The sequence below is a fragment of the Lampetra planeri genome, chromosome 32, assembly GCF_965212315.1.
Source record: "Lampetra planeri chromosome 32, kcLamPlan1.2.h2, whole genome shotgun sequence".
In the NCBI taxonomy this organism is placed as follows: Eukaryota; Metazoa; Chordata; class Hyperoartia; order Petromyzontiformes; family Petromyzontidae; genus Lampetra; species Lampetra planeri.
Window position 1 is genome coordinate 8,447,882 of NC_136138.1, and position 144,179 is coordinate 8,592,060.

Genomic DNA, 144,179 nt, shown 5'->3' on the forward strand with positions numbered 1-144,179 from the left:
CCCCTGCTCTAGAGCTCCCTCGAGTAGGTGTCCTTCCGGCAGCAGTAGCGTGAGCAGGGAATTGCAGGGCTGCGCTTTTGCCTTTCCACACAGCGATACTAATTAATCACAATATTTCGGGGTTTTAGCCGACGGCTTAATGTTTTGCCACTGCCGCCACGCAACGCTGAGCAATCCGCAGCACACGGAGGCGCGGTGTGTATTAACGTGTGGTTCGGCCAATTAACGTGTGGAAGGAAACCGGAGCACCCGGGTAAACCACGAGTGCGTGGAGGCAACACTCCGTGGCTGTGTCGTGAAAGAAATGAATGGTCACATATGCGAATGGATGGCTGAGTGTATACAAGAAATGCACTCGCTTTGTTGAGGACACCTTTGCGCAGATGATCTCTGTCATGGCCATTGTATTATCACCAATTTTCTTTTACCATGTTTGCCCAATGCAACAAATACGAGATCCTACTGATTTATTCATCACCTGAAATTGATTTTAGAAACGCGTATGAAATATTTTTTTCCCCCCACCGTAACATCAACGACTTAGAAATACAACAGGCCAGACATTCAGCAATACCCTTGACTGCAGTGTCCACTGGGTAAAGATGCAGCCCTGCAATAGCTTGCTCATGCAACTGCTGGGGAAACGGCGTCAACTCGTGCGAACTTTCGAGGGAATTTTGGTCGACTCTTGCACGTTGTCCAGACATGTTGGAAGAGGTGAGAGTACTCACACTTTACCCCACTACACGCGACCTACCGATTGACTGTGCTAGTAAATCTCATTTAGAGTGGAGCCTGACGCCACGGTGGTTAGCGCACCGTGCCATCAACACAGCAACCTGAGTTCAATCCCCTGCCACGGATAACACGAGTGGCAAACGATCGATGAACCGGTCCTAAGTGTCCCCACCCTTTACCAACTCGCCCTGACCAGCGTAGTGGAGTATGGCCACATGACCCCTTGACCCCACTCGATCGGTATTGGCGTGCAGATGCCCTCATCCAGCAGCGGACTGACGAGAAAGCAGCTGTACAATGTGGCACATCAACGGATGCTCGTCTGTCCTGCCCACCGCGGCTCGCCGAGGCAACGTGGAATTGCCCCCCCCCCCCCAATCAACAACCGATTTGCTCCGGTGTACGTAAACAACGCGCTTATTGGGAACACTCGTGAAAGGCGGCCAAGGGAGAGTTTGATGCCAGGGATGATGGGAGCGGGGTGGGGTGGGGTGGTGGGGGCGAGACGCATTCCAGTTCCACAAAGGCCGCATCTTTTCATGTCGTTGCGTTGTTTTTTTGTTTCTGCGCCGCAACAAAAGCCGACGATGTTTGTTATTGTATCGAGTGGCCGGGCATCCAAAAGCGGCGGGCATGTTTTAAAGCCACCGCGGTATCGTCCCGGTCGCCCACGGCGTAGAAGAAACAGACAGAGGACAGGGGGGCCCCCCTTGCAAAACAACGCGGTCTCGCTCACGAGGCTGGGGGGGGGGAGAGTCAGCACACGCGCACACAAAAAAAACGTTCACTCGCCTGTTGACTTAGCTGACATGAGTTAAACAAAAAAGCAAATGCATTAAACGAAATTGCATAATGACGAGAGTTCGCTTTGCAGCAAAATCAGTGCCCCCCCACCCCCACCCACGAGGTCTACTCGAGGCCAGCAGCGGATTTCGTCGTAATCCTGTTGCTTGATGATTAAAAGTGGATTTTCGTGAACCCAAGGTTGAGCGTCTGACAAAGGCTGGGCCCTGTGAAAACGTACGCCGTCGTGTTGTAATATCTTTCGTCAATCTCGTTTAGCGACACCGATCCAGCGCCTCTTGAGACCTGACCCAGCCAGTTCGAAACCCAATCTGCTCTATGTCGGTGTAATGGTGCATCACAAAGTGTATGTGTGTTCAACTTCTTTCGCGCCGTACGTAGCCAACCGTGCTACTCGGAGGTGCGGGGGAAGGACAACAAACTGAACACACACAAAGCATACTCTTTAGTTCTTTCGGTAAAGTCACGTAGGTATACAATAAAATAAATCACGACGTTTCGGGCGCAACACAAGCGTCCATCATCAAGTGGGAAAGCAAAGAGTATGGATTCCTGCAGTCACTAAAGCTTCAAATCAAGACACACAAAGCAGTTCTAGAGAAATCAGTTTTCAATCGAGATGATTTAAAAGTGCATATAGCTCCAGTGGCTGCCTGATATAGAATAGAAGAGCGCTCCAGACGGCCGTAGAAGCGCATTTGAAAGCGCGTGATGTGGTGACCGTCTTTGTTCGATGGCCAACATCCAAAAAAGATGCAGCGGCCTGGACTGGCCCTTATTAAGCAGAGGGCCCTCCGTCAAGTCATCGCCAGCCATTTTTCATGAACCACCGTGAAAATCTGACACCAAATCTGACACCATGGACCACGCGGTAATAACACTGCAAAGTCGGAAACACTGCCTACTTAATTCTAGATTTGAAGCTTTCGTGACTGCAAGGATTCATATTCTTAGGTTTTTTCGGTAAAGTCACGTAGGTAAAAAATAAAAATTAATAAAAGTAACATAAAATTAAAATCACGACGTTTCGGAGGCAACACAAGCTTCCGTCTTCAGGTGGAACCGTCACAGCACGATAGCTGTATCACTTGAGATCACTTGAAACAGCTATCGTGCTGTGACGGTTCCACCTGAAGACGGAAGCTTGTGTTGCCTCTGAAACGTCGTGATTTTAATTTTAACTTTATTTTACTTTTATTAATTTTAAATTTTTACCTACGTGACTTTACCGTAAAAAACTAAGAATATACTGCCTACTTAGATCATTCGCAGATAGCCTTTCAGATATTCACGAGTCTACTATGGCACACCTCCTCCTGAAGACGTCCGCTGGCTCACCCACCACGAACTCCAACGCGATCGACCCTCCCCCCACCATATGGAAGAAGAAGACGACGATGCATTCAGGGATTGGGAGTTCCACGTGCACAGACCGCTTTGTTAATCGACATGTGCAATGGGGCATCAATCGTGCTCACAATTGCCAGCACGAGACCCGCCCCACGTGTAAATGGAAAAAAACACTGCACCAGTGACAGATGTCACAAAATGGACACAAACACTCACAAGTAAAACACGCGAATGGCTTGCTGGCTTGGTGAGCCAGTTACCGTGATGTGGACAGTTTGATTCCCATGCAAATATGTATGTTGAACTTCTTTCGCACGTAGCCAACTGTGCCAATCGGAGGCGGAACACGTAACTCGCATTTTCCCCGCACATTCGATTATCACGGTTGGCTACCTTCGGGGAGAAAGAAGTTGGACTTACATGCATGCGCAAATGCAGCCCTGGAAGAAGCCCCCCGCAAACCATGCGGGTTTCGGGGGTCATTTAAGCATACCCCACCACGCTGCACGGTGAAGATAATGAGCATAGACGTGGGAGCAAAGAAGTGCACTACAACAGTTAATATAACAAATAGGTTTTGCACTTTCTGGCAATAAAACAGGTGTTAAGATGTTAAAACACCAAACTGAATAATTTTTCAAGGAATCGTGTCTGCACTAACCACACACACGTACTTGTGGTGAACATTCAAACCAAAAGCATGCCCTCGTAATACATGGCATTGTCTTTGAAACTGATTGGTCCGCACCAGAGCATGTTTTTTTGTGTTTGCTTGTTCACCACAAGTACGTGTGTTAATGCAGACAGGATTCCTTGAAAAACGAATAAGGGGCAACAGCCCGTTCTACCAATTGCACCTGTGGGCAAAGCACGGAGTCATCTGGGGGATTCAGATGGAACGGGGAACGAGGGCGGAGACTGGCCACGCTGTTCAGGATTTAAGGCGAGCTCCGACTCAATCACTGCTGCTGCGATCTGAAGTAGAACTCATTGTGCCGTCGTTGTGATCTTCACCCTCTTAAAGCTGTGGGTCTGGTTGGCTGTCCCGACCCGGTGTGTCGTTATCCCCCTAAGGCTGCGAAGGCCGGAATAAAATAGAGTACTACCCTCCTACTAGTCTCTGTGAATTAGCACACTACAAATATAGATGACTGGTCTGCCTTTATGTAACTATAGCAGTGGGGGTCTTAATTGGGAACGAAAACAAATCTCAATTATCTCTCATTTGACTAAAGGGCACTAATTGGGATTTGCAACGGTACACAGATCACGGACAGGCACCCGAGTGTGCTGTTGAACACCAAGAAAGGTCCAGGGACCACAGCATCAGGTCACGAATCGCCGCCTAGTTTAGCGTGACGTGAGGATTGCACAACGCTTTGTTCATTCACAGTTGGGACGAAGAGCTTCCGCCGTGACGTGTTTGGGAGTTGCTTGGCTATAATTCATCACGCTGGTCGGTGCGGGATGATGGGACTTGTTCGGATATCACTCGCCGCTGATGGTCGGCGCATGACTGGGAATCAAACTCGGACATTAAGATTAGAACGGTAAAAAAAAAATTAATTGTTTTGTATGCGCCAGGCACATCCTACTAATTAAACGGCATTAAGAAATGACAGGCATTGGCCAGTAACTGCCAACAATGTCACCGGTTAAAAACGTGTCAAATTTACCCTGTGTGTGCACAATATCTAAACGATGACCATTACAAAACCAGATATCTTGCATTGGTGTCACGTGTAGGACTTTAGAAACGATTACTGTGCATTGATAATATAATGTATTCAAATCACGGCAAAAGTCTAACAGTAACCGCTTAGTAACAGCGAGGTCAGTATTCCATTCCAAACCAGTCGGCTCTTAATGTTGTTAAAAAAAATTGACCATGGTACTTATTTGTGCAAGGAACAGTCAATGTTAATATAAGATTGCAGTAATTAAAATCATTCTATAATTATGCTTAGCCGGTCGGAGTAAGACGCTTACAATTGAACATTCGTGGCACTTAACACAACTCCCCCCCTGGTTGTTTTGCAGCCAGTCGAGAATCAGAAAGAAGGCTCGCGTCGAATACATTTTAATTTCGTTTTAATTGAGGACCACAATACCAGGCCGAGCCATTAGCGCGTTGCATCAAATTGCTCTCGTAAGCACGGCGCGCGCGGGGCGCATTTCTCCCTTGGCAAATGACCGTGGCTGCTAGTGCACAGTGGAAGTTTAAGAGATGTCATTCTCTCGCTGCCAATTGTTGCGAGCAGATTTCCCCCTTTGTCCTGAGTGACCTATTGTGAGGCCACAAAAACTTGCCGGTCTAAGAAACACGTTGCATTCCTCACCCCCCCACCCACCACCACAGCAGAAGTAACACGTTGGAGGCTTGCAATGAAGTAATGACGTTGATTTATGCGGCGAAGCATCACGGAGTCTCAAGGCACATTTTTTTTTAAAGAGTGTCCTGTTTGGCCATTTTACACGTGGAAAGAAAAATTAAGGATACAATATAACAATAATATACCTAGAGAAAACCCCACTCGGGCGGGGATAACGAAGGTTCGCCTCGTCGCCCAAACCGGTTTGGCACTTTCATCAGGTTACGTGATCTAACACGTTCCTTCGGAGTGGGCAGGTAGGAACTTGGTTCAACCAATCCGGGAGCGTACATGTTTGGGAGGTGCGCACCTCTGGTTGACTGCTGGCTCGCGGTCACGTGACGCACTTCAACCAATCCGAGAGCGTATGTGTTTGGGCGGGGCTATGCACGACAGACAGACAAATAATCCCTGGTGGGCAGTATGGAACTGTTGTTCCTACCTGTATTAAACCGTGCCTCCAAATAGCTGCGTAACATCATGCGTGCAGCACATCGCTAATTTGAACTATAGCTCCAGGAGATCACATCATGCTATGGCGCTGGCAGGGAAAGGTGTTTGGTGCTGTAATGAGCAAAAGTAATGGTGCTGCCACATTGGACGTGGACAATATTGTACAGTGTATGTTGAACTTCTTTCGCACCGTACGAAGCCAACCATGCTAAACGGAGGTGCGGTACTGTTTAGGTTTAGGGCGACGGATTTCTCCTTTTTGTAAGTGTTCTTGTTTTTTTCCAATGTTACGACGAGTCGAAGTGTGCATTTAAAACTCTGGCAGTACAATTTGTTTTTGCCAACACCCGTGGAACGTGATATTACAACGACAGAAACGATGCCTCATCCACACAATGGGCTCTGCACATTCCCACAGGCTCTGCTATGGAGATGTCTGTTTGCATGACAATCAATACTGACTGCACATATTTAATCAAAGAGATGGAATTTTGGGGCAAATTCGGTATTAAAAAAAAAAACACTACGTCAATATTTTAGTGCGGTTACTGGTGCCTGGGCTGAGACCATCATCTTGCTAGAATTGGAATGCCACTTTATTCAAAGGTTAGCAGCCCAGATTCAAACCCAAAATAGCATCAGTACCAGATCATGGTTGACCCCTGAGCCACGTCGCCACCGAAGTACGACGATTAATTAATTAATTAATTTCGTCATTGCTTTGCTCAAACCAATTCCAATGATGCCATAAAATAGCCAAATACAGAACTTCCCATACCAATTATAGGAGAAAGCCCACTAAATCCAGGCCAGACACAATCAACAGCAGCTTATGCCAGCCAGGCGATTGTTTACTTGCGATTTCAATTACATGAGCAAGCCTCCATTCCACATGAGAATAAAGGTTCTGGATTGAATGCAGATGTCGACGACTCAACTCCAGCAACTACAAACCCATGGCTTGGACAGTGTTTTGAAACATTTTCTAAAGCGGTGGCGTTGCAATTGTACAGCGTGTATCTTGAATGGAACAAGCCACACACACACATTACCAGTTGTAACGCAACATCATGAAACACCGATGGGAAAATGCACATCGTGACATTAATACGCACGAGATTTCTAAATCGCACAACCCCCCCGCCCACCCAAACCTGCAGATCTGACAGACTGAAGAGACACGCAAGCAATCCGGTTGTCCCTTAGGTGGCTCATTAGGCATACTGCAGCAACTGTTGAATCCAACGGAGACACGTTCCACCAACGCTTGTTAAGAGGCACCCAGGAACGTGTGATCTTGTTTGATCAACGTCAGAGAGATTCGTTAAATTTCGATTTAAAGCTTTCGTGACTGCAGGGATTCATCTTCTCGGTTCTTTCGGTAAAATCACGTAGAAGGAAAAGAATAAAATAATAAAAAAATAAAACATAATAAAATAATTCTCACGACGTTTCGGCCACAACGCAAGCAGCCGTCTTCAGGTGGAGAACAGGTCTGTCGAGAAGGCAGACTCTGCCTTCCAAGAAGAGGAGAGATTCGTTTGTTTTAATCCCAGCCAGGGTTAAATCTGTGGCAATATCCCCCCGCGCCAACTCTCTTCCCCCAATTTATATTTTAAAAAAATCTGTGCTCCCCTCTCGCCGTCTCCCTTACCCCCCCCACCACCAAACCATGAGCAATATTTCGGGCTTCTCTCCGCATAATGTATTGCTCGTGCTCTCAACCAGGCTCTTGGAATAAAAAATTAAAATGTGTGCAACAGTCCTCCAGGGTCCGTTGCATAACTATGTGTGGGAAGACAAGTGGCTTTCGTATGGAGTAACAACTCGCTACGGTGCCGAGATGATATAACTACCTCGCCTTGTATGGAGGAGGTTGTGGGTTCAGTACAGATCGTGACGCCTGCTGGATATTTGGAGTTTGCGTGTCTCTCTCCCCGTGGTCGCATGGGGGTTTCCCCTTCACATTTAGAATGAACATGCGTCTGGAGTATTTGGCTGCAATACATTTCCACGTAAGCCACTTAGTTGAGCTGTCATTTGTAGCCACGTCGTTTCTGGCAAAGAGCTATATAGTTCCGTGGGCACTGCCTGGTAAAAAAAAGTTTAGTTGAATAGAAATGCGGAATTTATGTAACTGGGACAGGATAATACAATGGAGGCGAGCACTGCCCAACATGCCATTTGAGCATGACGACACCAGACTTTAGTTTCTCAATATTAGGGGCCGTCCATAAATGACGTCACGCGATTTTTAACGATTTTTGACCCCCCCCCTCTCGTCACACGGCGTCACAAAAAGTCCGACCCCCCCTAAAATATGACGTCACAAAGCTCTGCCCCCCCCCCCCCAAATATATAAAACATGCTTTAAACTATTGTCATTGGAGTGCGTATTTAATGTGCCGCTGCACTCTGTTATAGGAGAAAACATGTATTAAAAGTCTATTTAATTAAGTAGAACGTGTTGTCTATATTTATTTAAAGTTGCGTATTTTGATGTGACGTCACATTTCTCACCTCCCCCCGTCACAAATGTCTGACTCCCCCCCCCCCTCCTAGGTGCGTGACGTCATTTATGGACGGCCCCTTATTCCAATAGTGCTATGGGAGTCAAAGCCACGAGACAAAATGTCAATCGGAACTCTGTTACCATGTTAATAGAACATCCGCCTGGGGAAGACGATACCAGGGAATTACTTCTGAAACCACTTCGTTTCCCACTTCGCACGAGGGGATGCATTCACACAACCTGCTAAAGGAATGTTGCGCGACATTTCAACTCCATATTTTCCTGAGCTAATTCGGGGTGATTTTTCCAGTCATTCGTGACCAGACTGAGACCACCATCTCACCACTCAAGAACCATTTTCAATCATGGGTGTATGTTGAACGTCCTTCGTACCGTACATAGCCAACTGGACAAACTCAACACAAAAAGCAGTTCTAGAGAAATTAGTTTACATATATACGTGTAGTGTCCTTCTCGCGAGAGGCTTGTGTGTGCGTGCGGGTGGCGTGCGTCGCACACACTCACTCGAGTTCACGCTACCACTCGGGCCCCCTCTCTCCCTCACGACCACGCTGCCGCACGACCCGGCCCAGACACGACCCTTGTCCGCGTTGCACCGACGGCGTCGACCGGGACAGCCAACTACTGTCAGGCCACGCGATGATCAGGCGATGATGAAAACAGCGACGACGAGACGAGTCCACTCCCAGAACCAGCAGCCCAGAGCTCTCGCTCTCCGCTGCTTTTATTCCCCTCGGCGCAGCTTGGCTCCGCCCAAGCCGGGTCTCCCTTCTCGAACCCACCAGAGTTCCAGGGGGTTCCCCACGAGGTCTACCGTGACCCTTGCCCCAGTTCCTCCGCCCTGCCGGCACACACACCGTATATGTGCTCAACGGCGAGTGCGCCAAGTGCCCACTTGCAGCGGTTCTACAACGGTCAGCGCTATGTCACTACACGTGTGTAGCGACATAGAATCGGTCACGTAGCAGCATAGCACTGGCTGCTGGCAGGGAAGGGGATCTGCAGTTTACAGCAGCCCTGAATGACAGCAGGCCACGTGATAGACCAGAGAGGGATCTAGGGGAAAGATCAGGGAAGTAGTAGGTTCCAGAAGGGGGCGTAGCCGGGGGCGGCACCAGGCCACGATGACCGTTAAAGAGGGGCCCCGGGAGGGGACCTCGGGATGGTCGTGTGGAGTTGGATCCCCGTCGTGCTGCTGGAGTCTTCGTCACCGTCTCCACCATCTCGGCGTCACCAGTCAGGCAGTCTGCTCGCTGCCCTGACTGGGAACCGTAGTTACTAAGTGTTGTCAGGCCGTGTTAATAAACAGTGCCTCCTACTCTCCGAGTCAGTCACTACACATGCAAAGAAACCCAGGACATCAGTGGTGCTGGCTTGGTGATCTCCTCCAAGCCAAATTATGACCAACGATGAAAACAAAACACTAGCATAGAATCGGGACGAAATGCTTCATTTGCAAACAGGTCTTCAATTTTATTAGTATACAAAACACGAGGCGAGTGAATAAACATAACATTCAACCGTTGTGCCGACAGCCTAGGGGCGCTAACATGGCCGAGCGTTGGCACGTTTGCAACTTGCTGCAGGTTTATCGTTCGAATCCAGCGGCTGCCCTGGTTATTACTGCGGGTTTAACCATATTTCTTCAGCCTGCTTCGCAAGTGGACGTTTGGAGATCTGGTGAGATCATTGAAAAGTAGGCCACTGCTTGTGCTCACATGTTAAAAATTTCTTGCGAAATTTGAAAATTACATTTAAATATTATAGATTTCTTGGGTATAGATCACGTAAATATTTACCTATATTAATATTTACACAATCCAACCCAAAAAAACTATATTATGGATATTGGTTGCGAAAGCCTTCGTGTAATACATGAAAATTATTCAGTTTCATTCAGATAAATCATTGCCCCTACTTCGAGACCCTCTGATAAAACCATGAGTCCGAGGCTTTCCTGGGTAAAACAAGTGTAATAAATTATTATTGGCGATGACAATGAAGTCTACTTGGCTACATCAGGCAAAGTCAATATGAACTGAACATATCAAAGCCTACTTTTGCTGCAGTGCTTTTATATTTTTGGAACGTTGAACCAATAGTTTGCACAATATTATGCACCAAGCCCCTCATGCTAGCGACTACAATGTCAATCGCATCAGTCCAAGGGTACTGCTGCTTTCGACATGTAAACTAACCGCATTAAACAATGAAACATCGTTTTTGTTTCTCAACAGTCATGCGTTGTCCTCAAGAACATGAAGTCAACGTTAAAAGCATGTTATATGCTTTTGACATGTACAACAGCATCAACAATTGCTATAAAAATAATCTGCAACACACGTACGTTTATTTAATAGTAAAATTAAAGTTCTGAAACATACGTCTTCATGAACTGCTAGTCAACTTAGAACACATGTTACATGCCAATCAAAACAATTTCACAACTCCCAATATACACGATACAAACCAACAGGTTACTTTGTCCCACTTTTATTACATATGCATTGTTCACAGTTCTGAACATCAACATTTATTTGTGCCAATGCTTACTCTTTTTTTTTACCTGCAAAGTGTTTTTTTCTGTAGTTGGACAAAAATAAATGACAAAAAGTCCAAAAGACAATAGTATTAAGTTATTACCCCCTTGAGCACCAAGAAACAATTACAATATTGCCTTAAAATTCTAATGCTTGAATGACCTGCGACTAAGAAGAAGATGTACAACCATGGGGAGGAGGGAAGGACAAAAAAGAATAGGATTGAGTTTTCAAAAAAAAAAACAGCAGCTCGAGGCAAATGCTGATGATCTGGTGTGATGTGTGTACAGTATGTCCAAATGTAAAAGATTCCATTAAAAATATAAAAACAATCAAAAATATTTCAAGATACCTGCTGTAAAATTCTCTAAATAAATTTGCATTCTCCTTGTCAAGAGTTATAGAAAACTGTGTAAAATGTTCAATTAGAAGACCTTTTTTTTAAAGAGTTTTATATTTTTTTTAGAAAACCTGCACGTCTGAAAAAATGTACTATATATAAACGTTTACCTCAAAGAGGGGAAAAAAAAAAGTTTCTACAGACATTTCTATTTTACAACAAAACAGTCAAACAGGCATTACATTAGCCGTGTGAAATAGGTCCTCTCTTTCACTTTAGTTAATTCAGCTGCATTATAAAGGTGAGGAAGGAAACTAAGCCTCTTCTCACTGTGGTGCACCGATGGCAAAGCCAACATTTAAACAAGTCCAAATCATATGAGCAAGTCTGCGCAAGATCCAACACCGGTGCGGATCAACAATTCTACAAAGCACCAAAGAGGCAAGTGATGTACCTGCACACGTGACCGGTTTGCGTCCTGTTTCAATCAGCCCACTTGTATGTAGTCCACAGTGCAGTGAAGATAAAATATTCCGATAAATACACTTCATAGAGGGCTCACGAACAAAAAAGGGTTCTTCCTCCTTGGGATCTTGACAGTCGACATTAGGATAAACTACCAATTAGGATACACTACCAATTAGGATAAGCTACCTTTACAGTCATTACTAAGGAGACCAGTACATCTTATTGTTTTTTTGAAGATTACAAACACAGTAATGCTTTGGGCTTTTAGATATCTCAACCACTCAGAGACTAATGCGTATCGTTATTTATTTACTAGAGCCTTTCACAAGCACAACTGGGTTGCCCGTTTTGAGGGATGAAGGTACGTTTTAAAAAAAAATCAAACATTTAAATAGAAGACACATGACAAGATCACCGTTACCTCTACCACAAGGAAGCCGCCTCCGTTAACATTTTCACACCAACATGTCTTTGCAAATCTACACTGCAGTTATTGTCACGAGAATTTTGGGTCCGTTTTTTTTTCCTTTAGTCTCCCTGAAAATCAAACAGCAAAGCAGACTGTCAAAGCAAGACCGAGGGCTTCTTATCTTGTGGAAATGTGACGCATCCTCTAGGTTCAGTAGTTTAGGTAAGTCCACCCCCCTCCCCTTCCATAAAGCCAGGCGAAATCGTGCTTCCATATTTTACCACCACGCTCAGGTAAATTCCAAGGCAACAGCATTTTACATGTACTCGTGTTGGTATCCATATTTATGTTTTTGAAAAAAAGGTAGGTATTTAATTGCACAACTCCTGTAATAATTATATGGGTGGAATGTCACCTTGATTTATAGAATGAGAAAAATAAAACGTTGGCCTGTTTGACTACGAAACCAGCACTAGGTTAATATTTAAACCTCTTAAACCATGCTCAGCGGAGGAGAGCTGCAATAACTTCACCCACGTTGGGGTTAAAGTACTGGGATAGAAGGGGTGGAGAACTGGAGATTGATAACAATGCTTAAGGAAGAAGCTTCAACGGAGCTTCCAAGTGTCACCTTATGGATCATGATAATGCACAATGTATGGAAAAATTCGGATTAAAAAGGAATACAGCAAAACATTGTAAAATGACCATGACAACTTCAATTCCTGCAAACATGCACGCGTGCGCATATGCGCACACATGCACTACACACACACATGCATTATATACATGACACAAACCTATACATCTATATTGTATGACGTTTTAAATCGTATGCTACAGCTAATGTACATATTAGAAAGAAAAGAAAAAAACCTACTGGAGAAGCACGACACAAAATCTTCACACCTCAGCTTGAGGTTGCACATTGCTTTCTGACACATTTTTCAAGCCCACGACGACGACGACACCCTCCGTCGCACCACCGCCGCAGGCTCGCTCCAGTTTGTTACCCATTTCCCGAAACCTCACTCCTCCTCCTCCGCCCGGCCGCTCGTCCCCCTCCCTGGAACTGGGACTCTGCCCTTCGTGCTCGCTCGACGCGGCGGAAAACTCCGCGCCGGAGTCTACCCCTTCATCCTTCTCCACTTTTGTGCGTTTGTGACTGTCGGCTGGCCGGTCGTCTGCCGCCTTCCTTTCCCCTTTGCAAACGTTCTCCGACTCGGGTTTCCTCTTGCACGGTGTGTCATCTCTGTACTCCCCCTCGGTATTAAGTGCTTCATTCTCATGCTGAAATGTTACATAAAAAGTGGAAAATCATTATCAGAGCACAAGTGTTTCCCCTTAGGCATCATATTTTTAGTTTGTACATGCTAGGAATTATTTTTAAGGTCTTAGTGCGGCCGGGAATGACAGGATGCAAATGCTGATCATTTTCGTCATGGTTGGGAGGACACAATAAGTGTCACACTTAGCTTCAACATAAATAAAAATAGGTAGACAAGTTAATTTATGTAGGAAATACAAGTACAAAGCAAGAGGTTTTTTCAGAAATGTCAGATGCTAGTACCTAATCCACTGCCCTCTGCTGGCAAAATATGAAAAGTAAACACATGTAAACCAATTTCAATCTTAGAATCGCATTTCACAGAAAATTTCGAATTAATCTGGAAAAACTTCGCAGTGTTGGCTAAGCAACCAAAATAATATCAACAACGTTCAGTGACAATATCAATGCCTCTACATGCCAAAAACACTTTCAATAAGAATTTCCCAATGATTTGCAAGGGCACCAAAATAGAAAAATTACTCATTTACCATGTCATTCCCTATTGGTTGTGGAAATGTAATACATTTTGAAACATTGTAAAAAATATACATTATGTATGGAATATGACCTTTAGTGCAATTGTTACGATGGCAAAAATCTTTTAAAGAAAATTCTGCATTGAATATAATATTTTGGAGCATGAAGTACAAATATTCCCATATACATTTTTTTTAATTATCACAAAATTGGTTAAATGCAGTAAAAAACTAATTACGTGTTTTACATTCGAAGAAACGAGCACCCGATTAAAATGCAAAGTAATAATTACACAGACCTCTGCGCCCTGGTCGGCAGAAGACGAGGGTGATGACAGTAACCTCCAAAGAAGCCGCGTCTCTTGCAGAGACACTTCTATCAGGTCTCCCTCCATGAGCAGGTCCTCAAGTTGTGCCAGAATAGTGGGAGGGAGCAACAGCGAAGGAAACATCTGCTGCGACCTGGAACCTGTCACAAAAATATCAGTAAAAAACGTCAGTGCAAGGCAAAAGTCTCTTTTTTCAAACATCTATATAAACCTTTAAAATAACACCCTCGCGTTTGAAACAAGTGCCAATGACTTCTATGATTACAGTGTAGTAGTGTAATGGGCTTTAGCCTTGCTTAACCCCTCCAAGAAGATTAGTCACATGATAGTGTCAAAAATCTCACTTTGGCTGCTGCGCACTGAAGACTGAGCGAGCTCAGTGCGGGAGGTAGAAGTCAAAGGCTGAAGGTCATAGGAGGGATCATCATTCCCTCCGTGTTCAGAAGAAGCGTTCGCGAGAGTTCCACATGATCCATTGCTTGGGCTTTCCTTCTGTACAAAATAAATTAGAATGCACGTAATTATAAAAAAAATACACAAGCAGCAAACATCACGAGCTTAATGACAAGCCAAATTTATAATTTCACAAGCACAGATTAAATTTATTGCCCTTGGGATAGTCGCATGCCGAAACCTGTTTTGATTGCACATCACAGAAATTATCAGATACTGCTAGCTTACCGTCATAGATTATAGCCAAAACAGGTCAATGAGCATTGTGCTATATTTTTATCCACTATGAAGAGCAGTCCACTTAGTCTCATATCTTCTCTTTCATGTAATGACCACTATAAAAAGTTTAAAAGAACGCATAAATTCAAAACAATTCTCATACGCAACACCCTTTATTACAGTCATAAGAGCAAGAAGTTGCGTTTTTTTTGTCAATAGTATCTTTAATCAACAGTGGCAGACGTTTTTGCCAATCAATCTAGGTTGTTGCTACGAAAAAAGGCCATTGGCACCTTTGTGGCTCACCCCCCCACCCCCCCCCCCCAAAGTTTGGGAACAAGAGGTTCCCCCCCCCCCCGTGTATAAAACAAGAGCCATCCAAACACTCGCCTGCCCGATGGTGGTTCTGGACTTGGTGTTGCGTGCCACTTTATGGGAAGGGGGCTGGGACTTGAGTTTTTCAAGGGCCCGTACAACCTCCCCCTGGGACAGGGCTTGATGCACCCGGTCCTGCCAGCCCATCGCACGCTCTGCCAGGCACTGCAGGGCCTCTCCTTCTGGCAGCCTGACGGGCAGGCCCTGGCAAAGGGATATGGACACAACTTTCTTTAAAAAGAGAAAGGGGGCACAACAACACTTTCAAGCAGGACTTGGTCTAGATACAAAACGGCACTTGTCATGAACCAACCAACAATTGTCTGACATTCAAACACTGGCAAAATACCTATTTTTGTAAAAAAGTGCCACCTTACCACCCAAGGCTACTTTTTCACACAAAAAATTTAGACAAAAGACCTTTTCTGAATATGTAAATGCGATCCAATACTTTTTCATAATTTATTTAAGCAGCAAACTATTTTTTTCGATTTAAAGCTTTCGTGACTGCAGGGATTCATCTTCTTGGTTCTTTCGGTAAAGTCACATAGAAGGGAAGTAATAAAATAATAGAAATAAAACTCAAACATAATAAAATAAAATTATTTTAACTAAAACATAATCAAATTAAATTATTTTATTATGTTTTGTTTCTATTATATTATTACTTCCCTTCTACGTGACTTTACCGAAAGAACCAAGAAGATAGCAAACTATTTATTTTTATTCTGGCTGTGTTCACTCATGAATACATAGTACATTAATCCATCGTTTAAATCATAACATAATACAAAATGTTCTAATTATTATTTCATTGCAGACTTACTTTTACACACCTTTACATCTAGACATGTAAAGTAATGGTACACTAATATAACATTCCATTCATAACAACATTGAGAGTTTATTCACTCTACAATAATAATGCATAAACAAATTATAAGGTCTAGCATATTAAAATGGTAAATAGATTGGTGAGGTAAATACATGTCGCAATAGAGATACATAAAAAGTATACCTATCCATTGCACGAATTTAAAACACAGAGCTTTGCACCAAGCTAAACTGTTGTTGAGCAGCCTATTTTTTGCACAGCTAATACCGAATAATTTAAACCATACAGCTTAAAGCGCAACAGATCAATGTGTACACTGCGTACCTGTAGACCAACCAGGAGGTTCAGTACAGTGGCCATTTGCGGCCGCTTGGATCGAACACAGCGAGTGCACAGCGCCCTGGCACCAGCTCGGCGGTGAGTCGGTGCCACACAGCCGTGGTGGCAAGGTGCCCGACACTGGTGGCACTGCCTCACCAGCCCGGCATCACCGTGGCCACACACGCCGCATGGCGTCGTGGAGCCCCCCTCTGGAGGAGGCCCACTAGCGCGACTGGCCTCGCGCATTCGCCGCAGGGCCTCCACCTCCTCGCGCTCCGCGGACCTGTACGTGTCCACCTGTGTGAAAATATTCACGGACATTCATTATTGCTCAGGATTGTCGTCGCAGAGCAGACGTTGTGCAAGATGCATAGGATACTTCACAGCAAAAAATATATATTTTGTACACAACTGAGCAAGCAAAGCTAGTCCGCGGCAAGGTAAGAACAACGAGCCTACCTTTACCCTATCTTTTACCCTTACCCCATATAAATTACCCGATTACAGGGTAATTACCGGGGTTCTACACATGAAAAAAGTTTATAACAGGTAAATGCGAGGTAGAGCGCTTTATTCATATAGAATACTCTCGAATCGGGCATTGAGGCTTTCGACGACAGTCCTCCATAACCTCCTCATCCCAGTCGTCTTGGTCGCTGACCATCTCATCAAACAACCTGATCAAGTTCGTCATTGCCGTCGTCCTCGGACCAACAATGGGCAACAAGATCCAGGCCGCTCCGGCCCGGTTAGACGGAACCTTCAGGCAGCCGGCTGCGATTCACGAGCGCAAGCACATGGACTGGATGAAGAGCGTCGACGACCGTGACTGGTGAATAGGGTGCTGAACAGCGACCCCCTCCTTCATATGGGCAGTGACTGCCGTCGGTGGGAACGCGAGCTCGTCAGAGTAGCGATGCTGCAGGACAGAGCGGATCGTGGCCTTCAGTGCAGCCAGCTCGTCTTAGTCTGTCATTTTCGGCAGCTGTGGGTTCAAGTAGGATGCCACAATGGCGGGTTCCTGAACTAGGAAGTTGCGGTACCACACCAGCTCGGCCTTCATCCTCGACGCGGTCAAGAAATCATCGATCGCTCTCAGAGCGGCTTCACCACGATCGCAATAACGGATCAGGTGCTCCATCGTCACCGGCACAGCCAATGTCGACTTGCGGTCCCCGCTGACAACGGAGGTCATGACCTGGCGCGGCATTCGCAGGAATGCTGTCACGCCCTCGATGTTTGCCCACTACAGTTCAGAAAAAGCACCGACGCCGATCACATCCTGGAACACGCTTCTTTATGGCGTCGTCGCCCATGTCAAACGTCGAATTGCACCTGGTCGACGAGTCCTGGTGCGTCGGCTCCTTGCGAGCGAGCTTGGCGATTTCGGCTTCGCGGCAGTACGACTGCTGGACGACCTTGCTGCGCCTGATATTGACGAATGCCTCGCGCAGTTTGGCGTTGGTCGACTTGATCAGTTTGAGAACTTGGACGCCGCTGATCTGGACCGAATGATTTGCGCAGCGAACATGGTGGCAAGCCCGCAACTGCTCATATCTGGCGTCCGCGTTGACCAGGACGAACGTCTTGACGGCAAGACCAAGGTCTTGAACTTGTCGCTGCCGGCGGCTCGCAAAGAGATTGCACCTTGGATAACAAAATCAACCACCGAGTTCTCAAGCTTTACCAGGAGGCGAGCCGGGATTGCTGGCCGGCTAAGCGTTTGTTGGATTTAACGGTTCTTCGACGCCGACGTCCCGACCTCGCTGCCTGGGGCGAGCACCTTGGGCTTCTTGAGGTGGGCTTTCCACCCCGACACGTTCGTGTGGGAGGAAAACCACTTGCGGCGGTGCACACACTGGCGCTTTCCTTGCTGCACACGGGGATCACCCTCCATCCAATCGTGCGTGTGCTCCCACAGGAATGCATGCCGCTGCCTCTTTCGATTGGTGTTCTCAGCGACCCTGGCAATGCCGTTGCTGGCAACCTCGACCTCATCCTCTACCTCAAGAACGTGGTCTGTGTATCCATCTGGTCCGACATCAATGATTTAAATTTCAAATGGAGGCAACGGACTGCGCCACGGAGCTATTAGTGAGCAGTAAACAGGGTATTTAGCAGGTAACACTTCAAGGTACCTTTAACCTACCCTTTACCTTACCCCTTGGGCATGGTTGACACCTTTACTCTTTACACTTTTACCTCGTAAAAATGGTAAATTACCTTACCTTGCCGAGGCCTAAACGAAGCCATTAAGGTTTTTGGGTGAGAATGCGAAAGTATAAATGTGTCATACCCCTCCCCACCACTGCCAGTAGGGTTTTTCACGTAAACAACGCGCAAATTAGTTACTACTTCAGCCCACCGGTGTGTTGGAGAGTAAATCCACATTTATAATTTGAATATGATGTTTCGCTGGTAATGACATCCAGCATCATCGGGCGATTTACCAGAATAGTAAACTGATATCACGGAGGAGCTTGACATTGTAAATATCAAAACTTGAATCTCTACTGAATGTCGATAAAAGTTATTCCAAAGAGATGTATCGTTCTTTTGAATTTCAAAAAGGCACTGTGAACTTATATTTCTCAATATAAATATGGAATTATTATATTTTTAAGCAAACATTCGAATTAACACAGTAGTTTTAAAAGACAAATCAGGTATTTTTTTGCTGCAGAGAAACAAATACTGAAAAGGAAAGCTGCTCTTTTTTTAGACTCACAAAAGAAGGGTCAGTCCCTTGGGACGGAGTTCTTTTGTTGTCACCGCACTCGTTCCCTTTCTCCGTATCACCAGCACAAGTCTTTGGGTTCAGCACCTGCAAAGTTAAAAGACGCCTTCAACTTCACGCATTTCATTATCGCTTTGCAAAATTGTTACGCCAAGTCTCAAAATTCCTATGTTATGTGCCAAGAGTAATGCTATATTTCGAAACATTCCTTCCACCAGGATATTCCTACTTGGGACACCATGGTACATGAGTTAATACCGTTTCCTCTCAATGAGTTGCAATTGAACTCGCTGCTTGGACAATATGGAACTGCTTTTGAACATCTCCTGCCTCATTTAAATTCGTATATTCCTGATTCTTTGGTTCTTTTCGGTTAAGTCACGTCTAAAAATAAAATAATAAATCAAAATAAAACAACACATTACGACGTTTCGATTGCAACACAAGCAATCATCATCAGGCATAAAAGAAATAGCAACAAAAATCTAACTAGAAAACTATAGACCGACATACAAGCAGACAGACATCACAACGGCACACATAGAGAGGAGTATACAGGCACACGAAAATTAAATAACCTAGTAAAATATTGAAATGTGATGTAATACAACACAGAGAGTCGGTTAACACACAATTAACGCATGGCCTGGTTGACTACGTGTTTCAAAATTTGGTAAGTTAGAATTTTAAGTGTGAGCAACAAAAATCTAACTAGAAAACTATAGACAGACATGCAAGCAGACAGACATCACAACGGCACACAGAGAGAGGACACAAATCGGCTGTGTGAGCAACAAAAATCTAACTAGAAAACTATAGGCAGACATACAAGCAGATTTGATTTATTATTTTATTTTTAGACGTGACTTAACCGAAAAGAACCAAAGAATAATTCCTGCAGTCACGAAAGCTCCCAAATTAAGATTATATTCCTGATATTTGGAATTATAGTAAAAACATAATACCACGTTGTTATTTTTTTCTTGCTTTACGATATGCATAACTGATGTGTTTTTCCCATTTTGATTATCTTTCAACTCGGTTTTGTTGTTTTTGATATTTCGTAACGCGTGTTCTATATTATTTGTGACCATTGAAAAATATAATGTTAAGACTGAATGAGCTATCACCTCGTTTTAATCAGCGTTTAATACATAGTTACTCAGTGAAACCATGGTGCAAGACCAGCAGAAACTCACCTTACAGTGAATTATGCATTATTTTTAAGCGTTATAAAAATAACCCTTCATGTCATGTACTCACCTCTAGGAGGGTACAGCAGGAGTTTCTCCTAAGAAAGGTCCTTGCAGCACGCCTCTGCCAAATGCTGGCAGCCTCCAGCCACCCCTCCAACTGGGACAATGCATCCAGCTGCACAGGAATGCAGCGGCCTTGCGATACCATCCTCTCCAGCACGCTGCAGTATGGATAGTGATCTCCTGCCTGAACATTAAAAACCGAACCACGCAAGTTAAGTAACGGAAACGGTCATTTTCGTGTCATCAAGCTCAAGCCTCCTGTTATGAGGGCAGGTGCAATCTCCAACTATTAACGAACAGCTCTGGTGATGTATTTTAAGTACAATGTTTTTCACAGCCACATGCAACACACAAGAGTTCAGCTGTCACACTACCTGGATCTTTTCCAGGTCAGCAGTCCAATCGTCAGCTTGCTGTAAGGAGACCTTCAGTGCTTGCACAGTTGGCAGATGAACTGGTACCCCATGAGCCTCAGCAACAATGGACTCAAGGGTACTTCTCACCATCCTAGGCCTGTGGCACAGTCCAAAATTACAATGTTACTGGGAATTCCTTTTAAAAAAAAAACACGTGTCCCTACGACATGAAAAACAAGGACAATTCATGGCATTTGCTGAATTTGTCCAACGACGTGTAGGGAGGTGTGGAAAAAATGTAAATACATTTAATAAAAATGCATCAAAATCTTTCTATAATGCTGCAGAACCAAATCCCAATCATAATCATAATAATTTACATTTATTTGTAAGACGCCTTCCAATGTTTCAAGGCGCCTGATTGCACTTGCCAACTTCGCAGGCCAAGTGCAATCAGCCGCTATTTTCTTTGCGTAGCAGGCTGAAGAACTGTGCTGAGAGAAATATTCCAATACGCACCCCCCCCCCCCCCATGCACCCGTGGCTCGATTGCATAAACACAAATAAGATCAATGCCCATGTTACATCCCCTTCATTTAGATGTCAATCTTTCCCAAACACTGTACAGAAATGGTAATTTTCATAGCGACAGATTTCAGAGTGTTGTATTGTTTCATAAAAACAAGTGAATTGTCACTGTACAGACAGGCAGCCAACATTATCTGGCCGCAACAATAAGTAGCCCTTCAGCGCTTCTAAAATGTACCCGAGCTGCAATAACTATGAGAATATATATATAACACACACACATACAATAAGTAGCTGATATGAGATGTACGTACATGAAACATGTGACACTCACCTGGCCTGCAGGCAAGCACGGGCCCGATCCTCCCAACTCTCTGCCACGGTCAGAATTTCCTGCAGCTCAGCCACAGCTCGATCCATGACAGGTTCAGCTCCCAGTGGCATGGCACTGTCTATCAACCTGCGAAGCACCTCTATGTTCAGGCAGCTAATGCCTCCACCCATGGCTTCTTTCTCAGAAAGCCCCTAGCACAGCACAAGACAAAAGCAAATCAAACATAACATGTTGTGAATGCTCTCAAATTAAAGGACTGTTGAACAAGTTAGGACAATGTATGCAAATGCTCTCACTCACATGTTTGTCTTCAGAATTATTCATTAGTATGGAAGCCGAGAGAAAAACGTTCTTGAATATTTGCACTTTGTCCCTTTTACTCTGATTTGTGTGCGAAGTTAAGTGAAACCCCTTTGATGCATTTTACAGCTTTTAAATATGGCAAGAATCAAATGCCAATAACAACTTTAGTTGATACTGGATCTTGTTTACAAGGGTTATAAGTGCGCCACCCCCGTTGCGGGTGGACAGAGCTACTGCATTTTAACTTTCAACCTGGAAAGCGTTAACAATGAACATCCAAGTAACCTTAACAATAAATGTGGATTTCTATTGCCACTCTCTCACCTGGTCTTGGCTGGACAGTGAAAAGGCCAGTGCAGTGTGGACCTCTTCAAGCCAGCGCTCCCTCTGCACCCTCTGTTCCAGCTGCTCTTTCTCGGGCAGATGAACAGGAGCCAGGTCTTCGGCCTGCTTGAGCAACTCTTGCATCCGCACCAAATCTGGTTTGTCCTCTGCCACCAGCAGCAGCTGCACAGCATCCCTGAAGCCTGCCACTCTCTCCAGCAGCTCCTGAAAAACAAAGTGGCCAACCATAGGTTTTAACTCGTATTGAGTTCGGTGTTAATAAACAGCAGAATCTCTTAATCTACAGAGCTCAATACAAATATCATATAAACAGACTCGAATTAGAATATGTATTGATACTGGAGGAAGCCGATAGGGGTTAATGCTCCTTTTTAACAGGTGTTCAGAAGGGGCAGGTCAGAACATTAAACAATACAAAACATTACAATGCACAGTATAGAAAAGGTAAAAAAATAATTTAACAAAAAAAATTTTCATCAATAACACAATGATGTAATCCATTCACAAAAACACTTTTAAAAAATCACAAAGTAATTTTACTCCCACAATGTGCACATAATAAAAAGATCGAATTCACAAAATGGGAGCAAACAAGGCAAATATATTTGGTCTCCGAAACATGACAGGTCACCATCGAAAACACAAGTTAATGGATTAACAAAAAGTGACTAAATGGGCATATAACTTGCATTCCATTTCTTTGCATGCATCTTGAGCACCATCTAGCGGACGGACTAAACATCATCACCCAGTGGAAATTAAACTATTCCTTGCAATATTATTTTTTGAAAGTTGCAAGGTTTGACGGTTGGGAGGTGCTCATTAGGCATATAACAATTACTCTCCTCCACGGCTATTTGAGATTATAATTGTATTGAACACATTCCTTATCATATCCTTTTAACCAACTCTTAGTTTATGATTTTGTCTCATTCTAGCCGTGTTTGCACCATTAGCCTTAAAGTATCATTAGAAAAATTGTGCGTAGAATTTGCAGACATTATGAACAACAGATTATCATATGCATAATTAAATTCACCATGAGCCCAAAACAATGTTTTATTGATGAACCTATATCTGTTACAGACTAAGGGTCAGGCTTCTGTTCAGATACGAGCTAATGCTGACCTATTCATCCTTTAGACTACGACTGTTGACTTCCCAGAAAGCGGTATTGAGTCCATTACTTAGCTCGGTTATAAATGTAACGTTATAAAAGCTGGTGAAAAAAATCTATAATTGAGTAAGAGGACTGAAATAAAACCTGCAATGCATCAAACAAAAATAACAAAATAAATAAAAATGTTAAAATAAACGTTGTTACCTTTATTTCATTCATATGGTTGACAGTGCAGGGAAGTTTCTCCAAACGATTCACAAATGTTTTGAACTCTTCGAAGCTCAGCGTCACTTGCTCTTCAGTTGCACCACTTTTGTCTCTGTAGTCAGAAAGGTTGTGCAATGGCATCGTTTAGTGAACATATTCAACATTCAGCTATTTTTTCATTTGCAAGGATTACCCTGCCCCACCCAAATCTGATTGAGCAGTCACAAACTATAATTGCGATTTGATTAAAGAACACAGTCACTGTGTTGTATATACTGTCCGGATAGCACTGTCCATCTCGTTTGTAATGGCCCTCTCAAATGTAATGCGTCAGCAGCAGCATTGTCCGTCCTGTTTTGTTTGGATATCGAGTGTCATCTTTTTTGCTGGAGTCCCTCTAACATGCTGCCGTTCATATTTGTATTGCCCGTCTCGTCTGTATCCAATGGCATAAATTAAACACATGTATATGCATGTAATCTATATAATTCACATATTATGAATCCTTACATGCACGATTCTATATACACTAAATTAAATTACAAGCTTTTTAGTAAAAAAAATACGAGTAACAATTACTTCATAACAGCAGACCATAATAATATGGCCACAATCCACCAACAAAAGAGTTTCAGATTAACATTCACCACAAGGATAACAAATGTGGATGCAAAAAGACAAAGAGCCAAACATTTCCAGAGAGAAGGAACGTACTGGACACAGATCCGAGTGTTCATCAGATCCTGCGCCATCGAGGCACATTGGTCTGCCTCAAGTACGAGCAGCATCAGGTTCTGCCGTAAGCTGCTTTCGGGGAAGTCGTGCGTCTCAGACTCCTCCAGCAGTGCCTTTAACGCCGACAAATCTGCACGCAACAGGATACACAGTCAGGTTTTTACCCTCGGGGTTTTACATTGCCATCAGAAAACATTATTCCTGAATACTGAATCAGAATGGCATTGTAGGTTCGCGTGTGCTCTTTTTATGCTTGTGCAACTTCAGCAAGAGATGGCATACCAGACTTCTTGCCATTTTCCTCATCCAATGCCCTCCTCACTTTTTCAGCCCAAGCATCAAATAGCTCTGCTCGAGACTTCAGCTTGTGCAGCATTGGGGGCAGTTCGGCCAGTGTATATCTGTACCTGATTTTAAAAATACATTCACAACATTGTATTCCACTCAAAACTGTCAAGCATGTAAGACTCACTTTCAACTGTAACCGCAGATGTACAGTTACAATAATAACAAATAAATTAAGTCACTGAGCTTACCACCTGCAGTATCAGCAACTTTAGGATTGATTCATTTTATACGACTTTATATAATTATGATTTAAACAGTAATATGAAAAATAAACACTGAAGCCATGCGCCATGTTGATTTCAACAAAAAAGACATTAATGCAAGTACAATGCAATAAGGAAACCAGGAGACACAAACGTGTTTTGTTATTAGAAAAGTGAGAACCAACCGGAGATCTGAGTGAATACATTATAAAACACGTTCAAAACATTTCCCCACAAACCTGAGTATCTTGTGCTGTGTGGGACAACGGCAGAGGTCACGGATGTGATAGAGGCACACCAGGCGGCCTGGGCAGCAGGGGCACGCGATAGCAGACAGGTAGCAGGTCGTCTTGCAAAAGTGGCACTGCCGCTCATCATCTGCCAACAACTCAAACTCAAACAGCTCCGACTTGCTCACACCCTGCCAGAAACCACACAGAGGAGAGACAAGATGTTTGAGGAAATATGCTTAGTTAGGCTAATGCAGGGGTGGACAATCTACAGACCATGGGCCAATTATTTGTTTAAGGAACGTTGCCCCACGAGGCCTACTTCTTTGAAATGGCCTGCACTTGATATTTATCCATTACTGCATATTAGCTGCACTCATCAAGCAGAATATGTTTGTGCCTGGCAGCACTGTTTCCAATGTAGCATGCTCCGTCAATTGTCAGTGCAAGGGCCCTTTAATAATGTCGACAAGCACAGTGTCACGTTATCATTGGATCGCGCGAAGGTGTGTGTTAATGTGTGGCCTGACGAAGGTATATGGAAAGTCGTATTTGGCAATCCGTAAAGAAGACTCCCCTCAAAGTCTAGGCTACTGCATGCCAGAAACACGTGTGAACATTTGGCATTTTGACATTGCAAAATAATGCCTTCAACACCAGCTACCACAAAGACATGAAAGTAATAGCATGGCACAGTGCTCAGAAAGTAAAAGGCACCAACTCCTGTTTTGGCATGGATATTTCTTTACAATAAACGCCTCGTGTAAAACACTACTGAGGTATATATGAAAAAAAAGCAGTGCAGCCTACATAATAAAAACGATATTAATCGTGGCTGATGGCATCTATAAATTATTTGGTTTCTGAAACACTAAATGTACATGTTAATGTGAATTCATTGTTTGTACCTCAGCGCACATAAATCAGACCGTATATTAACATATGCACAAGGGCTTAATTTACAGTCCTTTGCCAACAACAATTGGCTTATAATCAAAAATAAATTAACAGTATTCATGTAACCATTTGTGTTCAATGAAAAAACATTCTACGTCTATTGAGATGTGAACAACAAACAGAGATTTATGAAGGGCTTTGGATATAGCTTTGTTTAAATGGTTCAAGTATCGCTCAGACCAGAAAAATAGAAATCAAGTATGACCAATATGTCAACAATTTTTTACTTGCATATTTAATATTTATTCACCCAGACAAAAGCCTGGACCTCGACAATCATTTGGAAGTGTTATTTGGGATTCTGTGCACAATATATGCATTGAAATGTGTGTGCAGGAACATATTCAATGATACATGCACATAATATGCAAAACTTAGTGCGACTAATATAGAGCTAGAAATAAATACGTATACAAGCAAAATAAACAGGTACAGAATTTTTCCTGGAATCAAATTGTGACTGAAGAGTGACAATTCATCAAAATGCTGGGGGGAGGAGGGGGGGGGGACCAGGGAAGGGCCAAACACCATCCCTGCTCATACCATTTCCCAGGCCTCCCTGCGCAACTTCCGCTCCTCGTCAATGGCAATCTCGAGCTCGCGGCCAATCGCCGATGCCATTGGTAGCGCCAGGCCCTCAGTCTCACACGCCATCCTGCAGAGCAGCTCCTCGTGCGAGAACACGCAGTACCTCCGCATCAGGCGATAATGCTCCACACACCGGCGGCCCATCGGAAGCTGTTCCAGAGAAAAGTGTCACAAAGCAGAACGTCTGTGTCATGTTGCACATCAATGTAACCTCAGTAATACCAACAGTTAAAACTCGTATGTTTAAGTAAACTTAATTTTTTTGGGTCACTTTTCATCAGTTGGTTATTTTAAATTAAGTTCCTTATTGCAATTGAGAAACCAATGCACATAATATGCAAAACTTTGTGTGGCTAATATAGGCCCTTTTGTAAATTCACTGCTGCATAAATGGGCTCTGCATGATGTGGGTCATGAAGGTTGACAGGTTTGTGAGGGCAGGAAGCAGACACGAGAGCAATGTACAATAAATCTTACGACACTGCCCTCCACTCATATTGTAACCCCATTGCAGCCTATAATGCCTCTTTGTATGCATGGTCACCCACCCAAGCACTTGCCTGGCTCATTCTAATTAGCTTCCAAAATCTCATGAGATTGGGTGCATTCCAGGTGAATTAGTCAAAGGCTAACATTATATACATCTTTAACATAACATTTATAAAAATATGCAAATGTGTAACTTCACGTAAAATTCCGCGTGTGTGTTTATGCAGCATAAACACACACGCCTTGAGACAACACAAGCAAATAATAAAGGTCAACCCACCCAGTCTGCAGTGCAGAAATTCACGGCCTCTGCAAAATTGTACCCTTGGTTAAATCCGCTGTGATAGGCCCGTGGGAAGGTCACCACAAACTCTCCGGGGCACTGATTGGTCCTAACCACCTGCAAAAGGAACCCACAAGATTAACAAAATAAGTAGGTAGGCATATGTAGGTATCCGTATATAAAAACAGAAAACATGCCATAACACGTCAGTGCAATGTATAACACTTCTCAACACAATGATGTAATTGTACAATCATGGTTAATTCTCACAAATTAATGGGAGTTACTCAGCACTGCCATCTCAGGCTCACCTCATACCTCCAAACTTACGACATCTGCCAAGCCCTAGTGGTTACCCTTCCAAGTACTTCATAATCACACCAGCTTTTCCATTCCTGACGATAAGATGTATTTAAGGCAATTTGGTCATACACCGTTTTCAGGATGCAATGCTATAGACTGTCTAAAGTGTATTGACCCTTGCTCATGACATAATGCAATTTATCTTCCTGTTGTTTGATTGAACGGTGGAAATACTCTATTCTGAACGGACTTTGAGGTTTGAATGCATAAGTGACAATTTAATGAACACAAATCAGGAGTTAAACAAAATCAAGCTAGCTATTATTTATGAGCAAACTTGAACAAAATGTATTAAGACTAATAGTGCTGTAGGTTGGACAGCTTGTGCCACTTGCTTTTAACCAATACAAACATTAACCTTTGCCCAATTGAGTACAATATTTTACTTTGTCAATTTAAAAGTGAAAGCACAATAACAGTGCAATCAATAATTTAGGATGCTAAATGGACTGCAGAAGAATGGAATATTAACCTATCCAAAGTAGTTTCGTAATATGCTTTTAAGAGGCTACGTAACCAATTGCGAAATAAAGTAGTAGGGCACATGAAATTCTTTTTTTTCACTTCAAATTAAAATGAGCACATTCTGAATTTTTAAAAACATAGGTCAGTAAATATATAACAGAGCAGTAAGCCCACAAGACAAGAGGCAAGTGACATTTCTCAAATAAAATATTAACTTTATGAAGCCCCAATTTGTCCAAACATGGTGCTTAGACAGCCAATGTCAGTTTTGCCATTTAACGGGAGTTAATTGATGAATAATTGTATTTTTTTACCCTTTTATCTGGCAACAAAACTGATTGCATACCGACCGCAGGTATTGTGGTCAATGCAAACATGACTCCTTGTAAAAAAGGTGTCAGTTTTGTTGCCAGATAAAAGGGTAAAAAAAACAATTATCATATTTTGCTACTGGCAAAGGAGGTTCCAATGGTGTTGATTGATGAAGTTTTAAAGTCTTCCCTCGGTAAAAATTATTTCTACAATCAAAAGTAACAAAAAAAATTGTAATCACAGCTTTCATTCCAGATATACGTACGGGAACATCGTGGGCCATTAGTATGTTGGGATTCATAATCGTGACCAACTGATGCAGCAAGTCGGGCTGTGCCAGAAAGAGCTCTGGAGCCAAGGTCCTCATCACATTTTCCAGTGACTCGGCAGCATACGCAGGAACACCATACCATGTCTTTGGCTCTCCCCTGTAGAATAAGCAAAACACCACAAAGACAGTTTCAGGACAATTTTATCAGCCGCCTGATGCACACATTTCCATGCATCAAAAAGGGGAAGTTTAAAAAGTTGAACAATGCATGCAAAAAAAACAGGGTTTTTTTCGCTCTAAGAAATGGCTGCACCTCTCTCGCTTGAATAGTTCAAACCCATGAGAAAATATTCCACAAAGGTGCAGGACTAACACTGAAAGAAATGTACCTCACAACAATGGATTGCTCCACTGTCTATCATCATGTTTCCAAAAAGGACAAAGGGTTGACCCGTCACGCCATGGTGAGAACACACTATGAACCCAATGACGATAGTTCAATTTCCAGCCATGGCAAACACCAGTGTTGAGTGATAACATAACAAATCCTGGGTGCCCTTATTAAACAACCCACACGGACCAGTGACAAGAGTATGGGCAAAATATGCCTTCATCCGCCAGTGAATTTACAAGTACCGAAAAATAATTGGCACATCCACAATAGCTTGCAGACAATGATTGAAGCAATTCATTTTTCAGGGATTTTAGAATTGGGAAGAGGGGTTTCTCAGTGATCTCCCCGCCCAGCTTTCTCAACATACAATACACACAACAGCTTTGCAACGATCGACATAAATCATAAAAGGGCAGACAATACTATTAAAAACTGGAAAAAATGTAATAGACAGTCATAAAAAGTTACCACCTTTCTCCCAACTATATTAATCGCTTAGCCAACTTTACAGTACAAGGAATAATGCACCTCTTGTGGACGTCACATTCTTGTGTGTATGAGAACAAGATGTGGAATTATTCAGGAATTAATGCAAAGTTCGGCATTGGAGTAAGAAAGAAGGTGGACATCTTTTAGCAAAGATATGAAAATAACAATACCATATTCAAAATAAATAGGAAATGAGAGTGGAGAAGACCAAATGGTGAAATTAGGAACAAGATGGAATTTATCCTCATGACAAACCACAGATGATCAGGAGACGGTTCTGTCCGCAACAAATTAAACGCATGCTGCAGTGATGCAAGATCAAGTTCAACATTTCCAAACATGGCGCAATTACAGTTATAGGCAAAAACCAAAAAGTTAAAACAAAACATTTAGTTCAGGGAACAGGAGATTTGGACCAATTCTAAGCAACAGATCGAAATCCCAAAATTAAATATCACTACTTCAAATGACATAACACAAATGGTCAGTGCTATGAAAGTCAGGTAAAAAGTAAACACCAAAAAAGAAAATAAGTAATCTGAAAACATGAAAAGCATGTTGAACAGAAATGAATAGGGATAAAACTGCCAAATAAAAGAAAGTGTCGAGAAAGATGACAACAGTGACTCGAGATGTCACCACAAGTAATGGGAGAATTAAATAAAGAAAAAGGTTGATGGATAAATTACAGTGGCCCCTACAAGAGAAAAATGGAACAATGCATGCTGGAGGAATTATAAAACTGTGGGAAGAGTCTATGCAGATCTCCAGACCAAAATAAACCTTATATTCCGGGAAACAAGGCATTTGGCAGATGAGCAGTATTAAAAAGGAAAAAAACCTGGTCCAGATAGACTAACTGTAGACACCATAGGACAATCTAGTGCAGGGGTCGGCAACCAAAATAACAAGAAGAGCCATTTCTTTCCAATTCGGTACAAAATTCAGTATTTCAAGAGCCGCAATGCATCTATGTACATACTGTACATACGTACATATCGTCAAGAAGCAGCCCGTAAAGAGCCGCATGCGGCTCCGGAGCCATAGGTTGCCGACCCCTGATCTAGTGTATCAACATTATTGGGTCTGTTTTCTAGACTTTTACACAGAAATGAAATACCTCAATTGTGAAGCGATTCCTCAATAATTTTTCTATTTAACAAAGGGAAACAATCGGTTTTAAAAATTACACTCAGCCTATTTTCACATGTATATGATTCTTCACCACAGAGGAAGTAGGATTTAGAAAGTTTTTTTTTAAACATTGGCCATATGCATACTATCCATCAGATTTTAAGAGAGACAATATCAAGAATAATTAAGCCTGGCTTTTGTAGACAAGGAAAATGCATTTGGGCAAGACCCAAAATGATGCCATCACGCAAGCTCTCAAACCAAAGCGTAAATACAAATAGCAACCAAAACCATTTATAAAGATTGAGTTTGCATGTAGAAAGATCAAAACACAAATATGAACAGGAGTTACTAAGAATCTTCAGTGACAATGGAAGATATTTTCTGAAAATGGGATTGAAGAGATGAAGGAATACATTTGTAAAGTATGAATATAGTCTCAAATTTGCTGATGACGGTCATTATAACCAGTGAAATGAGTTAAGAAAATTACTTAAGAATGACGGAAGCAAAGTTGAGCTAAAACTGAATACAAGCAAAATAAGTCCCATAAAAAAGTTCACTGAACAAAAATAAATAACTGGATGAGCACAACTGGAAAACAATACAGAGTATGTGTATTGGGCAAATATGGAAGACATACAGGGTTGCAACGCTGAAATGAAGAGGGAAACAATAAAACAGGGTGGAGAGTCCTTTCAGAAAAATTAATTTGATCGTAAAAAAGCAACTTATGTGCTTCAAGAAGGACGTTTTCAATAAGTGTCTATTACCTGATATGATATAGGGATAAAAAAAAACACGGACACATACTAAGTGAAATGTATGAAAGAACACAAAGATTCATGGAGATATGGATGCTACTGGGGCAGCAGAGCATGGTTAAAAAGGGACGGCCGATGGACAAGATGTGACAGAATGACAAGTTTAGCCAAGAGAGAAAACACCGCAAGAAGACGACCAGCACAGACAGAGCGCTGAGATGAGTTTCATGTACATTAACTAAATGGATTATGGCACTGCGAGACCATAAGGGATCGACAGAGGAACTTCATCTGATAAGATGGCTGATATTGTATTATAAGCAAAGGAAAAAAAGTCATGCAATTGGATATTATGAGACGTTGTCCAGCATGCATTTGTTCTCGGAGGTGTTCATCGATAATGGTAGCAGTTTTCTAAAGGGAAAGTCCCAAACAACAACAAAAATGTATACTAAAGTTTTTACATTATTGGATAAGTCTATAAGAGATACCGTGCCACCTTTATATATGGATAGACAACTAATGTATGAGCGCTATCAAGTTTAGCTGAAAATTGCATACAAATACAAGAATACCAATAGCAATGTTTTAATACAACTGGAGCCCTGGGAAATCCATTCCCAGTGACATCACAACCATTAATTCTGCCTCACCTGAAGCCGTTGAATGGATACCTAACATCAACTACGACTGCTTCCCCAGCCATACGAAGAAGCGCTAGGTGCAGATCCTATGATGTTTTTTCATCTGCACAAATATCTCTTTATATCCAAACATTAAAGCAAAGATAAACCAGAATAACGGGATTGACTTGTCATAACTAACACTTATCTGTGTTCAGGGTTGGGTAACAGGATGAATTTAGTACTTCTGGGATACCACGTCAGGCTGACGTATCTGCACCAAGGCTCTAATTATGGGATTAATTTACCAAAAACTAAAAAAAAATCGCTTCTGAGAAACCACTGCAAAAAATGATCATCCGTGCAAAGTTTTAGAATATAATCCTCAGGCAGATGACAGTATTTTGCGAACATTAATTTGCAGCAACGAATCGGAGTATCGTATAATTCGTGTTTCACTATAAATTGCAATTTCTGTCCACCACAGTTCATTTTCCCCAGACTACATACTTTCTAATCGTCTCATTATGTCACAGTTGATTGGTGCTGGATGTATATAAATTACTGATCACACACCAGTGCAAATAGTTAATGGAGTAGCTCCAGTGGTCCTCGATGTGCCAGCAGAAGGAAGAGAAACACATGCCCACATACAGCCAGGGCACCTTCATGCCAGATATGTCCCCATCGATGTGACCCAGCAACGACTGGGGCAAGACTGGCATGTTGTTCAGATTCCACCCACTGCTGGTGTACTCCTGTCACAAGAAAAAAAGCAGCCAAATTATTTTCTTCCCTCCATTCAAAATCTTCCCTCCATTCAAAATCAAGTCGTAGGTTTATTAGCCTAAAATGTACAATGAGCTCTACAAAATTACACGTTCACCACAGCGCAAACCTGTTTGGTAATCACCACATGTAATGGTCTAACACACACAATGGAAGCCAATGGCATATTCTCGAGATACAAGTCACTTCATAACGATTAGTGAAAATTTTGAAAAAGCACTTAAGCAGCAATTCTCTGGGGAATACAATGTTTCTGAATAAAATACAAATTCGCCAATGTTTTGTCCAAAAAAGCCATTATCAAAACGTCAACACAGAAAAGCAGATTACAGCCCGTGTTGACAAGGGGAGCTATATACATTATAGTTTGCTAAATTCATATGCTATTTGCTGCGGGAATAACACTAGTAACCTTACACACTAGCCTTTTTCCCATCCAGGGACGGGTGTATTGCAGTAAATCTGAAACTTGCAAGCGAAAAGCAGACCGCGACGTGATATTCATTGCATTCATTCGTGTGAAATTTATAAGACCGCTGTGACAGACTTATTTAATTTAAAGGTTATCATCCCTTGTTCATCGTGACGTTCTTTTTACTTCGATGTCTCAACAGCGTTACGGAGATCGCGTGACGTGAGGGTTCTGCCTTTGTAGTGAGGGTTATAAGTTGACGCCGAGGAGGGGGTAGGAGGCGCCTCACCCCCCCATGTGGAGTGACATCACCCGCTAATTATTATTAATAGCGGGGGGAGGGGGTGTCCATTTAGAGAACGTCACCTGTTCATGATTAACGAGGGGGGCTGTTCGATGCGGAGTGACGTCACGTGCGGGACACACAGACATTCTTGGCTCGTTATAGTAGTAAATGTATACACATACCTCTTCCTCCTTGGATAATTTCTTTTTCCCATTCTTCACAGGAAAGCCGCTGCCGTATTCCTTGGCCTGCACATCGGCCCCATACTCAACACTCACGTCCTCCTCAATGCAGCTAACCAGCCTCCAGAACTCTTTCTCCACGAGTTCAGTAGGCACCATCTGGCGACAACAAGCACATCCAACAAGAGAGCCTGCTTTGAAAACAATTGAACCAATTACCCAACTTGGTGTTTGACTCGAATAAAACTAAATTAGAGGCACTTTAAGGCATTTAAAAACTCGGGCTTACGTGAACAGGCATGTTGAAGTAGTCCGATTTAAATACATCCGCCATCTCTCCGAAACTGCGCAAGGTGTACACCCTCTTCGCCTGTTCAAATCCAAATGCCTCCTGAGGCTTGCTGCATTCCTACAAAAACAAAACACAGGTTTTTGAAGCAAATTAAACCAAGTACAGTAAAATTCTTCCATGAGACTGGGCATCCAACAATTTTTCAAACTTGTATATCTATGCTTAAACGAGTATTTTTGTCTAGATCCATTTCTGAATGACAAATGATTATTGTAAACACATCTGTATATATTGTGCAACTCTTAGGACATTCTAACTTGAGGAATCCACTTCATGGTGTACAAACGTAAACTTATTTTTTAATTACTTAAAGCGTTATATATACTTGGTAGTGCGTTTAAAATAATGCATAGATAACACCACACAGATGTGTTTATTTGCCTTCTCACAAAAGACAGTGCCATCAATCCACAAATATCAACTAATGCCATCCTCTGCGCAAAACACAACAGGAGCTCCGAGTTCAAAAATCTTCTTAAGATTTGTCATAAGTCCGGCAGGCTTCAATTGTAGTAAGATCATTAATGTTATAGCCGAAGATGGATCGTAAGCCCAAGTTATTACGGGTGTCATTGTGAGATCGCTCCGCTCACTCACGTAAGAGCTGTTGCTAGGGATTATGCCATCACTCCCACTGCACCAGCCCATCACCTGCCAGGAAGACAACCCCATGCAACATAGCCCGGCATGACATCACCCATGCAACATGGCCGGCATGACGTCATCACTCCACACACTTCAGCAAGTCTGTGGCGGAGTTAAAGGATGTTTAGGTTTTTGAGATTACTGAATGTTATTAATAATATAATGTCATCAATAATTGTTATTTTATTATCAGTTAAAATTGACTTACGAGTGGTCAGAACCACTCGTAAGATTTTACCTAACTTTGAAAATACTTAAAGTCGTTTCCCCCTTATCTACTCGAAGCTATGACAAGTCTGATCTTAAACCGGACTTACGCCATTTCGATAAAGTCGCAAGTTGTTTTATACTCTGGCCCTAAGTGTGCATGACCAACATCCGTAGGATCAAGTGCTTGTGGAAATGTTTATTTACCTGAGCAACACACTTAGGGCACCTCCAGTCCCCCTTCGGGACATCCTGCAGAGGTGGAATGAGGCAGAAGGTGTGGTAGCTGTCGTCACAGCCATCGCACAGGAGCAGTTTAGCCTCATCGTCCCCTCGCCCGCACACCAGGCATTCGTACAGGTCCACCTTCGTGCACAGAAAGTAGGAAAAATCAGAGAGGGAAAAACATCCTCGGAAACTTTTGAGCACCTGTAAGCCTTTAATCTTTACCTGATAATTTTAAGCCTAACAGAAAGGAATCGCTCATGGTCTATTCATGTGGAGTTAAAGCATCATTGAATAAGACCAAGACAATTCTCTTTCAGGCTCCATTATTTACAAATGTAACCAACCAACAGTTTAGAAAGCATGGGTCACATTAAATGCAAATAATGCCCGATGAATAGAAGGGGATTTTTAAGCATGCCACTGCCAGGTGTGGCAGCTAATGGTTTGGTACGAAGTTATCAAAAATAGTTCAGATCAAATCACCCAACAACACATTCAAAAAGTTCAAGCTTGACTGGTTAGACAAGAAAAAATAAGCATCCATTCTAATCAAAATCCCCCTTCATCATTTCCCTATTTTACAGAACACCTAAAAGCAATTCACAAAAAAAGATCTGAGAATAGTGTCAGATGTGATATAAAAAAAAAACTTGTTTTAAAAGCTACTTCTGAGCACAAGCAGGTGTACATCTCAGACAAAGTTTTTTCCAGCATATTTCCACCCTAACCCTAATTGACATGCTAATGATGTGACTGCAGGACACAACAAATGACTGATGGAACGCGAGACACCACCTGAGTGGCGACACTTTAATGTCATTCAATAGTGGGCAAAAATGTCATCACCAAACACCTATTCTAAGATGAATAAACTAAAATAAAAACATGCTTTGATAAGGACTAGCTTAAGATGAATTGCGGGTGTGTCCAGCCAAGTGATTGTGGCTTATTGTGATCGGCCACCAACATCTTTAAAATGAGTCTGGGCACTGGGCATGCACTTGAGAAGCCCTGATGAAGACTGCATAGGCTGTGTGCACTGCAGCCTGGCAGTCAAAACACGATGGAATAACATTTAACACAAAACATTTACATTCGGCTTCTGTTTGCGCTCAGCACTAGCTTTTGGTGTAAGTGAAGACCTGTTTATTTACGTTTGTGCTCAATATTTATTAAGTCTTAATAAGCTTTGCGATGCTTACATTCGCAATTATATCAGCTTCTTTAAGCTGCACTGGCTTCAGCTCCATTTTGGAATCCTTCGAAGGCACCTTTTCTGAGATGATGGCAGTCTGTGGTTCAGGTTCAGGACACTGGATGTCCATGGAAGGTAGAGCTTTCACATCATCCAGGCCTCGCTCTCCACCTTCTATAAAATTACAAGAAACAGCATATTTGGGGTCACCGAGTACAACAAGAAATGGGCATGCAAACCTGAACAAATGAACAAAGTGAACCACTTTGCAATAGACGTGAAACTTTAACAAGAACTTTATAAATACTGCACAAATAAACATCAAATTCTGCTTTACCACTATAACATTAAAGAAAGATATGTATACAGGTTGCTAAACTTACCACTTTCCTTTCCATTTCGATCTTTTCCAGTTAACAGGCCCAGGCCTGCCATTTTGGGACCTGCCCCAAAGATTTGAAGTTTCCGTAGCTCCGAATTGGAGCTCACGTCAGCATCAATCGGATCGGGCTGCAGTTTCACATTCCCAGAAAAAAGATCACGATATTGCAAATGAAGAGATCTTCAATGAGTATCAATATATTTAATGAGGATCTTGCATTTGGAATGTTTAGCCCATTTCATTGAATGAGTGTTTTCCATGTAGAAAGAAACCAGCGCACCAAAAGAAAACACGTGTTTACAAGGAAATAAAACTCTAAGATAAACATAGATTGATCCAAGAACCCTTATGCTGCATTGCCATCTTCTGGCCACCTTGTAGCCCAGCAGATTTGGCAGTTTCACAAAATGGTGTGATATACTAAACCTTACGCTTCCCAAAAGTGTTGGATTACAGGCATGCACCCCAAAACCCGGCTCTACACAACAAATCGTAACCGTGGGAATAATTAAGAACAGAGCTTGTAAGAAATCAAACGGGGTAGAACGATAATAGAGTGGTAATCGCGCTGTGCTATGAAGTCGAGAACCAGAGTTCGATTCCCACAAGGCATGAGGCTTATCATCCATTGGTGGATTGAAACTGGCTAGAATTAATTATTTACTTGAGCTATGAAATGCTGACCAGTGTGTGCAAGTACAAGTTCTTACCTCTGTTTTCATGCGGTTTGCACGTCGCCCGGCACAGTTCATCTTCCCGTGTTGCAACGACTGCCTTAGCGGGATGCTGTGTGGTTTATATTCTTGGTCTTTCTCATCCGGCTCATACTCTGGCTTCGCAATGCACTGGAATAGGCCGAGGCGTATCAAATCAGCACACGGCGGGAATACTAATATGCAAAGGTGGTCAACAAATTCTAAACGCTTGAACGTGAATAATGTACATGGGGGGTGCCACTTTGTAACTGATATCAGGACAAACCAATAAACAAGAAAAATGTATGCCAAGTGCCATGCAGTATCAAGATTTTTTTAATCCATCTGTTAAAATAATGCTAAATCTTTCATGAAAAGCTCAGACATGCCAAACGCAATAATTAGCAATGCAGATCACATGCAATTAAATTAATCCAATCCAAGAAGTTATATTCAGGACCGACAAATTGTTCCAAATGTCACCAATTATGTAAACTAATTCGCCAATAACAATGCCTTAAAAGGAAGAACATTTCATAAGGCGATGTTTCAGCCAATGGGCCCTTCATAGAGCATGATAAAATTGCTCTAAAAAGAAACGTACTATGAAAGGTCATTGCCAGAAACGATGCCTATTATATATTTTTGATGTTTCCTTTTTACGGCAGTGTTATTGACAAATACGTTTGAGTTCGTTATTTGTGCTTGTGCACGGATGCCAATGCCACATCACAATATCATGATTATTTTTTATTTATTTTGAGCATTTTCCAGTAGTAATGTCAAAAATTTCCAGGTAGGGGAAAGCAAGCAGGGTTCAACTACATTGCACGTGGATGTAAATATTTGGCAGTGGTTCTCAAACGTCCGTCCATCTGACCCTCCACAGTGCGCCTTTCCAGGTTTACCAAAGTATGCGTGAATATGTAAATAAAGCCACTAAATGTTTCACACTCTAGGTGGTCATCAGGACTTGGGTTTCAGAAACGGGGAATAAAGTTATGATGGCTTGAACAATATCTAATTTGTCCAAGTGAATACATCGCAAGCATAAATAATGGGGTATGTATGGTAGTATGAGGACTTTCAATGGGAAAGTGGTCTTTTTAGTTCACACATTAGGGAGGGAGATGTAGGCTACAGAAAAAAATGCATCAATAAACATCCAACACTGGGCTAACTTTACTTATAAAAATTAGTCACAAGACATTTGTGTAATAAGAGACAAAGGAAAGGAAGCGGCGGGAAACGTTCAGACAATAAGACGGAGACACAAAAAGGAAATTATACTTTTTTCCATTATTGCGGGAAACAATTCTTAAAACATACCTCATTGTAATTGAATTCTGCAACAGCCTGGGCGATTGGTGTTTTCTGATTGAGGCTCTGTGCTATTGTCTGGTTTGAAAGTCAAAGCAAAACACAATTACACCATGCTGCACCTAACCCAGCTTGAAAAAGTCATTGCACTGCAGCAGACTTAAGTCAAAAGAACTGCCTCAGCTGCACTGGATAAGTAATAGGCTGTTACTAGTGTCTGATGTCCCAATTGTGTACCATAAACATTCAGCATTAAGGCCTCAAATTTCCCTGTAAATCCTGCCATTGGGGTTTGTAAACATGGTTTTGATTGGCAGTTTGCAGCTACCGGATTTCAATATTTTTTATAGAATTTCTTGAAATCTGTTAATACATTTTGAACCATAAATCCCCATACGGAGTCAGTTTCATCAAATTATACCAAAAAAAAGCGAAGTCAATAAAAGGAGTGCAGTTTTTTTTACCGACTGCAAATGATATTGTCATTGTCAAACCTATACACTGTAGCTGCACGGCTTTCATTGTCAGGAATGTGGGAGTGGGCTCAATGTTCACACCAAGTTATTGGAATACAAATTTAGTGGCAAACTAGCAACATGCACATCCTTTGGACGTGACCATCCATCCCTCACAGCCAGCCAGCCAAACTTTTAATCGTATATAGAGCCCTGAAAAAATATAATCTTATAGAGAGCCTAGTCTTCTCTCCACCTTTCAATTGCCCTCTCTGTATTGTATATCCAAATAATATCTATTTCTCACTTTTTTTCTGTTTCGCTATTCCTCTGTCGCCTCTCCTACATCTCCCTCCCCCTATATTCCTTTCCTTTCTCCACTTTATCCCATACACTTCTCTCCACTCACCCCCATCTCCCCTTGTTTCTCTCATCCTCGCCCTCCAAATTTCAACCTCTCCCTTTCTCGTTTAAATCTCTTGCCTCTCCCGAATCCTCCCTCCCACTGCTCGTCGTTTTCATCTCCTCTTTCCGTTTTGCTCTCACTCATTTCCATTCGACGCCCCTTCACTCTCCCTGCCCCTCTGTCTCTTCCTCCCTCCTATATCTGCCTTCCTCACCCCCTTCTATCGTAATTGCATGGGATACACGGCTGGGACGACAGAGGGTGGGAAGGCTTGACCGTCAGCATGCACAAATCCGGCTCAACGTGGTGGGATGCGGGTGATGTCATCGCGCAGATGTGCGCTATGACGCCATTACCACGCAGAAGCACTTGCGTGTCAGCCAACCAGGAATCCAGCGAGCAAAACTTTTTTAATGTAGTATGAAACTCCAACCACGGGCATGCTTACTTAATGTAAACACACTAATCAGATTTCCCAGAGTAAAAAAAATAAATTGTAATTTTATCCGTGTGAAAAACTGCCATATTTTATTTTAGACCAGCACAATTTTCCACCACTGAAAAGTATATTGTGGGATTTATATCAATAATCGATTAAACAAGATTTGAAGAACAGGAGAACCCATTCAACTGGCAGCAGTTATAAAAGCCACAATCCAGCAGGAGAACAGTGCGTTAAAATTTGTCGTCAATTTTTTTTTACAAAGCTTTCGTATGGGAAGCATACCGTAATTGAAAAAACAATGGCAGTATAAAGTGTCGATTCTAGTCAGAATTTGTATACAGCATTCTAGTAAAGTCGATGGATAAAACAATGGCGGAGTGAAGTATTGTGGTGCAGTCTTACCGAGAGGCTCACGCCAGATTGGAAAAGGTTGTGGGGGTAGAGGATTCGCTCGTAGTGCACACGGAGCAGTGAGCCCACAGCCTTTCCCGTCATATATCCCATCTTTGCTGCCACACGTGACCATTTCCTGTCTTTGCACACAATCTCAAAGCCTCCCTCCTCTGCCACCACCTGCGGCAGAAACGATGCCAAAAGTGTCACCAACTTTAGCATCTGCACTTGATGCTTTTAACCATTGGCAATTTGACCGAGGCAAAAAATCATACCAGTAATTTGTGACTCAAGACTTAAGTATCATATTTCGTGGGAGACAATTGACAGAATATTTTATTATTTGCGCTGGTGCACATGACTGGGAAGAAGATACCCACTTTCTAGCCTTGTGCTTTGCCAAAACTCAACTTACACAAACAAAAATACAGTGTGTATGTAATATGCAGAGGATCAGTACATTTTGTTCAAAACATTGTGTCATGCAGATCTGCTCTATTCTATCAAGTCAAATCATCAATGGAATTTAAGACCGATAAGTCAACATTAAACCGAGATACATTCTGTAGTCATAAGGAATAACACACTTAATTCAATGTTTATCAGCCACATGATAATGTAAACAATATTCCTAAAGGCAGCATCACCATCATGAATTCTTCCATTCTCTCCCAAACGTACTTGAGGGGACCAAGTACTGAACTGCGTTGCGAATTAGGTAATTTTTTATTGAAAACACACTTCATATTTCATGAATACAATGTTTAAAGGAACCTTATCAACTGCTCTGTTTCAACACCTTTAATATATTGATGACCTACAAACCGGCAGAGCATTTGCATGAAAATAAATATTTATGTTTAAAAGCAGGAACGGTAAAATATATTGAGCCTATAGAAATAGGCACCGATTTTTATATCATCTAAAAAGTAAAATGTGGCCACCACATCTGATTCTGTTGGCAATAGAAAATAAAAATAGATTTAACAAAAACATCTGCAGTTATGATCAGCATTATCGCAATTTGTCAAGTCAAAATAACATAGTGTTTGTGGAAATGAATGTGAAATACCCTACACTCAAGCTGCATTTGTCACCTTATGCCCTTGAAAACACGAGGACCTCAATACACATCTTGACACAACTGGTTAAAACAAAGCCTTCCACCACGCTCGTTGGCAATGGAGACATCGGCATATTTTTATACAAACTTAACAATATGAACAACCGTCAAGAATGCGGGCTTAAGAGTATGAAATTTAAAAAAGTCTGTCCACAACACCTTGCTCAGCATGTAGAGGTCCAACAGCTTTCGCTCCAAAATGGGAATCTTCAAAGTAGAACCTTGTAGCTCCCAGAATTTTGCTATCTGATCCAGAAAGTTGAGCTTCACTCTCGTTTGGGCCTTGAGCAGAGACACAAGAGGAAAACAGATTGGAAATCCGAACATCAGTCCAGTGCTTGAGCAACAATATAAAAATATGCATTAAAGCTACGCTGAAAATGAAGGCTTGTGCCAAGCATCTGTCAATGTGACACTGAGGGCTACCCACAAATAAAATATATTAATCGCGGCCACAATTACACAACATTGTATTGAGGCTTTGGAGAAGAGATGGCCGTTTTCATGGACACAAAATGGAATTACAGCTAGAAATTAAAGCAAACAGTCAGACATGCTCGGTGTCTTTGACCATCATAGAATTAAGTATTAACTCTTATGAATTGTTATACAGCCTATTAAGACACATCAGGCAGCCATAGTTTATTTACGATCATTAAACTAAAGTGGAACAAAACAAAGGTTAATGTTGTCGATGAATCCATTTTGCTTACCTCTAGTTCATTCAATCTCTGTATTCTTGGCGTGAAACGAAAATTATCAACATCCACAGCAAACGGAGGCTGCCACTCCTGGAAAACATTAACAAGTTTTTATTATTTTGGGAAGATAAACATGTCACATACACTATGCATTTAAACACCAACATAGGTTACTTTCTTTAAACATACTATAGAGCTATTAATACAATATTCCTGGAACCACAAAAGGTACAATGTTTACGTACCAATGGCGTTAAATTTGCATGCCAATTTTGGTTATAAAATAAGCCATGAGAAACGCTGAACACAAAAAGACTCAATAAGAAAAACAAAGCGCACATAAGCCATAACTACAACGAATATTAAGAAAAAAACATTTAATATCTGCACTGCAGAATATTATAAATGCAAAATGTCACCCCAATATGAAAGGTTGTTAATACAATTCTTGGTCAGGTTAAATCATGCTGTTGTGTAACTCGCAAAAAAGCAATGGTATTTTACCGGGTTTAAAAATTGTTGTTGTTGTACCTGCACTGTAGCCTATTTATAGCTGTATCACGATTACGTTGACAAAAAATCCTGCCCATATTGTAAGAAAAGGAATCTTTGTCGTGTGGCTCTTGAAATTATGAGTCCTGATGACAACAATACTCAAACGGTACAACAACGTAATGTCAGGCAAGAACCAATTAGTGCCAAACATCTGTTCCCGATTAGACAACTCTTTTCACGAGAGTCCACCCATGGTGACTAACAATGGGTCACGAGGCACTGGAGGCACTGAGAAGTACACCTCCCATTCAAAGCCGTCGTGGGTAGCGTTAACATTGTTTTTCCCCGTTTCAAAGGTGACGTGCAATTGAAAACAAAGCGTGGTAAACACGTGACTTAATTTTCCCTTCTCAAGTTGTATTCATGTTACTCAGTCGAAGCCACTTAGAGCCCCACGCCGATACAAATCTTAATGACTAATTTGGCGTATGGTGGGAATCGGTAGGTGATAATACATTTGCATGGTAATTGCCATGCCATAATTGAACATGCGTAACCATCGTATTCTAATGTTGTCCCACCTCTACTCTTCTCCCAGTAAGATGTGGACAAGCCAGGCCGCGTTAACAGTAACAAAGACCCTGCCGAAAAGCGGCTGAGGTTCAGTGTTCACGACGCTTAGGATGGGCAGATGCTGGACAGCGTAAAAATAATCATCACTGGCTTAATTGACCATTTTGTATAAATTGGTGCCTGGGTATTTGACTATCTATTTTGTTTGAATTGTATTGTAATTGTTACATTTAGTATATTAATATTGTCTTCTTCCTGGGCCTAATTCCCCGAGTACTGTATTCAGTGTAAAGTACTGCATATCTGTTTACTGAATTCGGCTAGTAGTAGATAATCCTGCAGTAACTCATTAGTACAGCAAGTGGAAATGTTGGGCCTTTAAACATTGTATTTAAATGTCCACTGCACAGCTTCAATTCTATATACTGTAGCTTTTGAACAAATTAGTAATTACTGTTATTATTCTACCAAATATGTAATTTATGTTACTCTGCAAAGTGCATTTTCATTGACAATATGTTATCATGCAATACTGCACCATATTATTTACAATAAATGGAGAAAAAAATAATGGAGTTGTTGACATAAAAAGTATCCATGTTGTTTGCCAACTTTTACTTAAGGAAACACCAATAGGACATGCAGCAATACCATAATGCAAGAATAACCAACCACTATATTTGTTTTATTTAGAAATGAAAGTGATCTGCACTCATGACATATGCAACCCAGCCCATGTGTCAAAACTACTGTTTTACTGTGCTATAGTTTATGTTGAGAAGTTTCGCTTTAAGAATAAAATAATTACCCTAAGCGCTTATGAAATGTCTAGATTTACATGATATATGGGTGTCTGAGCCACCAAGATGGCTTTTTTTGTCCCTTGTCTTCATATATACTCCCTATATATACGTCAACACCCAACAAAATGTCTGCCATTTTGTTCCACGAGCAGCTGGCCAGCAAAGGGCTCACAATAAGCCACGTTAAGCAAAAATGCCACCTAAAAACGGGGCGTTCGATCAATCCACATTTCTCTCGAATTTCATCTGTAACTATAAAAATATCTAAGAAAGTGTCTACACGTTATTTTAAAAAGATCAGCTTGTAACAAAAAAAGCTCACCATTAAATAATTGCATCACATAAACATTAAAGTAATAATAAGGATCAAATCATATCTCGATTTTCGATTCTTAGAAAACCACCTCGTAAATACAATGGCTTTAAGAATAAAATGCAGATTGTACAGCTGACATTAAAACAATATTACGTGGGCAGGGAAAAAGGAAAAACACCAACACGTAGTTTGGCCAAAGAGCGAGCCAAAATGCTATCCTTTACACTAGTTTTAAATGACCTCTGGCGAGCACATTCATATCAAATTATAGTCGCAGTATTAATCTACGGTTACGCTCAACAGTTGTCTCTTAAGTGCCACATATTTTGTTTCTTTTGTTCCGTTTTGGCACAGCCAAATACTGCCACAAAACAGTGCAATTTTACCTTAGACATCGGATCGGCTGGCTTTTTGCGGTGCAAAATACAGCTTAAAAACACAAACAAGTTCATAAAAATGACAGGGTTGATATAATTTCATTAAGACAAGCGCCGTCACGGATGTGACAATAAGCCTACGTGTATGTCCGCCCCGCAGTAATGGCCCTATTTTTTTCCCCAGTCTCATTTTGCGCGTGCGCTATTACTTGGCCTCTCGGCGTGAAAATTTACGTCTTTCGGCCACAAAATCATCCACCACCATCCCAAGCGAGAATCCCACTGGATCATATCTGTATATTGCGCGTCGACAACTGCTCGGGTAGTGATGTAAATGACCCTCACCAAACCAACCCCCACCATTGCCATAAACTTCCCTGTGCAAATTGCTGTCTCTGCTCGCCTGGCTCCCAACGCCGCACAAAAAGTGGCTTTTAAAGTTAAACGCCGAGCCGCCGAGCGACCCCGGGTGGGATTTTAGAAAAAGCGCCTCACCCCGGGTGAGATGCCATCAAAAGTTGGCGAAAACTTCGCTCAGAAAGTGGCCCATCATGCGAACGAGACGCCACCACCACACACAAGCAGCGACCCCAAGTGCCAGTGTCCGCACGCCCGCCCGCCATGTTGAGAGTTAAAGAGCCAAAAATAAGCCTGAAAATCGCCACTCGCGCTTACTGATTTTGGGGCTGGAGGGCGGCATATTGGCCCCCCATTAAAATAAACAAATCCCACAAAGTCGCAAAAAAACCCGGAGCCACGGCCGACAACATTACAAAGCAGAGGGCGACGCAAAAAATCCAAACCCAACCAACAAAACGACACACAACAGCCAGCCGACTTTAAACTTGTGGTCTTTTCTCTGGGCTTGGTTGTTTTTCTCTCGGTTTCCGTGAGATTAATAGAAGACACACAGATGTAGAAAATACGTGGATGGGTAGAGGGCACCAACCGGAGGCGGCCGTATCTTACAGATGCCCGTCTTCTCGCCAATGGGGCGAATCTTTGCTATGTAAGCCAGCGGGTCCCCGAATTCCTCCCACGTCGGTTGGAAAACTGGGCACTCCGGCGGTGGCACGAACTCCTCTCCGCCGCTGCTGCCCATTGCTTTAGATGTTTTATGGTTTATTATGGTGCCCCTTGGTTTTTTAAGTCCTCTACTACTTTACTTTTTCTTTACAAATGGTATTTGATCTCAAAAAAATTGTCCCACAAACAAAGAAGCGCGGCCGCCCAGCGTGGCCACAGTCATTTAAATCGCCTTCCCCAACCACGGCCTCATCGCGCACTCGCGGACGATGTGCGCGTGTCCCTCCGCGCCGGCCTTTTGTTAATCCCAGCCCGCACCGGCTCAGCGCTGGTTTCTTATTGGATAGCGCTTCCACCGCGTGATGTAATACTCGCCCCCTATTGGACGCGATCGACCGGCGCCGCTTATCGGCTCTACGAAATTGAACGCGTGCCCCCTTCAAGCTTTTTTTTTTAAAGAAAAAAGTCCTCGCCCGATGCGAGCGGCTTGCCACCCGATTTAGAGCGATAACCGCCGAGGCAAGGTCGCAGTTTGGGTTTTATGCATTGCATTTATTTTTTGGTGAGGTTGTGTTGGCGTGTTTGGGTGTGCAGAAAAAAAATCGAGGTTTCAGTGTGGGCGTATGAATACATCTTGAGCCACCCATCTCCAACCGTGGGGACCAAATACACCTTTTCGGTTCCTCGTGGCTTTTTTTAATCCTTATTTTAGTAAATCCATTTTAAACCGTTGCTTGTTGAATTTTTCCCTCTTAAAATGATATTTTTCCGACCTTTGTGGCAAGTGCCGATGGAAATTTCAAGACGCGACTGAACAATGGCCACCAAATGACAATATCCCGAAAATGGTCGTGCACTCGTGACCCATTCGGCGCATAAATAAAATTAAAATCACGTTTATACATTCGATTTGTGGGTTTACATGAGCCCATTCCACGGCCATCGCGAGGCCGATGTGGAAATTTCGTGGGGCGAACGCGTGTTGGCAAGTTTCCGAGTTTTGATGGGCCAGCAAATGACCGATCCGTGGGCCACCTTTTGTGGATAAACGTAAATGGCCATAAAAAAAATTGCCTCGTGCCGTGTCCACGATTTTTAACGAACAAAAATGTTGACGGTTGGGATCGGGGAGACAACGCAGCATTTTGGTGTGTGGGCGCGTACTTGAGATTACATCTCCTTTATTATTTCGTCACAATTTCACAAAACATTGACCCGTCACATGGACAACTTGGCAAAAGGTATAAATTGTCTCAAGCCAAGGTCGAAACGCGGAATTTTGACCCTCCGCGGCAGTCCGTAGCGTTCTCGCCCCACTGAAAAACAACACAAACGCACCGATTGGACGCCGCCGATCACGCGGTCGGGCGACACACAAAAGGGGGAGCCATCTTGGGTAAGGGAAAAGTCGACGTGAGCGGGTAAGCGACGGTTGGTGGGGGGGGTGTAGGAGTGTAGGAGGGCTGCGACTCTCAATACAAACCAATGGGATCTATCCCTACGTAAAATGGCCCCCACGCAATGACCAACAACGTCGTCGCGTCAAGAAGACTCCCTGTTAGTGTTGTGTGGTTATTTTAAAATAGGGCGCCCGATGTTAACAGCTGGTGGTGGGAGGCCGCGGGGTGTCTCACACGCGTGTCCCGACGATTAATTAGCGTTAATTGCCAATCGCCCTGTTGACGTTGCCACGATTGGAGAGCTGCATTAGCCACTGAACGTTTCGTTTTGAAAGAGTGAAAGACAAATTAGCCGCCGAGATTTTGTAACGCGAACACGCCCCGTAGTTCGTTAAGGCGCCAATTGTGGCGGGATTTCTTGCGCGCTCACGGTCCGCAGTCTTAACGCGGTGATCGGCCAGCCGCAAGGCAGCAGAGGTGAGTTGTGTGGATGTATTTCACCTCATCGTCACCACCATTAGTAGCAGCAGCAGCAATGATGATCAATGCTCGGTCGACCGTCAGGTGGGTTAAGTGTTTTATCTGCACGTTAATGCCACTTGCGTCTTAAGAGAATAACGGGGGTGGTCACTCAACTAAAGCAGAGCAGCAATTGTTTCTTGCTCTGGTTGTCCCACCTGATGACGGACGCTTGTGTTGCGCCCGAAACGTCGTGATTTATTTTATTTTATACCTACGTGACTTTACTGAAAGAACCAAAAGGTATGGATCCCTGCGGTCACGAAAACTTCAAATCTAGATTTAACGTGATACAATTCATCATCGGACTGTTGAGTGGTTAGGTATATGTGCATGGTTATGTCAGGAATGTATTTAGAATTAACGTGTTCAGTCAGAGACAGCGGAGATAAATACTGTACTATAATTTGATATAATTCATCACGATTATCATCAGCATCAATCATTCTCTATTCGCTGCGAGATTAATACGTGTGTATGCTTAGTGTGGAATGCATTCGGGATTTACGCTGTGGTTAGTCGGCCACAGCAGAGGTGAGAATTTAGTTGAATTAAATGTCTAGTGACATATCACTGTGTACGGTAATGCCGCCCTAGAGAGGCACGGCGTGCGATGTATTGACATCGCGGGCACCACGTACATGTGGGTGTAGTACTGCCCCTAGAGGGGTTCGGTCAGCACTGACTGGCAGTGCCGAATGGCACCACGCTCTGCGTGCAGTGCCGACCCCTACATGATAGGGTGTGAGAGTGCCGGCCATGGGATAGGGGTTAGTTACTAAGGGCCATGGCACTCTGGTTGACCCCGAAGGACACGTGACCGGTTCAAGTTCATTTATTAGGTATAGCCCTGTAAGCCATTCGGCTCTTGAATCGGGTACAACCGCAACAAAAAAAACTTGAACAAGAAAACATCTTAAAGTGAATATGTGACTAAGTGCAAACAGAAAATCCAAGAAAAGACAGCAAAATATTGCAGAACACCGGTAAAGTCTGCAGATGGTGGGGGGCTAGGGGTGGTCACGTGTCAGTGCCGAGATCCTGCTCGAAGGTTCTCGAAGGTGGTCGTGGCTAAGGGCGGGGCCAGCCACACCATACAGGATATAAGCCGGGTCCCCCAGAGGGACCGGCTGCTGTGGTTATCCTGAAGAATCTGCGTTCTATGACGTCAGAGGAGAGTCACCAACATGTGGACCTGGACCCAAGCTGGAGTCCTGTCCGTTGTCGCTACTCCCAGTGTAATTAGTATAGTTAGCCTGGTGGTCCACCACCATAGGTTACTATCTGGTAAAGGAGCAAGTTACCCCTTTGTGTTAGTATCAATAAATGTGTTGCCTCTAAAGAGTACGTCTGCGACTCAGTTGAACTCGATACAAATGGATCAGCAACAGCCATTGTCTATCCACTTCCAGATGGTTTCGATTTTATAACGTTTGCCAATTCCACGTGTGCCACAAGGGAATAAATAATGTGGCTGTCCAGTTAATTCTGGCAAAAGCGTTAACGTTAGCCATACTTATATCATGACAACGGGACCCAAAGCTATGACCTAATCACATTGAGTGGATCTAGGATTTGTTACGTCACGAGCATTGTTAGTACTTATGTAGTGGGTTCCACGGAAGCATACACTTGAACTTGGAGGCAACACCTTTATTCTCAACAGGGTAACTACATAACCAGTGTACGTTTAACTAGACCACAACGGGGTAACTAGACCACAACGGGGTAACTAGACCACAACGGGGTAACTACATAACCGGGTCAGTCCGTAACACACTTCCTGACCCACGATGCCGAGCGTAAAGACCAAGGATCGAAGAGACGTAGCACCGACGGGTTCCATTCCAACAGACAGCCTCGATCGGCTCTCGGGACCTCCCTTTTATGCTCCTGAGCATGGCCTGGCTCCGCCCTCGGCCACGCCCCCTTCTAGATCCTACTAGAAGGTTCTGGGCGATACATCACGTGTCCCTCTCGCCACCTTTTGGCTCCCCTCATCATCCTGTTCTGGTCACGTACCCTCTCGGGTTCACCTAGACCAGGGGTCGGCAACGTACGGCTCCGGAGCCGCATGCGGCTCTTTACGGGCTGCTTCTTGACGATATGTACGTATGTACAGTATGTACTCAGATGCATTGCGGCTCTTGAAATACTGAATTTTGTACCGAATTGGAAAGAAATGGCTCTTCTTGTTATTTTGGTTGCCGACCCCTGACCTAGACTGTCACGTCCTCAACTGCCCTCTCTCTGACTGCCACCAGAACCATGGCCCCTAGGGCCCCCTTCCATGCCATACATACTCTGGTGCCAGAGAGAGGCTCTAACACGCACAGTTGCACTCTTCTCTCAGTAGCTGGCGCTAAACGCCGTAGTGATCCAATATACGTCACTACACTTTGATCAGTGTTTCTTAACCTGGGGTGCGAGACATGTCAGATTTTTTTAGAAGGTAAATCGTCGAAACACAAATTAAGCATGGGCACGTAAGTACAACTACTTTGTTTCATTAAACCTATGTACTGTACTTGTCAACATTAAATACATGTTTTGTCTATTGAGAACCAAAGGGTTGCAAGGCTGCAGTAAAGGTTGGATGAGACTGAGTGCCTGGGAATACCCAGGCGTTGTAGATTTGAGTTTCAAGGTGGCCAGGAAATGGCAGTGCGTACAGAAGTAGATTTTTTTTTGCCTTCTTGTTTGGGTTTTCTCCGCATACTTTGGTTTCCTCCTAAATTCCAATACAAAGGGAATTGTCATACTGTATTGCAATGCAGGGACCAGCATATGATTGTTGGCAAGGCCTTTGCTGCGTAGATAATTGCAATTTAATGATCACTGAATTTAATATTTTAACAAATGTTCTTCACTTGTGTCTTAAATGCAGTGGCTTATTACGACTGCACTTGTATTATTTTAACTGGTTTTCAGAACATAAACTGCTGATCAAGTAGTGTATATATATTTATTTAGAATTTACTTCGAACAGACCTTATCTGAAAAAGTTTTTCTTAATGTATATGCATGCAATGTTATATGCATATGCAGATTTTCGTGGGGAAAATTGGTTGATCAAGACTTTGCCTCCCACATTTCTTTTCAAATATATTATTGTGATCTTGGCATCATTCCATGAGACAAAACTTTACATTCGGGACTCTGGAGCATGCATTGCATGAATCTGTCAAAAAAATAACCCCAAAAGAGATGCCACAGAACTACTGAGATCACTTTAATATGCCTGTTTATTGACACTAAAAGCATACATTTTTATATGCCGAGCAAAGAGTGTGTATCACATGTCAATCAAACATATTTAATTTTTATTCTCAGCGCTAATATTTGCCAAACGTGAAACAAATTTATATGATGGGTTTTCTGTGACCTCATTGGTGACAGAGCCGACTACAGGATACATTTTGAATAAGTCGGTTTGCTCACAAGTGGCGGCCTTGGTTTAAAACCCAAGATCTCCGCAATACCGGCTTGGTACTCTAACATTGTCTTAGCTCTCTGTGCCACCTGGCCACCTCCGACTGCCCTTGAGGACTGAGCATGCCCATCTATGCTGCTTAAAAGCGTCATTGCTGTGTGCATACGCAAATGAGCTCCGAGGGCTCTGATGGTTTTTGGCGGTTTAAGTTGCAGTGTACATTTGTTCCATGGTCCCTGAACTATTTAATTGTACATATTTCCCTTGTGGCTGGCTTTACATGTGCAATAACTTACGTGCTAAGATTTCTGGTTAATATTGGATCACATAATGTCAACATGTTTTTGCTCTGATTTTACAGAATGGCCTCGGCAAGTACAAGTAGGGTGAGGTCTTCCCCAGACAAGGCTACGAGGTGGTAAATATTGCATGTGTTCAATTTTTCTTAATAAGCTTTAACCTCATTAATAAAGGTAAACCAGATAAATTAGAATTACTGTTCTAATTCGGACTATGGTAAACCCATTACACACTGTAAGGGCCCTCCCACTTGCAAATGAGAGCCTTTGGATTAATGAACAGCTGGTACTTGTAAGAATGTTCTTCATCAATTAATGACCAATGAATGGTACTGACTCCCAGTGAGTTATGATTATAAAATATGGTAAAAGTTACATTGTAAATTGTGAAGAGAATTGTAATATTGATGGCTTTTTATTCTTGTAATAAGTAATATGCGTCATTTCCAAAAAGTTTACAGCCCACATTTAGTGAATCAGTTTAGACAGGTATGTGCCTGTGTCCAAAATAATATTTTTCATGCAGTCAACAGTCCACTTGATAGGCTTACTATCAAGGTATATTGTACATGTGCAGGCCATCATGGCTATTTACCCATTCTTCACGCTTGTCTGTGCAGTTTGGTGAAGGCGGGTAGCGTAGCAGTTGTAGAATAGTACAATTCAACAGTGAATATTATACTGCCATACACTGTACCTGTGCTGTATATTTTACATTTTGAATATTTTGCTAAATCAAACGATGCTGTTATCGTGGACCTTATATTATATATTGTTGTATTCCCTTATCGCGGTACCGCTTGGTAAAAGTTATGAACTGCAAAGCAACGACTTGGGGCTGTATCCCCCACCTGGAATGGAGTCGTGCTGGCAGGCTGCTTGCCCATTTCCATGGCCCACACTCTTGCAAACAGGTCCCCGGCATTAGGCGGAATGCGCAGTGCGGGCAGCTTGCGCGAGTCGCCGCCCATTCCTCCAATCAACGAGCGGCTGGCGTTCCTGCGTCCGTCCCGCGAGCTGCTCGAGTACTACCGCAAGAAGATCGCCGAGTTCGATGGCGAGCATGAGGACATGCTGAAGCGGCTTGACGCCTACAAGGGGACCTACGAAGACCAGGTTTCTAGCAATTTGAATGGGGGGGAGGGGGGTGGATGCAGCGTTAACGCAGGCCAACACGCACACAGTGTAAACGTCACACGTGCGATCGTCACGTATCTGTCCTAATGATACAACTCTCTTCCAGTGCAGTATTTGTGCATATTGTAAACTGCCATTTTCTAGCATCATTGTCATCATCATAGAAATGATAGAAAATGACATTATTAAGCCCAAGCCAACGCAGAAGCACTACCTTGCAAACCATACCATCGCATATTCATCCGCCCTGTCCATTTAACTGCTTGCATGCAGTGCATTATTTGTGCATGGTGCAACTCTCAAAATTCCACCTTTTCACATACAATCATATATTTTTAATCTCGTGTACATTTGCTTTGAAAACACAATTAAGGATTTGCATTCATTTAGAGCAGCTTATTTTTATCCAGTAACCTATTTGTACGTGGTTTAACTGTCAATATGGGATAGATATCAGACCTTTTCACCTTTCTGCCTATACCTTAGTCTCCATCTAGTCAGATATGAGTCGTAGGCTGTACATTTTTTTGCAACCGTTTTACCTTCTATTGATTTTCATCGCAAAAATTGCATTAAAATGTTTTTTATTAAATGTATGAAGCAGTATTTTTAGCTTTGGAAATTGTTTTGCAGTAAATTGGTTTACAAGTCATCACATTACCGCTTAAATCTTTAGGGTTCACAAGTACTTTCGGCATGGTTAGATGTGTGGGTGCGTTTATTGCATGGATGGATGGATTTTATCTAAGATGAAAGGACCAGAATAGGTCCATCTGTTATGATTTCTACAGAGTATGCAAGTTTGCATTTCATGTGTTGCATCGATAGGGTTGTAACACAGGCTGCTACACTTGGCTGCGTTCAGAACATTTTTATGAGAACCTTCTGGCATATGTACGTGTATGAATTACAATCCTCTTATAATCACACATGCTGTCAGGCATATCTTTGGGTCTTTTTTTCATTGGTAATATAATTGCCTTGAAAACACCAGGAGCAGTGTTGTGTGTAGATGCACACGATAACACCTTGGTTTGTCCCATGATTTCATGTATGTGTCCTTTTGCTTCTTTGCAAAACCCTAGGCTTCTATGGAATAGAGATGCTGCCATCACTCAGTGGCGAAGAATGATTTTTCCATTTACATTCAATTCCAGCTGAGCTGTCAGTATCATGTCACAACACAAAAAATCTATACTTTGGACCTCTCACAGTGGTGCATTCTGTTGTGTCGGTGAAAAACTTTATAAGATGACATCACATTCCCACCAATGAAGTCAAGTCACTCGGCATCATTGCTTACACTCTACACACAATTTTATGTTCTGCAAATGGGTTTAAACGAATGTCATTCATCACATGTTATTCGCCACGAATCGGCCACAAACTCATCACATCTAGGAAGCTAAGCAAAACGGAGCCTGGTTTAGTCCTTGTATGAGAGACTACCTGGAAACACTTGGTGTAATTAGACTTGGGCTGCAGAGTGACCAGGATATGGTAGTGCATCAATGTTTTTTTTAACCCATTTGCACAGAGCTTGAAGTGTTACCCCCTTGTGGGTTTTTTCTGTATGTATGTTGAACTTATTTCGCATCGTATGCAGCCTACTGTGCTCTGGTTCCCTCCGGCCGCACATGCATACACGAGGCCAAACGCTCATCATTGGAATTGGCCAAACATCCCAATTGAGAATCAACCTGAAAAAGAGTCTGAACACTCAGTCAGTGAGGCTTTCTTGTGTGCATGAAGAGCATAATCATATTTTTGTGTTGTCATTGTCATGTTCAGCACAAGCTGCAGTGGGAGATGCGGCAGCGCGAGGAAGAGATTGCCGAGCTGCAGAAGGCGCTGAGCGACATGCAGGTTTACCTCTTCCAGGAGCGAGAGCATGTGCTTCGGCTCTACTCGGAGAACGACCGCCTCAAAATACGGTGAACCGCTGGCGAGGGACGCAAACTGCCAGACATACGCACCTCCGACCCACACGCGTTAACAGACATCTTTTCCTCTTGTAGCATAGATGTACTTGGCCGAGCCTAGTTTTAGTTTGCTTTCCTTCCCCCCCCCCGTACCACTCATTAGGACGGTTGACTACGTAGTCTGCTGCCATAGCTTGTAGAAGTATAGTATTCACCCTGGTGAGCTCTGTTAAAATTATGATGCAATAAAAATCTTGAATATTGACATTTTTACGGAGATTACTAAGATGATGTGGTCTAATGTATTTTCTTGTTTTTGTATAGCGAGTTGGAAGATCGTAAAAAAATTCAGCATCTTCTCGCCCTGGTGGGTCCTGATACAGGGGAGGTCACCTACTTCTACAAAGAGCCTCCTCACAAGGTGACTCATTAAACCCTGTTAAAGGTCACTTATAATAAACTAACCACCCACCAAAATGTAGTGATGGCAATGTTCGTTTTCTCTCATCATTATCACACAAACATTGCACCTCCTGGCTTTGACATTCCTCGAAGGCAATGGTGCACCATCAACTGCACCAGAATATGAACAGGGCGATGAGCGCATCTCCATCGTGAATGGAAAATTTAAGAGAAGCCACAATCCGACCGTGGCCAAGGAACCCAAACTATGGACCACATCATAGACCACCGTAGCCTGCGCTCCAATGGAAGAGGAATAGCAAAACTACTCGATTACTCTACCTGAAGCCTTCTGGTGGCGAGCAGACCTCAACATTGCCATTTAGCTCCTGAACATATTGCTGTACGCAAGAGTACAATTGAATCATCATTGCCAGCCACGATCAATCCGCTGCTAGATAAATGCCTCCCCCAAGCATTGGTCGTCCGGCACTATCCTGGGATGTAATCAGTTCATCTGAGCTGTTGCTTGGCCGCATCTCTCTGGTGGACGTTCTGTCAGGCGTGTTGCTTCCTTTCGCTTTCACTCCACCATTGGTCGCGACCATCAGCCATCATCGCTTCTAACAACGTGTCGTGCCAATGCTTGCTTATGAATAGCCAATATGATGTAGAAATTCCATACGTACAGGTATGTCGCTATTATTTGTACAGAAGACTAAAGAATGGTTTAAGCACTTGTTTAATTACACTCGCAAGGTTTTAGTGTTAGCTACTATGTTATGTTATCACATGATAATTGCTACATTTACATATACTACTGGCAACATACAAACCATGTTTAGGTTGTACTATATAAAGCCTAATATTGAATTGGATGTACATGGTCATGCTGTAATTATAGTATACAATTTGTCTTGCTAAATTATTAAATTTTGATCATATTTTTGTGGTTGTGTTTCAGGTTATTATCCCACAAAAATCAACCAAATCGAGTCACCCACTCAGTGCCAAGGAAAACCGACCTCAGGGCAAATCAGGTAAATTTAATCAGGCCTTCACATAACTTCACATGATTTTGATTAACATTCGCAATGAGGAGTGTAGGGCTTGATGCAGTGGTTTCTCCCGCAACTCCGATTGTCCTTCCCCTGCACCTGCGATTAGCACTGTTGGATACGTACGGTGCGAACGAAGTTCAACATGCATACAATTTGATAACCTATATTCGATTCCCACCCGATTTAACGTCGGTGCGAGTGATATCTGAATTGGTCCCAGCCCCCCTTGTGCCGACCCGCACAGAGCAGCGTGGTAAAGTATGGTCAAATAACCCCGATGGCAGACGTAACATGGTGATGGTGTTAATTTAATAATGGATTTAGAAAGGGATATAAGTTATATGATATCGAATATTATGCAATATGATAGATAGGGCTCCCTATTTAGATTACATCACAGTTACTAATTCGCAGCTTCGTTAACCATGCCGTGTCCTGTTTAACATTCAGGAAATAAAAGGCCAAGTGGGAAACCAACGAACGGTGCAGACAGTCCAACAACCCCCGAGCGCTACCAAAGAGACAAGCAGACGCTCGTTCTGCAGGTATTGACTGAGATGCACTGCTGTATATCCATTGAGCGTGCGCACACACACACTATCAAATAAGATTGTGTGGTAATTGTACAAAAGCCAGTGTCATTATTAATATGAGTCACAAAAGTTCGTTTGGTGGCTCAGAAGTCAATAGTATTAAGTTGGCACTGCCGAAAACCTGGGTTCAAATCCAAATTGATGATTTAATTCTGATCACCAATGATTGCATAATAACACATTTATATAAAATATTATGTTTTACTTTACTGTTTAAATTATAGGCTTCACTCATATGAGGAACATTTCTCTGTAGCAGGACATGTAGAAAAGTGCTGTCCCCCAAATGAGGATAAGATGTCACTAGAAGAAGTCTCAGAAATAGTTATTTGATATCTTCTTCTTGGTTCTTTCGGTAAAGTCACGTAGAAGGGAAATAATAAAATAAAAAAAATAAAACATGATAAAATAATTCTCACGACGTTTCGGCCACAACGCAAGCAGCCGTCCTCAGGTGAAGACCAGGTCTGTCAGGGAGACATGTTTTATTTTTATTATTTTATTATTTCCCTTCTACGTGACTTTACCGAAAGAACCAAGACGATGAATCCCTGCAGTCACGAAAGCTTTAAATCGAAATTTGATATCTTCTTCTGCGGGTCTTTCTCTAACAATGCATGAAACGCTGCTCTGACAGATTTTAGGAACATATTCTTCGCCATATAATGTGATGCCGAAAAACACAATTGGGATAACATTCGGGAAAATGACAAACGAATTGAAACGTGACATTGAGAAACGGCATGGAAAATTATAATATTTTATATTTAAAGTATTTTTTTAAAGATCGATCTCGTAATTGTGTGTCCGTGCCACTGTTGATAAACATGTAGTTGGCATGGCGTGTGCCCTGCAGGTGAAAGCGCTTCAGGCTCAGCTGGAGGAACAGACGAAGCTTGCCAAGGAGCAGGTGGAGTCCCTCCTGGAGGATCGTCGAATTCGCGTGGAGGAGATGCAAGTCCAGCAACGCCGCGATCAGGAAAAGATCAACGCCCTGACGGAAAAGTAAAATGTACTGCCAATGAGACAGCCAAATGATGTCCCACGATTTTGTACCTGTTGACCATCGAGTGGGAGATCAGACTCGGTGGTTGGGTAGCAACGCATTTTTTTCTCTGAGCAACAGTCCGTTTTTCAACAGTCCCAATGTTATCAACGAATGTCTGGCTTCATTCAAAGTCAACCTTTTTGATACCAATGGCGTTGGCTGGAGTTGAAGCATGGACTGTTATCATCCTCACCGTCATTGCATATTTGTTCACATCCTCTTTGAAATTATTCTACCATTTTGTACAAATTGGAATGATTCGCACATCTTTATCATCCTATTGCAGCTTCAATTTTCAATACATTTCACTTGTCCTTACAGCCTCTGTTGACAATACAATTATGGCTTGCTGCTCTTCTCAGATGCAGAAATTCAAGTGCACCACCACCTTTGGTCATGTGATAAATCTGTCATCTGGGGAAGATTCAGTAAAAAAATATATTGCACATGAGTACCAGGGTTATATCGTGTACACTCAGCACTCTTTAAAGTCACTTAATCAATTGAAAATCCTCGGATCAATGCATCAACATCTTTTATCTCCAACCTAGGCTACAAGAGACACACTCGCTGCTGTACGAGAGCACGCGGGACTTCCTGCAGATGAAGTACGAGGGACGAGCCAACGAGAAGCGCTGGATGGCGGAGAAGGACCAGCTGCTGCAGGAGCTCGACGCGTGCCGGGACCGTCTGTCCCGTGGCCAGGGCACCGAAGAGGATGGGCCTCCTGACATCTTCACTCCCCCGTCTGAGCGGCAGCGTAGGGCACAGCAGGGCGATGAGTTTAAGGTGAAAGATATTTCGAAAAGGGTTTGACAGGTTAATGGTACTGCCCGTTCGATACACACCTTAACACGTAGGCTTTTGCAACCAATATCCATAATAAAGGTTTTTTTTGGGGTTAGATCGCGTAAATATAAATGTGTGGTTAAACCTGCCACCACCTGACACGGCCAATTAGTAAGGTTTGTTATGTAAACAAAACGTGCCAATTAGTTACTAGTTCACGACACCGGTGTGTTGGAGAGTAAACCCACATTTACAATTTGAGTGACGTTTCATTGGTGATTACAATCAGCCTAATCAGGCGATAGCCAGAAATGTGAAGCAGTCTTGTTTCGGTCTTAAATAGGGGTGTTAAGGGGATGTCATCAATGTGAGCCTTTAAGGTGCGAAGACCAAAGGGGGGTGGGGTTAATTTGGTCATATAAATTACAATGGATAATGTTAATTTGAGAAGATGCAGCCCCTATTGGTTGGGTTATTCACAGTTAATCAACATAATGCGAAACCTTTATTATGGCTACACACCTTAATTTGGTATTGTGGTTGCTCGTTGGGTTACGTTTCGGGCATCAATCAAGGAGCGGTGTGGAAAAATGCGTTGCTGCATTGCGCTTCTCTGCCTCCACATGCATGCTGCCCGCTTTCACCAAACCAGCACTGACCAACGTGGTGAAGTATATAGTCTGTAACCCGCACGGCGTGGGGAGGTCATCTTCCAGAGTGGATTGACTCAAGGGTGTATTGTGTATCATTTCTATTTTAAACCTGTTGTGGCTATAACAAGGAGCGCCTAAAATATGTATTTTGTTATCGTGAAGGATGACGTGGGGTACAGCGGGGTGCCGCATTGGTTCGCACACATTGCCATTGTCCCAGCGACCTGAATTTGATTTCCAGCCATGGCTACAACATCAGCGGAGTGTTGTATCTGATCTGATCATTGTGGTGAAGTATGGTCAAACAAACCCCCACGACGGATCCGGCATGATAGGAAAGCCCTCATCTGGCAGTGGATTGACAAAGGGCTTACACTTTTTTTAAGGATGACATCTTACCCACTTAAATATGGTTGGTAAAGCAGGATCACATAACATTAATCATTGGCGATAATAGTGTTGAAATGTCACCGTATAGGTTGTGTTCCAAAAACCAATTAGGCAGTCAAATGTCTGTGACCTCTATTTATCTAATCCTAATGGACTTGATAAATACGAATGTGTTTGACATACTAATATAGACGGCAAACTAAACAGGGGATGGCTGTTTTGGACCTGGCTTAGACTCGAGCCTTTAAAATATATATTTGTGTGTGCTGAACTAAATAGTAAATATTTCCATGATCAAATACTCATGTAGAATCTACATTGCAATAATAGATTCCTACTACGATAACGTGGCAGGATCCTCCTGAAAAGGAGTCATGAGGCCTAGTGAGGCTTTTCTGAGTAAACACTTGTAATAATAAAGAAATTAATGAATTATGACTTATTGACATTCTAGATTTATATTCAATTGTTGACGCTGACATTTTACGGACTGCATTTGTCCTTCCAGGTCTCATCATGAGTCAGGTTTGATAAACAAATCCTGTTGATTTACCAGATTGTATTGGTAAGAGCACTCCCTCTAAATGATGGGGGACCCTGGTTAACATAAGCACGAATAATTTATTGGCCAAAAGGCCAATCGGCTGCAAAAAGTTCAAGATAATGTGTGCAGTTGTAGAACGGCGAGTAGATTTGTAAGAGTGCGTGCATGCACACGTGCGTTCAAACGTGTTTTCCTGCATGCTTACATCCCTCGTTGTGCCTGGCAGGGCCTGCAAGAGGAGTTGAAGCAAGCGCACCGTCTGGCTGAGATGTTCCGTGAGCAGTGCGTCTCCCTGGAAGATGAGTTGTCGCGCATCCGCGAAGAGGGAGATGTCGGCAAGGAAATATTCAAGGTACTGTTGGCTAAATAATAGAAAGCGTGTCATGTAACGATTCGTAACAACATGTCTTTGTGTACAAGTGCTAGGTGGATTTTAATACCACAGGATCGTGAGAGATTTGCAACAGCTTGGGGAAGCCTTAATCCAATCCAGCAGTAGGTTGATCATGGCTTATGATGATGAATGATCAAAACCCCTACCCACTCCCCGTTAGTGATTTACAAATTACCACAACTTTGGGCTGCCATTGTATTCAACAACTGATTATTTTTCACCTCATTTGTGTTGGTTGTTTTTTTTTGGCTGTTGTAAAGTTTGGTTTGTTCCATTATCCTAAATGTACTAGATAAAATGCATACATTCTCAAATAGATTTTGATCAGATAAATACGTGTGATGGACTGCCCAGGCATTTAATTTCCAACCTGAATGTTCATATATAGAACTAGCTTTACTACCCGGCTTCGCCGAAGACATGGATTCTTGTCTTGGATTAATACACGGCCTACGCGGAGGGTGGGGGGGGATGCATGACGTCAGCAGGCACACTGCGTGACGCTGCTGCGTGCGGGTGACATCACAGATGTGGTGTCACCGTTCACTTGCCGTGTAAAATATATCCATTATTGCGCCCCCCCCCCCCCCCAAAATACAAAAGTCTATTTTTATACTTTTTGCATTGTGTACAGTCTGGAAGCTACCCATATGCCAAATTTCAAGTTTGTTGCATGTTGGGAAGTATGCAAAAAATTTCGAACAGACACACATATTCACAAATTTCCCTTTTATATATATATATAACAATGACCAAAATCCATGCGGAAATATTATCTCTCTCTTGCATGTTGAACGACGTGAATATTTGGAAAAATTATATCAAAGGAAATAAATGTTTTGAAAATGTATAATGAATTGTAATTTAACCTTTGCCCCAGTAGGTGGCATTGATTCCTAAGGCATGGAGCTTAGTCCCCTCTTCCCCCAAGTCGATTCTGTGAATAGTCAGGGTTCAGAGTTTTCAGTCAAGCATACGATTTCGTTTGTCTTGTTTATTCCATCTCATCTGTTTCGTTTGGTGTTTTCTTTCTACTTTCTCGTTTTATCTGCGTTGTTCGTTCCCACTATTAACCTAAAGTTCGAGATGGAAGAGAACATTTTAGAGTTAATAGAGTAAGCATTATTTTAAAATGATCTTGTTATTTTTAACATGATTCGATGCATGTATAGTGAGCAAAAAAAACACAAATGTAATCAATAATGAAACATGTGCTTTTAATAGACCCAATTATACTGATACACTATTGATAGGAACAGATATTGTTAATTTGGTTCTTACAGGAAGACAATCCAAACATCGAAAAGCCCTTGTAAATACTTACCGAGGCGATGTGACCTGGCTTGTCTGACAGACATCAGTGATGTCACCATGTTGACAACACCGTATTAACACGTACGGGAGTGGCATTACTCAGGGGCCATGAGCACACGCTCACCCGGTAATTTGATTGTGTTTTTTTAAGTATCTGACGAAGATCTGAACTCTTATATAATGGTGCACCATGTGTTTTTAAAATTGTCAGTTACGTGTCTTAAATTGCGTGTCGAAAGTGTCGATTTGTGAATGCACTTTTCCAAGAACATGTTTTTACAATGTAAGTGATGCTTGCTTTCTGCATTGCGCCTTCAATCCAACCACATGGTGGGTACTTAGCACAGTGGGTCTCAAGCTTATGTTTTATGACACCCCAATGTTGTAAACACAAATATAGTACGTTTTCTGCTGTTTTGCCAGATTGGAAATATTCCCCATCTATATTATATATATAGACATACCTCAGTCACTTCTGTCACTTCAAAGAAGCCATAACAGTGATAAGTGACTGACTGTGATAAAATAAAACAGAGCTGCCAGATTGGAAATATTCCCCTCCAGTATCCGATGATTGCAGTTAAGATGCTTTCACTGATGGATAAATCATGTTGTTTTGCAGGCTACTTCGAAGTGATAAAATCTGTAAATTATGAAAAAAACCCCATCGTAACAGAATAACAGTGCAGGCTCATAAAACCACAAGTTTCAAACAACACACAGGAATTCGAAGTGGACGTGTCCACGGGCCACGTGAAAATAAGTTGCATGCCGTAGGTTCCCCACTCTTCGATTGAGGGTTGTCCTGTTCCTGCGGTGTTGGGTCCGCACAGCATGGCCTCCCCAAAACCATCCTCCTGATATGAAGCGGCACGCGCCCTCCTCTTAATTTACGGGTCATCCCTCCTCTCCGCGCCGGCAGGATCGCTCCAACAAGATGGGGAAGCGGTTGCGCATGGTGACGCAGCGCTACGAGGCGCTGGAGAAGAGGAGGGCGATGGAGGTGGAAGGTTTCAAAAATGACATAAAGCTGCTTCGGCAGCGTCTCAAGGACGTGGAGAAACAGCTCTTCAGGGTGACTTTGGCATCGTAGTTTACGTCTTTAAGTGTCAATGCATACGTGTTTCCGCGTCCCACGTTGTCTGTGCATCAATTAGTCTACGCATGTTGCTATGCCTGTGTGTTGTCGTGTGTCTGTGGAAAGTAGGCATTAAGTGTACCCATGCTTTTGTGTGCCTTGTGTCTTAGTGTGTGTGTAAACTAGGCATTGTGTCAATTAGTCTACGCATGTTTGTGTGTCCAAGTGTGTCTTTGTTGAGGGGGAGCGGTAGTGTAGCGGTTAGCGCGCTGCGCTATGAACCTGGTGACCCGGGTTCAAGTCCTGCTCACGGCCTCCCCTAGGTCGACTCAGCCTGAAATGAGTACCTGGTGCGGTGTGTAAACATCGCCACTGGGGAGACAAAGGCGGTCGGGCGTGGTGCTGGCCACCCACCCCCTCATGTACCATTCTGGCCTTCATAGGTGCTCGCAAACAGCACTTGTCCCTACAGTCTGTTAAGGCTTTACGGGGGATCTTTGTTGACAAGGCTCGTGGGGAGCGGGTAGTGTAGCGGTTATCGCGCTGCGCTATGAACCCGGCCACCCGAGTTTGATTCCCGCTCACGGCCAACACGAGTGACAATTATTTTAACCAGTTCTGGGCCTTCCCTAGGTCGACTCGGCCTGAAATGAGTACCTGGTGTGGTGTGTAAACATCACCACTAGGGAGACAAAGGCAGTCGGGCGTGGTGTTGGCCACCCACGTCTTCGTGTGCCGTTCCGGCATTCATAGGTGCTCGCTAACAGCACTTCCCCCAACAATCTGTTAAGGCTTTACGGAGGATCTTTGTGTGTAATCTAAGAATATAACAATCCGCATCCCTCTCAGCGATTCAATACATTTTTCCGATTCATGTTCGCGGTTTGATTTGAGGCTTATTATCTCGTATTTTCTGTCCCGCTTGTATTGTCTTCTCGTGTAATTTAGTGTCATTCATGCAAATTGACATTTGCATATACGCTGCATGAATCACAGTTCACACACGTACAAATAAACGTGTGAATAGTTCGCATAATGTATTTTAATTGCTGCTTCATTAATAAATATATATTAATTAAAATATATTTTCAACATTTTTGTGTAAAAAGCTGTGCATGAATATGCCTACCTCATTTATACACGTTTGTTAATACACAAGCAGCAGAAGTTATGAAATATGGACTTTTTTCTTTTTACTTTATTCGATATAACGCGTGCACGCATCTAATAATACTTCAAAGGCTGTAACATAAGGGGTAGGAGTTTACATCCTGCCTTACCTGTGGGAACTTGCCTGTCTGGCCGCAGGTTACCCTGGGTGTCGGACCCAATCAGGACCTGGCTATCCTGCACGAGGTGAGGGATTCCAACACTCGCACGCGCAAGATCCAGGGGGAGCTCCACCGGTTGAAGGCGAAGATTTACGGGCTGGAGGGCGACCTACGGCACGTGTGATCCATCGCTGACGTCGTGTGCGCGTTCGTTCGGGGTGCCATGGTGGCGAGACGTTAACTACCTCGCCCTGGTATTCAGGAGGTCGTGGGTTCGATCCTGACCCTGGCGCCTGCTGTATATATTTCGAGTTGGTATGTTCTCCCTGTGGTCATTTGGATTTTTTTGTCTGGGCCCTCCAATTTTCCTCCACATATAGAGTTTTTGGTTGCTACAAATGTGCACATAAGCCACTTTGCTGAGCAGTCATTTGTGGCCAGGTCACTTAAAAAAAAAGAGCTTTGTAGCGCGGTGGGCCTGACGTGGTAAAATAAAAAAAGTTCCTCCCGAGCTTGTCGCGACATGAGCATGCAGGGGATAGCCCTATGCAAGTTGTTGATTTAGTTTTGCCTCATTATTGGCGTGAGTCGGTGTCTGAGTACACACAGTCATCCCCAGTGTCAATATTTCCAAGGGGAATTTGCGGTGAGCCAAAGAAAAGAACATCTACACGTGTAGTCTTGATTGTGCAAGGTAAACAGCCAGTGGAATAGAAAAGGACTGGCTTTGTTGAGAGATGGTGATCAGTCAGGCCACAGTACTTGTTGATTTAACTCAAACGCACCTTTTAAGTGCAAGTTTAATTTAGTGGAATCCGATAAAGCCCCTTTTTTCCCACAACATGCTACTTGGATTTGCCCGTTTAGACTTGGGTGAGGATTAAGGCTACTGCTCTAACCCTAAATGCATTCAGATGAGTTGGAACAACACACGGTTCCCCGTTACCAGAAGTGAAGGCTGCAGACATTTGCCATCGATCTTCACCTTGAATATTTGTCCACACGGACTGTTTAGTCATATCTGGAACATGCCCGGTCAACCGTGAAGATTTGCCGGAGGAACAATGTGAGATTTTGTGAGAGAAAACAATCCCGTTTTATGACCGGTATGTGCAAGATGAACAAAAAAAAATTCGAGGTCGGAATATTTAATCAATATTTTTTTGGCCATCTGTGATATAATGAAACTTTAAAAAATTTATTTTTTACTTGCGTACAATTATTTTATGATCCCAATGTTTACTTGTATGTATATTTTGATTGTGTGTGCGTATAATAAAAGTGTTTAATACAGACCTTGGCAAGGAATGCTTTTTTTCTGCAATGCACCCTGCAGATGACTTGGCATTTTCACCAATGCACACGCAAGTCTCAGTGCAGGGAAAAGGCAGGAGTTTATTACCAACAAAAAAGCTTTGACGTCAAACTTCTGGTTCCACTGAGGTTGCGATTTACAAAATGTACAAAGGCTTTCGACTGTACCATTTGTTTTGCAAGGCCATCCTGTGTACCAGCATTCACGCTTAAAGGTTGCACGTCACGAGCCGCGTGGTGAGCCAGTTGACGGTGGCCTCGTACAACTGACGAATTGAGTGAGAGATCTCGGGGTGAGGGGGGGGTTGAGATTTTGAAGCAAAGCCGAAAATGCTGACACTCGTGGATTCAGTCCGAATTTACACATCCTCACAATCACAACATAACAATTCCGCAGAGGTTTAGCGTTACATTGCTAAAGCTAATACAGTGTGTACGTTCCCTCGCAACACAACACATTTTGCAAACTTAAAAAGGTCGACATTTATAGACATTGTCGGGCTGTTTGGGGAAAAAACAGTCCACAGTAAAATACAAAACATTAACAGCCTTAACACTGAAATTGCAATATACCTTTTCTGGGCAAACTTTGATCAAGCATGCAGCTTTTTTTTATATAGTTTTTTTTATAATATATTCTATATACTTTTATTTTTAAATAACACTTCTGCCTTTGGGTCAAAAAATGTCATTCAAGCCATCATCAAGTGAGCAGAGTGATTTATGCTAACAAAACACCGGCCGTTATTTACGAATACAGTATCATAAAAGCACATATCGGCATGTGGATTCAACACGTATTCTAGGGGATAGATATTGCACATTCAAGCAACAATAAGGTCTTCACCTCATTAGCACATCACAATATTAAGTCGACGAGTGCATGTACTGTGTAACCTGTAGCAAAAATCGGCAGTTCTACGGTTGGGGATTACGAAGCACATAACGTGTTTATATATCGAAGGATATTTGTCTACAATGTACAATCATTTCGAGTCAAACATTGACAATCACTGAATTTGAAACTTAAAAAAAGGATGCTGGTATGCAATGTCTTCTCTTTCCTGACATGCCTTACAGGTATTTAACTGCTTAACGATGCTGAATGTCTATTGATGAAAGCGATTTTTGTACAATGCACAGATTTGTCAGCTTTGACTCAGCCTGCTGAGGTCCACATTATTAATACTACAGTACAACTGAATGCGTTTTTTGCATGTTAGAATACCAGGCTCTTAAATAGCTTCAACTGGAACATTTGCCAACAGCAGATTGTCCTTAAGCTTGAGCTCCTCCGCCGCCAGCCCGTCACCGTCACAACTACAATTAATCACCGTCATTTCCACCATCGGAATCGATCACCACCAAACTGCTCATCTTAAGAACTACTGGACGAACGGAACAACACTGGCAGTTTTTCTTTGTCGATCTTTGAGAAAGTAACCACCGGGTACTTGGGTTCGCCAATATCCCCAATTCGCAACACTCACACTTTTCAGTACCCACAGCGTGAAGTGATCAAGTCAGTTTCTGATGTTTGCCTATTTACAAAATTCACAATAAAATGCAAGGTTCAATGTACACGTGCGTTGTTTGTTTTTTGTTGTCAAAGATCATATACAGTAATAAATTTTGAATGTTTGGTAACCAAAGTGAAGTCACTGCCGGGCATGTGTGAAAAAGCGTTTCATAGCTCATCGGATTTCTTCCAGTATAAATAAATATTCTGACTGATCATTAAGGTCGGCAGAGTCGCACAACCCCATTTAATTGATGTTCGGTAATCGAGTCACGGCTCATGATGGCTAAACTCTGAAAAAGAGGAACAGTCAACACCTGCAGTATTTAACTTACATTCAAGAGCTGTTGGCCATTCATTTTGATGTGGGTTTTTCTTTTCAAACATCTTAAAATTTCACAACCGTGGTCCTCATCTGTGGTATACTCAGAGATTAACAAACATGGCACAGCCCCTGTGTCTACTGCAGCAAGGTGGGAAGCTGGTTACCACCTATCGTCGTGATCAACATTCTCATCCACAAACGTGCACAATAACAACAACGATTGGAGAGCGGGGGGGGGGCGCTGGGGTAGTCTGCAGGCGGGCTTCCTTTTTTTCGATCATCTCCAACATACAACGTACATACAACCGCCGCTCCTCACTCTACCGTAAAACTCTTGTGGGTCTGCATAATATTTCCATGTGCTGGGAAACACATCGCTGGCAACTTGTGCAAGCATGTGCATAGCTAGCTCTCCGTCGGCCTTGGAATAACCACACCCTGTCACCGCTACGTAGCCGCAGCCACAGCACTCGAGTGCCCGCCCGGGCAACGCCGATAAGGGGTAAAGGGTTAACGAACAAAAAGAAACGTGACGGGCTGTCTGTAATTCGTAACATTTGCGGTTGCGGATGGACCGCTTACCCTTTGCTACGAGGTCGTCTGTTATTTAATGCATCGGCGCTGTTCCCACGTGACTTTCCCCACGGCCGCAAGTGGACATCATCGCCTCGGCTTTTGCACTTCGAGACATCGCAGAGGGTCGTCGAAAAATATATATATAACACAGACCACCCCCCCCCCGCTCCCACGAATCAGTGTGGCCAGGTCACAGCAAGGTAAGCGAGTGTGACCGAGCATTCGTACATTGCCAGCGACGTGACAAGACGTGACGGCATGCATACACCTGGCGCGCTCCTCCGCAGGAATCAGTAAGCTCGGCATTGTATTCTTGTTTTTGAGATTTCTCACTAAAGCTGCCACTGTTCGGTGGACGTCTGCCCCTTGCTTTGTCAATCCACTGATGGATGAGGGATTTTCCCCACGAGCTTCATGAGCCACGAAGGGCATTTGACCAAACTCAAACTGGCTGGTCAGTGTGGATGTGGAGATAGGGGGAAGTACAGAATAATCGGTTTTGTTTTCTGCACTGGCCTCTACTGCACCCAACGCTGATCGCAACTTACTTTGGGGCGAGGGGTCATCCATCTGAGCACCATTGGTGGCTCAACACCATTTGGCTTCCGAGATCTGACGAGAAAATTGTGCATTCTTGGTCATTTGGTTATAATCGGCAGCACTAATTTAACTCCCCCCACCTCCACCCCCAAAGAAAATGAACCCGACGCTGCCGAAACATTGCATCTGCGTGTTCATCTCTCAACAAATCGCCAGCCTGCCTCGCCCCAACCCCAGCCCACCAGCCCCCCCCGAACCTTCTCACACGTCGGTGCTGATGCTGCCCGACGGCGCCTTGGCTTTGGGCACGGCGGGCACCTGCGGCGGAGTGCCAGGCGTGGTGTGCGGCGGCGGCGCGGAGTGCGCGGTGTGCAGGTGGACGTGCCCCAGCGCGGCGTGCTGGCACGGGTGCAGGTGCGGGTGCGAGCACGTGTGGTGCGCGTGCGCGTGCGGGGGCGGCGGCGGCGGCGGTGGCAGCTGGGGTTGAGGAGGAGGCAGAGACGCGGCGGTAGCTGGCGCCGGGTAGTATGGGTCGCCCGCTGCATGCGCTAGGGCCTGTACGGTGGAGACCCCCGCAGAGGGGGGTCGCGTGCCCCCCGCGGGAGGGCCCCCCGCGGCGGCGCCCTTGCCCCTCATGCTGCTGAAGAGCGAGCCGAGGAAGGAGCTGGAGCTGGAGATGGGCTGAGTCAACGTGGCCGAGGTCGGCGTCTCGTCCGCTGTGGCAGCCACCCGCTTGCGCATGTGAGGGCTGCCCATCATTGAACCCTGTTGGGAACGACAGGCGAGATATTCGCTGGGTTTTCGTAATGAAGCAGCAGGAATAACTTGAGTTGTTAGAGTGAAAATGTCCCTTCTGCGTAGGTTTTCACAGACGTAATTTAAACGAGAATTACGACTGAACTGCGGCAACCACGAATCGTGACTGGCGGGGGCCGGATGGGGTTAATTTCTCCAAGTCTGAATGCAATTTTTTTTAATTATCTCGAGGAAGTTAAGTCTGGACCTCAAACTGCCTCGAGTTAATTTCCAGTGAACCCAGTGGCAGGCAGCAGCACTCACGGACAGATGGGCCACGGTTCAAGTCTGCCCTGGATGTGGGATTAGTATGCAGCAGCAGCAGCTCCTGGCAAAGTACAGCTGTTATGATGCACCACGCGCGCACATACCGTACCTCCATTGTGCTGTCCAGGGATCCTGCACTGCTCCGCCTGCCTCTCTTTCCTGAGAGGCCAAAGAGAGAGAGAGCGAATTTGACGAGTGAATTCTGCTGTGGAGGGCCTACGGAGGCCGTAAAAATGCACCGAGGCTGCAGTGCAGCTAATGAAACCGCAATGCGAGCCGGTGATTTCATTATAAATTCGTCTGCCTCTCAAACCAATTTTATCCCAAATTGTGATATTGGTCTCGCATCGCAATACGAAGCTTTCTATTTGTAAATTTCACAGATAAGGGCATTACCCCGTGTTAGAAAACGATCTGTGGAAGGTGATATTACAGAACTGCTTCTGAGATTTTCCTTCCAGTGACCTCCGCTCTACACATTCGGGGGCAGCACTTTCCCACCCGCCTTCTCCTAATGAGATACATGTTTTATCGCATGAAAGTCAATCCAATGTCTTTTAATTCACAGAGATTAAGTGCAAAACCAAAAAGGATATGGAGCTCAGTGGTAGAGTGAGCAGCCTGCAATCAAAATGTTGCGATTTCAAATCCTGGTTGGGGGTTGGCTCAGCCCAATCATCCCTCCAGAGTCAATAAATTGTAACCACTTTGTGGGAAAGTCAACAATGGTGGTCCTATGGATAGACTCGCCACCCCCCTGCCAAGGGATATTGGCATTTTCACCACTGGTTCCGCAGGGCTGTAAACAGGAGGTGAGCACCACCTCCAATAAATAATTTTGACCAAAAAAAAATGCAGTCGTTGGGGACCAAGTTGAAACCATCGACTCACGACACCTGCGAATAGTGCTTAACCATGGCTGGCTGCCAGGCTCGAACCCAGGATCTTAGCAGTGCGAACCAAGCACTTTGACATCCTTACGACTCAACCACCTTGCAAGCCGGTACGTTGTTTAAAAATCAACCAATATTTAAAGTGGCCTACGAGCGACTTTTTTATTTATGAATTCGTATGACAAGACAATGAGCAACATTAAATGAATCCACAGCAACACCACGATGGTCAATAATTAATGAATTCTGCAATGGGCTGTTTGACCACAAGCATGAAACGCCAAAGCTGCGGAATTCCCACGCTCTGGACGAGACATTACGAAAACCGCCGGCGCTTCGTTACCAACAGAAAACACACCGTGCAAACACGTGCAACATAAAGGTGAAGCGAAAAGTCAAAAGCGCAGCCCTGCAATGTCTTACTCACGCCACTGCTTATGGAGGGGGCCTCCAACTGGAGGGTGGTCGAGAGAACCCCCCACCCCCCCCTTTAAAGGGATCTTTGGCCAGATGTGGGAGCGCCCACAAGTAATGCCACCACACGTGGACCTGCCGATCTGGTGAACTGTTGCGGTTGCGCCCATTTACACTGCCGGGGTGGACCGTGGCGGAGAAGGGATTTAGTGAAATTAAACATTCTCCATAGTAGAGATTTCTTGGTAAGATCGCCTAAATAGAAATGTGTCAGTTTAACACGTAGTAGGCTTTCGCGACCAATGTCATCCATGATACAGGTTTTTTGGGTTATATCGCATAAACACATAAATGTGTCATTCTGTTTACGTGACAAACCTTACTAATTGGCTGTGTCGGGTGGTGGCTGGTTTAACGACACATTTTTATATTTACGCGATTTAACCCAAAAAAAACCTGTATTATATAAATGTGTCGTTAAACCCGCCACCACCTGACACAGCCAATTAGTAAGGTTTGTCACGTAAAAGAAACATGACAATTTGTTAGTTGTTCAGCTCGGTTTAACGACGCATTTATATTTACGCGATATAACCCAAAATCCTCTATTATGGATAATATTGGTCGCGAAAGCCTACGTGTTAAAAATACACATTATGATGATGATGATAATAATGTCATATTTATAGCGTGCACAATTCATGCAGAGGGTTGCTAACACAAGTCAGAAGCGCAGAACTGCTGTACCGGGATTGCAAGCATACTGGACATCTGTGAGAAAGAGTTTTAGAGCTCATCGGATTCCTCCAGTAGAAATAGAGATTCTGATTGTGAAGTGCATTGACCATTATACCACGGCAGCATCCACAGCAATGTATACACAGTCATAAAGAGAGTGCCAACTGGATTATCCACTCTGTTAACTTCCGTAGTATAAAGTACAACACTTGAACACTCCCAATTGTGAGATTATAAATGCCTGCCGTGTACACAAGGGAGCGCACCGCTATGCCTTTAATTTTATATATATAAAAAAATACATTCATGACAAAATAAATAAGTTAATTACTTGCTCAATGCAGCAGTGAACTACAGTCAGGTTTCATAAAATTACACAATATTATTGGCTAAAAATTACAAAATAATTGTTTAAACACCCCATGGTGAAACGATACATTTCCCAATTAACTTTCCACACCTCTGTGTATTCCATATTCACCTTCAAAGCGATGCACTCGGTGCCTTGTGTGAAATTAATAGGCAAATTTAGCGCCTTGCTCACTGGGTTTTCAGTCGAGCTTGCGTTTCTCATTTAATTTTAGCCTCCCTCAATCAATCAAGATTTGTCTAAATCGGGGCTTCTCAACCATGGGTGGGTGAACCCCGAGAAAGGCTGCACGCATATTTAGGGCTCTGAAAAAGTCAAATGAGTCTCTAGTGAGCCTGAGAAGTGGTAAGTGGTTCGTGTAGGCAAAAGGGTGTCCGTGATAGATACACCCACGACCAGCGCCACAACCCACGCTCTATCACGCTCTGATAATCTGGCTGTTTAACAAGTGGCATAATCATGAATGTGGCCGAGCAAGTAGGTTTTCGCTGCCACAAGTAATCCGAGTGTGCGGCCTTCCGGCTTCGGCCACGTGTTGACCATTTATTCTCTCAAGCTTTCGGCACGCGCTCCTGCCGGAGTTCGAGCGCCTGTAGTGGTGCGTGGGTAAACGTGGTCCCTTTTAAAGGTAAAAGGATTTCTGCTGACACTGAAGAGATGCCCGGTTTCGTAATGGGTGAATATCGCGACAATAGAAGGCCCTGTTTGTCAACCCACAGCTGCACGACGGCCCCCTGCACCGTGCGGCACCTGGAGGTTGTTTGACTACGCTGCGTCACGCTGGTCAGGCCGCACTGGTGAATGAGTGCAGCATAGATGTTTGAGCATCGTACACTGGATCGTGTTGTATTGCCCTGTGCTGACAATGACTGCATCTGCCAACAGCTTCGCTTTGTGTGCAAGGTGGCTACCAATCCAGCTGAGCTTATGATCAGGTGCAATCTCGGTGATTTTATCATAGGCACACGTTGCATATATTAATACAATTTAACAATTCCATTTATTTAGTCGGGACATCTTCACTGAATCTCAAGACTCTATTTATTACACGCTTTATATTAACTCACTCTGTTGTTGTTGTCGTATCCTCAATTTTTACCCACTTCCCAATGTGGTATCGACTGCAAACTTGGTATACTTATTTCATACTGATGACAATACTATATTTTATAATAAAAAATGAAAAACATATATTTAAAAAACGAATTTTTTATATGTTATGTTTCGGCTTGGCTCTAATTGTCCACGCTAAACTGACATTGGCTGTAAATGACCACGGTCCCTTACGTTATGGCAAGCTTCGGAGCCACTTCCTAGAGTCGTGGAGTTCTTCCATTGCTAGTACGGTACATTTCATTAAAGCGTGTTTAAATTGTTTTTATTTTTAATATTACTTATTGTTGCAGGAGAATCCTGCACGATTGGGCTGACTGGCGAGTTCCATCTCAGCATTTTAGGAGCTCCATAATAAAACCTCCCCTAAATAATTTGCTCAATCCAACTGATGCCTGGCACACATGAGCGAGTGAAATATCGGTTCATGAGAAAGCTGCGTTGCTGCCACAGCAAGAAGAGCAGACTCAAAAAGCAGGGCTGGAAAGAACGCAGGGTGGAGGAGCGGTGGCGCAGTGGTTAGGGCACTGCGTTATTACATCCCCCCCCCGCCCCCCGCCCCCCGCCGGCACCCAAGTTCGATTCCCGACCACGGCATTCATCATCAGCGAGCGATGAGATCTTCCCCGAACAGCATTGACCAGCGTGGTGAAGTACGGTCAAACAAGCTCCCGACGACCAACACGGTGTCAGGAGGCCCTCCTCGTCCAGCAGTGGATTGACAAAAAGGGGTTGCGTGTTCAAAATATAAATTACAAAATAAAAAGAAAACGCAACCGAAAGCGTCGCCAAGCGAAGAAGCCAATGAAGCGGAGAAGCCAGCGCAGCGGGGAAGGAGGTGTTTCTTTTAGTCGTATTTGGTGTCAACCTGCTTCCGAGAGATCTCGCAAAGAGCTGCTCAGCGCGCTCCTCTTCAGCACCTCGCTGGAAGCGTAGCTGTCGTCCAGACTCGCTCGCGGCACGCTGCCGTTGGCCGGCGGGTCCTTGACGGCGCTGGGACCCTGAGACGGCGGCGGCCGCACTATGCCCTTCTGCTTGTCCAGCTCAGCTGCAACAAAGACAAAGTTGCTCTTGTATAGCCGACGGAGACTGCAGCAGTGCGCACAGGGGGCTTCAACACACACAAAGATCAAAGATCCCCCCGTATAGCCTTAACAGACTGTAGGGGCAAGTGCTGTTAGCGAGCACCTATGAAGGCCGGAACGGTACACGAGGGGGGTGGGTGGCCAGCACCACGCCCGACCGCCTTTGTCTCCCCAGTGGCAATGTTTACACACCGCACCAGGTACTCATTTAAGGCCAGGACCGGTTCAGATAATCGTCACTGGTGTTAGCCATGAGCGGGAATCGAACCCGGGTCGCCAGGTTCATAGCGCAGAGCGCTAACCGCTACACTACCGCTCCCCACACACACACGCACGCACAAACACACACGTGCATACATAATCACGAGGACAAAGATTGCACCCTTTCCTATTCCGATGACGTACGCGTACGTCGTAAAAATTTCTTCCGATTCCGTTCCGATGACGTACTAAAATATAAAATACATTTATCGGTACGTCTTCCGACCTGAGGACATACTGAGGCTCCCACAAGGCCATGCGGGAGGGCGTGTGGCACAGTTTGGTGCCAGCTATCGTAGAGTCCTCCAGTTCTCTGCGGTGAGTGCAATGTCTTTAAAAACAAAGGCCCGATGCCTCTCTCAATGAAATTAACGGTGACCCGCTTGCGCGTTCTGAGTCTCAATTTGCAGACGCCTCGGAAACGGTAAAGGGTTAAGCGCGGTGAAGATGTGGCGTTCATGTCATCGAGCACGAGGTGCTATGTTGCATAACAAACGAAGGTCACTCACACTCAATGCGGATCTTTTCCATTTCTTGCACCTCCGCGATCGATTCGCGGAGGTCATCGACAAACTTCTTGCGGTCGGTTGGGTTGGGAGCATTGAAAACCATCAGCACCTTGGTGTCAGCACCAGGGACGGCGGAGACAATTTTAATTCCGTTAGGGTAATCTGCAAAACAAATGATATTACAATAAAAAGACACATTTGGCATCCACGTCACTGGAAGGCTATGAATGGATAGCTCCACATTCTAAAAACACTGGTCAATGCAGCAGACACTTAAAAGCAGAATGACAATTTGAGTATATAAAGCATTTACATGTGATCAGACACTGTAGAAAAATAGTGGCCATATTTGTTTCATAGAGAGAGGCAGATAGTCGGAGGTAGAATAGAAAAATAAAAGTTTGGAGCCTGAACTTGCACGGGTGGCCAGGGAGTCAACAATACGGATAGATTGGGAAAAGGTGTTCCAGACTATGGGTACAGCAGAGAAGAATGAGCGACGTCCCACTGAACGAAGGTTAACTCGGGGGGCTTCGACAAAGGACCTTGACTGCTGGAACAGAAAGTGTGTGGAGGGGTAGTAGAGAAAGGTGAGACGGGAGAGGTAGAAGAGCGCATGGAGCTGGGAAGAAGTGAGATGAGCGGCAAGAAGTAGGCAGCGGTAAGCCCAGCCTATAGAGGATCTTCAAGATGGCGAGGGCAATCTTAAAAATTGATCTGGGATTGAATCACCGTTACTTAAATGGCAATGTCACAATTGCCATCAGCGTTACTGACGTCTTGCCAAGATGCATTTCTGGCAGCTTGGCGCGGGAATGTCTGACCGAAGACGGTGTTCTGGGACGAGACACTTTAGTAATTGCTCGTAATTCTCTTGACGTATGTCCGGCTCAACTCTGCTGCACAGCGTCCATGCGTTTATCGTAAACAATGTCCCAGCACCTTTAAGGACCACGCACGTGATTGGAGAGATAATATACCCTCTGCATTTTATTGTGAGCCGGGGGAGAGTGTGATTGCTGGGCCAGAGAACCTCCGAGTGTAATTTCAATGTAAGATGCAAATACAGTCATTAAGTAAGGCATGCATAACGACTGTTGCTTATGCTGAGAGCTGTTTGGAATATCCACATTTAAAATTGCTCCGAATGAAAGTATGCGTGTGCGTATTGCATTATTCATACCAACTCTTTCAAGTTTTTCATCGGTGTATATATATTACCTGCTATGTCACGTGGATCAGAAACGTGAACTAAATTGTTAGAACTCAACGTGAAAAGTGCGAAAATAAGCGTGGAGTCGGTGCACGTCTGGGATTACGTTGAGAGACAGCGACAGGAACGCGTGGATCAGAGAGCGTGCACGAGTAAGAGAGAGAGAGAGACACCACATCAACTTCAGGCAAGTGAGTTGCGCTCGAACAGGACAGCCGAGAGAAGGGACCACAGTCGGGTTTCGCGACGAATCAAATCACAGTCGCAAGTCGGTGTTGCAAATATAGCTTGAGTGGACATCATTTGCGACTCGGCTGAGACCACCAACTCGCTACATTTGGGAATCCGTTTTTTTTTTATATAATGGACGGCTGAGACCCATTTTCAAAACCAGGATCTCAGCAATGCCACCACATTGCCTTGCCTCCAATCCACCCAGACGCCTGATAAATGTCGTGCTCTTAAAAATTAAAACAATAGTGTAACGGCAGTCCAATTCAATGCACGATGCTCAGTAATTTCGTACGTTAGGAGAGTGTCTGCGCGAAGTTCGCTGGTTGGGACGAACATATTATCCTTATGGCGGTACCCCGGGGTACCAAATAATACAAAATGGCCGAGGCAATTAAATATTTTATTTCTGGGACACTATTTGTTCCAGGGATGTTACTTAACTCCGCGACTGGGGTACCAATCAATCCGAAATCGGTGCTTCTCCCCGATGTCGAAACGCCAAACATTAGCATTAAAAAATCCGTTATCGAATAATTCAACTTTGAATAGTGCATCGTGCACAGCTCGTCGAGATGAGTCGATTGCCGCATCGCCGACCATCAACAGACTAAAAATGACTGCATCACGGACATTGTGCGAGAGCCGGGGTACTATGGTACCCTGGGGTACCGCCATAAGGTTCATATAGCCAGCGTGCTTTGCTGTAAAGAGACTCACACTGATTCTCAAAGAGGAGGACTTGCATCCCGTACAGAGAGAAGGATTGCCGGAAGCTGTAGGTCACTGAATTCTTCTTTTTCTGGAAGATTTTGGTCACCTGTGGGAGCACATTGGTGTCAGAAAACGACCACTGACTCTTTTTGTTGAAAGATCATTCCAGAGTCAAATCGTAGCACAAGAAACGAGTGGGAACGCCATGAATTTAGGAAAACAATGATTCCGCTTCCTTACATGCAAGTTATTTTTTGATGTGGTGTGAATTTCACCTGAAGTGCACACACACGTTTTTCTTCAATTGCTGGGTTATGGTTAGTTAGTTGAATACGCAGTAGTAGGAGGCTTTATCCATAATTGTTGGGTTAGATTGCATAAATATAAATGTGTCGTTAAACCCGCCACCACCTGACACAGCCAATTAGTAAGGTTGGTCACGTAAACAGAACGTGCCAATTCTTCGTTACTGGTTCAGCACACCGCTTGTGTGTTGGAGAGTAAACCCACAACATTTACAATTCGTAACGATTTGTAAACGTAATGATGAAGTGACGAATTGGCATATTTTATTTACATGACAAACCTTACTATTTGGCTGTGTCGAGTGGTAGCGGGTTTAAAGACACATTAATAGTGACGCGATCTAACCTAAAAACCTATATTCTGGGTTGTGGTTGCTTGCCAAAAAACAGAAGCATGATATAATTACATTTTTCTCATTAGCAGCACTCTACCATTAAATTATTTAAAGAGAGGTTCCTATCGGCCCCATACCACGATTAACATTCGGGTTTCCTGTTTCCACCTGTCCTGGTTTTCCCAGGAGGCAGCCGTGCTAGGAAATCACGTGAGTCCTCCCAGCACGTTAAAGGTCCCAGTTTTTATCGGTTGCGCAATAGTTCACCACTCAAGGCAATCCAGTGCATTTACACGTAGCTCTCTCCGCTCTTCTGAGGATTGTGAAACATTCCTCTTATTCTTCCCATGATATGTCCTGGTTTTTGTAATTTACAGGTGGCAACCCTGATTGATGTATCTGTGCCAAAGGATGATGGTGTCTGACGCAATTTAGTTATGCAATTCACTTTCATTGTATCCTTTACGGACAGCAGAACCCCTCTTAACGACGGCAAATTGGTTCCACGAAAACGGTCGTTAAATGGTTTGGTCGTTAAGCGAGTAGATGTTTGCGCTTCAAAGAGCAGCAGACGCTGGACGTAAAAAATGCCCCAAAGCTCATGAATGGACATCACTGATTGGCCGAGGCTTGTCCGGTCACTTTGGAGCACGCCGATTGGCCGAAATTGGTGCCCGCGTGCTCGTCGGAAGCCCGTCGTTAACAGGGTAATAATGGTCGGTAAGCAAACACATTGGGCTCTATGGAGGCCCTTCGTTAAGCTATTAGTCGTTAATAGGGGTGGTCGTTAAGAGAGGATCGACTGTAGTTGTTAGAAACTATTATACGCAACACTATTGGCCCTGCATGACAAATTCGTCCAAAGTCTTCCTCTGCGGCCGGAGAGGGATTTGCGAGAGCGACCGGGAGCTAGAACCACTTCGGTCCCACCGGCAGCGCGGCTCTCACCACGAGGAAGTCGTTGAAGAGGAAAATCTCCCGCTGGTGAAGGCCGAGTTTCTGCGGCCGGTTGGTGTCAGGCACCTCGAAAAGGCGACAGTAGCAGACCAGCCTACGATGGGGCAATGCCAAGACCTGCAACGCACGACACAGCGACATTGTTTTACGTAAGCCAAGGAAACCCTCCGCCTCGTGCATGCTGGGAATTACACCGAAAGAGGAACACACGGATCGGAGAAATAAACACAAATGAAAAATATTATAATTACCGTGAACAAAAGTAGAGAAGAACCCCTCTTAACGAGCACCCCTGTTAACGACGGACCTCCATAGAGACCAATGTGTAGTGTATAATAGTGTAGTGTATAGTAGTGTATAGTAGTGTAGTGTATAGTGTAGTGTATAGCAGAGGTGTGGACTCGAGTCATGTGACTTGGACTCGAGTCAGACTCGAGTCATGAATTTGATGACTTGCGACTCGACTTGGACTTGCATAACAATGACTTTGTCCCACCTCTGGTGTATAGTGTAGTGTATAGTGTAGTGTATAGTGTAGTGTATAGTGTAGTGTAGTGCCTCCATAGGGCTTAGCAACCATTCCCCAACCATACCCCTGTTAACGACGAGCTGTTGTAGGTACTATACAGTAAATCTTAATTAATTAATTGATTATCCATGTTTCTTTTAATGTTATGTGTTTATGATGTTGTTAGTATGTGTATGATTTATTGATTATTATTATCAATTATATAAATGATATATTTCATTTATTATTATTATTTTATTTCTATTATTATTTTTTACCTACGTGACTTTACCGAAAAAAACCTAAGAGTATGAATCCTTGCAGTCACGAAAGCTTCAAATCTAGAAGTATGTGTATGTATCAATATCATTTGTCGGAATGAAGTCTGATGGGTGAGACTAGTGCGCTTGGCTACGTACGGTGCGAAAGACGTTTGACGTACATACAACGGAGCGGCAGTCAAAGAAAGGGGGAAAGAAATGCTCCTGAGAGGCCGACCTCATCACGGGAAGTGAACGATGAGATCGGCTCACATGCAGGAACAAATACGACTCGGTGGCAACGTGAGACCATGGGAAATGAGAATGGGGTGGAAGGCCCTTCGTGCAGCAATGGGCAGAGCAATGGCTGATGATGATAATGCAACTCATGCTGCTCCCGTTCCAATAATAAACGCCAACCCCCCCCCATTTTCAATAACATACAATTTAAAACACACCGCGCATTAAACAATCAATGAAATAAATCATGCGTGAGTAAAATATGCAACATTTGGATCCAACGTAATTTAAAATCTGGCCAATGTAATTACTACTTGTGAATGCATAGAGGTCTCGTGTGGTCGACAATGTCAGATCATATTATACCTAAGCCCAAGAATTCTTAGCAATTACGTGGCATAATATTTTCTGCGTGCTCGGTAAATATAACTGGACGAGGGAAAACTGAATTGAGGGCTTCTGTAGGTCTGTTACTGAACGAATATTCTCTGATTAATCTCGTACCATTTCCGAGGTCAGCCTAGGGAATGGTAGAAAATGCTAATTTCTCTTCAGCTATAAATGGCATTGTGATTTGGATCAAGCGATGTATGCCCCCATATGCCCTGTCCTGTAAGCATTGCAGAAATCTTCAAAGAAATTGGATGAAACATTTTGTTCTCCATCATCACACGAGCCGATTATTCTACTTTCTGCTGTGTCCTGGAAAAATCATGTCCATCAATCTGTTTCGCCTGTCCATTTGTCCATTCATATCTGTCCGTTCAAGGACACTTCGCACATTTTCACAAAAACACCTTTAACCGTTCGATATGAGACTCATCGCAACAGCTTCCCAACACCAATGCCCAGATGTGCGTGGTTTGTAGGCAAGATTGCCATAAAATACCACCCCAAAAAACTAAAAAGTGTTTAAATGAAAGAATGACAGGCACACGCACGTCACAACACGTATACACAAGGGCGTAAGTAGGTGTGCCAAATGCGTGCGTCCGATAAAAAAAATGGTAATGATTTCACAATGCGCGACGCATCGAATGGTACATATGTGAGAGTTATTTCTATTGTAAGCCCACTGTTGGCCAAGTGTACGCTAACGTACTGTTGTGGTGAATGAAGCAAACAAAACTGTGCCAATGAGGCAGGAAAGAAGGGAAGAAATACTAACGAGATGGTAAAAATGAACCGAATGAAAATCGATTCCTGAATGAAATACCTCGTTTGTTAGTTGTGCAATATTCCTTAAGGACCGCAGGGTTCGTTCCCTTCAACCTCGATGTTGTTGTCTTTGTTTAGTTGTTGTTGTTGTTGCTGTGCTCACGCAGCACCACGGATCTCCCGTGTAAAATAGTCGGGACAAACTGGCTAAACGGGACCACCAGAAATGGCAAGTCACGTGCGAAAGCGCTCTCGAAATCAACTTGAAATCCAAAGGTCAAGTTTTCGATCGCCTGGTGCCACAGAGCTGCGTCCGCCAGGCAGTTTAAATGGGTACGCAACAGTGAGTCGATCGGAAAGGTCGCGTGAGGTGGCGTAACGTGTCGGGTGCTCCTACCCCTTCCAAAGATGCCTGGACAGCGTGGACCAGTAGGCAAAAAAACACCATCTACTCTCCAGAGTTCCTTGTATGTACGTTGAACTTCTTTCGCACCGTACGTGGCCAACCGCGCTAATCGGAGGTGCGGGGGAAGGATAGCACACTAAACACGAAACGCAGTTCGAAAGAAATGAGTTTTCAATTGAGATGTTTTAAAAGTGCATGGCTCCAGTGGCTTCCTCATATCGGAAGGAAGAGCGTTCCAGAAGGCCGCAGAAGCGCTTCTGAAAGCGCGCGATGTGGTGACCGTCTTTAGCGGAGGCCATTCCGCCAGCAGTGGAGTGAGCAAGTGGTTACAAAGCTGCATGCACCTTTACGTTGACCCAACAGACTAGATTTCCGGTTTGTTCTTTTTTTTTCCGCAAAATTCTACGGAAAAATGTTTGTCCCGACACCGCGCCCCAACCCTCAGTCGTCCTGTGATCGGGGTGGAGCTCCGCGATGGAGTCTGAAGACCCGCGCTGTGCGCCCCGCTGTGCGCGTGGCAATTTAATTCTGCGATGAAACGCACGCTCCTTCGACCACCAACCCACACCCACTCCCCACTACCCCCTCTCTCGCCTCCCCCCCCCCACGCCTGGGATTATATAATCTCAAATTGGAGCCGGAATGCATTAGGAGTATCGCAGGGCCATTAGCGTATTGGTGAGGGGATTAAGTTGACTCGCGTGCAAAGGGGCTTAAATGCGCACACATTCGCGTGCACAAAAACTCATACGTGCGTATAATAATAGTATACACGGAGACAGCCCTCTGGGCAAGGGTTATTAGCAAGAACCAGCACCATGCCGTGGCCACCTTTGCACGCAGCGCTACATATTCCCATGTAGCCGTGACTCGACTGTTGGGGCAAGTGCTGTTAGCGAGCACATATTAAGGCCAGATTGGTGCATCGTGGGATGGTGTGGCCGGTACTACGCGCAGCTGCTGTTGTCCCCCCCCCCCTCCCCCCAATTGCTGAGGTTTACACATCGCAGCAGGCACTCATTTAAGGCTCAGTAGACCTAAAGGAGGCCCAGGACCATTTCAGATATGTATGTATACGCATACACGCAGCCATAAACACAAAAGACAAGCAACAAAAACAACTGCCGGTTGCCACTAAGTGGCAGTGATATCAGAGCACGTTTGAGGCCACATGAAAAGTGGATGGCTCGCTGGCAGGTCATGGGACAGACCCAGGTGTTATGGGTTAACTCATTGAGATGACCGACAGACACAAGCACATACAAATACAAAGATTCCCCGTATAGCCTTAACAGACTTACGGCCAAGTGCTGTTAGCGAGCACCTATGATGAAGTCTGGCCCAGCACACGATGGCGTGGCTGACCAGCACCAGGCCCGGCCGCCTTTGTCTCCCTCGTGGCAATGTTTACGCATCCCACAAGGTACTCAATTTAGGCTGAGTTGACCCAGGGGAGGCCCAGGGCGGGGGTCACAAAAAAGCCGTTGGTGTTGGCTGTGAGCAGGAATCAGGTTCGCGGCCGCAGCGCTTGCTCAGGCAATAATGCACATGCAGTCCTCTCACCGGCTTCTTGCCCACAATGGACTTCTCCACCTTGGCCACCTGTGACACGTGGTCCTCATTGGTCTTGAGCTCCTTCTTGGAGATACGATCGTAGATGTTGAGCAGCATCTCCCGTGGAATGTCCTTGCCATCGTCCACGCCTGGAGGTGCGCCGCCAGAACGATACAATTAGCACCCCTCAAAAAGGTCGTCGATTCGACGGTCGTTGTCGTACTCTCGAACTTGAACATGTGAGCATGCAGTGACCCGTGCAAGGCTGCCGGCACAATGAATGTCGCACATTGGGTCTGATCAATATAGGTCCGGATGAGTTGTTTTTTTTACACAGTTGCTGAGCACAGGTCCAAAGGCCCAAGCTGTCAAGCGGCTAGCAACAAGCTGCACTATCAAAGTTGCCGTACATAACGATGAACACGTGTCTTGAATTGAGCAAGGTTAGGAGAGCTCTTTTGCAAAAGAGACAAAGGAATGTGGTCCTTTGGCAATGTCACGGCCGCCACAAAACGTCTGGGCATTCAGAAAACTGATTTCACCACGACATTTCTCTTATTTACATTCACTTTTAAGCTTTGGAGCTCTGCAGCTAGCAGAGCATCAGAGAATGACCCCGAAGGATGAGGTCACAATGAACTTATACGTATGTATGCTGAAATTCTTTCGCACCGTACGTAGCCAACCCTGCTAATCGCAGGCCACCGCAAGAGCCCGTAATCCACGCAAGCGGCACACTTTTGATCGCCCCGTAAAGATTGCTCATCGCGTGCGAATCAAATCATCTTTCGTAGCGAGCAGGCTGAAGCCATCGACTCGCTAAACGCATGAACCCGGATTAATGCACGGGCGGCTGACATCCGGATTTGACCCCAGGATATCAGCGGCGCCGGCTCAGTCCTGCAAGCCCGTCGAGCCACCCAGCCTCCTCTCAACAATGAGTTCTCACGAACACAATGCATTTCTCATCTTGGTTCTTTCGGTAAAGTCACGTAGAAGGGAAATAATAAAATCATAAAAATCAAACATAATAAAGCAAATATATTATAATATTATTTATTATATGATTATTTTATATTATTATTTTATTATATTATTTTATTATGTTTTATTTTTTTTTATTTTATTATTTCCCTTCTACGTGACTTTACCGAAAGAACCAAGAAGATGAATCCCTGCAGTCACGAAAGCTTTAAATCGAAATACAATGCATTTCGTTGCACAATTTTGACGCGGCATTTGTTTGCATACAAATACACAGTCACATGATTTTCAATATTTTTGTAAGATGCACATGTTGCATTTTTTTTTCATTTAAGCAACATTTTAGTATTAGAACTTTGGAAGTTAAGTTATGACGAAGAGTTTTACTTCCAGGATATACGGTCTTTGTTATGTTTTTTTGTGTTTCCTTTCTTCTAATACGTCCCCGATAGAACCATTTCGTTCCTGTCGACTCGCATATGGTTTGCGAGCTAATTGGAACAATTGAATTTAACAATTACACGTCGTACATTATTTAGCACTGGCAAAGTTAATTGGCTATATTTTATTACAAAACATTGAATAATAACTCCGGTTAATTACTGTGTGTGCAATTAACCATTTTCAGTGTAAGAACCTTTTAGCCGCAGCGTTTAAACTAACCCAAATCTCGCTGTGACCCAAATTTCCGAGCAAGTATTGAAATTTAATAACATCCAATTATTGTTCCCGCGGTTATAAATGGCACGAACTGCAATGTTACAGATTTAGCACTTTACTCACATGGGCATTTATTAATGTGAAATCACAACTATTTTATCGTTCTACAATTACGCGTGGGAACAAGACCTTCACGGTGCACTTACGAAGCTAACCAAATTAAACCTTGACTGGAAATCACTCAACGCTGTTGTCATGAAGGTCGCGTGGGTTTGACACCATATCATGGATACAATTACTTTCCCTAGAAAAATTGTATGTATGTTGAACTTCTTTCACATGGTACGTAGCCAACCCTGCTAATCGGAAATTCGGGGGCAGGACAACAAACTAACCACAAAAAAAGCAGTTCAAAAGAAATTCGTTTTCAATCTCGATTTAAAAGTGTATAGCTTCAGTGGCTTCCTAATATCAGAAGGAAGAGCGTTCCAGAGGGCATCTAAAGCGCATCTGAAAGCGGATGATGTGGTGGCCATCTTTGTTCGATGGCCAGCCAAAAGTTTGATGGCTAGCCAGAAAAAAGAAATGCATCTGTTGGCGTGGAGCCGGGGGTGAAATTGGCGGCTCGCACCCTCATTTCCTGCGCTTTATTCTGGAGAGTTGTGTTCTCTTGCGTCACAACTCGCGGCTTCAATGAACGTAACAGTCGTGACAGTCGAGGCCCATTGAGTCGGCACCAACGCGCCGCTGCGTTTTGCCAAATTTTAAGTCTCATCGTGCGCTGGCACATGTCAATGCGCGGGTGGCCGTTGTGTCGATCCACTTCTGGATGAGGGTCTCCCTGCATGTCGTGGCGGTCGTCCATCTAAGTGCCATTCACAGGTGCTTTCCTCAATGCTGCTTAGATTCTGAGATATGATGAGAACATGCGCATTTGGGGTGATTTGAGTTAGAGGCCAAATCAGTGGCGGTGCACAACTGTGATCCTTAATTTTAAGGCAGAGGTTAGTGAATCACGTAGGTTTGTGAGATTCCCAAACGTGTTGGGCTGTGACGTGGTCAGGCGATGGTAATGCATCAAGTGGGTCTGTTAACCCCTCGTGTATGCCAGCTTTCTCTGGGTAATCCATTCTCTCCCTGTGTACAATTTCAATTCGTAGAAATCACGTGATGCATTCCAAGTGTACAACCAAGCTAAGCGCGATGATTGTGCTGTCATCAGAGACCGGGCTGACACCATGGACTCACTCCATGACTTGAGACCCCGCTTGAAACTAATTTCTTTAGAACTGCTTTTTGTGTGTGAAAGAAGTACAGGACACATACGTGCATTCATACAGTGGGTCAGTTTATCGCAGCCGATTCACAGCCTCTGTGCATGCTTGGAATGAGGACCATCATGGGTGCACTTGTTTGAAAAACATTCACGTGGAGCATTTACACCATTGGAACCTCATTTGGCAGTAAAAAATATGATAATTGTTTTTTTACCCTTTTATCTGGCAACAAAACTGACACCTTTTTTTACAAGGAGTCATGTTTGCATAGACCACAATACCTGCAGTCATAATGCAAACAAAAAACATAACTCTGATAATGTATGCACTGTCCTTGAAGTTGATTGGTCCACACCCGAGACAGCTTTCCTTAGAGCCTAGTCTCACATGGTGTTGGACCAAATGACGCCAAAAGGCCAGTGCACACATTATCAGAGTTATGTTTTTGTTTGCATTATGACTGCAGGTATTGTGGTCTATGCAAACATGACTCCTTGTAAAAAAAGGTGTCAGTTTTGTTGCCAGATAAAAGGGTAAAAAACCAATTATCATTCACGTGGAGCTTTTCATTTTATATTTTAAACACATTTGCTGTGAAAAGTCTCTTATCTACTCCCGGATTCGAGCACAGGATCTTGGCGGTGCCGGCTCGGCGCTCCGACCTCAGAGCCGTGAGGCCGGATCCGGCGTTTACGAATCGTAACGAGACAGCTCTCCTCACCGCGGAGGTTCTTAATGAAGTCCTCGAGCTTCATCTTGCGTTCCGCCTTCACGTTGGGGCTGTAGCGATCGGTGTTGAGCAAGATGATGGCGAAGGCGAGGATGAAGATGGTGTCCGGGTTGCGGAACTGCCGCAGCAGCACCGAGTTGCAGACGCAGTAGCGCTGGCTGCACACGGACACACGGCACGCTCAGCAAAAACTCCACACTCGCGGAACCCCAACGGCTCGACTACGAGCCCCGGGGGCATTAACTCTGAACCCTGGAGGTTTGACACGCACGCCGTTTGCTGCCCGGTGGTCGAGACTAGCAACAGAGGGGCGGCCGAGGGAGGGCACCTGCCTGACGTGGTCGTCCGCTGCTGGGTTTGGAGCATAACATCAGTTCCAGTAACTCCGATTAATTGGCACGGTTTGCGACGTACGGTGCGAAAGAAGTTCAACATACGTGCATGAATAAACAATGATAATAATTTTCAGCCCTATGTCAGTCCACTGCTGGATGAAGACCTTTCTACGATTCGTCAATCGCACGTATTATTTTTTTTTAATATGTGTGTGCATGTATACATATGTGCATAGCAGGAGCGGGATGGGTTGTCGCATCAGCGCAAAACCGTGAGAGATGGCGACTGCTGGAGCAGCGGCGGTAAGATCGTGGCTGGCGATGATGAAATCTGCGGTGGAGTTGCTGAAGCAGCAATCGCTGGGGAACCACAAACAAGCTGGAACGCAGCCAGGAGGTGAGCCAGCGTGACCAACATTTGCCCAATCTCTGCAGTTCTCTGTATATAAAGATAATTTCAGTCAATGAGTGATTTGTTTATGCACGCGGGAGGAAAAGCGGAGCACCTGGAGAAAACCCACGCTTTTGAAGGGCCAATACTCTATCCCAAACAGAAGGGACAGGTGATATTAGTCCACACGTTGCCGAACCACCTTCTCTTGGCAAGCCAGAGTATGGCACCTTTACGCCCACGGACATGGGAGTTTCACAACATTTGTCTAATCCACGAACGCTAGCCTAGACACTGCCGGATCACAAGCGTGCATAGCCACCATGATGCATCATCACTGATGAATGAAGCGCCGTACAATACAGCAGCACAGTGACTCGTACAGATGGAATATCCTCCACACGGTACTCCTCAACTGCTTTGAATGCGTCCGTGGAATGCTGGCAATGTGATTGAAAATTTATTTCTTCCGTCGTGGTTAGGGGTAGGGTTAAAGTTCACGCATTACTGTATTGCTGGGTGACGATTTTTGCAAACAGCTTAATACTCGGGGTTCTTCTCAGATTTCAAGGCCATTGATTAAATTGCATAGCGCACAGCCAAGTGGACATACAGACACGCACACACGCGCGCTCACACACACCAGGGCACAATGCTGATAATAGTTTGCTGTATGTACGTTGAATATACCTGTCAACCCCTTATCAGTGCCTACCTTATTACAGACCAATTCAGACCTTATTGGTCACCCCGTGCCCTTATGATTCTCAACGTTCATCCTACAAAGTCCCATCACAAGGGAGAAACACAAACGAACAGACAAAACATTTTTTTTGCCCGTATCAAAATGGCCGCACGTCGTATGGACCGAAAAACTAAATTTCCGCCGTACAAGAATACGGGTAAATCGTATGGGTTGCCAGGTATGCTTGAAGTTATTTTGCACCGTGCATAACCAACCTTGCTAATCGGAGGTGTGAGGGAAGGATAACAAAACTCAGTCCACAGACTCAGTCCACAGGTTTAACGTGAACACGCGGCCGCTTTGTCAATCGCCTGCTGGATTAGGGCCTCCCCAAGCCATGGGGGTCATGGGGTTTGGTCGGTCATACTTCACCATGCTGGTCATAACCAGTTGGCGAATGTGGGGAGCATTGATGAGGGTGTATAGAACTACTGTACAACAACGGAGCGTTCTGCACTCCCCTCCCCTGGTCACATCGTAGGCCCCGCAGCCTTGGCACGGTAGTCGCCCATTCAAGCTCGATACCAGCTCAAAATCGCTTCGTTTATGAGATCTGATGAGATTGGGGGTGTGGGGGGGGCATTCTGGGTGATTGGGTCATAGGCGCAGGTTAAAAACAACCCATTGTATTCCCAATTAAGGGGCTCATGAGAGACGGGATGCAAATACAACATGGAAATGTATACCGAGTTCCAGTACAAGCGTGGATATGTAGACATGTTCACGGTGGAAGAGTAGACCAAATACCCTATGAATCTGCTCTCTTGGGGTGAACAAGCAATTTCAGGGCTGCCCCTTGACCTTTGTTAATCATTACATGTGGTTCGGCAAGATGTGTAATTTAATTTGAATGTTCAGTGTTTAATAGTTTATTGACCATACTTTTACATGTTATTTATTTGGCATTTGAGAATTCAATTTAATTATCCCAGATAGACTGTAAGCTACTGCGCCATCGTGCCTGGGTCTTTACACCCAACACAATGCACAACTATGTGACCAATGGCTCAGAGAGATATCAGCTTATGGAGTCGTGATGTCGAACGGAATTAAGGTAAATACTGTAAATCCTTCCTCCCGCAAAATAAAAATTAGATGACCCACATTCATATCCCACAAATGGCAAGGCTACTGCAGAGCCTCTATGTGCGTTACTGCATGCGGGGTCAGTCCTTGTTCTGCAGAGGTAGTTTAGTCATTCACCATTCCAATTTGATCAGCAATAAAGCACACACAGAGACAAGAATATAAATGTTTTTTTTTTTCTTCTGTCAGTTTACTCTGCTGCGGTGGTGCAATCGGTTCATACGCGCGCCGCGCTTTGAACCCATTGACCCGAGTTCGATTCTCAGCCGCAGCTAACAGCAGTGGCGAGTGATATCCTCCCCACTCCTCCCACCCACTCTGTAACAATCCCACTGACCAGCACGGTGGAGTATGGTAACAACATAAAACCCCGTTGGCTACACGGTATTCGGAGGCCTTCATCCAGCAGCGGACAATAATTACACTTTGATTTAAAGCTTTCGTGACTGCAGGGATTCATATTCTTGGTTCTTTCGGTAAAGTCACGTAGAAGGAAAAAAATGTGTTTTATTTTTATTAATTTATTATTAATTTATGGTGTCTTTTTATTATTTTATTATTTCCCTTCTATGTGATTTTACCGAAAGAACCACGAATAATAATTACACGATATCGAATCCATAACACTGGTCAACAAAAAAAAAAACATGTTTTTCTGGCCTGGACTTTTGCAGCTGTTTTAGACTAATTTCAGGGTGCTGATTCCAAATCTGATCTCAGATTTGCTCTATCACATCTCATTTTATGCTATAGGCATACCCCATTTTCATTGATTTTACCCGAAATTAACTCTGTCACTTATGATTGCAAGTTGTTGCGAGTCAGTGACTGCTTTAGTGTTAAAATATGGTGCTGTATTTTTAGGATGGTGTGTTTATAATATAATTTTATGTAGATATCCACATTTATTTAATATTTTTCTTATGCAGTTTTTATTGAAAATGCTATATTTGATATCTCAAAAACCTGATGTGATAGACAAAAACTGATGCCAGATTTGGAATCAGCATCCCAAAATTACCTTAAAACCGTTGGAATACCTTATGCCAGAAAAAGTGTGTTGACCAGTGTAATTACACTATATCACATTCATTATCAGACCGCCGTCATGGTACTGTTGGTGAGCACCGATGAAAACCAACAAGCCACGACTATCTATTAAGTCATCGTGTAATGGAAAGCAATTTCCGACGAAATTAACGATAATTAATTGTGCATTAACGTTAATGATAACATCGGATAAAATCACAATCTTCATTAAATAAAAAAATATGGTACAGTGTACATGCACCACAAAAGTGAGACCCCGCAAGGTCAATGGCTTGGTGGTAATTTAGAATGACTATACTACACGTATGCACGTGTGTGTGTATATTTATTTGTCTGTATACGTGTGCGTTTTCATTTTCTGTTTATATGCTCTACATGACCTGTATACATTAATGACAGCATGTATTTGTATTGTGCTGCATTAACACATATACGTGAGAAATATGTTGAACCATGACTGCTTAGTCAAATAACTTGAATTCAACATAGAATGTGAAAACCGAAGGGCAAAAATATGCACGTTGAAGATAAATATCCCCCATCTAGCATGAGGACTTTTGCAGCAAGTGCTGTTTGCAAGCTCCTATTGAATGGTGCACAACGGGGCGTGGTGTGGTCAACACCACTTTATTTCCCCGGTGCTGATGTTTACATATCACACCAGGTACTCATTCATGGCTGAGTCGACCTAGAGGAGGCACAGAACACGAGACGAGACTCCGTTTGCCACTGATGTTAGCCATACCCAGGTATCAAACTCAGGTAGCTGAGTTCACAGCATAGTGCGACCATGTCATACACACCAAAGACAAAGAACCCCCGTATAGCCTTACAAGACTGTCGAGGAAAGTGCTGTAAGCGAGCACCTATGAAGGCCGGCAAGGCACACAATTGGGTCGGTGGCCAACACCACACCCGACTGCCTTTGTCTTCCCAGTGGCGATGTTTTTGACACACCGCACCGGGTACTCATTTGAGGTTGAGTCTACCTAGTGGAGGCCCATGGCCGGTTCAGATAATCGTAACCGGTGTTGGCCGTGAGTGGGAATGGAACTCGGGTCGCCGGCTTCGTAGCACAGCGCGCTAACCGCTACACCACCGCTCCCCAAACACGTGTAATACTGTGCACTCAAGAGACAATTACAATACCACGTTTAATAATTATTAATGTGATTCGTGGATCAATGGCAATGCGTGCACATTTGAAAAGGTGAGGACATCACGCGGTGTTCGCAGCCCGCGCTTTGCGCTCACAAAGGGTCAAATCCGACGCAGTACTATTGACGTCATCGCCAAATCCGTCCAGTCGTGTTCCGAGGGCACACGCACGGCGTTATGCAACCGCGAATGCAGGCTGGTGACTTGCCACTCCCATTGCCGTCGGCCCATGTAATGCTATGTGAAGCCTCTCTGTGCAATGCATGAGTTAAAAAAAACCCCATAAAATCTCTTAAGCTAGGCTAATCTTACACTAAAGCCTTTTAATTTTACAAGGAAATCACGTGATGTTTTTTTTTCTTCCTGTAAAACCCATTCACCTTTTAGTCATAGAGTGAATAAATAACTATCATGTCCCAAAGGTGTACATTTGACTGCCGCGTATGCTACGGATGGGAATTATGTTTCAAAACTGGACTTGTGCAAGACGTGGGAAAATTGTGACTAAAGGTGTCATGAAGTAAACATCAGGATTCGTGCATTATTTACTGTTAATAGTTTTTTTTGGGTGGGGGGGGGGAAATTAAAATATTAATTCATAAAGTTACGGCAATTTGACGTTTCCCCTCAAGTGCAAAGTCAGCGAAGCTGAAAGAGGAGAAAAGGAAAGTCATTCAACGGACTGTGAGGAGGTCTCAACCAGCGCAGCTTTCTAGAAAACAGAACACGCCACCAATCTCGTGAAAAAAAACAAATTTTTTTGGAAAATCCTAAAATGTAAACCTACGTTCCACCAGTCTCTGTGGTGAGAGAGGCATGTTTTAGTAATGGTCATGTTCTTTCTTAAACTAATTATTATATTTATATATACAGTACTACTACGGTGTCCTGCATATCAACTTCCAACAATGTAATTACTAGGCATGTAATGTTGCACAGATTTAAATCTTGACTTAAAGCTTTCGTGACTGCAGGAATTCATATTCTTGAGATCTTTCGGTAAAGTCACGTAGATAGGTTCAACGAAATTAATGTGTTATTTTGTTCTTTTCTTTGAACCTATCTACGTGACTTTACCGAAAGACCCAAGAATTTGCACAGATTTATCTCTGAAAATTGATTCTCACCCGCATGATGCATGAATTGTGCGTGCGAGAAACTAACTGTGATGGTTTGCACAAATTTGACGAATATTCTATGCTCGTGTTAATCTTGGGACATGGAAGTGAGAACATATTGCAGTTGAGTCGAAACGAATGAGGAACAACAAAAAAGTAATAATAAATTCGCAAATCGAATCATAAGCCAGCATTGTGACAAATCTTAACATTTTCTCGGAGATGAATAGTTACATGCCTCATATTTACCAATCAATAAATGTATTTATGCAATGAAATGTATCCACTAAGACTGAGATACGTCAAAGCATCAAAACAAAGTGATTATATAAAACTGGGTCATTGGCCACAGAAGAGTTATGGCCAGCACTTGCATTGTACAGTATGAACTTTTGGGATGTTGCAAAGTAGATTTGAATTTTGTCACAGACTGCGTAGATTAGCTTACCAGTGATCACACTTTGTCCAATGTCCAAAGATTTGACAATAATCTGTGTATACGAACATGAACCAATTGCATTTTCCCGTTCAAAGTGTGAAAAATGACGGCACAGTCGTTTAATGTGCTCGTTCATCGTTTGTACGTTCAGAGGCTAAACAGAGGCCAAAGCACATTCGTAAAATTCATCACAAATAACCGGACGCATTTCGTGCTGCATGTAGAGAAGGCTATGGAGGAGGGAATAACCACCGCTTGACATGCTGAGTACTCAATATGTTGTCCGTTTGGGATACTGCCACAGTGTAAAGGTCAGCACATTGGGCTTGCAATGCAGAGGTCACTGGTTCGATTCCCTTTCCTGGTGCGCGGATCTTAAATCTCCCCACACCTCTGTCCACCCGGCAGCATTAATGGATACAGGCCGGCAGAATCGCGTGTGGTGGGGTAAAGTGTGGGTTCTTGCACCCCGTTTCAAGACGTCCAGCCACATGAGGCCCACCACTTCCAAACGAGAGGAAAACATTTTTGACCAACGCTGGTGTTACTCTCATTTTGCAATGCTCAAAGCACTTCTGTCAATGCGATTACCTTTTTTGCTATGACCATGAGGTATGCGTCGTGTGCGCGTGTCGGGTCGTTAATCTGTGCTCCCCACAAAAAGGTATGTGAAAGCCCTGGGTAGAGAAAGGGTCCTCCCCCCCCAGTCCTGGTTTACATGTTGGATAGAACTGATGAATAGCTGATGAACAGCTGGAGTGAATATCTCACCTGAAGGCTTCAATCATCCTCTCCACCTTCTGGGCCTCGCCCTGGACTCGAACTTGTCCCTGGAACTTCCGCAGGGCCTCATCAATATCCATGCCTGCAAAATCCATCTCCTCCACCACGCAGCTGAACGGACAAAGAGCCGGCGTCAAAAAAAGAGCGGTTGGGTAGGAACAATCTCGAGAGAGTGTGGGGTATGACACCTCAACATACGAGGCGGGAACAAACGCATCACTGAAAGTAATCTGCACTTTACCAGGCAAGTGTGCATCTCAACATGTCAGTATAGGGGTAGGCGTGGAATGATTCACACTGCCAGCGATTGGATGGATTGAAATGTAATTCAGGGTCGCGTGTGTTTTGCCACGTGTTTACCATCTCACTCGTATCGTTTGTTGGGGCTCTTGTTCCGTCTCGTTTGAACAGTTTTTATTCCGCACTACGATGTTAGCCGTGGCCAGGAATCAAATTCAGGTCATCAGATTCAAAGTGCAATGTGCGAACCACTGAACCAATGCTCCACCCCTATAGGAATGGAATAGAGTAGAGGCTGGATATAAGCACACCTCTCATATAAGCAACACATTTTTATATTACACTAGTAGGGGGGGGGGGAGAAGGCAAAAGGCAACTTCGGATATAATCACACATGGACTTGGCTTCCAGACGGTTTGATTATATGCAGATTTGACTGTCGTTGAATATAATTTGCATACGATTTGCACACATCGCAAAATAATCAATTCTCACACACACAGACGACTCAACGCTTGTATCACGAAAAGCAAATCAATTCTAATCGAGGAATCGATGCAACATGCTTTAATTTTTTTTTATTTTAGCAAGTAAGGCCCACTGAGCTATATAGCTCTTTTTCAGAAGCGACCTGGCCACAAATTATATCACGTGGAAATTTATAGCAGCCGAATACTCTAAACGCATGTTTCGAAAGTTGGAGGGAAAAACAGGAAGACCCAGAGAAAAATCCACGTGACCACGGGGAGATCATGCAAACTCCAAATATACAGGCATCATCAGGGCCGGGATCGAACCCAGGAACTCCTTTATACCACGCTAGCCAGTTTGCAACTCGCCACCGCGATGCCCGCTAGGCACCATCGCAGGCCTGATGATCGAAGAATAGATGCATTGCCATGTGTGCATGCCTCACAAGAAGAAGAAGTCTTACTCGAGGACGTCCCGGTTAAACTGCTTCTGGCGGTTGCCGAGAAAGTCTCCGATCATCTGCCGACTGAGGCCCTTCCTCTGCAGCAGGAACTGGGCGACTCCGTACGGCGTGTCGGGGATAAACCCACGCTCCATCAGGAACTGGAGGCCCTTCTCCGCCTTTCTGCAGAGAGAGAGAGACACGCACGCATGCGCGCGTGGAGACAGAATGTAAAGCTTCGGAAACAAGCGGAGGGAAAATATGAGCGCGCCTCTCAATGCAATCGTACGCTGCAATTCGGATTTATTCAGCGCGCGTTGCAGCCGCGACTCGAGGCGCCGTGCCGTCGCAGCCGCAGAAAATTGGGAGGCATGAATAACGGACAGATTGTTTTTGCAGCCTCGCATGGGAAAACGTGATTGCAATTGCTTGCGACAAAAATATGTCCGGGTACGTGCTGAAAAAAAAACCCCGAAAACTAACCAAAACCCATTTGACAAGGATGAAGGCCTCCCCATCCCATGTTGTTTATGGGGATTGTTTGACCATATTTTATAAAAACGGTCAGTGCGGGAGGGATGTTAGCTGTGTAGCCGTGGCCGGGAATCGAACTCAGCTCGCCGAGTTCATAGCACAGCGCACAAACATCTGCGCCACCACTCCGTCCCTCTCCCAGCATAAAAAAAGCTTTAATAAAGACTAAATCGATAAAAAAAAAGCCACGATTCTTTCACAAGCTCGGAAGAGGGGCCGCACGCGGGGGACGATGGACCACGCACTTGTTGAAAAGGTTGAGCCCGATGCGGTAGAGGCGCTTGCGGATGACGTCGTTGGTGAAGGCGGGCGAGTCCCAGCTGTTGCACGTCTCCTTGTGGTAGCTCGGCTTGCTGTGCACCGTGTCGCGCAGGCTGTCCCGCGACGACTCCGAGCTGCAGTTCACCGTGTCGTTCGAGTTGGACGTACTATTCACGCTGTCGTTGTCTCCGTCCGAGGCGTCCGACTCCGACTTCGGGGGCCGGCCTGCGCCGCTCCCTCCCGCTCCCACCCCGCCCCCTCCGCCTCCGTTGATGCCCAGGTGCCCGTCCAGCCTCCCCCCACCGGCCCTGCCCAGCAGCGCGGGATGCCCACGGCCCGAGACCGCCCGCTTGGCCACCCTGTGGCCCACCGAGGGGTCCGCCGCCACCTCCGCGGCTTGCTCGACCGTCAGGAGCGGCGGCTGTCCGCACGGCTTGGTCGGGTCGCGGCAATCCGGACAGGACACGCGCCGCTGGTTGTCCGTCGGGACAAAGAGCCTCCCGCCGCCGCCGCCTCCGCCGTTGCCGCCTTCGCCGCCGCCGTCGTCGCGCTCCGAGGTGCAGCGGACGAGGTCGCAGTAGGCCCTCGTTTCCTGGCCGCCCGGCGGCTGGAGGAGCCCGGCGGCCTCCCCGCCGACGCCCGACTCGTCGTCGATGTACAGCGTCACGGCGTCGTAGGGCGACGGCGGCGGGTAGACGATGGTGCCCAGCTCGTCGCCGCTCAGCATCCGTCCGCCGCCGCCGCCGCCGGCCACCCTCTGCGTCGCGGGATCGAGGACCCCGCCGTACTCGCCCCGGGCCGCGCCGTCCGCCTCCGATCCCCGGCCGCCGAGCAGCGCGTCGTCGATGGTCTCGGCCAGGGAGCGCACCTGCTTGGAGAAGGCGCTCTCCAGGTCCGTGATGCCTTCCGCAAAGTCGCCGGCAGCGCCCGGGGGCATGGTGTGCGCCAAGCCGGGATCCATCATGCCCTTGCTGCCGTAGAGGGGCGGGCGCATGCGGTCGTGGTGGCACGGCGGCGGCAGGGAGCGGTCGGAAACCTCGTAGGGGATCTGCGAGTGCACTCCGCCCAGCGCGATGCGTCGCGGGAGGCGGCTCTCCGAGATGGAGCTGCGCAGACGCTCAAAGTTCCGGTTCATCTGGTACTGCCGGTACGCGGCCTGGATGGTGCAGGCAGCGCGGTGGGTTGCGAACCGCCCGCCGTATTTTCGCTCCAGCATTTCCACCTGCCGGAAGCGGAGACGGACGATCGGTCGCCGTGGAGTTACGACGCGCGGCACCGTTAATGAAGCGTTTGTTTTGACGTCTTACTTAAAAAACAAAACGGAAGCGGTCAGCTGGGTTTGACAAACGCTGTAGTTTGCACAAACACAAACGCATGAAAGCAATTTTCAAGTTCAGTTTCAGCATCTAATTCGGAGTGCAATGTGCAATGCTGCAGCAATATCACTCTGCTGCTGTTAGCTGCGAGCAGGAATCGAACTCATGTGGCTGGGTTCATTGAGCAGTGCGGTGACCACTGCACAATCAATTCGCCACTTCTTAACAATATTTACTCACATTTTTGCACTTTTTTATGTAATTAATCAGTGTACGTTATTTTGCAAGTAGTGTGAATGTTAACACAGTCCATTAATTTAGTTGACTGCCATATTATTTATTTTCAAACAATATCTGATTTACAGCGTACGGTTATAATCCGTAGGGGTATCGATAATTGCGGGGGTCGGGCAAAGTATTTTTTTCATACAATTCTTTTTATCAATTTAATTGGCAGGCCAGGTTCATTTGATGTCACTGAAATAAAATACCAATGCAACGGATGTGGCTTCGTTGAGCAAAAAAAAAAGGCGCACGTTAATGGCAGAGGAGAACCGAAAGGGTAAAGTGACATCTGAAAAGGCCACAGTGCTTCGGCGATGCAAACTCGTCACGGTCACAAATGAACAGTGCTACAACGTCTTCCCCTTCGAGAGGACTCAAATGTACAAAAGAAATGTATCTTCTTGGTTCTTTCGGTAAAGTCACGTAGAAGGGAAATTATAAAATAATAAAAATAAAACATAATAAAATAATTCTCACGACGTTTTGGCCACAACGCAAGCAGCCGTCCTCAGGTGAAGACCAGGTGAAGACCAGGTCTGTCGGAGAGACAGCGTCTCCCCGACAGACCTGGTCCTCAGGTGAAGACCAGGTCTGTCGGGGCCGAAACGTCGTGAGAATTATTTTATTATGTTTTATTTTTATTATTTTATAATTACCCTTCTACGTGACTTTACCGAAAGAACCAAGAAGATGAATCCCTGCAGTCACGAAAGCTTTAAATCGAAAAAAGAAATGTAAGCAAAGGCTGGCAACTGTTGTTATATAAATTTTAAAAAATTACCGGTTCAAGAGGGTTTGTACAAATTTACTTAAATCCACCATATGTTGCCCTCACTCGGTCCATACCCATAGCTAAAAACAAAATCCAATTTCCACTTTTTAACGTTTTTGTGTCACCCAACAAATCTGGCCACCGTTTAACCGATTTGGCTTCGTAATCCCCGCATCCGATGAGCGGTTCGCTCGGAATTCATTCATCGCTCTCCCGCGGGACGTTTTCAGCGCACTCGGCCAGTGGTGCGGCATTGCCATCATCCCGAGGGTTTGACCTTTGCCCTGCTAGCACAGGACTTGGCCGAGGCGTATTCTCCCCAGCTGATCGCCAGGCTGGCAGAGCATGAAAGCCACGGCCTCTCAGGAACCGCGCGACCGCCAGCTTACACATACGCGTAGACGCACAGCCCGATTGTCAATCAACTGCTGCCCGTAACCACTACAACCCATGCACGTACTATCCATGCATGTCCCTGCTTAGCTTCCAAGGTCTGATGGGATCAGGTGCATTCTGGGTGATTTGGTCATAGGCGTGGCTGCCAAAACATGAATACATGCAAGCTACTGTCATTGATTGATTTGGTCAGACACAATGAGAAATTCCTAAATCACCAATCCTTTGGCATTACTGGTGTGACTAGCCTTAAACCGTGGATCCCACCAGATCTACAATGTAACCGGTGTAAAGTAAAATGAACAAAACTATCACAATGCTACAGCATTGCGCCTTTACCATTGTCAAGCACCAGAGATATCATATCCCATGATTGAAAAAATATTTGATTTAGCAGGTAAAGCCTATTGAGCTTTAAGCTCTTTTTTCAGACGCAACCTGGCTACAAATGATAGCTCAACGAATTGGCTTATAATATGGAAAGTTATCGCAGTCAAATGATCTAAACACATGTTTCTAAATGTGGAGGGATAAACCGGAGGACCCGGAGAAAAATCCACGTGACCATGGCGAGAGAGACACACAAACTCCAAATATACACAGCAAGTGTCAGGGTCTGGATCGAACCCACGACCTTCCGTATACCAGGCGAGACTGCAAGGATTCATACTCTTAGTTCTTTCGGTAAAGTCACGTAGGTAAAAAATGAAATTAAAATAAATAAAAAGAGGCAACACAAGCTTCCGTCTTCAGGTGAAACCGTCACAGCAAAATATCTGTACCTTATATCTGTACCTTATATAGTGGTTAAGAACTAAGAGTATGAGAGAGATAACATCTCGTCACCATGGGCCGCGGGCCCCTCAAGCCCCCCGCGACAACCTGGCCCTGGCGACCGCGTGTCTCTGCGCAGACGCGGTCATCGCAGGAGTGGCCGCCGCAGACGCGGCCATCGCGCCGCCGCTCGTCACCTGTTTGTCCTGCAGGTCCGCCGACAGCTCGTAGGCCCCGGCGTGGTTGCGCGACCTCTTCACCGTCTCCTCGTCCGCCTGCGTCCGCAGCAGGGAGCTTCCGCGCTGCAGCTTCAGCTTCTGCGACTTGGCCGGAGCCAGCGAGGACGAGGCGCTGGACCCGGCCACCGCCGCCACCGCTACGCCGCTCCAGAAGCCGCGGGGGCAGCGGCTGCCCCTCTGCTGCGGGCCCGTGGGGTCCTGCAGGAAGGCTTGGCGGGCGCCCTCTGCGGAGGTCCGCACATCCGCCTCGCTCTCCACACTGTGGGGGTTGGGGGGGGAAGCGTCAATTTGTAAAAGTTCCACAGGCTGAGTGTCATTTCTATTCCATGTCAACAAACCCGCTTAGAATGCTGATGTTGTTGGTGGTGCTGATGATGACGGTTCTTCATGCGGTGGCGGTCAGCGATGTCTCTGTCTAGACACAAGCTATGTTGAGAGCGAGACTGGAGGTGGTATGCCGGCGGTGGTAACAGCCGAATGAAACAAATGAAAGAGAACAGGGCAACATATACGAGACAGACAATACCAATGTTATCATACAAAGACATTCAAACATTATAAAAAAAAATTATTGAGTCAAATTCGCCACAATTCTTCAAATCACCAAAGGAGGGTTGAGTTGAATTACTATAAGCGTAAAAATGAAGAAAATGTTGCCGTGTATTTACCCAATAACAAGCATAGTTTCAATGACATTTTCAACCACTACTCGAGGAGTCTCTGATGGCTTTGGATGTAACACTCAGGCCGATGCGTACAATGGGGATAACAAAGGCCCTTTATAAACACACTGGCTGTTGAAAATTTATCTCCCGATTTGATTGCACATCCGCTCTCAAAACCCACCACAGCAGGAGCCCGAGCCCAGCCACCGTGGCTCTCCTGCAGTACAGCAAATCGCTCGAGGTCTCGTCGTCAACTTTATGGAGCCGTTCCCCAACGGCTTCCTTCCGTTGCGCCATCGCCGATTCGTCGCGGAGAGTTTGTCACGGAGCGCGACAGGGCGCGAGAGCCCCTTCCCGGCGCTCGCCGCATGCGGGAACGCACCGGTCAGTGTCTCAGCTGATTGTGAACTCACGACACGTAGCGCGGTCGCATAGCAGGCGCAGGAGCAGTCGGCCCCAGCACCGCCCCGGCGATTCGACGGAATGTCAAAGATACGGGGCTCGCCATTCGATCCGAGAACGTTTTTTTATCGACTTGACTTGCACCACCTTGTTTGTGTCGTCTGTCTGCATTGTGCTGATTGTCGTGTTCGGATTATTTTGATTGATTCGTGTGTTCCACGTCATCGAATTGTCTCATCGCCTATCGTCCCATTAGTTTCTGCTCTTTGGCTCCTTTGCGTTGTGTGCCGCAATAGTATTGGCGGTCTCCCATATTCCATCTAATGTGTTTCGTCTAATCTGTGGTCTATGTGTCACATTTATACCATGTTGCTTGTCCATCGATCTCATTTGCTTAGTGTTTCATTAGCATTGCCTGTTGGGTTCGCACTGTCAGTCTCGTCTGTCGTCTTTCTTTAACCATATCTACTGGACACGTGTGAAAAAAAGAGCTTCATAGCTCATCGGATTCCTCCACTATAAATATTCTGATGTCATTCTTGCGGGTGTTCTGTCTCCTTTGCAGTTTGTCTCCTTCCCATCGCCCATCTCATTTCCTCCTGCCATTGTCTATTTTGTCTAGTTTCTTTCCTTAGCCCCCAAACACAATGGCACATATTTCGCACGAATCATAAACGATCGATCCTTGCACGCAACGATTCCATACACGCATCGCGAGCGTTAAGAATCAATATTAATTGATGATCGAACGCATCATTACATGCCTGGTCACGTACAACTACACACAACACCGCACATGCTCAAAGCGTGCATCACGCGGCAGATGCGGCGATGCGCTGTGAATTGCTTTATTTAATTCTTGCGCTCGAGTAGACATACTCGTACGGCCCTATGTCAAGCTACCGCTGGACAAAGGCATCCCCAGCTGTGGGGGTTATTTGACTATACTTCACCACGCTGGTCAGTGGGGGGGTTGATGCAAAGGGGAAGGGAGGGAAAGGTGAGGTTCCCAGGATCGGTTCAGATTTCACTCGCCGCTGATGTTTGCCGTGGCCTGGAATGAGAGTCACGTCAGGCTGACAGCACAATAGCGTGGCTAACTGCTCTCAAATATTTAATGTTAAATATAATTAAATGAACAAGCTGTTGTAAACGAGACGAAACCACCCCAACGACAAATACGACGACACTGAAAGGTCGACATTGATGGGACATTTTTTTTTTTGGAATTGCATTTTTCAATATTTACTCTGGTTTCTCAAAAAGCAATGGCAATAGCATCCCAAGCAGCGTTCCTTACCCTCTAACCTTCCTGTTTATAAAATAATCGCTCGCCAAACGGTGAACGAGTCACCGTTTCTTGCCCATTTGCCCCCGAACTCACGGTTCACATATTTTTTGCACCACCAAAAAAAAGTGGCAAAGGAGCTATTTGCATGTCAAAGAAAAAATAAATAAGCCAAACATTGAGAGAAAAAAAACACACACAGACGGGCGCGCGGTTTTCATGTAATTCTTTCATCGAGCGTTCATCTTGAGAGTAAATGTCATCGTCGCACAGCGGTGGCAGCCGCCGCGTAAGGAAAGTGGAAGGAGCCGTCACAAATTTGATGGAGAGCCACAAGTTCCCTGACATTCTCAAACAACTTCGTCACCTCTCGTGGCCTCTGTCTCTCGCTGCGTTGAGTCACGTGCTTATAGGTCGGGAATGAGGGCCTCCCCACTCCATGCGGGCCATGGGAGTTTATTTAACCATACTTTAACCACGCTGGTGAGTGCCGGTTGGTGAAGGCGTAGAACATAGCCTTGGCAGCATAGAAGCAGAGTAATAACACCGCATGAGTATTTGGGGTTGTGCTGTACAACTTTTCCCATCTTTGTGGGAGCATCTTCAGAAACTGGCCGTTCAGTTCCTGAAGAATCTCCCAGCGCGTAAAACGAAAACGTCGGACATCATACCGAACGACACGCGGTGCAACCCAAACATCAAAGCGGAGAGAGTATGATGCTTAACACGTAGGCAATCGCGACCAATATCATCCATAATACAGGTTTTTTGGGGTTAAATCGTGTAAATATATAAATGTGTTGTTAAACCCGCCACCACCCGTCACAGCCAATTAGTGTTCTGTTTACGTGACAAACCTTACTAATTGGCTGTGTCGGGTGGTGGCGGGTTTAACAACACATTTATCTATTTACGCGATCTAACCCAAAAAAAAACCTGTATTATAGTATGTGTTACCCTGAACTTCTCACGCACCGTACGTAGCCAACCATGCTAATCGGAGGAAGAACAACAAACGAAACGCTAAATAAGTAAATATACGGTACAACAATGGATGTTTCTGCACAGCCCTCTGCTGCAGTTGGGGGAGTGGGGGAGTGGTGAAATCGCTATTCTGGCTCCAGAATAGCGATTTGTCGGGTGTGTTCCGGGTGATTTGGACAACAGGCAGAGTTGTTGGGGGCAACACCTCTTATAATGCTGCAGCAGCAGCAGTAGCAGCATTTGAAGATGTGAGGTTTGTCGATCACGCTGAGATCATAATTTGCGGTAAGATTCCCTCTTGCGGGCGAAAGTTTTTTTTTGGCTGTTGTTAAAGTGACCAAATGGGAGTAATTGAAAATGAACGAAAAATAAGCAACGATGAAAACAGAGAGAGGTCGTGTGCTGCTCTCACGATGCGGCAGATGAAGAGACGATGGACGGAGGAGCATTTGTCTTGTTATCCTTTCAATTACAGTCGCTGCGCGGCATGACACTGTGTGATGCGAAACGCCACAATACACATTGTGTTTTTTTTTTATCGATGGCGAACAACTAAAGCAAACCTAGGCTAAAAATACACACCCGACTATGCACACATTTCAGATGTCGCTGTTTTTTTAAAATATTTATTTCAGCATTTCTTTGCGCTAATTCTGCCAGTGCAGCAGCCAGCCAGCCAGACAGCTTGATGAACATTTTAAATGCGGTCGTTGCCCGGCTTGCAATTGCAACGGGGGCCCATCAAAAGCAGAGCAATAACAAACAGTGTTACCTAATAGTTTCTGCACGAGGGCGTACGAGATGAACCGACATAAATCCTGAGTTTACGTAAGATGCCTCCCAGCATCATGGACAAAAAATAAAACCCCAATCACTTTGGATTCCTATCCGAGCTGATGCTCATGCAACGCTCATGTGCAGGCAGGCCAGGCAGGGAGATGAAAAAAAAAGGAAATTGATGCAGTGCAACACGTGGCACGCGTGTGATTAGCATTGGGTGCGTGTCGATTTCAGTGCAGCACAGAAAGGAGGTTTTTGTGAGCGTCTACGCGTCGCGAACCCGGCGGATCCAAATTCGATTCTCGCTAGACGGCCAACACCGGTGACGATTATCTGAACCGGTCCTGGGCCTCCCATAGGTCGACTCTTCCTCTAGTGCAGGGGTCGGCAACCTACGGCTCCGGAGCCGCATGCGGCTCTTTACGGGCTGCTTCTTGACGATATGTACGTATGTACATAGATGCATTGCGGCTCTTGAAATACTGAATTTTGTACCGAATTGGAAAGAAATGGCTCTTCTTGTTATTTTGGTTGCCGACCCCTGCTCTAGTGAGTACCTGATGCGGCGTGTAAACATCGCCACTGGGGGAGACAAAGGTGGCCGGGCGTGGTCTTGGCCACCCACCCCCTCGTGTGCCGCGTCGGCCTTCATAGGTGCTCGCGAACAGCACTTGCCCCCCAACAGTCTGTCAAAGGCTATATACACGGGGGCATCTTTGTCTTTTGAGTGTATGTGTGTGTGAGCATTGAGTGGAATGCGTCGAAACCCGAGCTGCGTGTGCCCCCCCCCCCCCCCGTAAAACGAGCAGCGGGTAATTATTATTATTAGAGCCACTGCGCGAGGGTCAAATGAACGAGGAGGGCCGAAGCCGCATCTTGCGCCGCAACGAGGGCGCAATCGGTGCCGATTGCCATGGTCGCCATGGAGACCACGCCATTGCTAGAGGTGGCGGAGGCGGTGGAGGTGTGCGCATCGCGGGATCCATTCATCGTGCGAACGCCGCTTGCGATCCCCTGCTTGCACATCTCCTCTCTGCATCCCTGTATCTCTGTATCTCTGCATCCCGCGAACCCTATAAAAAAAAAATTCTCACAATTTTTTTTATAGAAAAAATTCCCAATTTTTTTATTTTTATTCTACATTTGTTTTTACCAGGTCAGGTCCACTGAGCTGCATAGATCTTTTTCGGAAGCGACCTGGCCACTAATGATAGCTCAACGTGGACATTTACAGCAGCCGAATGCTCGAAACGCACGTTGATTCGAAATGCGGAGGTGAAAAACCCGGAGGACCCGCAGGCAAACCCGCGTGGGCACGGGGAGAGATACACGCACACTCAGAATATACAGCGCGCGTGATGTCACGGGCGGGAGCAAACCCACGGCCTCCTGTACACCAGGCGAGGGAGTTAACATCTCGGCACAGCGACGGCCACCCCTCCCTCCCTCCCCAACCAAAATCCTGCCGCTGAGCTCTGTGCAAGCTACGCACAGAAATCGCACAAATTCCCCAGAAATTGCATTGGCAGAGGAGCCAAAGCGCAGGCTAAGCTCGCCCGACATCGCCCGCTAATAACAAAAGGGCGCCATATAAATAGAAAACAATTTCACGAACGCAACCTCCGCGTGCAACAAAACGTCTCGCCGATCCACCGCTGCATCCGAGCCGTGTGCCGAGCACAAACCGGCAGCTGGTTGGTTATAGAGATGAGGCCGTGTCTCTTGCCCATCCCTATCAGCGTTACTTTTGTCTCTCCGCGTGCTCAAGTGCAGTCGAGCAACGGTCGTTTCATTGCTTCGCACCGAGAAAAAATAAAAAAGAAGGGGCCTTCCGTCTCGCATTGCAATCTCTTTCAGCTCCATCTCACTGCGCGCCACCAACCCCCGCGCTCAAGCTGCTGAATTGCGATGAAAAACGATCGCGTCAGCGATCCGAAACGCTGCGTTATAACGTAAAAAATACGGAGTGCATCGATGTCTGCTCGCCCTGCACGCCAGTGATTTATTTACAGGTGTAGGCCACCACCAGATCCGTTAAGACTCCAATCACCAGCCGTTCTCAATCCACTGCTGAATTAAAGTCTATTGTAGTGACTCCGCATCACTCCCAATGTAGCTCTGAGCTTCAATCAGCTGTGCATCCTTCCCAATGTAATCATAACACCATCTCGATGGCTTTGTCTTTACTCTTGTTCCACCACCATGCCCCAATCACCCCTAGAATACATCGAATCAAGTCAGGTTTCAAAAGCTAAGCAAGCTTGGGCCTGGCTGTACGTATGCTGAACTTATTTCGCACCGTAAGTAGCCAACCGTGCTAATCGGAGGTGCGGGCGAAGGACAACAAACTAAACACGAAAGCATTTCTCATGAAATTAGTTTTCATTCTAGATTTCAAAGTGCATAGCTCCAGTTGCTTCCTAATATCGGAAGAGCATTCCAGACGGCCGCAGAAGTGCTTCTGAAAGCGTGCGATGCAGTGCTCGTCTTTGTTTGATGGTTAACCAAAAGCCACCGCTGCTGCGAGGATAAACCGGAGTTTGCGTGATGATGGTTTATGCTCCTTGACAAGATCAGCAAGTTATTGTGGTTCAAATTTCGATTTAAAGCTTTCGTGACTGCAGGGATTCATCTTCTTGGTTCTTTCGGTAAAGTCACGTAGAATGGAAATAATAAAATAATGAAAATTAAACATAATAAAATAATTTTATATATATATTTTTTTATGTTTTATTTTTCATTATTTTATTGTGGTTCATTTGTGGCAAGCGGTGCCTGCTGGTGAGACTGCCGTACATGACACAGTGTCAAATGCTGTGGTGGTGGGGGAGCGGAACGCGTGACGAACTCCACTGTTGTATACTCCCTATGCTGCCTGCCTTCACTTTGGTGAAGCATGGTCAATCTAATCCCCCCCCACTCCCCACTGAGATTTGCTAGGTACGAGGGCCGGCCCTCTGAGCAGTAGACTGATAATCAAATGTATGTGTACGTGTCACGCCCATGCTGAATGCACGCATCATGCATATTGGGTCATGCTGCATATGGGCAGTTCCACGATTATGGACACATTTATCAGACACTTAAAAAATCTAGGCAATTAATAAAATCACGATTCCTTTTTTAAAAAAATGTTCCAGTTTACTTGATAAGGGAGGAATGCTCATAACATATCGCAGTGTTGGATTGACTCACACATCCGTGCTTGGAATGTCGATGGCGCATTCATTTTTAGTGCATTCATTCGATTAAAAATTAACCCGTAAAAAAAAGTTTTTCACTATAAATCCTTTATATGCGTGGCATCGGTTTTATTTTATTATTCATTTCTGTTTTTTTTTAGTAAGAGTTTCATTTTGATCACATTGGTATTTTTAATAAAATATGAAAAAATGTTTTTCCTAAAAAGTGAAAAATTTAGGAATTTTTTTTTCACGAAAATAAATTGTCACGCACAACGAGTCTGTGGGCAAAATGTCAGCTCGATTGGATCACGGGAAGTGGGTTAAAAAACGACCGAAAGATTTGCACGGTCGTAAGCGCGCAAGCAAGCAAGCAAGCGAACTTAATATAAAGGATTTTAAAAAGACGCGACATTTTCTAAAACTGTAGATAATAGCTGTCTTCAAAATGACTCCCGATACACATTATTTGGATGACTTCAGGACAAAATCGACCGCAAGGCTGCCTAAAGCGTGCAGATCTGTCCAGCGGCGTTTCTGTATTCCTTGGCGCGCACATTTGTTGTGCAACAAGCAAAGTTTCGCTCGGCCAATCCTCCGTCAGCCTTTGGGGCAACGCTGTCTTCGCTTCCCTTATCCCCGTCCTCATTTTCAATTGGGCTAGATCGCGATCTAACCCAAATAAAGCCTCTATTGTGGAGCTTTTCTCTTCCGCGCGCAAAAAAATCGCCGAAGTGAAAACGATTTTACGAATTCCCGCGTCGCCGACTTAAATGTCCGATATAAAAATTGGCCAAAGTGATCGCAAAAACAAACCACCAACCGCCAATGAGCGTCAACAATGCCCGTCGCCGTTGTGCTGCCACACCATTGGTTTGGGCCACATTGGTGACCTTGGTTGAACGTCAAAACTGCTAGTTAAGGGGGGAGGGAATGTAACGATGCATTAATTAATCAATTAATATCGATTCGTACGCTCAACATGCATGCATCACATTGCACGAGTAGGAATAGATTTGTTTTTCTTCCCCCAATACGTAGACGTTGTACGTAATGGGTTCGCGCGAACCCACAGTCCACGATAGGCCGCTACATTCACTTAAAATGTTACAAATAATAACCGATTTAAAGCTTTCGTGACTGCAGGGATTCATCTTCTTGGTCCTTTCGGTAAAGTCACGTAGAAGGGAAGTAATAAAATTAAAAAAAATAAAACATAATAAAATAATTCTCACGACGTTTCGGCCACAACGCAAGCAGCCGTCCTCAGGTGAAGACCAGGTCTGTCAGGGAGACAGCGTCGGGGAGACAGCGTCTGAAATCATTCAGACGCTGTCTCCCCGACAGACCTGGTCTTCACCTGAGGACGGCTGCTTGCGTTGTGGCCGAAACGTCGTGATAATTATTTTATTATGTTTTATTTTTATTATTTTATTACTTACCTTCTACGTGACTTTACCGAAAGAACCAAGAAGAAGTAATAACCGATTACTGAAATGAATCACGATAATTCCAGCGAGACAATCGCGTGACTCCCTGCTGCCGGCTTTGATTTTATTTTTTCTGCATTACCAATCTTGGCTCCGCCACTTTATCACGGTGATATACGGTGGCACTTCACGCATACAAACATATCGCGCCCGAGAGCCAAATACTGTAAACGTAATACAATTTACAAGCTACGTGAGCAAAATTGCGAGCGCAGAAAGACACAATTAATTCTGCCTCGATTATTTACCCGCAGCGGTAACAAAATCCAAGCCTTTGTCAATCCACTGCTGGACGAAGGCAATCCCCGTACTCTGTGGATCGCTGGGGTTATTTGACTGTACACTTCACCGTGGTGGTTAATGACTGGACATCTGTGAAGCTGCATAGTTAATCGGATTCTTCCAGTCTAAATACAGATTTTTTTTTTAATTCTGATTCTGGTTGGCGATGGGGTTGTCCAGGAATGGCTCTGACATCACCGTCCACTGATGCTAGCCATGGGAGAGACTCGAACTCTGGATCTACAGATGTATAGTTGCAGTGCACAAACATCCCCCATGATCAACACGGTATGAGGAGGGCTTCATCCAGCAGTGGATTGACAAAGGACTAGAAATGATTATAATAACCATAATGAATTCAATATTGTACTTTATTGTATTTTCCGTGTGTGGGCGTATTAATATACAAGCAGAGGGCAGCAGCGTTTTAAAATTCGGATCATTCACGAGAAAATAATAAATAACCAATTGGATTCTTCACAACAGATTTTCCGGCAATGGAATACGATTTCACGTTGTTTATTAGACCTAGGTGTGAGATCACTACGACGCGCATCTCTTATGCAATAGAGACGCGGTATTAAATAATTATCAGAGTATTATTACTATGAATAATAATAATGACTTTTTTAATGTAGAAGGATGCGTTTGCATGGCGGTTACGTAGCCAGTGTCATATAGCCCCAGCCCACGCTGACGAATGTGCACGTCTGCTGCACCGGGAGGAGGCAACCCGTCACGCAGAGGGCCTCATCTTCATTCTGCCGGCGCTCTCCATTCACAGCGAACAAACGAGGCGAGCGTCGATTCCCGTACGAGACGTCGAGCAACTAAAACACCGAGAAAGGCACGCAGTGCCTGGCAAAACGAGAGCGCTGTGTGGAAACGCATGCCTCCGAATGAACTGGGACCAGGGTGCTTCTGCTGCTGTTTATTTTGAGCAAGCCGCACAGCGCTGTGCGAGCGCACTGTCATTTTTATTTTTCCATCTCTCGGTCTTCCCCCCCCTTCCCTGCCTCCCATTGGACTGTGGTAGAAAAAAAAACGCAGGCCCAATGGCATTGCCATGAAAAAAACGTGTGCCATGTAAGGACGTTGCAGAGCGTTGCCTTGAAGATGCACCGATATCATTCCACATTCATTATAGATTCACAATTGCCTGCCCGGCCTAAATGAAAATTCATTACGCGTCATCGGCATACTCACTCTCCTCAGGCACGGCTCAGGCCCTTTTCATCAGGGAACCATTTCCAGCCTCGCACGGCAATTTCACAATGGAACGCTGCTCGATTCATGTTTTATTTTTTGAAGGGAAAAAAATGATAATTCGCTCGTCTCTGTACACAACACAGTGCCAAAGCGTTCGCTGGAAGGCGAAAACCACCGCATATTTTGACGTGGCAAAATGTGTAAGGAAGAGGCTCGCGGAAAGAAAGCGAATTACTCAATGCATGCATCGGGATGCGATAATCTCAAAATGCAAACACTGTGATTGTTAATTAATCAAGCAAGCTTAATTGCAGTTCTCAACCATAGCTGGCCAACAAAGCCCCACCTTCAGCAAAAAAACACACACGTCCGACGCAGACACGAATGACGAACAATCATTAGCAGCGTCACTTGCAATGCAACTTAACAAGGTGACCGTTTTTTTGGCGGTACTATAATTGGAAGACTGTGGCTACCAGATACGCTACAGCCCACTGGAAACAACACGGTCGACCTCGCCACAGAACGCCCTTCAAAAGTCACCCACAGTCTCCCGAATAAAACATCGCGGAGGGTTAAGATCCAACTGTCAGTCGGGCAATGAATGGCAAGTGTACGCGGATACCAGGTAGAGCATTGCGACACGGCCATGCGAAACAACACGGGACGACCTCGCCGCAACAAACAAACAAACAAAACGCCCTTGCAAAAGTCTCCCCCACCGAATGCGTCCGGAATAAATCATCGCGTAGCGTAACTGCCATCTGTTTGTCGGCGGCAAAGGTGCTTTTAATCCCGCCGGTGGCGGAGGAACTCAACGTGCAGACAAATCCTGCCGAGCCCGGCCAAAAGGGATAATCAAATAAGCCTCCAGAGCAGCCCGAGTCACCATCGCGACGCGAGACAGCGCGTGAAAATATCGTACCTCATAGCGGAGTCTTTTGCGGAACGCGCGTCGGGGAAGAGGGAATGAACGTGTGTACTTCACACGCTATATTTGTGTCATCGCGCCTCGACGGCGTCTCCCGGCCACCCGATTGCCCTTGCGTCTTCCTCCTCCTCTCTCCGTCTGACACGCTACGAGTGCGCGCGCGCGCGCGTGCGTGCGTCTCTCTCTGTCTCTCCTCGCTCGCTCGCTCGCACGCGCCTCCTCTCTCTCGATGCACGCAGCGGAGGTGGGAGCCGCACGCTTCTGCTGCTACTGCTGCTGCCGCTGCCGCTTCTGCCTCCCGTCCGTGCTGATTCGCAAGCGGACTCCGCGCGCCATGTACAGTGCACGGCAGAAGGGTCATCCGTGGCTCTTTATGAGGGTGTCACAGCTGACACGGCGCGCGATTAACCTCTGACCGCATCATCCCCCCCCCTCTCTCTCTCCATGCGCACGGCGTCGTCACCCCGTCAACAGCACCTTCGCTGCCCGCCTCTTACCCTTGCGCGCAAATTTAATAAATAAAATACGAACGCGCGTACGTCTGCTGAATCATCACATGGGTGGAAAAGAGCACACGCAGAACTTGGTATTAAATTATCTCAAACGGCGAATTGGATGAGCCTTAATAATAATGATTAATTGGTTTTCTCGATACCTGTGATTTTATTGTTCCTAATTTTAGCTTTGTTTTTCGCACAAAATCTAAATTCCCCATAGAGACTTAACAGGCTGCTGGGTAAAGTGCTGTTCGCGAGCACCCATGAAGGCCGGAACGGCACACGAGGGGGTGGGTAGCCAGCACCACGCTCGGCCGCCTTTGTCTCCCAACTGGCGTTTATTTACACATCGCACCAGGTACTCATTTGAGGCTGGGTCGACCCAGAGGAGGCCCAGGCCTGATTCTGATAATCGTCACTGGTGTTGGCCATGAGCGGGAATCGAACCCGCAAGCACACATACACACGCATTATTAACAGCTTAATGATGTGTAAACTATGAATGTATACAATTGGTAAATCTACGTCCATTGAAACACAACCTAAATATTATATTCTGCAAATTAACATAGTCTGCTATTATTTACATCTCAAATTCAATATTGTAATGATAATATTTGTTCTGATAATCCTACTGTATACGGTCATTCATTCCAGATTATGGCACAGCGGAGCGGGACACATTGCATACCAGTCAGCATGTCCGTATGTATTACTTTACAATGTGTAGTATATGTAATCGTCTCTGTATCTATGAATGTGTATATGCATAGTAAATACTCCCACCGATTTTATAAAGCATCATGAGATGCGGCCTCATGTAGACGCTACGCAAATCCAGTCCGGAGAGTTGTCAATTAGAACTGTGCGGACGTGTGCGTGATTAACAGAGGGCAATGCTCACCACAGAGGAATTAACGGAGGTGCCACGTCTCTCACAGAGGCTGCTGAACCACGCTTAGATGCATTTGACCAGCAACGCCTCTGCCAGATCACACGAATCAACTGGCGAATGAAAGTAGGCAGCACAGAAGCCAGAGAGAGGACGGAACAAGAGGCTGTCGGTCTTATTAATTATCAACTGGAAGAGACTACAATGGCTCAACATCCACTAAGGACGGACACCGCAAAAAGGTTACCATGAAAATTGATGCAAGAGAAACACGACACGCGGAAGACGGAAAAGAGGAAGACCTAGGACCAGATGGGCAGACGTAGAAGACGTAGAAGACGATGTCTTCTTTGCACAATGGAATCTAACGATTACAAAAGCAGAGGGGGCGAAAGATCGTAAAATGCGGACGGAATTTGTGTTGATAGCCCGAGCGAAACCGGGTAATGCTTTCCCAATAACTTTTACGTCACCGATGCTAGAAGTTTAGTTTCCCAGTGAGAACGCATGAGACCACGAAAGTCTCCTTTGCAAGTGTGACCTGGGTCGCTGATCAATAAGGTGCCTGTGATCCTGGGCAAGTGGAGGATGTAACGAGAGGGAAGGAACACTGGGTGGCCACGCGCATCTCACGTGAGTAAGGTCACAGCGTCTCCATGGGGTCACGGAATCTCCATGGGGTCACGGTGTCTCCAACATTGACCCTTACCAGTTGATTAGCTCCAGCTCAAAGAGGGATGGAGCGCGCTCCGACGCACAGTGCAGGCACCACATCGCAACGAAGAGCAACCCCGGAAAAAAAAATGCAAACAAAAAACCTGAGATATATATTTTAAAAAAATCTATTACGAATAAAAAAATAATCAAATCAGATCCACTTTGGCCTGCACCAGTGCAGGATCTTGCAGAAGCATCCAGTGCACCCAGATGGCAGGACTCATTCGGAAAGATGAAGACAGAAAGGAGACGAAGAAGAAAGAGAACACGTAAATCCACAGCGGCTTGACCACGCGCGCCCGCACAGATTTTCCGGCTTCGGCGAGAGAAGTCAGGGTTTCACGTAGACCACTGCACAGCGGAGGATACGAGGAAAATTCGTCTGGTGGCGGTGATCACATCAGCAGAAAAGTACGACCGGAATAAACGTCGGCAAAAAATTTAACATTTCACGGCTGCACTCGCTACTGCATGATTTGTTCGCGACGGTTGGAGGGGTTATATGTATTTAAAACAAAAGGCTGAGCTTGGTCACGAGAAAGAGTAAGCGATGCAGCAGCAGCAGCAGCATCAGCAACAACAGCTGCCAAAGTTACACTGAAGCACAGATCTGGGTCGGAGGCTTTCGCTCTTAGAATTCCAGCGGTTGGGCTGCTGAGAGGAGAGGGCACAGCAGGCGTGGCGGGGACATCATCATTGGCCACGGTGTGGGCTGGTGGGAGGATGGGGAGGGTGTCAGTGGTGGTCGTTTGCACAGTGTGGGGAAGGGTGGGTTCCATACATGGGAAACGTGCAGAGTGGTTGGGGCCCCTGGCGGCTTGCGGTGGATGTAAAGTGGGGGGGGCAACACAGATGAAGATGATGCGATGATGGTTGACGTGCACGGGCATTGGTCTATTGGAGGACAGAAAGCATGGGAAACATTTGAACACAAATCTACCGGTCTGGCTTTGTCTGCTGGGCATTCGAATGTTTTTTTGTTGTTGCTATAATTAATCCGCTAAGAAAAATCGACGCATAGCAGGGTGGGACCGATGGGGAAATGCATAACCATACGAGTGCCGCTAAATTATGTACGCATCTCTAACCGAAATAGAGCCGTCGGGGCGATGTTAATGCCCACAGCGCGTGCACACTTGCCAAGACGAACTAAATATACACACGCTTACGTGTACCCGACATGCCGCTGCGGAAAGCCTAAGGGGGTGGCGGGGAGGGGAGGCAAATAAACAAAGCGTCTTTCGGAGATCCAACATGTATGATCCGTGCGTTGCCGAAGCAGCTTTTGGACTGTGACAGGTTGCTTGAGTGGTGGTGGGGGGGGATGAGTGGTGGTGGGGGGGGGGGATGAGTGGTGGGGGTCGACTCCACTCACCCCTCACAAATTGTGGCGGAATTATCCCGCCCTCCTCCGAGTTAAATGAAGCGTCCCGCGGCGCGAGAAGTTACAATCGCCCCATGAGTCATTACCGACCGCCTCTGTCTTTGCCTCCTGTGATCAACGGGGCCATCAACAGCAAAGGGGCATAAGTAGGAAAGACGTCCTCCTGCCCAGTGGCATGTGGATTTAGAATTGTTGCTGTTGCTGCTGCTGCGCAGGTCCCAAGCCCTTAGAACGTCACACGGCCAGCAACAAACAGCACGGTCATATTTTCTTGGTTCTTTCGGTAAAGTCACGTAGAAGGGAAATAATAAAATAAAATAAAATAAACTTTTTTTTAAGTTGTTTTATTTAAAAAAAAATATTTGTATAATGTTTTATTTTAAAATTATGGTTTATTTGTATTATTTTATTCTTTCCCTTCTACAAATAAAACATAATAAAAAATAATGTTTAATTTGTTTTATTTTATTATTTCCCTTCTAAGTGACTTTACCGAAAGAACCAAGAAGATGAATCCCTACAGTCACGAAAGCTTTAAATCGAAAAGCACGGCCATAGTTGTAACAGACAAGGGTTAAATCGTCGCCTCGAGTTGAGCACGATTATCGTGGCAGCTTTCAAAACGAGGCGATGGAAGGGAATTCCAAATGTGATGTGCTGTACTCTTTGTTTTTTTCGGTAAAGTCACGTGGGTAAAAAATCAAATAAATGAAAACAACTAAATCAAATCACGACGTTTCGGGCGCAACACAAGCGTCCTTCTTCAGGTGGGGACAACGTAGCGAAAGCACAACCGCTTAAGTGTGTCTAAGAGATGGCTGTGACGAGGAATTATATAGTCGCGGGGGATGGAGGGAGGGTAGGAGGGCCATGGTGAGTGTGTGGCAGAGGTCGCAAACGGGTTTTGATTCCTTACCCGTACCCGTACCCGGCCGCACCAGGGTCGCAAACTGCTACCCGTACCGTACCCGGCCGGGTACAGGTAGCCCGGCCGGGTACGGGTAGGCAATACCCGTACCCTACCTGAAATGAGTGACAAACGGCTACTCACCAGTGACTCACGGCCTACCCGTACCCGGCCGCACCAGGGTCGCAAACGGCTACCCGTACCGTACCCGGCCGTACCCGGCCGCACCAGGGTCGCAAACGGCTACCCGTACCCGGCCGCACCAGGGTCGCAAACGGCTACCCGTACCCGTACCCGGCCGCACCAGGGTCGCAAACGGCTACCCGTACCCGGGCTGTGGACCGTGTACAAGTCAGTGCGCTGCACGGGAGACCCGCTCCGATCCACGGGGATGTTTAAGAGAAGAATATCGCGATATTATTCGCAATTTTACTCCACTAATCTGCGCGGGTGGGGGGGTGCGGATAATAGGAAGCTATTCGGCAATTCAGGATGGGGATAATATGAAAAAATAACAGAGTTACCGAAAATTGAAGTTTTTCTATGCGGGAACCAAATTAACATGAAAGATGTCGTATAAAAATAAAGCATTGTTACGATTACAAAACACTATACTTTTTAAACGCTTTCTAAGACATATACTTTTTAAAATATGTTATTCTTGCAGGTATCTAGACTGGCTCTTGCTTTACAGCCTCTGATTAAATCTATCGGGTGGAGCGGTGGTGCAGTGATTAACACCCTGCACTCGAAACTCATATCTTGGAATCGAACTCGAGTTAATGTGCACTCTGTTTACAAAGGAACCCGAGTTCAATTCCAAGGTATGCCCGACATAGTTGGAAAGTGGTGTCTGTGTTATTTACATTAATATTTTTTTCCAGTGACAGCAGTGAAACACAGCCTTCCAATTAAATTGAGAAACAATTGTACGAAACACGGACCTCTCCCATCACAAACTATTGACAGTGGCTTATAACACCCGCTGTGAAATCAAATTTTATCTGAAAAACGACAACCTTGGATTGTCATATAAAGGTATAGGTTGAGTTAACGTGCACTCGATTAACAAAATAACACCGATTCGTGACATATTGGTCACCTGGTATACCTTACCCAACATGTTTGATTGGTCAATAAAAAAAACGGTAAAAGATGCAAAAACAAAATTCTCAATTGTATTCTAAAAGAGGGGATGTGAGTGGTGGCAGAGCGGTCAGTGCACTGCATGATGAAAGCAGCACGTGGGTTTCTAACGTTTAGCTGTAGTCACGGCTAACATCAATTACGAGTAATATCTGAACCGGTTATTATCGGTAACCGACCCCCAATTCCGGCCCGACATCAACACTCACCGACCACAACGGTGAAGTATGGTCAAACAACTCCCACAAAATGCATTATTATTCAGAGATGGTTATGATCTGGAGCGGTCTTCATCCAGCAGCGGACTGAACATGACTGATCATTTTATATACATATATAGCCATACGACACAGCGGTTCACGTATGGCCAAACTGGTCAGTTTTGAAACGCAAATAACGAATACATCCAATGTAATGGCACGCTATATAACGCACGTTGACAGGCAGCGGCTGCCCGACTTGTCAGATGCTTGCATCTCTGTACGTTTCCTCCAAGACCAATTACAGCGCACCTCGTCCAAGTAGCAGACGCACTGAGAAGAGCTGAAGGGGGACGAGGGGGGCGACGCGTGAGAACGACCATACACACTCTTAGTTATAATAAAATAATTCTCCCCGACAGACCTGGTCTTCACCTGAGGACGGCTGCTTGCGTTGTGGCCGAAACGTCGTGAGAATTATTTTATTATGTTTTATTTTTATTATTTCATTACTTCCCTTCTACGTGACTTTACCGAAAGAACCAAGCAGATGAACCCCTGCAGTCACGAAAGCTTTACATCGAAATTTACCCTCTTAGTTTTTTCGGTAAAGTCACGTAGGTAAAACAATTAAATAAAAATTATAATTTAATTTGTTATTAATTTTAATTTCATTTTTTTACCTACGTGACTTTACCGAAAAAACTACGAGTATGAATCATTGCAGTCACGAAAGCTTCAAATCTAGACGACCACACACACACACACCCCCGTCTCTCCGCCGTATGCTCACTCGTACCAACAGCGCAACCACGTTCACGCCGGGACACCCAACGTTGTCACAAAGGTCAGCTTAGTTAGACGAGAGTGCGATCTTGAAGGAGGCTGTTTGCATTCACGAATAATGAACGCCCACTGAGGAAGACTAATGTTTGCTTTGTGCGGCTCACGCGGGTACAATGCCAAATTGGACTCTGTTCCGTTCTGCTGAAATTGGTGGGGGGAGGCAGTGGCGCTGCAGTGGTTATCGCGGACTGCACTATGCAAATTCTTAGGTTTTTTCGGTAAAGTCACGTAGATAAAAAAATTAAAATTAATAATTAGTAAAATAAAAATAAAATAAAAATCACGACGTTTCGGAGGCAACACAAGCTTCCGTCTTCAGGTGGAACCGTCACAGCACGGTAGCTGTATCAAGTGAGAGAAGCTTCACATCTAGAATGCACTATGCAAGCTGCAACCTGAGTTTGATCATTATCAGCCACGGCTAACGTGGCTGATAATGATCGGTTCACATGGCGAGTGACATGTGAACCGGTCCTGGGTTTCCCCAACCCTCCCGCATCAATAGCTACCACTAACCAGTGAAACAGTCATAATCAACGTTCTTGGGTGTTAGATCGCGTTATTTATAAATGTGTCGTAACCCTCCACCACCCGACACGGCCAATCAGTAAAAAAAGTGTCACGTTGACAAAAGACAAATTAGTTCACTGCTTTAGCCCACCGGTGTGTTGAAGCGCGAAACCACGACATTTACAATTTGAGTACGACGTTTCGCTGGTAATTGCATCCAGCATCATCGGGCAATTCGCCAGAATGGTGAGCCTCTGCTGTGTCTCCCGTTCTTATATAGAGCAGCAGCAGGGTGACGTCATCATAAACAGTGTGGTGAAGCACGGTCCAATAACCCCCCATGAAGGCATGGAGAGGCCTCCATGCAGCAGGAGCCTGACAGAGGGACGTGTTAATAAAATGCTGAAACAATGGGGCATCAGATTGAGTAACATTGCGATGCTGTGGTTGGTGTCATTTTAATTATGGTTAAGCAGATGCCATTATGTTAGCATTCGAGAGCTAAGTGACATAATCATTATCTCGCCAGGGAGACTTGGGGTACTTGTAAAGCAAGTAGAAAATAGTGGCAATGATGAATTGAGTAGTGGGTTCATACATGACAAATGACGTTAGTATACAATCGTAAGCACATTATTAAAATGTTCAATGAATTACCTTCACATGATAAATGCATTTAAACGTTGATCAAAAGAATGCAAAGATAATTACGTGGATGGTTTGCAGAATTAACTCACTGAAGAATAGCTGAATTGCAGGCGAATTTTCAAACCGTGCAATGTGGACAAGAGCAATCACAGGATTACTGTCAGTGTGAAATGAATGCACACCCCCAAGTTCAGCATAATGACTCACGAACAAGACGCACGGCCTGGCCACTACAACTTCAAATCATCGCGACGGTATCACTCACGAAGCCCTGGTGCCAGCTCGGCAATCAGGAGTAACCAAGAGACAGGCTTGTGTTCGTTTGACACGTAGGCTTTTGTGACCAATATTATTCATAATAAACAGGTTTTTTTGGGGTAATATCACGTAAATAACAATGTGTCATTAACCCCCCCCCCCTCCCACCACGGACACAGCCAATAAATAAAATCGGGCGATTTTGCCAGAATTGTGAAGAGACCTACCTGTTTCCGGTCTTAAAATACTTCAGATCCAATCTTAATTATGGAGCTTTCGTGACTGCAGGAATTATTCTTTGGTTCTTTCGGTTAAGTCACGTAATTTGCTATTATTTTAATTAATTATTTTATCTTTAGACGTGACTTAACCGAAAGAACCAAAGAATACGTCAGATCCAGCGTCATGGGGCAAAATCGCCCGATGGTGCTGGATGTAATTACTGGCGAAACGTCATTGCTCAAATTGTTAATGTTGTGGTTTTACTCTCCAACACACCGGTGGGCTGACGGAGTAACTGATGGGCACGTTTTGTTCACGTGATGAACCTTACTAAATGGCTGTGTCGGATGCTGGTGGGTTAACGACACATTAATACAGTACTTGAGCAATCTAACACGCGCAAAAACCTTTGAGGTTCGTGTTATCTTTCACAACGAAGGGGAAAAGGCTAAAGATGCAGACCTGAAATGTCTTGCTCACGCCTCTCGTGGCGGATGGGCCTCCGCTTTCGGAAAGCTCTACATTGCCCCCTGCGGAGGGTATTTGGCCTACTCATCCACACTTGTCTAGACGGTCTTGGAAAAGTGCCCACACTTTACCCCACCGTACGTGACCCGCGGTAAACCCATGAATATCGCCGCGTGGACAAATCAGGTGTTCAGAATTCTGCATCATTGTTACAACTGCTGCGCAGATTGATTGAATCTCCGACCTCTGGACTGCACGGTCAGCGTGATAATCGTCACGCCTCTGCACCGTCCCGCTTTAATGAAAGAAATCGCGTTAAATACTTCCACCATTTCCTGCACACAGTTGTCGTACTAGCTACTCCATTAAGGTCACGTCCATCGTACTTAAATGTTACCCAGGCGACGGAGCTGTCTTGAGACAGACAGTCTGCGTTTGCTACAATGCCCCACAGCACTATGGTGCAGAAGCAGCAAATAAATAAAACATTAGTTGAAGTGGGCACGAAAGGGCACAAGAAGATCGACGACTGAGAAGAGTACGTTGCTGAAGAAGGTCCCAATACATGGAGCGAAACGTCAGACACCACGCTGAACGACATGCGGCAACGACTCGAAAACATACCGCAGAGCCATATAGCTCAACCGCAGCAACCTATGAGGCAGCAAAACGTCTGTTGGTGAGAAAAAACATGTATTGCTTGGCATTCAAATGTCAACATTCGAAGGAGCGCTGTGTTGCCTCGCCCTAATATTAAGCGCCTGCCAACACACGTTTTGACAAACCGCTATAGCACGTAACAGATAAGGCTGTCCCCTCACAAACCAGTGTGTTACATGTCGCGCTGCTTGTGCGTGGTGGTGGTGGTGATGGTGTGTGACGATTACCACGATCGCAGAAAGCGGACAAGTGTGCACAGCGACCAACAACCGCACGGAATTCTCTCCAGAGGCCTGTATCCTTTCTCCATTCTGCCGGCTTCACAGACAGAGACGGAGAGGAAGCCTGCCCGGGTGGTATCTTCTCCAAATTGTCATTCCATAACGATCTCGACGGGGCCGCAAAAATCACTCGGTCACTCAAGAGATTGTGGCGCTATAAAACTTCATTTCAAAACCCTCAGAGGTGCTGTAAAAATAAAAATAAAATCTCCCAACAGCCAGCGATGATCGAGCAAAATCGAGACACCTCGAGCCAAGACGCCTGTTTGCTGCCAGTTGCCAGCAAAGAAATGATCTCATCCGAGTGTGTGTGGGTGGTGTGTGGTGGTGGTGGTGTGTGTCCTATCAGCTGTGGGGAGCGGTAGTGTAGCGGTTAGCGCGCTGCGCTATGAACCTGGCGACCCGGGTTCGATTCCCGCTCACGGCCAACACCAGTGACGATTATCTGAACCAGTCCTGGGCCTCCCCTAGGTCGACTCAGCCTTAAATGAGTACCTGGTGCGGCGTGTTAACATTGCCACTGGGGAGACAAATGCGGTCGGGCGTGGTGCTGGTCACCCACCCCCCTCGTGTGCCGTTCCGGCCTTCATAGGTGCTCGCTAACAGCACTTGCCCCTACAGTCTGTTAAGGCTATACGGGGGATCTTTGGCAAGTCGAGGCAGCCTGGCTCAGTGCGAAGTCCGGGGCACGTGCGCGTCACTCGCTCGCTCACTGCCTCGCGTCTTGCCGTGCGTCTTCAGTGGCCTGTGGAGTCGAGAGCGAGTTGGGTGCATTCCGCGGCGTGATTTTGCCCCCGATGAGCTCATGCGGTAAAAGGTCTTTTTTTTGTTGTTTGTTTATTTTGTCTTGACTTAGCAGGTAGTAACTACGCGCGGGCATGTAAGGACACGGCTGCGTTGTTGTATTCATGGCACGCTCCACTGTCAACGCTTGCATTCCGCAACCGGCATTGCCAAGCGGTTCACTCTACAGTACTCCCCATACTCTTGCTGATAATTGTCATCGCTCTATAAATATTGTTTGGCAGCCCGTTATATTGGCGGGTTGAAGTGACACTCTCGTGACACTCGCCCAGACCTTTGTTAGACATACACCACTCATCTGGCAACTCATCAACTCACACGTCCCCTACCACTCCAAGGTTTTGTAGAATATTGTAACACTGCAGTGCCAAGCCCGATGAGATTCTACGGTTCTCCCCATATCAGCCCCCCGCATACACCACTCCCCAGCAGCACGGGTCAATTGTATGATTCTAGATTTGAAGCCTTCGTGACTGCAAGGATTCATACTCTTAGGTTTAATCGGTAACGTCACGTAGGGGAAAATAAATAAATAATAAAAAAGATAATGCGAATAACAGAAATAATAATGTGACGTCACATCAAAATGTGCAACTTTAAATAAATATAGACAACACGCTCTACTTAATTAAATAGACTTTTCACCTTCTTGGTTCTTTCGGTAAAGTACCGAAAGAAAAGTACCGAAAGAACCAAGAAGATGAATCCCTGCAGTCACGAAAGCTTTAAATTGAAATTTAAATAGACTTTTAAAAAATGTTTTCTCCTGGAACATTAAATACGCACTACAATGACAATAGTTGAAAGCGATTTGAAGCATGTTTTATCTTCTTTGGGGAGTGGAGGGGGGGCAGAGCTTTGTGACGTTATATTTGAGGGGGGGGGGGGTCTGACTTTTTGTGACGCCGTGTGTGACGACTGGGGGGGGGGGGGTGTCAAAAATTGTCCAAAATCGGGTGACGTCATTTTATGGACGGCCCCTTACCTGCTCAAATAATTAATAATAGCAACACAACAGCTCGAGCAGCTACGAGACAACGCCCCGGAAAACCACTAGAGGCCCGACTATTTGCCGCAATGGAGACCCTGAACCGCGATAATGTATCGGATCGCCTGCGTGATTAATCACTGCATCCCTCATGTACAAAGTACTGTCACCATCAATTGCACTAATCGTCGTCATCATCCCACACAATACCATAATGGAGCAAGTGTGAGTTTATCTGTTAATCTGTCCGGATTTTTTTTCTCTAAAGCCCATGTTTTTTAGCGCATTGACATTCAATTAAGTATTGATTTTATGCATTTTTAAATGTCAGTAAAAAAACATGTTGATTTATCGATTTTTGAAAACATGACATTCAGTTTAACAATGGAAGCCCCAAGGGCACCAAGCCTCCCCTCCGAAGTCGAGGGCCCAAAATCTTCCAATAGTACAAATTCTACGAGTATCGCCAGATGTCGCGAAAGCGTTTCACAAAGTGATATTAAATAATGGGCAACATCCGCTGGATATGTGTCATTTTGAAACCATCAACTGTACAGGCGCATTATATAACACTACTAATAGGTAACACGCTTGACCTACTATAGGATTAACGTCGCACCGCATGGGAGTCAAAAAACCTGGTTCACTTCGTGATGGGACTTTAACTCATTTAGAACTTCATGCTGACTATGTACCACGAGCGAAACTATAATCATCAACGTTCAGCCAAAGTTGTTGTTGGGAGAGCCACATCAAAATAGTTTGGTGGCTATTTTGAGAGGAACGGTGGCACTGGCGATTTGCGTAGAGCGCTGTGTTCCATTCCTGGCCACGGCGAACATCAGTGGCGAGTGATACTTGAACCGATCCTAGTCGTGCTCCCCCCCCCTCCCCTCTTCACCAACCAGCACTGAGCGGCATGGTGAAGTATGGTCAGACAACCCCCATTGGTGACATTCATCCAGCAGTGGATTTACAATGAGCCAGAAACTTTACTTTCAAACATTTTTTCGTAAGAAACGTCATCTTTGTAATTCTCTCGAGGGCATCTTTATGAACTACAACGCTCGATCATTCACAATGACGTGTTTTAAAGTTGGGTCGCGACCGCATAACAGAGCACGGAACAGCGTAAGACCGCTGATCTCAAAACGTTTCTATCGCCCTTCATGCTAACATAAATATTGCATTCCACATTTGAAACGCACCATGTAGTTATTGAAGAGTAACTAAAAGGCCACACTATACGTTTCTTTTGCGTATCTTAACACCCTGCTTGCCTGCTGCTTCAATTAAGGAGATGCCGATCTTCAAAGGACGTTATCTGGAGCCTGTGGAGTGGTTTTCTACAAATCAAACATGATGTGCGCAACACCTCATTAAAGCAACCATTTTTTGGGGTTTTTGATTCCCTTTGAGGTCTAGAACGTAGCCACAGCGAGGCCACCTCAAATTGCTCTCCACAAATTACCAATTTGAAAAAAGGCGAAAATTGACGCGGCACAGAAAATGTACTTGATCAATCTAGCGGCGTTTCGCATCAACAGATTAATGACATCGACATCATCACCACCACCACCACCAGCAAGCATTATCAAGCAGTGGACATTAACACAGGAGCAGCAAGCAGCTAAAATGAGCGGACAAAGATACAGACGCCCAGCAATGCACGGTGACTCAAACGCGCTCAGGTTCTCTAAAAATATTGCCAAGCGACCACTGTGCCCCCCTCTCGCCACCCCCCCCCCCAAAAAAAGACCGTGCCACCCTGCAGAGCGACAAGAAGAGCGACCACGCGCACGCGTTACACACCCGGGGAACGCTGCTTCCATGCACCCGGCGCTGGGCAGGGCGTCGAGGTGACCTGCACAACAGCAATTGGCAGGTGTCGGATCAACACTCGTCAAGCCTCGCTCGGTCCGCCCTTGACGGGGAAACGAGCACATCCGGGGGGAGGGCGAGGGAGGAAACAGTGGTTCCTTAGATATTTCCGATCCCAGAATATAGGGTTGACGCCGTTTCCTGCACTCTGACGCCCGACTCCTGCCTATTAATAACCCCAGCCGTGCGGGTATTTGCGCAATCCGTTCACGAACAAAGGCACCTTAACACAAAATAATCCGCCCCCCCCCTCTCCTCCTCCTCCTCCTCCCCCCACGAGGTTCCTTCCCTCCCATCATCTTATTCTGGTCAGGCACTCCGCGCGGAGTTGTGAAGCCGAGCGCGTCCCGGTGGTCGAGGCGAGGAACGTTCGAGACGCCAGGTGGCAGTAACGCCACTCACAAACAGGCTCGTTCACATTCGCACGTGGACGCGAGCTCAACGCGGCTCCGTGGGCTCGGGCGGTGAGTTGGCGAGTTGTTCTTCAACAAATGTCCAGAGTGGGGGGGGGGCACGTTCAGGGCCGACACACATTTGAAGCCATCGTTGGGGTTTGACAGCACGACGACGATGATGATGATGATGTTTTCACTCTTTGTGTATTCATACTCTTTGGTTTTTTCGGTTGCGCCATTTCGCGCTTTGCTGTGTTTCCGGGTCGTGCCGTGCATTGTCCGGCACGATGTCCGACGTTCTGCTCCACGTGCTGTGAGCTTCTTCCGAAGAGCGTCTTCTGGGCACCGTGCCGAACAACACACGGCACAACCCAGAAACGTGTGGAGAGCCATTGCTTTGTCTTCCTTCATGCTTCACGTATTTCAAGCGCAGAGATGCATGCGCATTCATATCTACACGGAAACCGTATGTAGTGAAAGTGAATTTTGGAACATCATGACAATGAGAAAAACTACTTAACCGGAAAGTGAAAATGACACAATTTCTCTCTCGTTGGCTGGAGTGACCAATCATCTATACATATAACATCGATTTCGCCTCTTGATTTCATTGCTACCGACAAAGCATCACTGTTAAAACCGTTCCAAAAATTGCTTTAAAAAAAAAAATGAACGACAACCTTGGCCCCGGTTATAAATAACAGAAATTGTTAGCCGTCCATTTTTAACTGCGGGTCGGAGCGCGCGAGCACAAAACACCGCGAGAAATGCAATTCCAGAGAGGCGCGCTTTTACATCTGTCGGCGCAAACATTCCCGGAGGAATCGAGTTGCGTACGCGGCCCCTTTCAGCGACTGCGGCTGCTGGAAAGAAAAAAGAAAGTCTGGAGTTATTTGGGTGGTCGACAGGGGAAAGAGGGCTTAAGAGTGTCTCCAGCTGAACCGACTGAGGAATCCGTTTGAAATCGGGAGGAAGAGCCCCGGTTCGAAATACCCGTCGGGATACGTTGGCGCACGGGGAGGCAGCTGGCGAAAAACTTCTCTCCACGCGATCGACGTTTGATCTCAACGTTCCGCCAGAGCGCGAACCAAACGGCTCGCCGCACGTGAGAACTGGACCCGCGTTGTGTGCGCGTGGATTGCTTTCTTGGGAAGGGTGAGGCTTGCTCATTGATCGATTTAAGGAGGAAAAAAATCACGCATACGAATGGGACAGTGTGTTGCTTCCCAACATGATTTTGTCTTAGGAAGAAAAATGCAGAGCACAACGCATTGCTCTTGTTTTGTGTATATACACGTTTTTTTGCAACTCTTTGATCAATATAACCAGTTTTCAATAGTCCCGAATAACAACGCAAAACTTTATACGAAAGCTTCTTTATGTTAAATCGTATTTACAAAAGTTAGTGTGACCCGATTTACAAACAGAACAGGCTGATGGAGAATCACATCGAGAGCATTAACACCGTCAACTTTATCTGGAAAGTATTAAAAATAAATGCTCCACTAGTATCAATTTATTTTTGCGCCAGACCAAAACTGACCTGAATTTCGCGTCCTTCATTCACCCAGGGACGTTTCACTTAGTCTTAAGACGCTCTTTAAAGGAGGATTATGCTACTTTTGGACAATTGCACAACATAAAATCCACGATGACCGTTTAACCCTCAATTTAATTTGCTCTTGCAGATTCGCTCACTGCAGGTAGATCAAACGATAATTATCGGTGTTGTGGAGTCACGCGGTTTTAAATGACTAACCTGCCAGTCAAAGTCACATGGATCCCTTGGCACTTTGTGGATTTCCCCCATAGATCGATTAGCCTTTGGCAGGTGCCCCTTAATAATGACTGCGGCCACCTAGGGATATCTACGCTCCTGGTTGCAAAAACCTTGAGCGAATGGACCACAGCCGGGCAGCGTAGGGTTATTCACAGCCACAGCCTTGGAGTTGCTTTCCACGCCAGTGTTACGCCTTGCGGCATAGAAGCGGCACCATCGCCCCCTATTAATATTCTACGTGCAGCTTCTGCAGTGCAGAACGTAATATCACACAACACGCGGCCTTTGGGATGTGAATGACACAAGTCGTAACAAAAAAATGTTTGTATGCTGTCCAAAATTATGGGAGCACTGCACTTGCTCCTCAATACACTTTACGTCAAAATATTTCAAACACATTCCTCCTGCGGAGGGAGCTGGTAGGAACGTTGGGTTGCTCGGTCAATGGCCAGGGTCAACGGCGGCGTGGTGTATTCCGCAAATATGCCTGACTGTGAGGGCGGGCACAAGCCGGCGAGAGTAGGTTAAACGTTGAGTTTTATAAGGGCACCACGGGGTGAGCAGCCCCTCCCCACCCAGCCCCACCCAGCCCCACCCCTCCCACCCAGCCCCTCCCCACCCTCGCCACCCAGCCCTTCCCCACCCTGTCCCTCCCCACCCAGCCCCTCCCCACCCTCCCCTCCCCACCCAGCCCCTCCCTCCCCACCCAGCCCCTCCCTGCACGACGGACGGACACAATAATCCCCTGTGGGCTGGTGGAACCAGTGGGTTCCTACCAGTATAAAGGGATTGGTAAGCTCGTCGGGTAGCTCCTCAGGATGAATGCACACGTACGATGTTACATAATTGAATGTGTATGCATTATTATTGACTAACGTAATTACGGTGCTTGGGAGACATTCCACTTAATGCAACGGAAATCAAAGCGGCGCTTCCATGTTTAAAATTGCAGCTTGCGCAAATGCGTTGACGCTGTTTGTAATCAACGAGCCCGTTGATTAAAAACGCGTGAATGCATAGAACGAACTGCATGCACACGATATCAAATCAGTCTGTAATGGACACGCTCCCCTGTGGTGGGAATTTCCACATGTCCATGGCGGGGCAAGTTAACCCACAGGACAAAGTGCTGTCATTTTTATCGACCCTGGAAGGATGATGGGCTAAGTAAATATTTCAAAAAGGATTTGAACTCGCAACCTTCCTGACTGAGAGATGCTCGTTCTGAGACACCTGGCTTGCATATCGTATAGGCAGCTGGGGGTTAAGCAATCCCTTCGCTATACCACAACAAAAACATCGTGATGCACAAATAAGGATAAGAAACTGAAACGTTTTAGCCATACACTCCTGGTTCAGGCTGTCAACAATTTCCACAAATCGGCAGCGAAAACGTCCCTAGGCACGTAGGCACGCACGCGTTTCGCTTGGTGACCGCGTTTCACGAAACGATCCCGGCTCAACTCTGCCTGCAGGGACAAAAGCGTCAGGACAACGGAGTCAGCTTTCGGAGCGTGCTCGTGAATAATGCACCGCGTGTGCTCCTGGGAGAACCCTGAGCCCAAGGGACCCGCACACTACTGTGCCAAGAACGGACTGCAGAAGGACGGACTCGTTTATAACAAATATCTATTGATTACGCTTCACCCTCCTGGCTCCATGGCGATGTGTGCAGTCTGACTCAACCGGGAAATTTAGTAAAGCAGGTGCAAATTAATATTCGTTCCACCAAATATTGTTATATTTGTCTTCTCCCCCCAGGCAACACGTTTACACGTCCGGCGCTTTGCTATAATCGGTGCTTAATTTCAGCCAGAACGCCGCTTCTGGGGAAAATTGAGCACGCTAGCATCCGTCTCTCCTTCGGGTTGTCCTATGCTGTCCTCGGGACTCTAGAGTACAACACATATATGATTCATCTTCTTGGTTCTTTCGGTAAAGTCACGTAGAAGGGAAATAATAAAATAATACAAATAAAACATAATAAAATAATTCTCACGACGTTTCGGTCACAACGCAAGCAGCCGTCCTCACGTGAAGAACAGGTCTGTCGGAAAGACAGCGTCATTCATTTTATTATTTCCCTTCTACGTGACTTTACCGAAAGAACCAAGAAGATGAATCCCTGCAGTCACGAAAGCTTTAAATCGAAACATATATGATTATTGTGGATAACAAAATCTGGTTCTTTTATGCCAATAATCTTTAACGCTCCATGCCCAGCCAAACAGTGTGCACAACAACATTGAATGAGAAATGAAGCCCTGGTTATGAAGGTTATTTATTCAAAATTCACCACGCTGGCCGGCGCGGGCGGGTTGGTGAGGGCGGGGAACGTAGACGCGGGAGCATATGCATACAGTACAACTATACAATTTTCTTCATTGTCCCGTGCTTCCACGACGTAGCACGACAGATATTTGGCAAACATTTGTACCCCTTCGCTCTTAGTGAAAATTACTCTTTGTTCCCACAAGGGAACATTTGTTTCCCCATAATTATGTTGTGTGGACCTACAGGGGACTGTCCAGGAAACGTAAAAAAAGCCACATCAGTTCCAACAAAGTTAGGGCCAGATGCTTCGCAAACGTTTAATTATAACGAAAAGCAAAATGAGCAGCTGTTTCATAAATACGTTTGGAGCGTGGTCTTAAAATGCACGTTTTTGGTGACAAAATTATTACTGAATAAAGTAGGAGGGCACACATATTTGGAAGGAGGGCCGATATTGCCGAATATATGTTCCGAGGGGAATCATTTTCATTGGGGAACAAATTTACTGTGGCAGTGGGAGGGGGAGCGGGGGATCATATCGTCTCTGGTGCCGTAAAACATGTTGTTGTTGTCTTCTTGTTGACAAAGCTTTGCTGTGTGACTGGGTGAGATGAGTCAGCTGGAAATTGGGCGTATGACCAGTTGGCTGCTGCCAAATATCGCGGTGAGTCAATATCCTGATTGGACTCTGTTCCTTTGGCCACGACACCAGAGTGCGGTGTTCCGTGCAGTGTTTTATTTACACATGCCTTTTGCACAATTCTATTCCGACTGTGTCGATCGGCATAATTTCATTGGACAAAAAACCCTTTCAGAATTCTCGGCAAGGCAGCGTATCACCCCGTCTGCTACAGAACAGGTCGTGGATGTTTAAGCTTTGAGAGACACACCATGTTCTGCTGCAAATAAATGTTCACATTTTGTTATTGTCCGAGCTGAAATTTAACCAAATTAAGTAACAGAGGTGAGACACTTTTTTTCGCAACTGTTTTCGCATTATCCGATCAATTGAGCGATCGAACCGATCATCAGGAGAGTAATCGGCGACTTAAATAATCGAAGAGTCCAACTGTAGATGGCCGTGTGTGTGAGCCCAATCTGAGGCAAAAATAAATCGGTAGGTAAAAAAACCCGCTTTTTTTGCATAATTTCCCCTCCACATTAAAAAGAGTTCTCTTCGCTCACTAGTTTCTGCCCCTCACTCAAAACTCATCGATTTTCCCGAGCTCACCTCACGACCCCCTTAATCTCCCCCTGTAAGCCACCGCCGTTACTTTTCCCTCTTAATATTCTCATTTCGTGGCTAGCACTCCTTGCCCAATCGTTCAATCCGATCATCATTATTCACCATCATCAATTTCGCTTTCGCCGATTTCACGCGTCGCAGATTCTCCCCCATTGCTTCCTCTCATCTACTTCATTCACCTAATCTCCACCATTACATTCGTATGCGCCGTTGTTAATTCTTTGCAAAGCGCCTTCGTTAAGGCGCCATTTCCATTTCTTTTGAGATGAGATCAAATAAACGGCACGTCCGCCACGAGTCGAGAAGCCACGAGTCCAATCGCGGCGACAATCTGGCGGCTCGCTCGCCCGAAGTCGCACACATTCATCAATCTCTTGCCTCGCCGCTACTTTGACGTCCCGTATAATTCAGCACGCTTGCCGACACGACCGTTCCCTTAATAAAATCGCACAAATAACCGCATCATCATCCCCCCACCACCTCCTCCCCGCACCGCAACCCCTACACTGGAATAGATAAAGGAGCAGACCCTGCAGTTGATCGGTCACGTCCCACTGCTGGTGGAAGGGCTTCCGCTGCAGGGACCTCTAGAGAGCCCCTCTTGGAAGGTGCTTTGGCCTTCTCTTCCACGCTGGTGGGAGCACCCACGCTTTACCCCACATCGATCGATTTAACTGTTTACTAGAAACATCGATGTTTGCATTCTATCCGGTATCCGTGTAGCGTGAGTACCTTGCCATTTCTTACAAGATCTTTCCATGATCATCGTAATAGCATTTTACAGACCTTTGATAATAATCCACTCCAGGATGGAGGCCTCGCCATACGCTGTGTTGGCCGTGGGGCGGGTTTATTTCACTTCACCATGATGAGCTGTGCTGGCGTCGCGACAACGTCGTACAAAGAACGCAACTCACAGAAGTCTCCACTGCTTCTTGCCGGTGAAACAGCTCGCCGCGGGCACGTGTCCAGGTTTCAATTAAGGTCTCACTCGAGGTGCGAGAGAGCCCGGCAGGGCGCCGCGGAGCAAGGCTGACAAAAGAGGTCCTTCACGCGCCCAGGGAGCAAACTCGCAACGCTCCAAATAATCCGTGCGGCTTATTATCCTCGTGGCACAAGTAGCCGCACGTGCGGTAGCCGCACGTGGGGTAGCCGCACGTGCGGTAGCGCACGTGGGGTAGCCGCACGTGCGGTAGCCGCACGTGGGGTAGCCGCACGTGGGGTAGCCGCACGTGGGGTAGCCGCACGTGCGGTAGCCGCACGTGCGGTAGCCGCACGTGGGGTAGCCGCACGTGGGGTAGCCGCACGTGGGGTAGCCGCACGTGCGGTAGCCGCACGTGGGGTAGCCGCACGTGGGGTAGCCGCACGTGGGGTAGCCGCACGTGGGGTAGCCGCACGTGCGGTAGCCGCACGTGGGGTAGCCGCACGTGGGGTAGCCGCACGTGCGGTAGCCGCACGTGCGGTAGCCGCACGTGGGGTAGCCGCACGTGGGGTAGCCGCACGTGCGGTAGCCGCACGTGGGGTAGCCGCACGTGCGGTAGCCGCACGTGGGGTAGCCGCACGTGGGGTAGCCGCACGTGCGGTAGCCGCACGTGCGGTAGCCGCACGTGCGGTAGCCGCACGTGGGGTAGCTGCACGTGCGGTAGCCGCACGTGCAGTAGCTACGGGCCCCGCACTTTCAAGGGCCCCGCGCTAAATGCTTTCAAGCTATCAATTCCGGTTCAGTTATTCTGCACTTGCTCTATTACTATAGTACGACTTTTATGAACGACTGGGTGTTTAAGGGTAGCGATTTGCCGTATTATCTGGCTGGATAGAAATTAAAAAATACAATTACTTTACTATGCAAGTGAAACATTTATGTGTTTTAATATTTACGTGTTTTTGTTTTATTTAAGGCCCCTTTATAACATCACATGCCCAGCACCAGCTTCACCCGGCACTGCTCAAGAACACTCGTGGCACAAATGCACGCCCTCTCCAGGGGTGGTGGTTATCGAGCGCGCAGGCGGTGCAACTGCACCGGGGCTCCCTGGGGGGGGGGGGGCACAGGGGCCCAGGCTCCCGGCCTATGAAGAGGAGGGCGGAAATTGAACGGGGGGGGGGGGGGGGGGGTTGGTGGGGGGGGGTTGGTGGGGGGGGCCGTTTCATTCATTGGCCCACCCCGAGCACTGACGCTCGCACACGCAGATGGCACAAAAGTGGTCACAGAGGGCCAAAGCGAGACGAGGCCGTGATAATTGTTTGAATTGCTTTCAACTGCCCGTGCGCATAAAGGTTAAGTGGAAGTTACACAAACATGCAATGTAAAGTCTTTGTTTTGTACAACAAAACGTACGACGGTTTCCCCACTCGACTGAACGCTACATGGCACCCACCGCCTGTTCAAAGCTAATTCCACATTTCCATGGCGGGAGTGAGTCTATGCTTAGAACAGGCTCTGCAGCCTTCCAAACAAAAACGCAGGGCTCATTTCGTGCAACGCGGAGGGGTCACGAGTTGAGCCGACCTTCAATCGGGACTCGAACTTAGATCCTTTTATTCTTAGGTTTTTTTCGGTAAAGTCACGTAGGTAAAAAATAAAAATTTATAAAAGTAAAATAAAAATAAAATAGTATATATACAAGGACTGTTTTCTTGGAATTTCTCTCACTTGATACATCTATCGTGCTGTGACGGTTCCACCTGAAGACGGAAGCTTGTGTTGCCTCCGAAACGTCGTGATTTTTATTTTATTTTTTATTTTACTTTTATTAATTTAAATTTTTTATCTACGTGACTTTACCGAAAAAACCTAAGAATATGAATCCTTGCAGTCACGAAAGCTTCAAATCTAGAATTAGATAATTCTGCTTGCAAGCGTTACGCTTTGACTGCTGCACATCTCTGCCAGAACTTTGTTTTCGCACAAACGAGTTAGAATGTAACAACAAGTCTGAATTTCTGGCCAGGCTGCGTGTTGAGTATTTCCTCTCTCAATATTTCGCCACGCACCACTGCGGGCATGTTCAGGCATTGAATTGGAAGATTGGCCACACGAGGAAGTTTGAGAAAATGCTCAACATGGTAAACCAAGCTTTAACCACAAGCGGCTGGGGAAACTTCTGTTTCAAATTGCATGATATAAATTACCAAGAAGCTACTGAATGTCTCTTGGAGAACGGTGAGTCTGGAATACGAGGATGTCTTCAGTTACCACAAGGCTGCCCCATCTGTTGCCTTTTTGGCTACTCCTAAATTTGGCAGAACGGGTCACTTTCACTTCTCAGAAGATTAAGTCAGTAGTAGTAGGTTTTTACCCTTTACACTGGAACAAAACTGACACCTTTATACAAGGCATCATGTTTGCAATAACCGCAACACAAGCAGTCAAAATGCAAACAAAAAGAAAGAAATTTGATGATGGTAATGATATGCACTGTCCTTGAAGTTGATTGGTCCACACCCGAGACAGCTTTCCTTAGAGCCTAGTCTCCATTGGTGTTGGACCAGATGACGCCAAAAGGCGTACAACTCAAAGACAGCGCACTATCAGAGTATTGAGAGCTCGGGGTAAGCATTTACACTGAGACCTCCTTTACCAGTGGCAAAACTGGCAAAGGAGGTCTCATAGTGTAAAAGATTAAGTCAGTCCCGTTACATGCAGCAGTTGAAGCTTACAGTTGAAGCTTACAGCGAACAAGTGATAACAATTATAGTTTCTGCCATATTCAACAAATAAACACAGCGACTTCAGCTACCTTTAATACATTGGAATGATGCCTCTTAAGCACAGCCACATTTCTGGGGCATGACTTGTGTAATATTGCTGGAAAGATGAATTGGCATACTCAAGCTGGTTTAAAAAACGATGCAAAGGTCACACGTGATGAACATACATGTGTTAATATTTAGCAAGGCTGGAAGCCCCAATTGTAAAACCCTATGGAAGACTGTGTGCTGAAATAAATTTCCCACACATTTAAATAATATACAAGACTCTTATTTTTCCAAATAATATGGGGAATAGGGGGATGCAGCTGTGGCCCAGTGGGAAGTGCACTGCGCGACCTGAGTTCGATTCCCGGCCACGACTAATGTCAGTGGCAAGTAATATTTGAACCGGTCGCGTGACTCTTCTTTGCAAGCCACACAATGGTCAGGGTGGTGAGGTATGGTCAAAACGATCTCCCTGAGAGACAACAGAAGCCTTAATCCAGTTGTGGATTGACAAAGGGATACAATGATTTATTTTGTAATTTTGCATTCGTGGCAAGATCGTACTTGTTTAGTAAATATAAACATTCGCGTATTATATTGAACCAATTTATGCTGGGGAAAAACTTTTGAGACCATACAACTGTGACATATTCTTGGTTCTTTCGGTAAAGAACCAAGAATATGAATCCCTGCAGTCATGAAAGCTTTAAATCAAAATTTAACTGTGACATAGATTTGCTTATCACATGACCAATAATTTAGTAATCAGTGATCACTGTTAAGTTATTATTATTGACAAATTACCGAGTTGGCTTGATCAGAAGCTGGCCTTTTTACAGAAGCGTGGACAAACACAGACACACAAAGACGACACAAAGAAGACACAACGCCTGCCGATCTGTCTTGCGAGTGCGGCGATTTGAACAGCTCACAGGGGGCGTCTGAGCATCAGCAGCTGCACGGGGGGGTGGTGGAGGGCCTGGGTCACGAGGACACACACGTGCACACATCCCCTCCTGCTGAGTGTGAGCTCAACTCCCAATTGCCAGTGCTGGGGTGAAAAAAAAACCCCAAACGACTGTTTTTCAAGAATGGCATTCCATACTCTTTAAACGATGGCTTTTAGTTTACGCAGCATGTGCATGTTGCTGGTGTGGATGTCTGTCGCTGTGGTGGAGTGGCGAGCACGCGCGGACGCGGCTTGCAATCCACAGGTCGCCGGCTTCGACTCGCATCTCCCGGTGCGGCAGGTGAAACGATGGTGCAAGATTCTTTAATCTCATCCCCCCTCCGCCTCAGAACGCCCATCGACTGTGTGAACCGCTTGGTGAAGAGGTTCGCGGTTTAAATCCAACGGTCGCCCTGGTTAATACTGGAACAACCGCAACAATAATGGACATTCCATCTGGTTCACAGCGGAGCGTTAGAAGATCACCTGACGTCACCGCGATAGCAAGACCACCGCTGTGCCGGCGTCAGGATCCAAAGTTGCCAAATTCGCTCATTTCTCCGCAAATTACTCAATTGTGATTCTGCATGGCAGCAGCAATCATCACCCTCTTTAAGCAGACTTTGTAAGAGTGCCCCAGGTCACTCTTACAAAGTGCGACTCATGCTGGTCTCCTGAGTTCTCACCTCGTGAAACAATATAGACTTCAAACACTAACGCACACACACATGCACATACCGTACAGATAATGCTGCATGCATTTCACCGTCATTGACCGTGAAAGCACAGAAGCCCTTTAATGTCCTTCTAAGTTTGGTGCGGATTTAAGACGGCTGTAATTCTCTGGCTTTTCAGCTCCAAAGAGTGCCTCTGGCTCGTGATGAATGCCTTTTTCCGACTCGCAGATTCATACCAAACACGTGCCCAACATAAGCGATGATGAGAGCTGTGAATCAAAGCGGTGCGATTTAAGACGCTGGAACATGTCAGTGTAGAGGTTTACACAATGCATCAAAATGTTTTCACCACCGAGTACAACTCATGCCCGTCGGACAAGACAGGAACAACTGTCAATTCTTCTTCACCGAAAGTCAAATTATTATTCATGAATGGGGCTGGATGCTCCGATTCCTTTCTATTCGGCACCTCATCTCGAGGCACCCCCCTCACTCTCCTCATTACATCATCCAATCTCACTCCTTGTGCTCTGCCCCAGTGGCATCTTCACAGCCTTTCTGATTGCATCTTGTCTCTTCTCAACAGGAGCCCAAACCCCATCTAAGTCTAGCCTCTCTGACCTTAAATGTTAACCCTACGTTGCATTCATCAAAAGTAGACATAACAGTCTAATGATACCATTCAATGGTGTAAATGCTTACCCCGAGCTCTCATACTCTCATGGTGCATTGTCTTTGAGTTGTGCGCCTTTTGGCGTCATCTGGTCCAACCCATGTGAGACTAGGCTCTAAGGAAAGCTGTCTCGGGTGTGGACCAATCAACTTCAAGGACAATGCACATGATCAGAGTTATGTTTTTGTTTGCATTATGACTGCAGGTATTGTGGTCTATGCAAACATGACTCCTTGTAAAAAAAGGTGTCAGTTTTGTTGCCAGATAGAAGGGTAAAAAACCAATGATCAGTCTAATGATATTTAAGTATCTGCCCATATGAGGCGTCTATGACAAAATCGTCCTACATTACCCACTAATCTAATTGGATCTCAGAAGCTAAGCAAGTTTGAGCCCAGTTGGTGCTTGGATAGGTGGCCACCAAAGCTTGCCAGGTTTGTTCAGGTGAGGGGCTGCGAGATGGTCAGGTGATGGTAGTGCTGCATGTCATCTGGTATGCACGGTGGAAATTATCTGGGTACTTTGATTTCCTCCCACACGAAGCCAAACAACTCACGAATGGAATTGGCCAAACATCCTAATGTAGCAGGACCTTCCAGAAAAATAAGGCGTCTTAAGACTCAATGAGGATTTTCCTGGGTACATTTTTATTTATTTTTCCACTTGTTGTTGTTGTATTTCTTTCTCAGCTGTTCACATCGCCACTGCGGGGCAACGGCCTGCCCCGATGTCTGCCCTTCTTTACTGTCCAGTATCGCACAGCCATGTCAGTTTCTGTCCACCGCTCCCTCTCTATCTTTCTCCTTCCCTCCATCCGCCTCCGTTTCTTTTGTTCGTCACTCTCATCTACACCATCTTAGCTAAGGTACCCTGCTCAACTTGAACTGCAGTTTTATTCAACAATATCCGCGGTGCGCATCTTAACTTAAAATCGTTGTTGTTTTGTCGCTCCTTGTTACGGTAACAAACAAACAAAAGTATTTCCATTGACCCTTGGCAGCTACTCGTAACTATCTCACTTGTTCTACTTTAGTTGGGGGGACCACGTTGGTGCCCCGTATGTCACTGCTGGCAAAATTCAAGAATCCGGCTTCCTTTTCAGACACATCGGTAAATCGTCCCTTCTTGAAACTTCTCAATGACCAAGCAAAAACAATTCTGCCAGCTCCAGCGGTTCTCGTTTGCGTCTCTTTGTCCTGCCTATCATTCATCCTGCCTATCATTCAACTGAACTACGTGTTAAACTGAACTATTTGTCCTAAATAATTATATCAATGCACAATTTAAATATGTTTACCACCGACTCTTAATATTGTCCCCGAACGATTTTATTTAACGATATGGGACAGGCACAGAATTTTCAACAATTCTACCAAGGTTCTTACATCGCGCGTCATTTATACGTGTTTAAGCATTTAATTATTGACCAACTGCTTAAATGTACGGGGCTGTTCTTGAGGCTTGAGGCATACCCATACGGCACATTTTCACCACATGGTTCGAGTTAAAGATAAAGCGAGCGATATAGAGTGTTTATTAAGCACATGTGGTTTTTTTTCTGCCCCCCCCCCCCAACTAATTTATTTTGACAGCAAAAACAAAAATTGCAACGCAACAGCCGTTTCTTCAAAGTGCTGCCGAACGAACGCGAGCATTGATTCATTGGCCACTCTTGCGTCTGCACATATTTCCCAGAACTAACACGAGCCTTCGAAATCAAAAACGTACCCTCAAAAACCCCACCGTAAGCGATCGCTCTTACCTCTCTGAATTTCCCCGCTTTGTATCTTCCCTGATTCGCCCGCTGAGTCGTCACAACGCGGCTTGGCGGTGTTTACCGGCAGCCAGGGGCAGCCAAAGCAGCCAGGGCCGGTGAGTGACCAATCGAGTTGCTGCTGCACGGTGGCCTCAAAGTGTGCGGGCAGACAAGCCTCCAACCCAGACCTAAATAGCAACTCCATCCACGTGATGTGGGCGTTTGTACGCGGGGCAAGTCGTAAAACCAAGTGCACGATGGTTATTTATTTATTATTATTATTATTCCCCCCCCACCCCCACTTCGGAAAATATGTCAAAGCTCAGACGACACCACAGCCAGCTAGTACAACTCTTCACCGCCCCCCGATCCCCCGCCACTTACTCCGATACCCCCCAAAACCTCACCCTGAAAACGCCACCACCGCCGTGGCGTGCTCCGGACGTGTGTCAAGATTTGCTATCCCTGGGCGATTCGCGAGTCACCGCCTGCCCGACACCACGAAGCGTTCGCGTGCGCACACCCAATCATGAAAACGCACGCTCAGATGCGATAAATTATCACCCCCCCATCATTGCCCCCCCCCTCCCCCCCCCCTGTATGGCCCAGGTCGACCGTTCGGGGTCAAGCGATGTTAGTGTGTGTCCCCTCTTCAGGCCAGAACGGTGCACGAGCGAGGTGGTGTGGCCGGAACCACGTCTCGCCACTGTGTGCACACGCATCACCAGGCTGGATTTCGCCGTGCGAGGCACAGGGGACCTGTTCTGATATCGCTCGCCGCTGATGTTAGCCGCGGCCGGGAAATTGCACTCAGATTTCCAGGTTTATTGACAAAACCACAATCGCACACGCGGTTTCCAATCGGGCAGAAGTTAAAGCCCCATGTCAACCTTGGCTCAGTGGGCGGACAAACCTTTCTCCGCTGTCCCAGATATGTGGATTGTCTGGAACCCCATCGACTTGTCCAGCCTGGCTGTCGACTCCCCTGTCCTCATTTTAAGCCCAAGCTTAAGAGCTTTCTCGTCTCCTCTGCCTATGACTATATCTCTTCTGAAATATATATATATGTGGTAGTACAGTATATACTCCATCTTTTCACGATGTGCATTCCAAATATTTTGTTTTCAGATGCGGTTGCTATTCGACGCTCTGTAAAAACAACAACAACAAAATCCGAATTTTATTGTATTATTCATAGCATTCTACTGCTTGGGCAAGCTTTGGTAAATAGCACCGTGATTGTGATGGACACATGACGGATTAGTGGGCCTAGGGTGACAGGCGGTTGCTTTCGCCCGACCGGTATTCACGATGGCACGCCACCGCCAGCACCGCCACAAAATCGACACAAATTTTCGGGCCAAGTCGAACGTGCAGAGGGATTCCCGTTTTAAATTTGCCCGTGGCCGCCACGCACGGCTGACGGATTATTCCGCCTCGCCGTTAATGCGGCGCGGAGGATCGATCCGTCGGACGACAACAGCCACGGCGCAGAGAAACACTTTGCACACAAGCCGGAGAGCGCGACACCCTTGATGAGCGAGACCCAGGGTGGTCCCTGTAAACACACGCACGCGCAGATGTTAACTCTTGCTCACGAAAAAAAAATCGCATTTTTTGTGGTGTTGGGAGGGAGCTTCGCGCGCGTTCTTATTGCCCCTTTGCCGTGGGGCCGGCGCTGCTCGGATGCCACGAGCGGCCGCAGGAGGCGGGCCACACGAGCGCGTCTGTGGTTTTGAGCCAACTCCACCACCACCACTACCACCACCACGAGACCAACTCTACCACCACCACGAGACCAACTCTACCACCACCACGAGACCAACTCCACCACCACCACCACCAACCACCACCACGAGACCAACTCCACCACCACCACCACCAACCACCACCACCAGACCATGTCGACGCGATCGACCCGTGGGCTCTGGAATGCAGCCCCCCCCCCCTCACTGCCCCCACGCTTTACTCAGCCTGGCTGGCCATTGACAACCAGTGGCAAGTGCCTGGAGATTAAACGGTAGTAAATTACGTTCGCAAGGTATCCCATCATCCCCCCCTCCCTCCAGTTTCCCTCCCTTCTCCCGACATGAGCTCCCCCTGCTCAGACATGACAATGATGACAAGGAACCCCCGTGTAGCCTTAACAGACTCTTGGGGCAAGTGCTGCTAGCGAGTAGCAGCACCTATGAAGACCGCCATCGGAACACGAGGGTGGTGGTGGTGGGTGGGCAGCAACAACGCCGGGCCGCCTTTGTCTCCCCAGTGCTGATGCTGTTTGCTCACCGCACCCAGGTACTCACTTGAGGCTGAATCGACCTAGGGGGGAGGCCCAGGACCGGTTCAGATAATCCTCACTGGTGTTGACCGTGAGCGGGAATCGAACTCGGGTGGCTGGGTCCGTAGCACGCTAACTGCAAACACTACTGCTCCCCACAAATACCTCCCCGGCAACACGTAACGATTCGTTGTAAGATTTGAAGATGTGGTTCATGTCACCAGCCTGGCTATCGTCAATGGTAGAGTGGATGAGCAGGTCGATCATCAGGTCCAAGATTGTATTTTTGTAATTCTAAACACTTTTTGCATGCACTGTATACCATAAGCATTCATGACTTCGATACCGCAGTGAAGCCGGTCAAGACAGTGAGAGGTTTCCCTTCAGCAACATGAAACAAGAAGATATATATTACTGTCTGACAGAGGTGTGGACTCGAGTCATGTGACTTGGACTCGAGTCAGACTCGAGTCATGAATTTGATGACTTGCGACTCGACTTGGACTTGCATAACAATGACTTTGTCCCACCTATGAGATGTGGACTCGAGTCATGTGACTTGGACTCGAGTCAGACTCGAGTCATGAATTTGATGACTTGCGACTCGACTTGGACTTGCATAACAATGACTTTGTCCCACCTCTGCTGTCTGTATATAGTTGTGAAGCTTAAACAAAACTACGTAGCTTTATTAACATAGAAACATACACACATTTGATTCTCGATTAAATGAACGGTACATTTTTTCAACGAATCGAAATATTTTTTTATCACAATAAACCTGATAGCCAAACTTCCGTGCTCTGCCTCAGAATCCAACAGGCGATGTGAGCTAGGAATTAAATGATTAAATCCAATTACTGTGTTTCTGCATCAACGTTGCTTTGGCATTCGTGAATATCAATTCACGTGTAAATACAATAAACCCTTTAGTGGGTTGCGATACAAATGTTGTGAATTTTGCATTGGTCACACGATCCTCCGTCTGCAAGTATTCCACCGTCGTGGACTGCCACATCCGACGCATGCAAAACAATCGTAGACGAAGCTCCCTAATGATGCCACTAACACTGCCCGCTTCTCAAATACCACCGCAGACGTGTACGCGTTGATATGACGGCGTGGTCAATGTGTGTGCACTTCCTTAGAAAGAACACACTGCCCCATAAATGAGGTTTATTTTAAAATCACACCACAAATATCAACAATAAAACTCGCACATTACTCACCATGTGCCAACATATATAAACCCCCATCGTCACAGTGGCCCCCATAGCCACTAAAAGGTAAATTGCTTGCTCACGCCACCGCTGGTGGTAGCTCCTCCACTGGAGAGAGTTTCTCGAGGATATGTTGGCCTACTCTTCCACGCCAATCAGACGTCTTGGACTTTAGCGGGAGTAGCCACGCTTTACCCCCAACACACACACAACCCACGTATCGACTTCACTGCGATGTACCCATTTACACTGCTTGGGTGGACAGAGGCCTCCACAACGGTGCAATACATCACGGGGGCGTTCTTTTTTTTATTAGGTCGCTGCCGGCGTTCATCACTCATCCATAAGCACAAGGAGCCCTCCGGTGTGATTATTATTTAGCATTTAACGGGGCAGGCGGCAGTAAACGCAGGAGCACAGGGGGGTAGGATCGGTGACATCTCATAAAAACGCTTGGCTCACCTTCGGTGAGAGGTCCGGATCATCTCCCACGGGCAAAACAGACGGCAGTACTCCAAGCAGAAGGACTTCAGCCGAAGCATCTCGGCCTCACTTTGGAGCTCACCACCCAACCCAACCGCTCTGAGGCCAGAGCACAGATATCCCGAGAGGGGAAGTGACTCGTCGCATGGAGGGTCAAAAACCGGTCGCCGAGCTCACTATGGCTCGACGAAATGCAATTATAGGGAGCGCCGCGAGATCCACCAGACTCACTCATTCACTGGCCCAGACAATCTACTGTAGAGAAGAAAAAAAAGTGAGAGAGAGAGAGAGAGAAATGGATAGAATGCACACTTCAAACCCTTTCTCATAACGATTTACGGCTTGAACCGAAAGAGCCCTCACAACGAGACCAGCGATTACATTGGAACGTGCGTTATTGGAGTTGAGATTCAAACGCCAGCCCGCATATGTCGTGGCGCAGGTAAGGCAGACACGAACTTCCCTTTGCAAGCACCGACGCCGCGCCCCCACCGCCACATCACTGCACGTTGCCCGCTCGCCAGCGCATTCTCAAATATCCCATCACGGGTGTCTGTTACCCACCCGGCTTGAACCACCGCATCAGTTTCCCTGGCAAAACCCTCGCCCATCGATATCCATCCACGCCTAACACCGTTGCGAGACGCGTCCGTCTCCACCGTGCAAGCCTGGCGGATGAAATAAAATAAAAACGATATTAAAAACTATACTCTTTGGTTCTTTCGGTAAAGTCACGTAGGTAGAAAATAAAATGGATTCACGACGTTTCGATCGCGACACGAGAGTTCGTCATCGGGAAGAGGGGTGAACCTATCTTCGTGACTTTACCGAAAGACCGAAAGAATAAAAACTAATTATTTTACCACGTAAGGCCAACTGAGCTCCATAGCTCTTTTTCATAAGCGACTTGGCCACAAATGATAGCTCAATGAAGTGGCTTATCATGTGGAAATGTACAGCAATCAAATACTCTAAATGTGGAGGGAAAACCCGGATGACCCAGAGAACAATCCAGGCGACAGGTGGCTAGAACACGCAAACTCCAAATATACAGACGGTCAGGGTTGGGATCGAACCCACGACCTCCTGTATACCAGGCGAGGTAGTTAACATCTCCTAGCCACCGTGGAACCCAGATGATATCGGAAGCCCCACTACCCCCACGTTGTGAAAGTGCAATTAATTGTCTTGCTATTTAGATTAATTTCTGTACGGCAGGTAATTGGGTCTTTTGTCTTATTGATTAACTGCTAGAACTTTAATATGTTTTTTGCCTATCAACGTCGCGAAAATAATCTACATCTTGACGTGGTATGCACGTGGGCAATGTGGGAAGAGGGCAAAAGAGGGCATTTTGATATAATGCCCCTCTCATAAATTACCTCACCGTTTACGAATATTATAAATAAAGGCAACACAATTTGTCATGACAAAGCATAATGGGTTTTTATATTATATTTTTCTATTATATTTATATTATATTTATATTAGATTTATATTTTTATATTATATTTATATAATATTTTTTTATATTCATATTATATTTTTCTATTATATTTATATTATATTTATATTATATTAATATTTTTATATTATATTTATATTATATTTATATAATATTAATATTTTAATATTCATATTATATTTTTCTATTCTATTTATATTATACTTTATATTTATTTTATATTCATATTATTATATTTATTTTTTATTTATATATATATCATATTGCTTTTTAAGTTCAATAGGCCCCAGTCTTGCAGACAATGTGCTCCTGCCAATAACAATTGCCAACCCAGCAGTATTTATTTTACAAACCTCACTTTGCCGAGGTTGAGCTGATGGACTAAAAATATATATTTTTAGATAGAGATAGAGGTCTTCATTGATTGAATTATCCATAGTGTACCAGAACAGCATATGAACCTCATGGCGGTACCCGTGATGCGGTCATGTTTAGTCTGTTGATGATCGCCGACGCGCAATCGACTCATCTCGATGAGCTGTACACGATGCACCACGTGGTGCGTACCGCGAGCCTTCAGGGTTTCAGCGCAGTCGTCCTCGCTGCGTTTCGATATGACGGAGTGTGGCACTGATTTCGGATTGATTGCTACCCCAGTCGCGGAGTGAAGTACACCCCTGAAAAAACTAGTGTCCCAGAAATAAAATATTTAATTGCCTCGGCCCGTTTTGTATTATTTGGTAACCCGGGGTACCGCCATGAGGATAATATAATACATTTGATGCTCTGTATCATTTACCCAGCCCTTATTATTCACGGAAATCTATGGATGCAGCTTGTTAGGCATTAAATAATGAGGCATTTTGTTTTCTTAATTGCTTACCTGAAATTAATCACCCATGGAAATAAATACCTGGCATAGCTAATGGGATTAATTGAGGCTGTAGAGCATACAGATGCTGTGTCCTACCCCCGCATCTCCGATTAGCTCGGTTGGCTATGTACGATGCAAAAGAAGTTCAACAAACATGCTGCTGCTACTTACATGAACCTGCATGCAAACATTCAAGCGATTGTACGTGACATGACAAAGCGGAATTCCGATACATTCATTCTGTGGCTGCACCGAGACCCATAGGCAGATGTTCACACAGTTACACGGCGCGGCGCGAGTTCTGGATTGCAAGAGATGTGATATTGCAACGAAGACAGGTGGAGGTCCGAGTCATTATTTAGGTGGAAGTGCTGTCCGCTTGCTTGTTTTGTCTCCCGCTCCCGCCATGGATGATGGAGTTTGTTCGAAAAAAAAAACCAAGATGGGTTTTCATCTTCTTGGTTCTTTCGGTAAAGTCACGTAGAAGGGAAGTAATAAAATAATAAAAATGAAACATAATATAATAATTCTCACGACGTTTCGGCCACAACACAAGCAGCCGTCCTC

The 144,179-nt window shown here is 45.3% G+C and overlaps 3 protein-coding genes across 9 annotated transcripts; 1 reads left to right on the plus strand and 2 right to left on the minus strand.

Annotated features, from left to right (window-relative positions):
* Positions 1-9,702: 9,702 nt before the first annotated feature.
* On the minus strand, positions 9,703-46,302 carry LOC144729405 (lysine-specific demethylase 5D-like). 5 transcript variants are annotated; one of them, XM_078609670.1, is made up of 30 exons: positions 45,912-46,302; positions 42,411-42,488; positions 41,857-41,979; positions 40,584-40,754; positions 38,885-38,953; positions 37,571-37,705; positions 36,862-36,988; positions 36,555-36,652; positions 35,263-35,421; positions 34,801-34,854; positions 34,141-34,260; positions 33,852-34,010; positions 32,759-32,940; positions 28,773-28,935; positions 27,365-27,484; positions 26,551-26,745; positions 25,060-25,241; positions 24,552-24,676; positions 24,249-24,399; positions 23,532-23,646; positions 22,187-22,411; positions 21,560-21,750; positions 20,716-20,854; positions 20,346-20,525; positions 19,074-19,169; positions 16,349-16,642; positions 15,205-15,393; positions 14,487-14,634; positions 14,113-14,282; positions 9,703-13,297 (listed from the first exon to the last, which is right to left on the minus strand). In XM_078609670.1, exons 1-30 carry the CDS (start codon positions 46,062-46,064, stop codon positions 12,911-12,913), a joined length of 4,698 nt encoding a protein of 1,565 aa, XP_078465796.1. In that variant the 5' UTR covers positions 46,065-46,302; the 3' UTR covers positions 9,703-12,910. The 5 variants fall into 5 exon arrangements, with proteins under 5 accessions (XP_078465796.1, XP_078465794.1, XP_078465797.1 ...); XM_078609668.1 differs by having other exon boundaries at positions 36,486-36,652; XM_078609671.1 differs by lacking the exon at positions 34,801-34,854.
* A 1,247-nt stretch (positions 46,303-47,549) lies between these two features.
* On the plus strand, positions 47,550-65,530 carry CCDC77 (coiled-coil domain containing 77). 3 transcript variants are annotated; one of them, XM_078609674.1, is made up of 12 exons: positions 47,550-47,865; positions 51,702-51,758; positions 52,554-52,755; positions 54,568-54,710; positions 55,023-55,119; positions 56,065-56,140; positions 56,612-56,706; positions 57,611-57,759; positions 58,354-58,591; positions 60,405-60,530; positions 62,809-62,961; positions 64,273-65,530. In XM_078609674.1, exons 2-12 carry the CDS (start codon positions 51,703-51,705, stop codon positions 64,417-64,419), a joined length of 1,482 nt encoding a protein of 493 aa, XP_078465800.1. In that variant the 5' UTR covers positions 47,550-47,865; position 51,702; the 3' UTR covers positions 64,420-65,530. The 3 variants fall into 3 exon arrangements, with proteins under 3 accessions (XP_078465800.1, XP_078465799.1, XP_078465802.1); XM_078609673.1 differs by lacking the exon at positions 47,550-47,865 and adding an exon at positions 47,872-47,952; XM_078609676.1 differs by lacking the exon at positions 47,550-47,865 and adding an exon at positions 48,033-48,150.
* Positions 65,531-65,610: 80 nt separating this feature from the next.
* LOC144729506 (IQ motif and SEC7 domain-containing protein 1-like) lies at positions 65,611-99,642 on the minus strand. The gene is made up of 12 exons (XM_078609842.1): positions 99,280-99,642; positions 95,524-96,761; positions 94,766-94,927; positions 93,580-93,702; positions 86,478-86,644; positions 82,845-82,984; positions 78,701-78,826; positions 77,119-77,218; positions 74,955-75,116; positions 73,968-74,147; positions 69,681-69,730; positions 65,611-69,274 (listed from the first exon to the last, which is right to left on the minus strand). The coding sequence occupies exons 2-12, from the start codon at positions 96,753-96,755 to the stop codon at positions 68,771-68,773; spliced, it is 2,946 nt and encodes a 981-aa protein (XP_078465968.1). The 5' UTR covers positions 96,756-96,761; positions 99,280-99,642; the 3' UTR covers positions 65,611-68,770.
* Positions 99,643-144,179: the final 44,537 nt, after the last annotated feature.

Coding starts and splice junctions, on each gene's coding strand:
- CCDC77 (XM_078609673.1), top strand. CDS start 47,879: ATGTATTTCACCTCATCGTCACCACCATTAGTAGCAGCAGCAGCAATG. Junction 52,756..54,567: donor AGGGGACCTACGAAGACCAG/GTTTCTAGCAAT, acceptor TGTCATGTTCAG/CACAAGCTGCAGTGGGAGAT. Junction 57,760..58,353: donor ATCAACGCCCTGACGGAAAA/GTAAAATGTACT, acceptor TCTCCAACCTAG/GCTACAAGAGACACACTCGC.
- LOC144729506 (XM_078609842.1), bottom strand. CDS start 96,755: ATGCTGGAGCGAAAATACGGCGGGCGGTTCGCAACCCACCGCGCTGCC. Junction 78,827..82,844: donor CCATTGTGGGCAAGAAGCCG/GTGAGAGGACTG, acceptor CGTGCGTTGCAG/GTCTTGGCATTGCCCCATCG. Junction 75,117..77,118: donor CCTCCTCTTTGAGAATCAGT/GTGAGTCTCTTT, acceptor TTTGTTTTGCAG/ATTACCCTAACGGAATTAAA.
- LOC144729405 (XM_078609668.1), bottom strand. CDS start 46,064: ATGGGCAGCAGCGGCGGAGAGGAGTTCGTGCCACCGCCGGAGTGCCCA. Junction 34,261..34,800: donor TCCCTAGCAACAGCTCTTAC/GTGAGTGAGCGG, acceptor TTGTTTTTGTAG/GAATGCAGCAAGCCTCAGGA. Junction 20,526..20,715: donor CTGACCTGGAAAAGATCCAG/GTAGTGTGACAG, acceptor TTTAATGTTCAG/GCAGGAGATCACTATCCATA.